At 43.8% G+C, this 121896-nt stretch overlaps 8 protein-coding genes and 3 long non-coding RNA genes across 26 annotated transcripts; 7 read left to right on the top strand and 4 right to left on the bottom strand.

The window, feature by feature from the left end:
• Nucleotides 1–2425: 2425 nt before the first annotated feature.
• Nucleotides 2426–9569, top strand: nrl (neural retina leucine zipper). Its single transcript, XM_060067070.1, has 4 exons — nucleotides 2426–2569; nucleotides 3602–3870; nucleotides 6937–7155; nucleotides 7602–9569. Exons 2-4 carry the CDS (start codon nucleotides 3781–3783, stop codon nucleotides 7758–7760), a joined length of 468 nt encoding a protein of 155 aa, XP_059923053.1. The 5' UTR covers nucleotides 2426–2569; nucleotides 3602–3780; the 3' UTR covers nucleotides 7761–9569.
• LOC132469147 (GTP-binding protein REM 2-like) lies at nucleotides 7746–16572 on the top strand. 2 transcript variants are annotated; one of them, XM_060067068.1, is made up of 5 exons: nucleotides 7746–7842; nucleotides 12180–12489; nucleotides 13031–13104; nucleotides 14057–14234; nucleotides 14882–16572. In XM_060067068.1, exons 2-5 carry the CDS (start codon nucleotides 12189–12191, stop codon nucleotides 15178–15180), a joined length of 852 nt encoding a protein of 283 aa, XP_059923051.1. In that variant the 5' UTR covers nucleotides 7746–7842; nucleotides 12180–12188; the 3' UTR covers nucleotides 15181–16572. The 2 variants fall into 2 exon arrangements, with proteins under 2 accessions (XP_059923051.1, XP_059923050.1); XM_060067067.1 differs by lacking the exon at nucleotides 7746–7842 and adding an exon at nucleotides 10776–11362.
• On the bottom strand, nucleotides 16390–32863 carry paics (phosphoribosylaminoimidazole carboxylase, phosphoribosylaminoimidazole succinocarboxamide synthetase). Of its 3 annotated transcripts, none has more exons than XM_060067056.1 (16): nucleotides 32723–32859; nucleotides 32040–32210; nucleotides 31182–31658; nucleotides 31024–31080; nucleotides 29762–30400; nucleotides 29572–29631; nucleotides 29180–29301; nucleotides 28051–28090; nucleotides 27728–27925; nucleotides 27015–27193; nucleotides 21684–21863; nucleotides 20090–20203; nucleotides 19904–19987; nucleotides 17754–17934; nucleotides 16903–17061; nucleotides 16390–16691 (listed from the first exon to the last, which is right to left on the bottom strand). In XM_060067056.1, exons 2-16 carry the CDS (start codon nucleotides 32125–32127, stop codon nucleotides 16525–16527), a joined length of 2745 nt encoding a protein of 914 aa, XP_059923039.1. In that variant the 5' UTR covers nucleotides 32128–32210; nucleotides 32723–32859; the 3' UTR covers nucleotides 16390–16524. The 3 variants fall into 3 exon arrangements, with proteins under 3 accessions (XP_059923039.1, XP_059923040.1, XP_059923041.1); XM_060067057.1 differs by having other exon boundaries at nucleotides 29762–30367; XM_060067058.1 differs by lacking the exons at nucleotides 29572–29631; nucleotides 29762–30400; nucleotides 31024–31080; nucleotides 31182–31658 and having other exon boundaries at nucleotides 32723–32863.
• On the bottom strand, nucleotides 22197–26068 carry LOC132469148 (uncharacterized). The gene is made up of 7 exons (XM_060067069.1): nucleotides 24638–26068; nucleotides 24206–24508; nucleotides 23910–24073; nucleotides 23588–23729; nucleotides 23253–23488; nucleotides 22840–23138; nucleotides 22197–22718 (listed from the first exon to the last, which is right to left on the bottom strand). The coding sequence occupies exons 5-7, from the start codon at nucleotides 23437–23439 to the stop codon at nucleotides 22362–22364; spliced, it is 843 nt and encodes a 280-aa protein (XP_059923052.1). The 5' UTR covers nucleotides 23440–23488; nucleotides 23588–23729; nucleotides 23910–24073; nucleotides 24206–24508; nucleotides 24638–26068; the 3' UTR covers nucleotides 22197–22361.
• On the top strand, nucleotides 28042–37366 carry ppat (phosphoribosyl pyrophosphate amidotransferase). Of its 3 annotated transcripts, XM_060067061.1 has the most exons (12): nucleotides 28660–28799; nucleotides 33167–33233; nucleotides 33983–34010; nucleotides 34397–34603; nucleotides 34821–34933; nucleotides 35321–35466; nucleotides 35672–35744; nucleotides 35848–35999; nucleotides 36239–36366; nucleotides 36475–36696; nucleotides 36778–36898; nucleotides 37045–37366. In XM_060067061.1, exons 2-12 carry the CDS (start codon nucleotides 33199–33201, stop codon nucleotides 37218–37220), a joined length of 1401 nt encoding a protein of 466 aa, XP_059923044.1. In that variant the 5' UTR covers nucleotides 28660–28799; nucleotides 33167–33198; the 3' UTR covers nucleotides 37221–37366. The 3 variants fall into 3 exon arrangements, with proteins under 3 accessions (XP_059923042.1, XP_059923044.1, XP_059923043.1); XM_060067059.1 differs by lacking the exon at nucleotides 33983–34010 and having other exon boundaries at nucleotides 28042–28799; XM_060067060.1 differs by lacking the exon at nucleotides 28660–28799 and having other exon boundaries at nucleotides 32951–33233.
• A 464-nt stretch (nucleotides 37367–37830) lies between these two features.
• LOC132469145 (uncharacterized) lies at nucleotides 37831–41859 on the bottom strand. Of its 5 annotated transcripts, none has more exons than XM_060067063.1 (7): nucleotides 41681–41859; nucleotides 39995–40058; nucleotides 39750–39805; nucleotides 39484–39517; nucleotides 39377–39402; nucleotides 39239–39299; nucleotides 37831–39088 (listed from the first exon to the last, which is right to left on the bottom strand). In XM_060067063.1, exons 1-7 carry the CDS (start codon nucleotides 41756–41758, stop codon nucleotides 38046–38048), a joined length of 1362 nt encoding a protein of 453 aa, XP_059923046.1. In that variant the 5' UTR covers nucleotides 41759–41859; the 3' UTR covers nucleotides 37831–38045. The 5 variants fall into 5 exon arrangements, with proteins under 5 accessions (XP_059923046.1, XP_059923047.1, XP_059923048.1 ...); XM_060067064.1 differs by lacking the exon at nucleotides 41681–41859 and adding an exon at nucleotides 41468–41644; XM_060067065.1 differs by lacking the exon at nucleotides 41681–41859 and adding an exon at nucleotides 41395–41446.
• A 416-nt stretch (nucleotides 41860–42275) lies between these two features.
• Nucleotides 42276–52069, top strand: aasdh (aminoadipate-semialdehyde dehydrogenase). Of its 5 annotated transcripts, XR_009528364.1 has the most exons (16): nucleotides 42276–43011; nucleotides 43147–43267; nucleotides 43357–43655; nucleotides 43775–43967; nucleotides 44097–44338; nucleotides 44555–44661; nucleotides 44748–44920; nucleotides 46515–46836; nucleotides 46941–47059; nucleotides 47316–48099; nucleotides 48210–48373; nucleotides 48653–48778; nucleotides 49332–49463; nucleotides 49568–50044; nucleotides 51162–51208; nucleotides 51544–52069. XR_009528364.1 is itself a non-coding variant. In XM_060067051.1 (15 exons), exons 1-14 carry the CDS (start codon nucleotides 42773–42775, stop codon nucleotides 50018–50020), a joined length of 2793 nt encoding a protein of 930 aa, XP_059923034.1. In that variant the 5' UTR covers nucleotides 42276–42772; the 3' UTR covers nucleotides 50021–50044; nucleotides 51162–52069. The 5 variants fall into 5 exon arrangements, 4 of the variants coding, with proteins under 4 accessions (XP_059923034.1, XP_059923033.1, XP_059923032.1 ...); XM_060067051.1 differs by having other exon boundaries at nucleotides 47997–48099; nucleotides 51162–52069; XM_060067050.1 differs by lacking the exon at nucleotides 51162–51208 and having other exon boundaries at nucleotides 51528–52069.
• On the bottom strand, nucleotides 50161–68386 carry cracd (capping protein inhibiting regulator of actin dynamics). Of its 3 annotated transcripts, none has more exons than XM_060067055.1 (9): nucleotides 68227–68386; nucleotides 58627–58786; nucleotides 58084–58216; nucleotides 57758–57910; nucleotides 56041–56256; nucleotides 53292–55518; nucleotides 52493–52683; nucleotides 52182–52344; nucleotides 50161–51774 (listed from the first exon to the last, which is right to left on the bottom strand). In XM_060067055.1, exons 3-9 carry the CDS (start codon nucleotides 58123–58125, stop codon nucleotides 51614–51616), a joined length of 3153 nt encoding a protein of 1050 aa, XP_059923038.1. In that variant the 5' UTR covers nucleotides 58126–58216; nucleotides 58627–58786; nucleotides 68227–68386; the 3' UTR covers nucleotides 50161–51613. The 3 variants fall into 3 exon arrangements, with proteins under 3 accessions (XP_059923038.1, XP_059923036.1, XP_059923037.1); XM_060067053.1 differs by lacking the exon at nucleotides 68227–68386 and adding an exon at nucleotides 61241–62044; XM_060067054.1 differs by lacking the exon at nucleotides 68227–68386 and adding an exon at nucleotides 61241–62041 and having other exon boundaries at nucleotides 52182–52341.
• An 11191-nt stretch (nucleotides 68387–79577) lies between these two features.
• Nucleotides 79578–83228, top strand: LOC132469913 (uncharacterized). The gene is made up of 3 exons (XR_009528515.1): nucleotides 79578–81529; nucleotides 81630–82073; nucleotides 82328–83228. It is a non-coding gene; the product is annotated as an uncharacterized LOC132469913 (long non-coding RNA).
• Nucleotides 83229–101292: 18064 nt separating this feature from the next.
• Nucleotides 101293–104980, top strand: LOC132469918 (uncharacterized). Its single transcript, XR_009528519.1, has 4 exons — nucleotides 101293–101419; nucleotides 101832–103947; nucleotides 104299–104409; nucleotides 104712–104980. It is a non-coding gene; the product is annotated as an uncharacterized LOC132469918 (long non-coding RNA).
• Nucleotides 104981–109861: 4881 nt separating this feature from the next.
• Nucleotides 109862–111743, top strand: LOC132469915 (uncharacterized). Its single transcript, XR_009528516.1, has 4 exons — nucleotides 109862–110002; nucleotides 110420–110623; nucleotides 110729–110849; nucleotides 111044–111743. It is a non-coding gene; the product is annotated as an uncharacterized LOC132469915 (long non-coding RNA).
• Nucleotides 111744–121896: the final 10153 nt, after the last annotated feature.

Below are 121896 nucleotides of genomic sequence, written 5' to 3'. Positions count from 1 at the left end.
AGGTCCAGCGAAAACACACAGAACCACACATATCTCAAACGCACACACCTCATCGAGAGGAGGATACAGCTTAAGACTGTATCACACGGGGACTCTTGACCTTCTTCTGAAGCAGACCTTCCACGGAGGCGAAGCTCCGGACGAACCATCAGCGCTGATTAGGGACTTAGACATATTCAATCTCTCACGCTTTATGACTATAACCGTTGCCACTTTACTTAATAAATCCAAGGTCCTCGTGCCGACAGACTTTATTACCTCTCCGTCTCATTTCATCTGGTCCAGTAACTAGACAGACCGTTTTTCCCCTCATGCCCGAAGAGCCGATGGATGAGGAGGAATTGTTGGATGAGGAGCCACCTTACACGTGTGACCCCCACTACAAGTGAGATAATCTAAAACCAACATAGACCATATTGAATGCTATCCTCTCTTTGAAATGTCTTGAGTCTCTCTCCCTATGCTAACCCTATGATGCCTCAACAAGATGTCAGACAGGCAGAAAAACACTCAGATTATTGAGTATAGCTTTCAAGGATTAGCGGGGAAGCTCTTGTTGTTCATTTCTCTGATGGATGAACTTGGGGAAAACAACTATTATCTGGAAGCTGCTAATTATTAAGAAAAGCAAACAAGGTCACGCCTTGTAGAATGGGCTAATATGGACATCTTTTCCATGTGTTTCCTGATCTCAAGACAATCAAATGTTAACCATATAGAAGTGTCAATTTTGATTTATCAGTGTCTTTATGATCAGTATTTTATGACAAGCTTTTTTCATCATTTGCATTGGCATTAACAATTCATGCTCACATAAGACCCAAGGCAATTAGCATTGTTTAATTTATTAACATGCATGTTTAGCTGCAATGCTAGGTTTAAGAAGTGGTCCTGATTCTTTAAAGGTGTAAATGGACTGCATTTATATGGCGCTTTTCTAACCTATTGGCCACTCAAAGCGCTTTACAATAATGCCTCACATTCACCATTCACGCACACATTCACACACCAACAGCGGAGTCAACCATGCAAGGCGACAGCCAGCTCGTCGGGAGCAGTTAGGGTTAGGTGCCTTGCTCTAGGAAACCTTGACACTCCGGGGCCGGGGATCGAACCAGCAACATTGAGGATACCAGCCAACCGGCTCTGCCTACTGAGCTACTGCCACAGGGTGTAGAATTTAGTGGCAGTTAGCGGCGAGGCTAACTGCCACGCTCCCTTTCCAACAACGTAGGCAAAGTAATTGTGGCCTGTAGGATGCAAGTAGGTACTTCTAAAAGGATGACATCCTCTATGACAGCTTCAAGTAGCCAAGTGTCAGATGATGATGTATCTTGATAGATTTATTAATTGTGTTTGGTTATTTGGTCAGTAAAAGTATAGATTATACCCTACAATTAAGATTATGATATTTTGCTCATTTCCAAATATATTGCAATGACAAAAATGGCAACACATTTCGGATTTTGTATGGAATGCATACGGTTCCTGATTAGCTTACAAGCTGTCAAAATATACAATAAGGAATATGAACTTTGACGAGTGCAGACACCAGTGCAGTGGTCAACAGTGTCCACTATGTGGCAACAAAGAGCCTCAACATGTTGCCCATCTGTGTCGATACATCTTAGATATGCCACTTTGTCTTACTCATCAAAGGAACAAAGTTGATGTCAGCGACACTGATGCCTAGATAGTGTGTGTCAGATACACACTGTCAACAGTGTTAGAGAGATGGGCACGCTGTAAACTGATAGGTCAATATGTGCACCATTGAAGTAATACAAGTACACATACAAGTGTGTTTCTTATTGTAACACTAGCACACACAACAATTAGCTCTGTGTGTTTGTGTGTGTATGTGTTTGGGGGGAGTGTTTCTGTGGTCTTGCAAATATAAAAGTGCACTATTGCCTGTTTGTGAGAGAAGTTGGACATACATATATAGTCTATGATAGATAGACTGATAGATAGACAGATAGACAGACAGATAGACAGACAGATAGACAGACAAATAGACAGACAGACAGACAGATAGATAGACAGATAGATAGACGGATGGATGGATGGATGGATGGATGGATGGATGGATGGATGGATGGATGGATGGATGGATGGATGGATGGATGGATGGATGGATGGATGGATGGATGGATGGAAGGACGGACGGACAGACAGATAGACAGAAGGATCATTAAATTAATAAATCAGCAAATAGATAAATAGGAAAAAGAGCGGGAGGGAGATAGAGAAATAGAGAGAGACAGAGAGAGGAACGGTAGCACACTGTCAGGGGGGAGAGTATTGTTGCAAACAGGGATTATCATCAGGGAGGAGAGAAAGAGGGGGCTGTGAGAATCTGGGACAGAGTGCGACACACATGCTCACATGCGCAATACCGCTGCTATTTCCTCTGTCTCTCTCTCACTAAACGTGTCAGTATACCCAGTCAGTCATTTGTTTGTGTGTGTGTGTGTGTTTGGTGGCCGTGGTGGTGGTGGTGGTGGGTGTTGGGAAAATCAAACACAAACGAAACGACTCAGAATCATCCTCATCTCTATGACACACGGTAAGATCATTTAATCTCACTTTTGTTTCTGTGTTTTGGTTTTGGTTTGTTTGACTCCACCATGTGCAGCTGTAGTGGCCTGACTCCTGGTGGGGCCTCCCCATTGCCCTGGCTCAGGGTTCTCGGTTTCTCTCTGCTCCTATAGTGGGTTACAGAAGAAGAAGAACAGAAGAAAGTTTAGATGACCGTATCTGTTTGACTGATTAATCATATATTGCGTTTGGTTGTTCCCAGCTTTATTTCATGTAAAAGTTTGCTAGCGAATGGTATGTATAACTATAATAACTTCAACGTTTATTTAGTTGAAGTTCTGAATCGATGGAGGGCTGCCATGTGGGACAGGGACATGCTTCTGGCACCAGGTCTCTCAACCAGTTGATAAAAGACATTAAAGAAACAAACACATTCATTCTGAATATATCAATAACAAAGATCGTATTAAATGTAGGTACAGAATAAATAGCAGCTCTTTCAAATCCAGGGAAATATATGAAAAAGGAAAAAGTTTGGAGATAGTTCTAACTTCTGGAACCATACTGTTTCAACTGATTAAACTTGTCTGTTGTCTGAAATTGGTATTTAGGACGAGATTTCAGTGAATGTGTATGTGAGTGAAAGTTAATAAAAAAAGCAAAGCAGGAATTAAGGCATAATTCAGTATCCTTTCTTTAGGAATTTATGTATGTGTGTGAATGTAAGTCAGTGGTCATGCATAATTTTTGAAGATGGGCTACTATAATTTATACACAGGATTACAGGCCTTGTACCAGACTCAGATGGTTGGTTTGTGTCTGGCATGGACTTGGGTTGTGTCTGGCATAAACATCTTGATAGTAACATTTTGTAGTTTATGTTACCTTGTAACCTGGATCTCAAACTGATCTTTGTATCATGATTGATTGCCAGGAAAACCAATATGAGTCAAAGAGTCAAGTATTACGTCATATACATTGTCTTTCTCTTTATTGACTCACTGTCCACCCCTCCTCTTCCCCTTTCCCTCGCCTCTTTTATTTAATAAATTTCCTTCAGGACAGCAAGGAAGCGAGCAAGAAGACCAGGAGAAGCTACAGGTTACCGTCTCTTATAAAAAGATCTGTTCCCTGTCCTCGGTGTGGCTGTCCTCAATGGACTGAGCCAAGAGTCAGGCGTGGGTGTAGAAGAACAAATCCACGTAGAAAGGCTTTGTGATATCCCCAGCCAACAGAAACATGTCGTCGCCTTCTCTTCCCATGCCTTCGCTGCCCCCTAGCCCACTGGCAATGGAGTACCTCAATGACTTTGACCTCCTCAAATTTGAGGTGAAATCAGACACTTCTCCTCTACCCCCGACTCATTGTGCGTACCCCAAACCGGGCCTCCCCGGCGATACCTCAGGATCCCCCTGCCCGGGCGGCCCCGTGCCCAAGGACTCAAGCCTGAGCTCCAGCCCATGCAACTCCCTACCCCCCTCCCCCACGCTCAGCGACGTCCACCCTCCTCCCTCCGCAGCCTCCTCTGTGTCCTCCTCGTCCTCCTCCTGCATGTCCTTCCCCCTCTCCCTCTCCAACAGCTTCACCTCGGGTATCAGCTCGGGCTCTCAGGGAAACGTGGAGGGAAGCCCTGGCCACGGCAACGGGTGCCCCCAGGGGCCCGGCGGCCCTGGCCCCGCGTCCCTGGAGGACTTGATTTGGCTGGCCGCACTGCAGCAGCAGTTTGGCAACGAGGCCACGACGGGGCCCGGCTCTCTGCTAGGGGGCCTGGGAGCGGGGCCTGAGCGGGTGGACAGGGAGAGGGGAGCGGTCCCGGGGTTCCTGGGCTGCGAGGATGCAGTGGAGGCCCTGCTGAACTCGGCTGCTGCGGCTGTAAACTCACAGGTGACGCCATTACTGGGGTTATACCTGGATACCAGACCAATGATTCACTGTTATAAACTTTCTCTCTCCCCCTCTCGCTCTCTCTCTCACCCTCAGTTCCCGGTCCTGTCTCAGAGCTCCAGCAGTAACCTGGGGGACTCGGGCAGTGACAGCGGAGGGGACATGTCTTGCACAAAGGGGACAGACATGTGCCATCGCCCACTCGTCTTCCTCTCCTCTGGGCCGAACTCAATGCCCAGTGCCACGGCAGGCTCGGCACCCTACCTGCAAGCGACCAGCCCTCAGGGTCGGCTTCATCACTATCCACACAATCATCCCCATCATCATCATCAACACCACCCACACCATCCCATGCTTGGGCACCATCACCATCATCACCTCCAACTCAGTCAGGTACTGAGGCAAGAAAATGGAACACAATGGGGTTTTGATCATAGGGACAGATCCAGGCTGATTAAGGTGGAATTTGAGGGTTGATAAAGATGGTATTGAGGGTTAGTAGAGGGATGAATATGGTAGTATTCAAGGGTTGATTCAGATTGTATTTTAGGGTTGATTACCGGTATTTGAGGGTTAATTAACATGGTTTTTGAGTATTAATTAAGATGCTATTTAAGGATTGATTAAGGTGTTACGTTAGGGTAGATTAAGGTGCTATTTGAGGGTTCATTAACGTGCTTTTTAATGTTTGGTTAAGGGGGTAGTTGTGGGTTGTTTAAGGTAGTATTTGTGGGTTGATTAGGTGATAGTGGGTGGCTGGTTAACAAGGTATTTGACAGTGAATTAAGGTGGTATTTCATGGTTGATAAAGATGATATTTCATTATTGATATGGGTGGTATTTCAGGGTTGATTAAGGTGGTATCTTAAGATTGATTAAGGTAGTATTTAAGGGTTGATAAAGGTGATATTTTAAGATTGATGAAGCGGGAATTTGAAGATTGATTTAGGTTCTATTTGAGGGTTGACTAAGGGGACATTTGAGGGTTGACTAAGGTGGTATTTTAAGACTGATTAAGGGGGTATTTGAGGGTTGACTTAGTGTGTATTTGATCGATGATTAAGGTATCAAAGGAATATAAAAAGCAAAGAGAAGACGCCTGTAGCGAGGTGACAGGGGGATCATTCAGTGAAGGACTAGGAATAGCACATTAGAACATGATTATGAATGTCTGCCTATACTTAGTATAAGTATCAGCGATTACTCGAGGTCTATGGGTTCTATAGGGGGACTGCTCGTTTTGACATGCAAAGACAGGGTTATCATGCTTAATTTAATGGACCACCACTGAGTCACCCACACTTTTCATACTTTTGAATGGTTTTAAATGGAGAGCTTTTGTAAATTGTTCCATCCATTTCATCATTTGAATTATCACATTGATTTTTAAGGTTAAAGTGAGCAATATTTTCATTTTCATCATTAACAATTAATGGACTTCAAGCATATTCTTTCTGAGAAACTATGGATACAAAATACCTTATCAACTAAATCGTGTTTTTATAGAATGATACATAATTTATATATTTAATACTAAAGCAATATCAAAAGAGTTGGAGTGCTGTCATACTGAAAATCAGCAAGGACAAGTTAACAACAATAAGTGAGCATAGACTTTTGTTTGGATTTGTTGGTTTATTGAATCATTTATTTTACTCTGCTGACACAAATATTTCTGCTACTGGACTGGGACTTGACTGTTGCTGAGCAGCAAATAAACATTTTCCTGCCCACTAGCTTGCTACTTTGTGTAGGTCTACTCGTTAACAGTAGTAAGCCAGCTACTAAATATCATGGTTATTTATCTGTATGTTTTAATTAATTGTGCAACGTTATTTTCAATTTAAGATAGATAAGGATTGTGATTGTAATTAATGGTTGATAGAACACCTTTAAAGGGGAGGGATACACATAGTTAAAAGTTCCAGTGCTGATACTCCTGATCGGCACTAATCGAATGCTTCTTGTCCTTGTCAAATTACTTCGGTTGGAACTAACTGATGTAGAAATTCTAGTTAGCTGAATCCTCCACTCTCATGGGTAGCAATTCTCTTTGTACTATTAGGAGCACTGAAGGGGCTTATCATATTATCAGCTATTATTGCAGTGATTAATCCTGATCACTGTCAACATCACTTAGTCAGATTATATCCCAGATTATAAAACATGTGGGGCGGAAATGTGCCGTGTTTTGGATGGACATGAATCCACACACACTATCACTTTCACATGCACCTCACACACACACACACACACACACACACACACACACACACACACACACACACACACACACACACACACACACACACACACACAAACATACACGTGCAAACACACCCACACACATCTAATATTCCACATCACAGGTACACAAGCAGACTTCCTCTGAGAACACCAGTATAACATCAGCTACCAGCTAATTTTCTACTCTTAAGAACGACATCTGGAACAACCAGTTGATTATGCCCTGTCTTGACTTGTTCTTGGGTTGTTTTACCTCATACTTAGTGTGGTGGGGCCGATGATCGCTTCTCTGACGAGCAGCTTGTGAGCTTGTCAGTGCGGGAGTTGAACCGACACCTCCGCGGCGTGAGCAAAGATGAGGTGGTGCGGCTGAAGCAGAAGCGGCGGACACTGAAGAACCGTGGCTACGCCCAGTCCTGCCGCTACAAGCGCCTCCAGCACCGCCACGCGTTGGAGTCTGAGAAACACGTGCTCACACAACAGGTGATGGATACACACAGACACACACAAACCCACAAAAGCACGCACAGACACACACACACACACACACACACACATGCAAACACTCTCTTACAAACACACGCTTACAAACACACACAAACGCACACATAGACACACACATACTCCCACATATTGTCCCTGAAATGTTCTACACAAAAACACCAAAGCTGAAACACGCACACAAACCAAGGCCGAAACACCCTTCTCCATACAAATAGCCATACACACACATGCACACACATTGAACACGCAAACACACACAACTGCAACAGACCATCAAAAATCCTGTTTGGTTGTTTTTATTATTATTTCATAATGAATAACAAAAAGAGGCGCCCACTGCATCAGCATCTAGCTACACCAAACAACAATCAAACATCCACACCAGACAACCTAACAGGACTAAAGACGTGCGTTTCCCCCTGCAGCTGGACCAGTTGCAGTGTGAGCTGGCCCGAGTACTCAGGGAGCGGGACGCCTACAAGGCCCGCTACGAGAAGCTGGCCGGCGCCAACCTTGCAAGTAGCGAAGCACTGATGGCACGCAGTACCAACCCCCCCTCCCCACCCCCGGACTACTTCCTCTGAGGAGTGAGAGAGAGAGAGAGAGAGAGAGAAAGAGAGGGATAGAAAGAAGGGGTGATGGAGGACGGCTAAGAAGAAGGAGAAGGTGAGGGAGGGAGAAAAAAGAACAGCAATGGCGACCAGCCCAGCCTGAGTGGAGCTCTTGATGATGATTAATCAGACATGTTTGGGGAAGACAGGAGTCAGCGCCAATGCTGCATTCAGTCCTAATGTACATGTTTGTGTGTGTGTGTGTGTGTGTGTGTGTGTGTGTGTGTGTGTGTGTGTGTGTTTGTGTGTGTGCATGTGTGCGTGTGTGTGTGTGTGTGTGTGTGTGTGTGTGTGTGTGTGTGTGTGTGTGTGTTTGTGTGTGTGTATGCATGCAAGCCTCTGTGTGGTAAAGGAGGGGAGATGAATACATATAAATGAATAGTGAGAGAAAAGGGAGGCTGAGAGAGATAGAGAGAGAGAGAGAGAGAGAGAGAGAGAGAGAGAGAGAGAGAGAGAGAGAGAGAGAGAGAGAGAGAGAGAGAGAGAGCCAGAGAGAGAGAGAGAGAGAGAGAGAGAGAGAGAGAGAGAGCCAGAGAGAGCCAGAGAGAGAGAGAGAGCCAGAGAGAGAGAGAGAGCCAGAGAGAGCCAGAGAGAGAGAGAGAGCCAGAGAGAGCCAGAGAGAGCCAGAGAGAGCCAGAGAGAGAGAAAGACTTAGGACTTGAACTCACAACTGTGAAATCCATTCCATTGCACTTGCAAGGATGAACTGTATATTCAGCCTTTAGGTTTTTTTGAGGAATCATTTCTGTATATCCCACTGACATTGACAACAGTGAACTCTGGCCATCTCTTCTCTGAGTGATAACGTAGGAGTGATGAAAGACTATGGACTTCAGAAGGTCCAACTTGGATCTCAACGGGAAGAAAAACCCCACAGACAATGGCCTCTGTTTCCATTTCATTGACGTTTCCCATTTTCTAGGAGTGTCTCCTATCTCCTATGAGTATCTCCTATCTCCCAGGACATAAGACCAGCAAATATGAAACATATAAATAATTATCTTTAGAACAACCTGAAACAATCTCTGTGAAGGACTGTTTGAGTTCAGGCCATGAAACGTAGGGGGGTTTATATTCCTAGCTGCTAATGGCTAGTGTGACAGTGCTGGATGTGAAGTGGTTGAGTCCTGGATATTCTGTCCATGGCATGTAGTTTTACTCTCCTACTTATATTTCACAGTTGCCAACCGAGTTGAGGCTCGACAGGACTTTTCTAGTAATTGATGAACGACAAATGCATGCATGCCCTATTTTTGCTATAACTGGCATTGGAAAATAATCAGAAGAAAAAATATTTGCAGTGTGTCTGTAAAGTCTACAATTTTTTTTTTGATCAGTCTTGGCCAAACTGCTGACATTACCAGACACACCACCAATATAACAAATGAGGTGATGCAGTCTGGAACTTGAGCAGAAAATCCCCCCATTGCACTCATCATCATAATGAGATGCAGACATCTCATTATTTGAATTGACATTTCGGCAGGGCTTCAGGGCGTAGAAGATGATTCATTTTCTATTTGGGAATGAAATAGTTGATTTGTTTTATTTCTACTTATTTATTCACACTATTTATTCTTCGTTTATTTATGTTCCTATTATTATTTTATTTTACTGGTTTACAAACAATAGAGTGTGTTTTGCACCTCCTAGCAGGTGACGAATATAGACAATACGGACTGTAACAAACACATAGCTGGGGATGACAATGCTGGTGTCATGCTCCTGTTGTAGTGTGTTTTAATAAGCTTATGAAATAAAGTCGATATTTTACCAATGTAAGTTCTGTTTTTCTTGTATACTGGCTTTCAAATCATCTCAGGTGTATTTCAACCCGATTGATCAGCCCTTTTTATGCCTTTTAACTTCTCTGTTCCAAAATACTTTCCCTCTATCTCACTCTCAATCTCTCTCTCAATCTATCTGTCTCTCTGTCTCTGGCTCTGCCCTTCCATAGTGAGTGTTGACCCTGGGTAAGCACTGTTTGGGATGACCTCACCTTCAGCCCCTCCCCCCCCCCCCCCCCCCTCTCTCTCTCTCTCTCTCTCTCTCTCTCTCTCTCTCTCTCTCCTCTCTCTCTCTCTGTGGCGTTTATAATAGGGACAGGATTAGTGCTATAATAGCGCACTGACTGTTCGCTGCCGGAGTTCATTGTAGCATTGTGTTGAGAGGGCGTGCTGTTCCGCGCCATGAGCTATAGATGGTGCCTGCTTCATGCTCGTGTCGCGCATACACACCCACGCACACATACACAAACACATGCACACACGCACACACACACACACACACACACACACACACACACACACACACACACACACACACACACACACACACACACACACACACACACACACACACAGACACACACACACACACACACACACACACACACACACACACATACCCTCACAACAAATACAAAAACATTATTTTATTCCTTTGGATCAAAATAAATGGGCAGCCGGGTGAATGATAAGATTATGAATATTTGTCAATGTAACCTCAGCTGTATTCTGTGTCTACTGAAGTTAATAAAGGTCACATAACGGAATCATTGGTGTGGAGATGGATACAAAGACAATGACAGTGAGTGTGTGACAGAATGAGGGAGAAAGAGTGACAGAGAAGCGGGGATGAGGGGGTACAGAATGAGATATATAGAGAGTGTTAGTGTGCGTGTGTGTGTGTTTGCACGCGCATGTGGGTGTTTGTAAGGGGGAGGAGTGAGAGAGAGAGAGAGAGAGAGAGAGAGAGAGAGAGAGAGAGAGAGAGAGAGAGAGAGAGAGAGAGAGAGAGAGAGAATGGGGATTTATTTTTTAGAAATCTTTCTGAACCTTGGGAAAAAACATATACAACATTCACCTTTAAATGAGTGAGAGAGAGAGATGAGCGCAGTCATAAATGCCATCTTAAGCATTGCACAGACAGACACAGACATATGAAACCGTGACCAAAGTGCTGTGTTGTGCTGCCCTCTATGGGTCGAACCATTACATAATTGCCCGCAACTCAACTGGGCAGCGTTTGTTTGTGTAAAAAAGGCAATTGGATTTTGACGACAGAAAAAATATAAACGGGGTGAAATAAACCGTGAGTCATCTCCCATTGGCCGTTCGGGAAGAAGTGGACCACCGATGTGCTGCTGTAGTGATATAAATGCGTGCACGTAGATAGCAGTAGCAGGCAGCCTATCCTGTGCGCTTTCTAGCAAATCTGTGTGTGCGAATCTGTGTGTGTGCGTGTGTGCGTGAGTCTGTGCATGCGTGAGTGTGTATGCGTGTACGTGTGCGTGTGTGTGCGTGTGTGTGTATATGTGTGTGTGTGTGCGGGTGGGATTGAGAGACACAAACCGATAGAGGCAGGTACAACGGTGGATGCGAGGAGTGAGTATTTTACTTTGTAGCCGTAAAGACTGTCAGGTACGAGAGCTGGCCGCGTTAGAGCTTGGGAGCGACTGGAGGCACTTGGTGTTCAGTGATCTTCATTATTGAAATTCGTGTTAAAGCTATAGATTTCAAATGCCGAAAGATGTGCCCATAGAGAACATCGACCTCAGGGAAGCACCGATTAAGGTATGCGGAAAGACTGATATGCCGCTCACTTAATTTTCGTTATTGTAATATAATTTTTATACGACGCAACCAGTTCTGGAAAAAGTATCTGTAAATGGTACTATATATTCTAATGTACAGCTTTATTCATGATGCCTAGGTGTGAATAGCATTGCATGCATTGCTGTATAATATAGGCTACAGTTTGGATTGCTTTGCCATACTATATACAGGATCTGAATGATGAAGTAGGCCTACTTTAAGTTCTACCATAACAGATGTGGTAGCCTAGTCTTTACATTCAGTGGTACAATATGCTTGTGTGTGCTATCAGTTTGCAGCTGTAATTGATGATGATGATGATGATGAGGATGATGATTAGGCTGGTGAATGATGATGATGATGATGATGGTGATGATGATGATGATGATGATGATGATGATGATGATGATGATGATGATGATGATAAAGGAGATGGTGATTATGGTGGATGTTTGATCCATCCACCCATCCGATTGGCATGTGTGCGGGGGGCAAAAGGATCACCTGCCAGCTGCCAATGGAGGAAATAGAACATTTGGCTGGTAAAAAATGATTTGGCCGCTAGATTTCTACACTCAGGCAAAAATAAACAATTCTAAAAGTACATTTTGGGCCCTGTTGTGTGTGACTTTGTGTGTGTTTCTGTGTGTGTGGGTGTGTCTGGTGTGTGTGTGTGTGTGTGTTTTAAATAGGATGCGTTTAGGGGATTGTATGTATGTTTAGAGACACGATGATGATGATGATGATGATGATGATGATGAAGACGTCGCTGATGATGATATTTTGGGCCCCTCAGTGTGACAGCATGACCCTGGTCAGTGCGCCCAACGTCCGCAGAGGAAGTACCCCCTTGCCCATTAAGCACCAGCTGCGGCGTGAAGAGGCGGTGCATGAAGACTGTGACTGGATGCTAGCGGGGGCCACATCCTCCCCCCCGCCCATCAACTTCAGCCCTGCCCCGGATGAATCCCTGATGGGAGCGTTGGACTGCCGAGCCGACGGCCCGCTGAGGATTGCCCTGCTCGGCCAGAACGGGGTGGGGAAGACCTCACTGGCCATCGCCTTTGCTGGAGAGATGGACAGGACGGCATCTGTGGATTCTGATGGTACCGTTGTGCGCTGTGCTTTGTGTGTTGTATGAGGACCCTCGCATTCCTGTGTTTCTGTTTGTGTGTGTGTGAGGATGTCTTTTCACATGTCATTGTTCGTATATTCAATGTGTTTGATTGTATTTGAGAAAAAGATGCTTGCAACTGTATTTCCTTTCGCAAGTGTGTGGATTATTGTATATTTTTTAAATATTTTATATTAATATTTTTTGCTGTGTTTGGTTTGTATTTTGTGAGTGTGCGTGAACGCATATATCAGCTTGTGTGTATGTATGTTGTATGTGTGTGTGTGTGTGTGTGTCTGCACAAGTGTTTGCACTTGCACCGTGCACATGGGCAAGTTTTGTATGTGTGTGTGTATTCTGTGTGTGTGAACAGCAGAGGCGTTGCTCACACATACAGCAGCAGAGGTGCTGTGTGTGTGAGCCCATGTGGCTCTAACAGGCTGCCGGTGTCAGAGTGGCTGCCCAAGCCACTACACCGGGTCTCCCGCTCTGAGGAGAGACATAACCCTCTGTGTGCTCTTGGTCTCTCTCAGGGGAGGGCTATGTGCGAACCATCACCGTAGATGAGGAGGACAGCACCATCATTATCTATGACAACTGGAGGCAGGTGAGCCAGACTCTGTCACCATGTAACTATCAATAACAGAACAATAACCCATCATAGGTGTAAGGGCATTGCAAAGTTAAGTCTCATGTATAGGTCCAATTTGGTTGAGGAAAGACAAGAGTAAGATACATTGGAGCGCAGCATCTCCATCGCCGACTAGTTACATCTCTCAGCCTCTTCTGTGTCCACTATAGAGATTTTCCTGTCCTACCACGACTGTATGTGGATAGTACAGAATTGACTTCAGCTATGAATGCATGTGTACCCATAAGTGGACGGTGTGTGTGTGTGTGTGTTTTAAATGGGATGTGGTTGCATGCTTGGTGATAGCAGGTGCGTTCAGAAACAAAAGATTAAAACAAATGAGGGAGCATTTCTTTATGTTTTTTAATTTTCTTTCTACAATTATAGTTATAGAGTTGTACAATGCGTGTGAATTATTGACAGAACAATTGTTACAAAAGTATGACACAATCATAAAGTATGATGGTTGGATGGTGGTGTAAAAACAAGATGACTGATATTTACAGCGTTCCTATTCTATTTGTCAGTATTTATTCAGCGACTGGAGGTGCTAAAACCAAGCCAACTCAATCTTTGAAGTTAAATAAATAACTTAGCGCCTGAAGCGGCCCAAAAAGGTGTTGAGCTAATGTCAGTGACCGTATTTACCCAATGATTTATATTCATACTATGAAAATAGTGTGTGTGTGTGTGTATGTATATCGGGTACTATCACACATACAGGTGTATTTTGCTATCAGGCATACAGTGGTCAATCTATAACTGGTACATCAAGTGTGGCTGATTCTGAGGTCCCTCAGAACGGCTTGCACAGCTTTCCTCCTACTCTCGATAACCTCTCAAGTGTTTTTCCAGCGCTGCATTGAGAAGCATACCGGGATATAGCTTACTAGTTTGGAACCATGTGTTTTCTCCTCCACTCTTGCAGGACCTGTCAGGTTTTCAGTGCGAGGTGTGTGTTCTGGTCTTCTCTGTGACCGACCGGAGGAGTTTTCACCGCACCGCTCAGCTCCGGCTCCTCTTGAGAGAGACTCAGCCTCAGACTCCCATAATCCTGGTGGGAAACAAGAGCGATCTCGTCCGCTCTCGTGAGGTCAGCGCCCAGGGTAAGATGGCCGTCCTATAGTCCACTGACATATATGAAGCTGTTTTGTGCTGGGTATATTTCCTTACTTAGTTACATAACATTGGGATTAGCTTTCTTTATACTGCAATATGAATATATTCTGAACCTTCTGATCTGTACCTTTCTGGTCATAACAAACATAATTTTGACGTCCAATTCACAGGCAGCTCTCTTCAGTCAATATGAAATGCAATTGTAATTTGTCTGAAGATAAAATAGGAAGGCGTACATCCAAATTGGTCTCAAGTGCACCAAGGGACTGCTGCCCCTAGTCATACAGATACATTAACTGCATAAGTACTTCACCAGTTGCTACTAGCCAATATTATCATTCATAAAACACGTCTGTGTTAATCCTTTAGCACCTCTCTGCAGCCGTTTAGTTTTTTTGTCATGCATAATGTACAATATTGCAAAAGGATTACAAATGTAAGGTGTTTAACCCTGATTGGGTAATGAAAGGATCATCATTCTAATTACACAACGCATGCACCCATGCTAATACAGCGGCAGTAGCCATCAGCTGTTTTAGTCAGTGCTTCCATCACCCGAACCTCAGCCTAAGCTACCGCCATCGACTGATCTTTGTTCCTCTCCATCTCTCACACATCGTCCCCACCCCTCCAGAGGCCGTGACGAGCGCAGCCCTATTCCAGTGTCTGTATCTGGAGATATCTGCCTCACTGGACCACAGAACCCCCGAACTCCTGGAGTGCGCCGTGAGGCTCGCCAGGGGTCAGGCTCCGTGGCCCCCGGGCGCCAGTGCCGAGGACATGATCGGAGGGGGCCAGCGTGAGAGCATAACATCTCGCGCAAAGCGCTTCCTGACTAACCTGGTGCCTAGGTACCCCCGGGATCGTGAGCGCGAGGGCGGGAGGTTCTTCAGGCAGAAGTCCCGGTCTTGCCATGACCTTGGGGCTCTGTGATGTTCCAATCAAGGCGGTAAAGAACATGTCTGGATTTTTTTTTAAGGAAAATGGAGGGCGAGCAAAATCGTGTAAGGTAGAAACCAAAGCAACTAAAAGCCGGAGATCAATCATGGAGATGAGAAGGTGAAAATGGTCAAATTAGTTATGAGATTAGCAGTGCTGAACATGATCACTTTAAAGTAGTTAGGTCGTAAATAACAGGATTATGCCGTCGTTCACAAATGCGTCTATATTGAAAACACTGGTAGGCCTACTTAAACATAACATTACCAATCCAGAATCACTTGTACATATATAGCCTACGGAGGTCATGATTCTAGAATGGTCCATGAAATGTTTTCACAATAAACACATTTTCTGAATCCAAAACGATATTTTTTCAGGCACGATACAATGACTGGTCGTGTTGACATAAAAAGATGGCACAAACCTAGCATACTCAACCACATTAAATTGAGGCATGCTATAGATTTTCCCGTCTTTATCTCCCATTCAGAACGCCAATGTAGGGTAGATTGAGACTGCAAGCATCACAGGATAGAGAAGGGCAGGAGATTGAAAAGGAAGTGCAGAACTTTTATGGAGTGGTTGTTGCCAGGGAAACGGTTACTGAGGAGACCTGGTTAGAGGCATTTGTGACATACATTGTGTCCAATGAGGTTCCTCAACCGTACCCCATTACTGAAAAGGCTACATGAGAACACGGAACAGAGGCATCATATAAAACACAGAACTAAATAGGCAGAGGATTTGGACAGATAGCAGGCTAGTGCTTATACCCCTTCTCAGCCTCCCACATCCACCCACACAGAATTAACATTAAGGGTTTTCGTTGGCATCACAGCAGTACATAGAGAAGATTGGAGAAACAAACAATGTTATAAAAATATGGCCTCAGATTCTGACTCACTCACTTGGCTCCAAAGTCATTAAAGTGAATTAATGGATTTAGCCTTGAAATTTGTTACAAGCTCCCTCGTGTGGTAGTCTTAGTGCAGTGCACGCTCATGAAATAAAACACCAAGAACGACCATGCATGCGAGTAAGTGGGGTATGACTATGCAATATGATTTCTAAAATATATTTATGGACAAAAGTGGACAAGGTTTAAAATGTGTCAACTTCCGCTGTCAGGACTAATAGTCATCTTGGAAACTAGAAATAGTTAGCAGAAATGGCATGCACATAAATAAATGTTCTAGCCCATACAGCCACATATATGAGGTTTAATGAATGTTTCAGGTTTAAGCACAGTAGTTGGACAGGAAGAACCAAGACAACACAAATATAACTCATTAGATGTGGGGAAAAAAAAGGTCTGGAATGGGGAAAGCAACTGGCTTAAAGGCTGCAGGACTGCAACTTCTTGTCAGCGATCTTGAGAGACACCCAGGTATTTAGCATGGAGGCTCTCAGCTTGGACCACACCAGGTGATTGCCGAGTCCGAAGATCTGGGCGGCGAACTGGGCTGCAGCGTCTGGAGACAGCACAGTGGAGCAGCCGAGACCTATGGATCAGAGGAGAGTTCCAGAGGTTCACCTTTTCTCTACGGGGACCAACACGTGAGGAAGAGGTAGGGGTATTAGGCAGCTTGCTGAAAGGAGGCATACAGGTTGGCCACCGCCAATGTGGTCGAACCAACGTCATATCACAGGGATACCAACTTCCAAAAAAATTAAAAGGGATCTAAAAAAGGTCAGTTTATGAACATGCTTTACCACTTGGCATGCGCAGGGATGACCACACATCCTGCGCCCCCCAGTCAGCGGTGATTGGTGGACAGTTGATGACGGGATAGGCTGTGTTCCCCGAAATCACCGGGCCAAGGCCGTTGCTCCTTCCCGCCACAGCCACAAAAACAGTAGGAACGCCATCACCTAGGAAACACAGGACACATTTAGTCCAAATGGTCTTTTGGTTGTTTGATTATATATTTTTGTATTTATGTACATAAGGTAATTTTTTTTAACTATAATGTATATACAAAAGCTTGCCAACAATTATATTAAAAAAAGATGACAGTGTAGACTGAATATGAACAAAAGTGTGGCACTTTTTGCTTTGATGGGCTCCTCCAAGTAGATCTCACGCATGAAGCCTGTCTATTGGAACGTTGGGCAAGAAGTTGCTAACTGACAGAGGTCCTGATAGTATGGTAGAGGCTGGCCTCACTTGTGCCCCCTGACAGGTGTGTAGCCTCACCCAACCCAAGAATTCATCAGACTCTTGCCAGGTGAGTGATTAAATCAGCCATCAACAACACATGGCAAGTCAAATAGAAAGAAACAAATTACAAAAATTAAAAAATAAACACAATTAGAAATCGTCTAAGAATGCCTGAAGGAAATGCAATTTCCTGCAGAAAAAGGGGCAAGTGCTGTATTTTAAAAACACTTAAACCACAATGGCAGTTGAGCACTGCCTGCAGCACTCACCTAATGAAGCCCAACAATAACTAGGTGAGCGCTGTCTGCAGCACTCTCCTTATAATCGAAACACAAAGTGTAAATGTGAGTGACATGGAACATATTTATCCCAATTCCTGTAGCAAGAAGCTTTAAAGACACACCTTCATACTCTGCTTTTATGCGCAGGGTCTCATCAGGGCCCTTGTGTGCCGAGGTGACCCTGAGGACACAGGGCACTCCATAGGATCCGCAGGCTTTGCGGATCTTGTCGCAGTGAACCATGTCAGAGGTGGAGCCCATCAACACCACCACCCTGCCCAACGCTGGGTTCTCCAGAAGCAGCTGAAGAACAAGGCATTCACAGTCAATACACCATAGTAAATACAGGTTTTTTCTGAAAGTACTTTTGTTTTAGGCACGTAGTATTTACTGCTGCCGCCACCACTTGACAGCATCAATTAGAACATGGTAAAGACATTTAGAGCAATTAGGATAATATAGTACCAGTTAACAACAAAACCATTGTGGGTGTAAAAAAATGGTGGTGGTATATTTATATCTCATCAGAAGGTCACATGGGCCAGGCGGGGGTGCTGTGATAGAGTAAAACTGTAGGCATTTTTCAATGCCAAGCAGGTACGGTTGCGGCTTGGCACACCCTGCAATTTCACCGTCTGTGCCGTTTGCCTGTGCAAAACCGAGGGGTTAAAATCCGCCTTTGTCACGGAGCCTCTCTTCGTTCATTGGAGTAGGCGGGGCTACGCAAGGAGAGTAGACATCGAGAAATATTTATACTCTGAATGTTTCTTTATACAAGCCACTCGCATTCACGAATGAGTCGAAAACATCTCAGTGTAGGTTAGTATATACAATTGCAAAAACGCGAACATATTCTTTATTTTGCTGACCACATGTTTTTTTTTATCCCGACAAAAGCCTCATAAGGAAAGTTCCTCTGCGTCTATTCTAGATAACACCCATCTTTCACCGTCTTTGTTAAATGCAACTGCATCACCTTCTCTACCATGATGTCAGCAGCTTGCAGACTTCACCATCTCTCCAGTTAGTATTACTCATGTTGATATCACGGCGTTGTCTCTGTTTTAGAGACAACGCAGCAACACCTCTACCGAAGTCCCGCCCCTGGAACCGCAAAGCCCTCTAATCGCATTTACATCAACTTCCCCAATGTGTGTAGGGTCCGAGAGGCTCAATCGGGGTGCAAGTCAAGCCGGTATATTACCTCGGTCAGTGTAAACGCGAACCATGCCGGGAAAAAGGCGGGCGCAAGTCGGGCATATTTGCCAGTGTAAAAACGTTAAGTGATTGCTCCCTTTTTGGAGGAAGCACATTCCCATCAGCACGACCCCACCCACACCAACACACCTTCTAAAAATATTAAAAACTTAGCTACCACTGAGCCCAATAGTGCATTTGAAGGAGTTTTATGAACAAACAAACTCAAAAAATTTGACCAAAAGATTTTGACCAAAAATTGCGAATTATAAAAAATGGCAGGCTTGTAGAACTCATAAAATGAGTTAGGGAATCAAAAGATGGGCCAGAATAACACCACCATCAGCATGGCGGGTTAACGAGCACAGCGACGCAGGCAGGCTGGAAATGAAAGCACAGTGGCACCACCGATGTAAAATGACAAGTGGGAGTGCAGCAACGGCAACTATGCTATTGCGTCAACAATCGACATTGTGCTTGAAGATATTGCGATATGACTTTTGGTCCATGTCGCCCAGCCCTAACGCGTACACACAAACGCATTAGTGTAGTCATCGAAATGGTACGTTCCTTTGTTCCTGCCTGCAATTCCCTATCGGGCATCTATCAACAACTAACTTTCCATAAGTCTAAGGAAAATCATGGTTGCTCTGTGGTAAGCGATGGAGTTCAGTGGCAGCAGTTATCTACAACATGACTTTCCTTTAAGTGGCAACAGCGAGCCCCACCAATCAAAGACAGTGTTACACTTTAGAATTGTGGGTTGTGTAGTGCTTTTAAATGACATTGCAAATAAAACATGCTTTGCTTAAAACTTTCTTTAACTAGCTTCTACAGGAGCATATACCATCTTTTCACCACATAAAGGCTTGTGGAACGTGTACTTCGGATGGTTATGACTTTATGACTAATAATGAAAACCTCAATGCAGAATATGAATGGAATTTTAAGAACACAATCCAATTGGTTGAGAATTAACCAAATCCCCACAATAAACATTCTGGCTAAACGCCAAACAATGAGACAATGAGACTTGTTGCTTTCAAGAAAGCAACGAGAACAGAGTAGTACGTACCTTGACCTTTTCAGAGACCCACTCAAAGTTCCTCTTAACCACCTGCATAGCTTCAGGTGTGACCTCTTTAAGATCACGGTACACCTAGCACAAGGAAGAAAAATAGTACACATTATTCAAAGTGATTTCCTCCCAACAGAACTGCATTGGTGGAGATCTAGTGCAGCAAAGGTGGAGAACCTCTACCTGCTTGTCCTTCTGCTGGCACCGATCTCCTGCCGGCCACAGCCTCCAGGAATCATTGTCAACCACGTCTGCGAGGACAACCTCTTTGGTGGTGACGTTGACACCAAACTCGATCTAATAAGATATTCATTAAATAAAGCCTAAATTATGATTCAAGCCATTTCACAAGTACAATTGTACAAAAATTATACCTTTGTAAAAAGGTATCATCGTAGGAAGAACACAGCGATCACTCATAAGACTAACGAGTCTCCTTGTGTACCAGCGCATGGTTTGAAGACTAAACTAGTTCAAATATGTCCCCCTTCCGTCCTCGTTTACATAAAAGATAACTCATTATGCATGTGCTAGGGATGGGCCGATGGTCGATTCTATCGACGATAGATGGATTCCATCGTCAATTGTCTCAAGTTGACGATGAAAAGTTTTTTTTTATAATTATTTTTATTGCCAGAAAAACAGCGCTGTGGTGTGCTGTGTGTGGTCTGGTGGCTACTTTTACAGCTTAAAAAGCCCCGCAAATGCAATTGAATTTAACTGGCACAGCTGGAAACACACTTTGTAGCGCTGACCTGCGTAGTCACTCACTGCTAGGAGAGGAGAGCCTCGAAACCTGCCGGTCTACTCGCACGGCGAAATGACATCACACTCCGCTGCATGTCACTTTGAAAAACGTTCTGTGTGCGTGGGTGTGTGTGCGTGCGTGCGTGTGGGTTAAGAAAATGGCAGAGCCATTGCGTGTGTCTGTCTAATCCGCGTTTACATGGAAACTTCTGATCCTATTTGATTTCTAATCTGAATAGATCTATTCCCATCATGCAATCCGGATGTACTGTATATATGGCATTTCAAAAAAGTGGTATGCGTACATCCGTATGTCTGTCGGAAAACCATTAGGTTGGTCTGAACATATATGATACTTGTAAGGGATGCATTATAATAAACATCATCCCGCTTATTGCATGGCTCCTTGCCAAAACGAAACAATATCTTAACACGGTGTGTCTTTTTACAATTACCATTCGTAGTGTTGACCAGCAGAGAAATAGGGTGCCAAAGACGTTGACGTCGCTTAGCAACCGGACACGTTGGGATTAATAAATTACAGGACTACTTGCGGAGTGGTAAGAAAGACATGAATCAGGCAAAAAAAAAATAATCCACTTTCCTTGACGGTGGTCAAGTTCGGTGTGCATTAAGTACAGATGGCCCCATTGCAACCGCCGCAATTGTCATCCCTCTAAAGTAAAAGCATGTAGATTATAGCGGACTACACCACCTCTTTCTATTCCGCATGGAATTGTATTCCGATTGACGCGCATATAAGAAAAATATTATTCCGATAGAGCTGTTCTTCCACTCCTAATCGGATCAGAAGCGCCATGTAAACGCGGCGGAGCTATTGCGCGTGTGTGCCTGAACGCGCTGCGCCCCCCCCCCCCCCCGCCGTTCAGATCGACGATCGCTAGGGGCCGCAATCTGACGATGGAAGCTTGTAGACAATTGCATGTGCAAATTTTCAAATCTGCACACTATAATCTCAATTTTTTATTATGTATTTTTACCAATCGGGGGCAGCAATGAGACCATGTACCTTCATGTCAACCAAAGTGCAGTTTTGGGTGGCCCAGGCCCTCTCCAGGATCTCAAAGATGGCCACGGTGCTGCGGTTCATGATGTCCACCTCACACTGGCTGATGGCGAGCCCAGCCAGAGAGAAATTGGCCACCAGCAGTTGCTCCTCCGACCATTGGGGGTCATTGTCGGCATCATCCTAAAGCAAAAATTCAACATCCTAAAGCACATTCAAAGCAAAGTCTCTAATAGGTCCAAGGTCTAATAGCAACATAGAGAAAACTTATAATGCAGAAGAATTCAAGCAGGCAAAGTAAAAATACCATTCCGGCAAACCAATGACGTTGAAAAAGGACATAGGGCTTTAACTTCGGAATTCATCATGTGATTTATTGTCGGCAATGCTCCTGGTCATTTGGGTTCCTACAGGTTTCTTCAAGTCAAATTCAAGTATTTTTAAGTCCCTTTTAAGGCCACTTATATAAAAATGAATACCTATTTCACGGCCTATTTCACAGACCTACCGACAACGTTTGTTCAAAATGTGTTCATTTATTTCAACAAATGTGAAAATGTGGACTGTAAAGCATTATGGAATGATGGAACATTGCAGCATAGTGGTGAGTACTTACGCCAACAGCACAGACTCCTGAACAATAAACAATGAAAATCAACTCAACAATAAATAAAATTATGATCACACAGTCAACTCCGCACTCTTAGAAGCGATCTCTTTATCAAGGAGAGCCAGTTCTGCCAACTTCTCCTTATGGCCTCTCCGCAGGATGTTTGACCTGGTGATCAGGCCAGCCATCTTGCTCCCTGCCTTCGCTTCAGCCTCCTCAGCCATCCTGTCCGCATCCCTAGCCAGACCCTCAGATACCTCCTGTACACGTCTCCTCTTAACCTTCAGCTCCTCAAGACAGTCCTCTGCTTCCCTCCTCTTGAGAGCCTGGTCTTTTGCCTCCCTGTTCCTTCTTTTGGTCTCCAGATGGGTACGATACCTTGTCCTTGCCCTTGCTACACTTTCCAGTAGCGGTTTACTGAGTGGAACCTGGGTATCGGGTTGGGGAAAGAGAACCAGATTCAGTGACAAACTCAAGAGACCAACTATGTTGATTCTATCAACTTTTAAGTCAACAGCATATTACTAGTCCAGACAGGAGTCATCTTACCTTGGTAACACCTCCATGTTGTATGATGAAGTCACACACCAGTCTCCGTGTGACCACAGTATCCTCCTCCAAGTTATTAGACTCCACCTCTTTATTGATTGAGAATCCACGCTCAACTGTAGCTTGACCGTGGGAGAGGATGAGCAACTTCTTGCAGAAGGCCCACAGCTCGGGATAAGGCTCCATGGCGCTGCTCAGGAAGATGTCCAGCCTCTTCTGCATGGGTTGAAAGGAGAGGAAGTCCTCACTCCGGCTCTCCAAGGACAGGAGACTGTCAAACTGCTGCAGTATGACATCCCCTACGACAAAACAAATGAGAAAATAGAGAAAAACATTGATAGATCATTGGGCATTACCAGCTTATTAGATTGAGGATAAATTCATGTGTAGCCTATAATTTGCCTTATTCTTACCCGAAGAAGTATCAGTAAGCTGTTTGTCCTGGAGAAACCTTTGAACCAGCCCTTTCATGTGATTCCTGCCTCTTTCTGGTTCTCTATACATTACTGACGGATCCAGGCACACCATCTGCCTAACAGTCAGATACTTGAGGGGGTTCTTGTCCTGCACTTTCTTGATCATGTTACTCAGTCCCTGCATGCACTCTCTCTTGGAACTCGAGCACCCTGAGCACTGCACCTTTGATTCTCTAGAGAGAGAAATTAGCCATGAATATAGAACATGTCTTCAATGACACCTGGTTCACCCTAACCATTTGTAAAATGATCTTTTGAAAACATCACACTACCTTAAGGACTGACTCTGCACCTAGACCAATGCTGATGTCTTGTGGGCTGAGCCAGATGGTCTTGTCTGTGACATCCAGTTTGGTCAGCTGCAGGGCAGTGATATCGTGTAGTACTTCTCTTTTTATGAAGCGTCTGAGTAGACTCTGTCAACAGACAAACACAAAAATGTCTGGTGCGGAACATTAATCACCAACATCAAATTATCTTATGATGATGCACAATGTAGCCACTATTTTTTACACATCCTAACCACAAACCCCATTTTGTCATAATGGATCAATTGAGCCCAATCAGGGGTTATAACGTTAAGTAAATTGTTACCATCATCAACTCAGTCAGGTCCTTGGGGAGGAATGGGAGCACAGGCTCATCCGTCTGATATGTTTTCAGGAAGGGATTGAAGGTCCTGGCAATTGCTGCGTAGAACTGCAATTTGGCCAAGACGAGTGGATCCTTTATGGCTGCTGCAAGTGTGTCATATGATGCTGAGAAAAAGACATACAGACAGTCAGACATTTCAACTTAGCCATATATTACAAAAACTATGACAAGGCCACACCACCACCAGGGTTAGGACACAGTCACAGACCTATTCACATCATTTAAGAAGGGCCTACCTGTTCCAGGGTTCGGGAGTCTCTTTGTTTTCACAGCTTCCATGTACAGGAGAAGTGATGGCCAGACTGCCAGGGCTCTCTCCACAACCGGAAGGTTTTCTACCCAACGATGGGCACAGAAAGATAGAGGGAACACACTGGACTTGGTTACGGTGATGTAATCCTCTCTCCTGGCAGGCGTATTGTGAAACAATGTGTGCATTGCTCTCAGCAATTTGTCCAGCTGCCATACAGTGAACACATACTTGAAGGAGTTGTGTAGCGTGTGTAGGACACAGCTCCCCACACAAACGAGCTGAAGACCTAAAGGTTTCAATGCAAACTTGATATTAGAAACCAAATTAGAACTTTGAAATTGTAATACATTTTTATAATTACTAATGGATCAGAAACACTCACCCACACACAGTAATAGCATTATAAACTCCTCACCTCCGTACTGCTCAGCTTGATCTTTCTGGAAAAGGTCGAAGAGTTTCCAATTCACATTGGGCCCATCCATTGAAATAGACACCAAGTTCCTGAGGTTCAGTTTGTCCATACATTCCTGAAAAATGGGCTGCATTTCATTACTCAAAATAAGAGGACTAGGTGACACACACACACACACACACACACACACACACACACACACACACACACACACACACACACACACACACACACACACACACACACACACACACACACACACACACACACACACACACACACACACACACACACACACACACACACACACACACACACACACACACGTTTTAGAATTTCAAAAGAGCTAAAAAAAAATAAAAATGAAGACAGAATCTGTTCACCTGTGCTATGAAAAAGGACTGATTAGGGACCTTACAGACAACCATTTATGTATTATTCTTGTACCAACAACATTCTTTCCTTAAGTGATTATTTGTATTGACATTTATGCATTTACTTGTATTAACATTCTTTCCTTAAAGGTTGGGTATGGGATGAATTGAAAAGCTCCCGTAAGGGCTGAGATAGCAGCTGATTTGGAACGGAACAACAGCTGTTCGCTTCCACAGGGAAAAACTAAGGAACTTCAACCTACTTAGGCCTACTAATTAACGGTAAAAAGCTATTAAATCTTCAACAAAATATGCAGATACTGTCATAATCGGTTCCAGGGAGTATATAGGGATTATTAATGTTGTTTTTGATGGTGTTTTTTTCTGGAACGAGTATTCGATTAATCGCTCGGAAAAACCAACGAGTATTCGAAGCCTGAAAAATGGCATTCGGGCCAGCCCTAATGGTAATTAAACATTAAAACACCTGCGGCTTATAGTCCAGTGCGTCTTATATATGTACACATCATTCAATTTAGCTGCTGCGGTTTATACTCCGGTGCGCCTTACAGTGCAGAAAATACGGTATTTGCTTTGGACAAAAGCGTCTGCCAAGTACATAAACACATAAACAAACATTGTTAAGGAAAGTAGAGTAAAAAGGGTTATGCATACTTTGAGATGTGACAGCAGGTCTTGTGCAGTGGAATGTCCCATAAACTGGGAGCCCAGATATCTGGACTGAACCTGTCCCTCGTTCCAGAAGCGGACATGCACATCCAGCTGTTTGTTTTTCGTAGTCTCGTTGAGGCTCTCGTCGAACATCAGAACGAACGGCGATTTGTTGACTTGGGACACCAGTTCCTCTTTTATATAGACAGCTAAACCAAACTTGGCTATGTACGCCGTTTTGTCAGGACCACAAGTAAATGTGGTAGCGATGTCGTAATCTGGGAACATGCATTTGAACAGCTCTGAAATACTCTCATTACCATTGTAAGACTGGTGTTTGGAGATGGTATTAAGAGTCCACAACACCTCTGCCTTCATAGTTGGTGTGGACCCAAAAGATGTGCGCAGATCCACTCTAGCGGTCGTAACTGGAGGGGCTGCTGTATCACTGCTAGTGCTAGCAGTTGGCTGGTTATCTGCTTCTGATTCAGGCACAACAGCTGGCTGGCTAACGCTAGCAGAAAACACTCCGGCGATGGAAGGAGTTTGATATTTCCCTTTTATAGAAGAAATGTGCTTGGACGACTTGGCATGGGACTCTAAAGCCTTCAAGCCCCTCGTACCAAGCTGAATAATTGTTTTGCATACGGTGCAAAAAGCCTCGAAAACATTTTTGTCCACCGGTTTCAACCAGTGGCAAAATGCCTGTTTATCTCGCCACGCGTCATTAAACTTACATTTCCCCATAACCCCAGCATAAAATGGGTCGCTAGATAACCTAAACAAACGTTAAAAAAAAAAATGTACACACTTCTGCTTGGCTTGTTGTTGGTGTACTGTAGCAAAGTGACGTGTGGGAAGTGGGAACCATGGAAATATATATGGGACCCGGGGAAGCGTTGCATTCATTATTGGTTCCGGTGTTTTGACTTTTGAGGAGAATGCGCTACGGAGAAGTTATACTGCCGATTTTTTTAAGACCCAGATATCGAAATTCAAGACTTTTTCAGGTATTATTTCCAAATTCATAAATTCAATGCTTTTAAGACTTTTTAAGACCCCGCGGGAGTCGTCAGGTAGAAAACGTAAATACAACTGAAACTAGGCCAATCAAAACGTTGATATTCATGAGAAACACTTTGAAAGTTTTAAAACACAACCTTTCCCTAAAATGAAAAATAATAATACCATAGAATGACCAAAACACCATTCCTACCATAAAATAACATTCCTATGCTCATATACTTCTGTAATGGACGCGGCCATTGCGACGTGATGTTAGAATGCAGAAGCCCTACACATTTTCTTCTGAGAATATACAATACGCTTACTTTGAAGAACATCTCTAGCTTCAGTGGAGAGAAGCGATATCCTTCCTTGACACCAGGATTTCTCTTGAGAAAGGACCCGGTGGCCACCCTTCGACAGACCCACTCGATGGGGATCATCTCACAGTGGACCGCGATGAACGCTGTGTCTGAGTGCTGCTCCACAAATGCCGTCTTGATTCCTGAACGTTACAAGCATTCATCATGTCCATTCTACTCAATGCTTCTAGAGCAGATCATGCAGCACGCATGGAATATATCAATTGGGAGATTAACCATGTGTTCATTCACTAACATATTTTGGGAAATGATTGTCTGTGTGTAGCATGAACATAGAAATGCAGAAAAGTAGGTAGCTCCGGAAGTTTACTATAGGATATAATTAAGAAGGTCGTCATTGGTACATAATGACTGACACTGAATGGTTCTTTTAAGCAGCAATTGAAGTGTAATCTATCTACAATCAATATCTTCTGTTGCACATCTATATAAATGGGGGCGGGCAGATTTAGACTATTTTGGCACACAATCATTTACACTCGCCATTAGATTTATTTGAACTAATACACTGAAACATATCAGTTCATTAGTAATATTGACTTTTTACGTAACATATGACATCCGATTCATGGAGGAAGACTTACAAACACTGCATAACACCTAAAAAAAAATCCACAGTTCCAGTGACTCGAATCACTTCGGACGGTGTTTCTCACCTGCCTCCTGCAGCAGCTTGAACACGCAGCTGGTGGTTTTGTTAGCGATAGCGGCCTTGCCCTCCATCTGGTCTTTCCGAACCGCATTTCCAGCAGTGATCTGGTTTTTGGATTGCACCAGAACTAGACCGGGCTGATCCACAAGCGAATAAATTTCCTTCGTCTTTCCCTCGTTCAGTTTCTGGCCAAGTTTCAACTCTAACAAAAGACAAACAAAAAAAAACATGCACAGCCACAAAAGCGTCCATTAACATTTGATAGACTTGCTGAAATGTGAGGAATGTTGCGCAAAAACTTTTTGGGTAGATGAAGAGTCCGCCTACCGTGTGCAGCGGCCATAGCGTTCTTGCAAAACGTGTGGTCCTTGAGAATGAAACAAAAGACAAAGACGAAAACGCCCGACAGCGTTTTAAACGTCTGAAAATAAACCCGTGGCTTACAAATTAGAGATGGCAGCGAATGGAGCGCGTGTCGGGGACTCGGGAGAGGAACAGGGAAGTTTGCTAAAGTGACGCGAAGACCAAATGCAAGAGCCAATCAGAGCACTGCAGTGGTACCACGTGGGGGTAATAACTTGCCATTCCAGAATCAGACTTCTAGTATTTTAATGCAACCCTGTTTTTCGACTTTTCTACGGGCACAATGATCCGAAATAATTCATCAGAAGTCGTCAGAACATTCTTGTTATCATCGAAAACGTAAATTAGTCATCTATCAGATGAGGATGCTTAAAGTTGAATGATCGTAAATTGTCACGTGCGACTGATAGTTGTGCTTCCATCCGTTCTATCGATAGGCCGTTCCAGTTGTGTCGAAAACGGTTCAATTGACTGGATACTTAGCAAGTCTACCGATTTGCACGTGGTTAAGGAAATCGTAGTGTAATCGCGCTCTTTAACCTTTTCTGTAAGTACGTGCAGCGGAGGCAAGCAAGTCCATTAAGGATGGAGTTTGAAGAGAATGGGATCGGAGAAGAGTGCGGCGTCTTCGGATGTGTTGCAGCAGGAGAGTGGCCAACACAGCTGGAAGTTGCCCAGGTCTTAACTTTGGGACTTACGGCGTTGCAACACAGGTATGTTGTCAACACATGATAGACACGATCATTAATATTCCCACGCAATATTCCCACGTTTAATAGTATAGGATACGGCCGTATCCTATACTATTAAACTGCCAGTTAATGGTCTTAAAATCAAATAATGTATGACCTTGGGCAATCTGAGCTTTACAGTGGCATAAACGTTGTATACTCAATCATCATTGAATACTAGATATTATGCTCTTCCCTTGTACTCATTCCACCAATAACCAGGGATCATGTGCCTCAATTCACAGCCCAAAACATGTTGGGCCTACAGCTTTTATAAGTTGTTTAGTTGCATTTTTTGTTGTACTAGTAAAATTGCTTTGGTTCTTGCCACTTGGTAGTAATACGGGGGGAATCGAGGTTACCTTGCTGTCCGTGATCGGTTTAGATGCCCAGAAGGAACGAACTGAACTCATCTCTATTATCGGAATGTCGTCCTGTTCTTCTTTACTGGTAACGAGTCGTTTCGCAAGTCTCACTGTGGTATCTGAAAATAGAAATATGAGAAAAGAAAGGGTTATATTGTTTATGTGGCCAAGATACGTGGCCTTCAATAAGATTAGATGCTTTTTCAGTAAAGTAGATGCACGTGATTTCATTACGAATCACGACTTGGTCAGCTGTTGTAACTCTTGACCATCCGTCTTTTATAATTTAATTTCAGAGTCACCGGACTGTCCATGGCTAACCCAGTTGCGCAAAATCACGTTGCTGGCTGTCTTACAAATTAATGAACAGGATAGACACTCTTAACAACCTTGATGTACAGCTTTTCTCTTTATTCCTCTGTTTTCCGAAAACGTTGTTTCTGCATGACCTGCAATGTGAACCAAATTCAATTTCCATGATCCCGCACTCTAACTATCAAACCCTGCAAGTTTTTAACCACTAGATATGCACAAATGTTTGTAATAATATGAAAAGGAACTGACTATTGTATCACTCACGTAAAACGCTTCTCTGTGGTTGTTGCCCCAAACTCTGTTCCATGACTACATGTGGCTTAGATTCTGCATCGTGAAGACATTGTATGACCTCCAAGCTTGTAGAAAAGAAAGTATCAGGATTTTGGGTTCCGTCTTCCCCAATGCCAGGATTTGACTTGGTGGTCAACGATTTTGTCGGACTGACACCAGCCGTGCTTCTCCCCTCATCGCCTGTCATTCTTGAGAGTCCGTCTGGCTCAATGTAGGGCTCTGTGTATCCCATCACACATGGAGAGTCAGTACTGGTGCGGGTCAGAAGGGCATCTACCTCGTCATAGAACCTCATGAGGCGCCGCGGGTCGGTGCCCTCCGCCTTCCCCTTCTGCAGAGAGCGATACAGGTACTTGAGGTTCTTGTACTTGGTGTGGCACTGCTTCCAGTCTCTCTCAACGCCCTGCAGCATTAACCTGTTTGAGATCTGGACAAAGATGTCCCTCTTTCTGGTGGAGTTCTCCAGCTGCTTGCACATGCCCTCCTCAGACCAAACTTGAATAAGCGCCCGGATCTCCTGGTCACTCCAGTTCCGGCCCGTGTCCGATACAGTTACCACATGGAACTGGCCACTGCCTGATGCAGCTAGGTTTGAAGATAGGTAGGTATCTTGAGTGACCAAATATTCATTGAGTAAGCAGATGTACAAAAACAGAAATGCAGATATTTTTAATTGTCAGAAAAAAAAAAAAAATCACGGCTGCCCAGTATAAATATCAAAATGTGATGAATGATTGTTGAAAGATTTTAAGGGACAATCTTCTTTCAATGTTCCTTTTTACATACATTTGCCATTATTTATTGTTTTATTGTTGTGGATTATATAAATGTTTGCCAGCAAAGTTTGCTGATAAACTGTGTTTGTGTTTGTAATATATATATACTGACTGTTAAACCCTTGCCAAAATCAGAATTGAAATAATTTATTGTATTTAAGTACATAGATTTCCCAATGAACCTTGTAGGTTTTTCCACTACATCAGGCATTTAACCTGAGTAGGCAACCTGATAGTGCGGCATACAAAATGATAACCCACAGATGTGAGATGGATGATGACTGATAATGCTCACTCAGGTGAGTGATAACGTTAAGTGTTCTAAACGGGGTGAACAAGGTAAAGTAAGCAACATGTCTAACGAAGTATGGTTCTTGATAGTCCAAATCTTTTAAACAAGGACATCATCATTTTTGGTTTATACTGTGCAGCCTGATGTATTTGTTTCTTTCAAACCTGTTCCTTTCAGTCTCTGCTCCATCTCAACATCATTCTCATAGTCGTCACTGTCATCTGTAAGGACAGCATGACAAGTTAAAGAGTTAAAGAGTTTTCCAAGTGGGTGTGTTTGAACTATTGGCTGCTGCTGATATCTGAAAAAATGTAATACTTGCCATCGTCAATTTCTATGATGACCTCACTCTCGGACGCTCTGATGGTCTGCGGCGTCTGGCCTGCCGGAGATCCCAGAATTCCTGCTTCCATGTCTCCATTACACCAGGCCCCGATGTCCAGTTCCCTATCGGTCAGAATGCCTTCCACCTCGTCAAAGAACTTCATATACTTCCCCGGACCCACTCCGCTCCCTGTAGCCTGCACGTTCCTGGCAGTCTTGTACTCGTACTTGAGGTTTTTATACTTGGTGCGGCATTGCTTCCAGTTCCGCACCACGCCAAAGTTCTGTTGCATCTGATGGGCCATTTCCTGGAAAATTGACTTGTTGCGAAGTGTGCACTTGAGTTGGTCCCGAATGGTTCGGTCGGCCCACACGCACAGCAGAGCGCGCACTTCCTTGTCGGTCCAATGGCGGCCCCCCTCTTCGGCTATGTATGGAGTGTAAGGCAGTGGCCCTTGGATCCGCCCATGAAGCGCTGCACAGACCAACGTGCATCCACACACCAACAGGCATACATGCTGATGTTATGTTGGGGATGAGATAGTGAGACATTTGTTCCCAGACACAAAACCAATTTGTTTAATATCTGGCAACCTAGGGTACTCTTAGAATAGCAAACCATAACATGCAGGCCAAAACCATAACAAACGTTCCAACCCAGAACGGAAATTTCTCAGAACATAGTGGTTGTAGCATTGTCAGAGAAGCCAGAAATGTTGGATTTGTCATTTTTCCTTAATCTAACATAAGATCATTTTATGATTTAGTACAGTAAATTTTTTACATATAGCTCTTTTAGTTTTACAGCTTTTCTTAAATTGTTAGCTGTAGACTTAACATTTGGAGTTAAACTTACAATGACATTCCTTTTCCGAGTAGGCTACATCACTACACGCATCTTCCTGCTCTTCCCAGCCATCTGTAGACCTGTGTGTAGAACTCATTTGTAAGCCGGTTCCTTGGCTGTAGTTTGTTGAAACGTCTCTTTCTGCTTTGGAGACTGTCGTGGAGATTCTCTTGTTTCTATCTGTGAGAGTAAAACACAATGCATTGTGCTGAATGAGGGAGTACCCATAACATGGCATTCAATTTCCTCTCCAAGCACTCGCTGAAGCTACTCTCGTCCAGAAGCGTGTCCGTTTAAGCTTAGGATGTTGTCAGGCAGATAATAACATGTGACTTAAGCAGGAAAGCATTTGACTTGAAGCAGGATCGACATGCAATAGGACTTAAGGCTGGATTCTGATGAGAACATATAGACCAAATCTACATTTTCCATTTAGACAACATTGGCTCAAACCCAATGTTGCCCCCCAGGTTTTTCAATCAACACGAGTATTAATTTACCACAAGCCTCATGATGCACTTGGCCTAACATTCCCTCCATTTGCGTTGAACACAGAGGACTCTCAGACGCTCTGAGATTAAGCCAAAGCTAGTTCTGCTTTCGCCAACATGCTTGCCTACCAGGGCTTCCCAAACTGAAATAATAGCTAGCAACACTGCCTCACCCCACTGCCTTTACATGTCGGTATTTACCTCTATCACCATTCCTCTGCCCCCCTTTGTTGCCTTGCTTTTTTCTCCATGATTGGAATGACCTGGAAACGCTTTTCTTCCCCCTCAATCCGCCTCTTATTGCCGCCCGGTTTCCAAGGCAACCAGGCGGTTAAACCCGAAATCTACGCCTGCGTGTAACAAAGCAGCCTCGCCACTGGCTTAAGCTGTGTGGCACGGGGGAGGGGCCAAATGTAATCTGAGAAGCAGCTCGGTAAACAGGTTGAAACGGCAGCAACAAGATTTTACATGGCTTCAGTACTGTAGAGCTGCACATTCCTCCCTGCTACCGTCGTAGAAGTGGTTGCAATAAACTGGTTTTGTAGAAAAGTGTTGCAGAAAAAAACGTTGTAGCCATGAAATTGAATTGCAATCCACCCAAGATCGTTGATTTCACTGTTGATGTTCTCCCTTCTGTTTACGTAGGGGCCAGGAAAGTGCTGGAATTGTCACAAGCAATGGAGCCAGCCCACCAACATATACAACTCACAAGGTGAAGTCAAAAGCAAGGTGCATTGTTTCATAAGGGAACAACGATAGGTAAAGTAGCCCGGGTTAACCATCCGTATGAATTAAAGTTATTTAACCTGTCCCGGCAAGACTATTATTATATTTTTAAATGATGCAATACGACGGTGCGCCGCTGGCGATCATTTACTTAACACGGCGGTGCGCCAGTTCTTTTTACATTGAATGATGAAATTGATGTTTGGGGCTAAATAGCCTACGTCTCAGGAATTCATCACGCATGGTTAAGATTACTTCGGTTGTTACGTTTAAAAACGACACGGAAGTTTTTTCGAAAATTAACTATAAATACACTATTTGGATGGTTATGTCTGATTTTATCGTCAGCTTCTATTCTTGTTTTGGATTTATTTTGCGTATTGGGTTTTATTTATGTATTATACATCGCTATGTATGTTTAACACATGTATACAATCGTCCGTCGTCTAGTTCTGTTAAAGGCGACAACTGCCATTGTTATGTTGTGGAACGCCACTTGGAATGCATTGATTTCATAGCCAGGAAATAAACACATATGAACGGTTGTCACGTTAATTAGACTGATAGTATTACACATGTTTTTTATATGCCAAGAGCAGATACGTGATATATTGTTTGAGAGGATCGTTAACCGGTTAAAAAAAAAAAAAAAAAAAAAAAAAAACGTATCTCCATCTTAATTTAACTATCTATTTTTTGACTGCATTCTTCGAAACCCCTTTCTGGAACCTCAAGCAATGTAGCATGTTTATGCATTCTTACGGTTAGTTTTCATACGTACACACTTGGTAATAATGGTCTGTTGACTAAGCATGGAGGAAGAATTTCATTTTCTTTTTAATGGGGAAACAAATCTTATCTGATTTCTAGTCTCTTTATTAATCTGGATCCCTTTGATTAACACTGGCATTATTGAATCACCTTTTTATCATTCATATTAATTAAACTTTTATAATAAATTCTACAAGTTGTCAGATGTATATATGGGGCAAAATTGGCTGCCTTTTTAATCACACTAATTTTCCTTGGCAAACCAAGATTCAAGTAAGGGGATTGCAATATTTTATATGCATGACCACTCATTATTACAGTGATATATTTTACGGTTTCAAATCATGGCAATCTAAAAGGTATGTCTTCCTCTTCTAGGGGATGGGATTAGTGAGCACTGCTTTCCCACCTGAAGCGCTTCAGAAGCTCAGAAATGGCAACCTTGGGATTGGCCACACCCGCTACTCCACCTCAGGGAACTCGGAACTGCAGAACTGCCAGCCCTTTGTAGTTGATACCCTGCATGGAGAGATCGCAGTGGCCCACAACGGAGAGCTGATCAACGCTGCTGCCCTGCGCAAAAAGGTGTGTGTGTGTGTGTGTGTGTGTGTGTGTGTGTGTGTGTGTGTGTGTGTGTGTGTGTGTGTGTGTGTGTGTGTGTGTGTGTGTGTGTGTGTGTGTGTGTGTGTGTGTGTGTGTGTGTGTGTGTGTGTGCGCGCGCAAGCTTGTTATCTCAGAAATATTTAAATCACTTCTGTACTAGCTGGGATTTGTTGGATTCTATGTGTGTTTGTGTTTGCAGGTGATGCGCCATGGCGTTGGTCTGTCGACCAGCTCTGATAGTGAGCTCATCACCCAGCTGCTCGCCCTCACCCCACCTATGGAAGAGGTGGATGCACCTGACTGGGTTGCCAGGTCAGTGTTGGGAAGTAGGATTGTTAATGCAGCAATTTATGATACCAGACTATTTTGTTACTTGTATTGGAGTAATTGTGAACAATTTTTTACCTGAACAACATATACTTATTAGTTTTTTTACTGTACATACTTACTTTGAGGTAATGCTCTTACAATGAAATGAAGCGGCACACATCTATAAGGAATAGTTTGGGGAACATTTCAAATATGTTCCTGAATGTTGATCATGTTAGGTAACCCTATGGAAAACTGGATTTTCTAAGACAAGCTCCTCTACAAATAAACACATGCTAACCTTGGTGTTTCAGCATAGACGGGTTGTGCTTAACATCGTTGTACAATGGATACTGCACAGTCTGAAAAATATAAACCCTGATTTTTCAGAATAAAAAATCTGATGACCGAGACGCCCACATCCTATTCCCTGTTGGTAATGTTCAGAGATGTCGTCTATGCCATCCGGGACCCTTATGGGAACCGGCCCCTCTGCATTGGGCGCATCGTTCCTATCTCCAAACTGCAAAGTTCAGGTGAAGATTTAAGTATTCATTTTTCTCCCAAGAAGGAACTATGGGTTGCATGGAATGCTAAATTTTACCAAGTGGCCTTGCTCTTATGTGGATCAAATCGCCATACCTATGTGGGAGCAATTAGTGAGCCATTATAAACACTGCTGTGCGTCCTCAGAGGAAGCCGCAGAAAGACCATGAACTTGCTCTCTTGGTTGCTGTTCAGGTGGCGGCGAGGGGGATACCGAGGGCTGGGTAGTGTCCTCTGAGTCATGCAGCTTCCAGTCCATTGGTGCCAGGTGTGTAGGCTTTCATAAGATGTCCCACTGCCGTTGGACGGCCACACCGGTGTCTCCTCATTGGATCCTTACTAAATGTAGCTTTGGCCTCTTAAATCATCAGGTACTACAGGGAAGTCCAGCCGGGTGAGATAGTCCAGATCTCCAAACACGGAGTCAAAACCCTGAGTATTGTTCCTCGCCCAGAGGGAGACGTCCCGGCGTTCTGCATCTTCGAATATGTTTACTTTGCCAGACCTGACTCCATATTTGAAGGTGTGTATAAATTATTGGGAAGCCCTGGGGTACTCTTGGAACTTTACCCATTTCCTTACTGACTAATTTAGAAATCTAATTTTGGCAAAAAAGTCATTCTAACAAAACAATATTAGTTGTTTTCAAAGGTGCTATGCAATGTAGACTCAATGTCTAGACTAAATGTTGACATCTCAATATCACTCAGAAGTTCAGCTTCTGGTGTCCTTTTTTAAAGGTTTTGCCTCACTCCGTTTCAGGACAGATGGTTTACACTGTCAGGCAGCGATGTGGACGCCAGTTGGCCATCGAGGCCCCTACCGATGCAGATTTGGTCAGCACCGTGCCAGAGTCTGCAACCCCAGCAGCACTGGGATATGCTCAGCAGGTTGCAAGTCTATTTATTCACAATGAAAAGGGTTTTTAGCCACAGACTCGGTTAAAGTGTTTTTACCAAGATGTGTTGCAAACGTACTCCTTTCACCTGACCTGGCAGCTTGGGCTGCCATATGTGGAGGTCCTGTGTAAGAATCGCTACGTTGGCCGGACCTTCATTCAGCCCAACACCCGCCTCAGGCAACTGGGAGTTGCGAAGAAGTTTGGAGCCTTGACGGACAACTTTGCTGGGAAACGAATTGTTCTCATTGATGATTCCATCGTCAGGGGCAACACCATCTCCCCTATAATTAAACTGCTAAAGGAGGCCGGGGCTAAAGAGGTTGGGACCCAACACTTGAATTATATATTTTATGGGTTTGGATTTTTTAGACATGGCACATTGACGTTTTTCTTTTGTCAGGTCCATATCCGGGTTGCCTCTCCACCCATCAGGCATCCTTGTTACATGGGCATCAACATTCCAACCAGAGAAGAGCTTATTGCCAACAGGCCAGAGTTTCAGGACATTGCTGGGTACATCGGTGAGTCACATTGGATTCCAGGCTTTAACCTTTTTATCACTCATCACATTTATTGCCCTGCACATTGACAAAATCCAAACAGAGTAGAATACACGGTATGTATTAGATATTGTCTTGCAGTTCGTCACTAACACTTTTTTGTGTAGGAGCGGATAGCGTTAAGTATCTCACTGTGGAAGGCCTGCTGTCTGCCGTTCAGGGAGGCCTCGCCTCCTTGCATGAGAAGGACGAGATGATCAGCTCCAACAACAAACTCTCTAGGAGAGTCGGCCACTGCACCGCCTGCCTTACTGGGAAATACCCAGTTGAGCTCGAGTGGTGACCACATGGCAGAAAGAAGCACTGATCTTCCCTCAGGAAGTCTGCTTTTTATATGAAACCTGGTACCTGGACATCCCATTAATGTATGGGGAAATTCTGTACAACTTGACATAATAAAATTGAATTAAAAGCCCAACCACTTCATAATTCATGTAAATTCATGTTATTGAATATTCTGCTGCATTTAAGGATTGTATCATTTTCTTACCCTAACGCCTCATGCCCACTGCACCGTCAGTCAAAGGACGTCGGAAGGCTTGGCTGACGGATGGTGGAGCTTTCCGGGGTCGTCAGAGCCTGAGTAGTGTGTCAGTGCTTAAATTTGCATACGTGATCTGATTCGATGACGGATCTGTCGCTGCCGAAAAAGTTTAACATTTTCAACTTTGACGGAGCAAACGGATCCACAATGCATTGCGCGTCCGTCCTCATTCAAAGTCAATGGGGATCAGTCAACGGACGGAAGCAGTGGGCATGAGGCGTAAGTGGTTTAATTTTAGCACAGATTAACAATTTATATTAAAGGCTATTCTTAAGCCGTTTCCTATTTCAAGTTAACTTCTTTTGGAGGTTCACCTTTAAGCTGCCTACCAATGAAAAACAAGGTGGCGTAACAGTTGTATGGAGTGATTTAATTTTTTCTTCAGGAAACAATACTTAAACAATGAAAACAATTTAACTTGAATGAGCAGTACCGTAAAATCCAACACAATAATGTAGAACACCAACTCAGGACTGCACTGTTACAGATGCAGTCTTCTCTCTTTGAAATGGCGCCAGGGGACGAGTTCCATCCCCAGGGGTGTTTGAAAGTGGGAGACCTGTCCTAGTCGAGCTCCCTGGCACGCTTCCGCAGGTTGGAGCGGTGGGGGGAAAGGGCCAGAGGTGACGGTGCAGAGGAAGAAGAGCTCCCAATGTCGGCCTCTAATCTTCGAGCAGAGCAACGACAGGGAGAGCATTTTGAGAGAGGAGCTTTGGCCAGACAGACAACTTTGTGGTAAAGATTTCTGAACGCCTCTTCTATTTTGGCAGGGGAATACATTCCACCTGGCCGGAGGGACGACTGTAGGGAGTCCGATCTAATCCGGGAGGGACTGTGACAATCCTGATGGTAGAGCCTTCTCTTTGGTGACCGGGAGTGCTGCTCATGTATAGAAGATGATACAGGGTTCTGTCTTGCCAAAGCCTTGGGAGATCCATCATAGCCATTATGGTTCCTCCCCCTTGTATTTAACAAGCTCTGCAGAGTCTTGGGAACAGTTGAGCTCTCCATCACATAAGGGCCATTGCTTCTGTTAAACCTCCGGGTCTGAGCTGGGGATTGCACTGCAGTGGAATAGCTTTGTCCCTGAGGTTTGCCAGAGAGAGGCGAAGAGGGATGAGAACCCTTGGACACAGTGAATGTATGGTTCATTGACTCCTTGCTTTGCATGGAAAATTCCGTCCACTGGCCATCTCTCCTCGCCCGGTCTGCCTCACTCTCAGAAGATGCTCCCCACACCTGCAGCGGCTGAGTCAGGTTGGAATGTCTTTGCACAGGGGAATGGATCAAGGCCACGCAGCTTTTAACTGCTGCTTTCAGGTTGTGTTCATCACCAGATTGGCAGAGGTCGTGGCAATCCCCCCTGGGTGAGGGCTTGCCGGTCCCGGCCTTGCTGCCAATTGGTCTCATCTTTGTGTACCTCTGCCGGGGAGAGGTCTTCCCCACCTGAGTGATCATTTGGGGGAACAGCTCCATCAGAGTGCTATGAGTTTGCTCGAGCTCTTCATTCTGGTCTTCAGGCTGCACCAACACATCCATCAGGTTCCCCTGAGGTTCATCCAACAGGCCAATGCCAGAAGCCTGGGTTTGGTCCATCTCAGACACCCCTGTGGGATACGAAAGATAAGGTGCCCACTTGGATTTTGGATATAACGCCGTCATCATTTAATGTTGTTGAGGCCAACTATAATCTTTCAAGAGCATAGAATAATTTTAACAAAACCTTTTTCTAGAAACATAAGAAAGATGTGTCTCACCATCAATTATAGAGTCATTACTTTCAACGCTCTCATTGGACTGCTTCACCTGGTAATCAATCTATTTAAAAGGAGAGAGCAACATTGCACATAATCCATACAGTGACTCGTACACCAGAGATGTTAGTGGTCAATTACCTGGGAGTCATTTGTCGTGTTGCCATCTGTAATGGAACAAAATAAATGGTATTAGACAAATGTATCAACAAACTAATGATGTTATCTAGCCAATAGTTCCCATTTACCTGTGAAGGAATATTCCCTCCAACTTGTTGGCCTCTACGGTGAGAAAGAGCTTTAAATCATAGCAAACTTACATTGAATACAATAATAACAGTCTAATGTTTTTCCCTCAATATATTAACATAATTCATACATTTTAAATAAGCAAATACAATGGGCTTAAATATTTATACTCTAAATCGTTTTGTTTTTTTACAGTCCACCTCCAAATAAGTAGATAGGTAAATGCTCTCAATCAAAAAGTTCAAAAAAATATATATATGCAAACCTCTGCTTCTATCCTGGAAATCTCCAACTCTGTCGCTGTTATGGACCGTGCAATGTCTTGAGCATGTAAGCACATAATGTATTAGGCAAAGCAGAACTATTGGTGTAACGATCTATATTCATTGATTCTAAAGACGATGGCAAACTGAGGCCAAGTCGTTACTCAAGTATTGAACAAATATAAGCCTAAAGACAGATATAAAACATGTCACCCATAAAAAACTAACTATAGTATCGGTAAGTTACCTCCATTTGTTTCATGTTTGAAGTCCACCACCTTTGCACCAACCCGTTTGCTCAATTTGATATACTGTAAAACAGAATAGAATAGAGTGCAAATGAAGTTTAGATTATTTTATAATATAGACATACATACACACAACCAATCCAAAATCTAAATGATAGATCCCCAGAAGCCTAACATTTGTGTGATGGTTCCCCATTTTGGAGGTCCTTGATGGGTGTACCCTTAAGAACCTCCCTTTTAGGTACAAAAAGGGTGCGTTTCTCCATGAAATGCCGCAAGAAAGCTGAGAGATTTCCCCACTTCGAACTCGGAAGGCTGGTGTCCGAGGCATCTGGATCACACCATTATGGTGTATGGCTTCGCCCGTAAAGAGATTTATTTTCCTTGTATTTGTACCACGTTGGTCATGTTAATGTTGCGCACTTGATTACATTGCTACTGTATTCCGGTCACCAATTTATGCATTACACGGTCTTGCTGTAAAGTTGTGTTGTGTTGTTTGTCTTCGAGATAGTTTGCTAAAGAGGCTAATGTAGCTAACAAGAAACAACGACTGGCCAATTTCATGACACAATCACAAAGACGAACGGGAACGCTATAAGTGCTCCGACAGCGTGACATCACAAGTCGGAAGGCTGGTGTCCGAGGCATCTGGATCACACCATAATGTGGAATGTTTTGTTGGCTAAAAAAATGACGTGAAAATACCACTGATGCAAATGTTAAGCGAGTTATATTTTTCTAATGTAAGAAAATGGGGGAAAAACGCTGACTTTAACCATTCCGAAGGCGAACAACTCAGGGTTGTTCGTATCCACATATAGAAACCACGCGTGAGCAGGCCTCCAAAAAATAATGCACCGGAATTAAGACAGGAATTGCCATAACTCGCAATCAAACAAACAATCAGCCCTGTTTTTTTCAATAATGCTGTAATCCATTTGGATGGTACGTTGGTACGTGCAAGTCCTAAGTTGCAAATCTCAGCTTTCTTGCGGAATTTGCGGAGGCACTTCCCCTTTTAGTTGCAGTAGATTTCCCGTTTGTCATTGGCTAGTCATTGTTAATGTTAGCTACATTAGCCTCATTAGCAAACCAGTTCGAAAACAAACAACTTTAAATTGCATTAAAGGCACAGCAAGACCCTGCAATGCATAAATTGGTGCCCGGCATTAAGAAGAAATGTAATCAAGTATGTAAAAGCATTTCAAATCTACATTACAATTACCAACGTGATACAAAGAAAATAAATCTCTATACGGGCGCAGCCATTTTTGATGACGAGCAGTACGTTCGCCTCACTGAACTCTCTCTACTTTCAAAGCGACGAGATACTACGACCAAAAGGGGACGTGCCTCAGTGAAATGGCGCAAGAAAGCTGGAAAATGTGCGACTTACAACTTGCACGTAACGGCGTACCATCCAAATGGATTCCAGCACAAGTTGGCTTCAAAGCGGCCAAGGAACTCACCTCGGCTGTCTCGCTCATAAGCCTCGCTGGCATAAATATGTCAGCATGCTCACTGAACATTGCGTAAACGACGAGTTGGTGAAACCGCACGCATTTTCTTCACAAAATGCACATGCGGCGACATGTCAAGTTTAAATTCAGTCCATCCTACTACAGTGGCCGACTACTATTGTCGCTACACAACGCCCAGACAATTGACAAGTTGACCCATACCTTTTCTGTCAATCGGTCCAGAATATTCACATAGTTGCTAATATTTTTCTGCATAGACCATTGCATTTCGTTTTCCATTTTGTCGACAAATAGGGGAAGATAAACTTGTACTGGCAACCGGTGGCTTCGAGTTCAGCAGGATTTTGAAGTCGAGTTTTTCTTTCAAATAAAGAAATGTGATTGGACCGTGGGAATACGTCATATAGTTCACGACGTCATCGACCCGCGACTAAAATAACAAGCTGTGTTCGAAATCGTTCCCTATACACTCACTCACTATTCCCTATATAGTATATAGTGTTCATGATATAGTGCCCTATATAGGGAACGAACAAACGAGAATTCGGACACTACGCTGAACATTTCTAAACATCATTTGCGTCAGTAAATGCGCTGGGTATTTGTGTGACGCGGACAGATGCGCCCACATCATGTAAACAAACCCGGCACTCACGAGGAAAGCTGGAGGTTGTATTGATGTTAAATGTTACATTTCCTTGATCAAGTTTTTTTTTAAAATTAATTATGAATGTTAAATTTTCTATGTTAAATCCAAAATAAATTGACATTTCTAAAGGAAAGCCGGAGACTTCTTCTTCTCCTCCGGAAAAACACGACCGCATTGCATTGTGGTATACGGGAGTAATATGTATGGAACATCGTATGTACACTAACATTGTGCACTATATTATATACATTACTACATTGTGCATGAAATTAACCACTGAGAATTCGAACACCACTACAGAATGGCGAGCCCCCTATATAGTGCACTATATCCTGATAGGGAACGATTTCGAACACAGCTCATGTATAGGATGTCTATGGGTCAATGCTCTATGCACAGAAGCTCCCGCGAGGTTTTAAAGTCATGTGACATGTCGCATAGGGAAGTTATCGCCAGCATTTCTGACTATTTGATCCTAGAATGCATTCTGTTATGCGAGGCAACGCAAATGATCTGAAACTTCATTCAGCTACCCGATCCGTTTAGCCAATACACTGTTCTTCCATATACCCATAGAAAAATAACATTGTCGGCATAGTCAACTAACGAGGTTGACATCAGGAATCTTGTTTTTTCTAGACGAAATGAATGGAAATAAGCTACAAGATGCTTTGATCGCAGCTGCCCTTAAGCATGCAGATAGAGTAGCTGTCACATTTGATATGGGCTCAGGTCCTGAGAATTGCGTTTCGTTATCATACAAAGACGTGGTGGGCCATGGAAATGAATTGTCTTCTTCTCTGCGGAATGTATGTCGCGAAAATAATGGCCTTATTGGGCTGTATGTTCAAAATGACTTGTATCTTCCTGTCTGGATTTTCGGGTGAGTAACAATCTTGAGTCATTTCAGTCAATGTAGCGATGTCCTATTACAATCACGGAATGCAATTTTTCATTAGACGTAAGTATTGTCTTGACTGAGGTCTTAATACTATACGTCTGTTTTCTTCTGTTAAAGAATTCTACAGTTACCAGCTGCCTATGTGCCTCTTAATCCAGATGTCCCAGGAATTCTGTCCGCTCGCATAATGAGCATGTGTGATCTGAATTACTGCACTCTGCAGAGCAGTTTGTTTGAAGTATTTTTTTCATATATAAATAACATCAACAAATGTATTTGTATTATCCATATTATTGTTTAAACTTTCATTTGAATGTTTCCATCTAGCATTTCCAGAAGAAGTTCTCCAAACTGATTACTGTGGAGGTATGTGCTGTGTGGCCCGATTACAACCTGACCCTTGTGAGAGTTCAGCCGCTGTCATCAGCTGTCATATTGGACCTAGGGACACAGCAGGAAGGAACTTGGAGAGCTTGTGAAGGATGGCCCCATGCCTCGACATATCTTGCTGATTACACCAAAAAAGGAGATTTTGCATATGTGCTTCACACTTCGGGAACTACTGGGCTTCCAAAAATTGTAAGGGTACCACACAAGTGCATAGTACCCAATATACAGCATCTCAGGTTGGTCTGAAAAATTACTCATTGCTTATATATTTTCTGATTTAGATTTATGGTCATGAGATTGTTGAATTGTATTCACTATACATGAAGTATTGTTAAGCATTGCTTGCTTTTTATAGATCTTTATTCCAGATTGGTGCAGAGGACTTGGTTTTTCTCGCATCGCCGTTGACCTTTGACCCCTCGGTGGTAGAGATTTTTCTTGCCTTGTCATCAGGGGCTCGGCTGCTCATTGCCCCCTCCGTCATCAAGAAGGCGCCCAATCGATTGGCAAAACTGCTCTTCAAAGATCACAAGACAACTGTCCTACAGGTTCACGAAATTGTTGAATCATCATATACTACGATATATGCTTATTATGCCAAATGAAATATTGCTTAAAACATTCTCATGAATCCAAACACCATGAAATGAGTTGATTCATAAAAAAATTCCCTCCAGGTTACGCCCACTTTGCTGGGACGTTTCGGCCACCGCACGCTCACAGAGGAGGTGTTGTCTGCAGGCTCTTCCTTACGGGTGCTGGCCCTCGGCGGGGAGGCCTGTCCCTCCCTAGGCCTGCTGCGGAGCTGGAGACAGGAAGGCAACAGGACTCAGATGTACAACGTCTATGGTATCACAGAGGTGTCCTGCTGGGCCAGCTGTCACCAAGTCCCTGAGAGCCTGCTGAAGTCCAGCCATCAGTGAGTGCATATCTCTAATACGTAGATTAAATAATGTAATACGTATTTATTTTTTGTCCTCAATTTGCACATGTACATCATTACCTATCTGACCTTTTATTTGGGCAGGATATTTATGACAGTACAGTAGCATGTCTTCATCACCGGAACAAGCGAGATTTAGGCGGCCATGGAGTCATTTGTGGCCTAATGGAGTCATTTGTGGCCACTTTTCAGAGCTGCGTCTTCCATCCCAATAGGAGCCCCTCTGCTGAACACCAGTGTGGAGGTCCGAGATGATTGGGGCTGTGTCATAACGGCGGGCCAAGGGCAACTTTTTATAGGTAGGGGGGAAAAATACAATACATTCTTTAAAAAACCCACATCAATGCATTTCCGGCTGTTTATTTGAGTGGTTACCCCCCTGTAGGTGGACAGGAAAGGGTATGCCTCATCGACGATGAGTCCACGATGGTCCCAGGAACGATGCGAGCCACTGGGGACTGGGTCGAGATGGAAGGCAAACATCTCCACTACCTGGGACGGAGGGACAGGCTGGTAAAGCGAAACGGCCAACGCGTGAACTTGGACACAGTGCAACAAGTGAGGGTTTTTGTTTATTTTTTCCACTGGGTGTCCCTATTCTGTTAAGTTTTACTCAGGGTACCGTACTAAATTCCAGCCGAACCTCTGGTACATGCCTCCCAATCAGACAGATTTCCCGCAGACCCGGCCCGGGTCGAGCAAATCACAACCTCTAAAATGGGGCAGGTTTAATACAATGACAGAAGAGCGCCCTATGGGAGTGCTGCTGAGGCCTTTTTGTAACCAAGATGGAGTCCACTTACGGCTGTAACATATATAGTTTTCATATTGATATCGCGATACGTGCATGTGTGATGTTCGTATCGCTGGACGTGCAGTATACAAAAGAATATAATAATTTTAATCCAATGTCAGTTCTCATTTCCCTGCCTAATTTAGAAATCTGTCTGATATAACATAAATTACTTAGATTTAAAGGATGGATACAGTTTGTTGCTAGGGAGTGACATGCAGGCTCTGCATGAACATTGAACCGCCAATCACTGATCAGACAACTAACGCAGTCGTAGATGGCCCCGCTAGTCTTGGAATAAAAAGAAGCAAGCTAGAAGAAGATTTAATTCCAAAGAGAATAACATCAGTTTTATAGATTTGTTTTGGTTACAGAAAAGACGACGTTGACCAAAAATCTAAATCTAATATATTAATATAAAAATATTTTGGATGCCATTGATGCACCATACGTAAGGGTTTCCAAATGGATCTATGCAAATGTAAAATCACGCCAATGATAAAAGAAAAAAACATTTTTTGTCAATACCATAGGACAGGGGTTCTGAAATGGTGGCACGCGTACCTCTAGGGGTAATGTAAATGTAAATGTAAGGTTACTTTGGATTACTTCAGATTTCCGATCGGGAGAGCAAGTTTAAATTATGAAAACGAGACAATAGAAGATCGAGAAAATGGTCAAGTGGTTGAAATGTGAATCTCTAAACAAGGAGAAATTAGAATCTGTGAAAAAGAAAGTGCATCCCAAATGATATTTCAATGGGATTCACCTCTGCAAAGCAGTTGCATGAACACAGGTCCATGTTTTTTTACTAAATTGTGAGTATTTGCATCCATTTAATGTTCATGTTAACAAATGAACCACTGCCCTAAGAAATCGGAAGTGAAGTGAGAGGTTACCGCCAAATAGGTAATTGGTATTTCGCGGAGATGTCAGGCTACTCATTACCCGTACTATGATACTAATATGAATGAGGTGAATCTTTCTTTCCTCAAGGAAGTGGCAGTGATCAGCCTCAACATTGTTGAAAATAACTGCAGGACATCTGTAGTCCATCAGGGAAGGAGCAAGTTCTTAGAACATTGAATTTTCGTGACCTAGACTGCGAGGCCAACTGAAGTTTAAGAAAAGTTATCTTGAGGCTTACATGGTTCCCATTTGATTTCTAATTCACTCAGGGAACATAAACCTCCTGGCAAAATGGAGTGCAGTGCAGGTATTCAATATAGCACCAGTATTTATATGCTGTATTCCGAGTTTAGTAACAGTTTTAACATGCAGTATTCACAGTATTGTACTAGTATTAATATGTTGTATTGTAACAGTATGCAGTACTCACAACTCCCTCGTCATCTTCAGGTCATGATGAGTCTCCCTCAGGTGGAGTCATGTGCCGTGGGTCTGTTCAAAGACTTACGACTGGTCGCCTTTGTCGTAGCGTCACCATCCGTCCACCAGGTGGCAGCGACTCCTCTTCAGGCGGAGCTGAGCCTCTCCGTTCCCGGGGATCATGAGGGAGACAGGGGCTTCTTAGCAGACCTCCCAGAGGACGGGAGCAGATCTGAGGCCCCAATCAGAGTCCTTCACAGGGTTGTCCTACAGCAGCTATCCCTGCTGGTTCCCAGTGCCAGCATTCCAGACTCCTTGGTTCTAGTCCAGGCTCTGCCGCTAACTGCTCATGGTTAGTTTCAAAACCAGAGAACAATATTTTTCCCTGTCTCATTCCTCCATATGTTACTTTCCTTTTCATGTTTTCTGTTTCAATAAAATGATGTTGTACTTCAGGAAAGGTGGACATGAATGCACTGATGAAGTTATACCAACAACAGAGGGAACATTTGGAGTCAGTCAATTCATTTGAGAATATGGCTAAACTCAAACAGAGACTCATCTGTCTATGGCAGGTATGGACACTATATTAAATAAATACAAATTAACTTTTTTCAGTCATTCATCTCATTCACTGCTTTCAATCCACTGGTTATTCAAAAGGTAGATGTGATTCTTGCCATTCTCGCTGCAACCCCTGTACGTGTCTAAATTCATACGCTAGTTATCCCTTTGTGATTGAATGGGGTTTCTATTATTTACACTAAAGTGATGGCTGTAATTACATGGGTTCCTTTTTAATTAGCATGTCATTATTGTTTTCATGGTCAGGATAGTTTAGGTCTTCCGGAAGATGCAGTGGTTGAGGATGACTCCCTCTTCCTGTTCAGTGGAGGTGACTCTCTGAAAGCCCTACGTCTCTGCGATAACATCATAGCAACCGTCGGACTTGGCGTACCGGGACTTTTAGAAGCCATACTTGAAGGGTCGTTCACAGAGGTGGTGTGCCTCATTGCGAGGGCAACACGGCTCTCCCCCGCAGCTGACAACATTCCAAATGCACCCTCGGCTAGGAAACGTTCAGCAGACCATCCTGCCTCTTCAACCATGGTCAAGAGAGAACACACAGAAACGTATTCAGCACCACATCATCTACATGGACCAGTAGGTTCAACTGATGGCAGACTTACTAAAGTACTGAGGAGGGCTGGTCAGGTACTGGAAATGAATGTGAGCAATCCAGAGACCCTCAGCGGCTCTCACTGTAAAACGATATCGGCAAACATCAAGAATGATTATTCAGCCAAAGATACTAGCGAGACGGGGATCCAGCGGGCGTTGGTCCCAGAGCTTGAGCCAAGATCCCCAGAGCTGCGTGTGAGATGGTCTTCAGACATGGGTCGCTGTGTGGACGCCTCGCCACTGCTGGTAGTGGTGCAGGACAGGGAGGCCGGAGGAACTGGGTCAAAAAAAGCTACGGTGTTCATCGGCTCCCACTCTCACCGCATGCAGGCCCTGGACCTGACCACCGGGGGGCTTCTGTGGGAGCGCGTGCTGGGAGACAGGATAGAGTCGTCAGCCGTGGTGATGCGCTGCGGGACCCAGCTGGCAGTAGGTGAGTGCCACGGTTCTCAAAACCATGATTCAATGATCAACTGAAAAGATGAACTGAAGGGTGTTTGCAAAAACAGCGTCACGACTAACACTCAGGTCTTTGGTTTGCAGGTTGCTACGATGGTGCTGTGTACTTTCTGTGTGTGGCGTCAGGGGCGAGTCGGTGGGTGTTTGAGACGGGTGATGCCGTGAAAAGCAGCCCTGCGGTGGACCCCGCCACTGGCTTGGTTATCGTAGGTTCTCATGATGGCCATCTCTATGCCTTGGACCCGCAGGTAGGAACCACAACAGTCATACAATTTTGTATGACTGTTGTGGTTATCTTCAAATTTTTGTATTGTGTCTTAATGAGTTAACAATGCCAGATATCATGTATCAAGAAAGATATACAAGCCTAAAGGTAGATATAAAGTCCTACAATTGCTTTGGAAGTGACTTTACTTTACTCTTGGGTATGACTGAGGCGTTCATCAATTTTATTACAAATCATAATCAACGTTTTTCTACACTCTTGAGCTGTATTTCTATGTACAATATGTGTTATTTTCTTGTAGGCGCAAAAGTGTGTATGGAAGTATCACTGTGGTGGGGGGGCAGTTTTCTCGTCTCCATACCTCGAGCCAACCCGGAGGCGCCTTTACGCCGCATCTTTGAGGGGTCACTTTGTGTGTCTCTACCCTGTGAGTGGAGCAAACTCTGTTTTATTCAGTTATTTTTTGACCGCTGGTTTGCTACCATGAAATTACATGACAGAACTGATTTACCGTCAGTGCTGTTGGTCTATGATTGCACTGCAAAGCTGCTATGTAAATGATACCTGGCTGTTGTCTCACAAAGTTGTTTAGAAAAGACTATACGTTATGGATGGTTCTGTAACTTATTTAAAAGGAATCTCATTCTCTGGCAATCAAAGTTAAACAATATGAGGGACTATACTATGTCCCTTTTTGTTTTGTTTTGATGTTTTTTGAAACCCTCTTTACCTCCCTCACATTTTGCCCGGTAAAAAATAGACTGCACTTTGAAACGCCAGCAGCAAAGAGGGTCAGATCCACAGACATTTTCAATAAAGATCGTAAAGAAGTGTGCTGGTGATGGGTTTGCGTGGTCCTCACGCTCCACTGCTCATCCCTTAGATGAGGAGCCGCTGGTTGGTCGGTCATTTGTAGATGGGCCATAGTTATACAGAGGTCACAGTTGGTCTGCCCGCCATTCATTGGGTTGACATTACAGGACAGCGGAGAGGTGATGTGGACATACAACCGAGAGACTCCCTTCTTCTCCTCTCCCTCTGGCTCTCCTGGCTGTGTGGTTATTGGCTCTGTGGACGGAAACATCTGCTTCTTCAGCGACACAGGGCAACTGGTGAGTGCATTAGTTTAGTCTTTGATGCTACAATCAAATTTGACGCCCTTCTAAACGAGACACAGAAATTCAAATTTGACACTCAAATTCGCAACCCATTTCAGCTGTGGCAGTTTCTGGCCAAAGGAGCGGTGTTCTCGACGCCTTGCTTCACACCCGACAGGCAGAGGGTGCTGTGCGGCGCACACGACGGTTACGTGTACTGCTTGGAGACCGCCGGTGGCTCCCTGGTCTGGAGCTTCCAGACGTCGGGCCGGGTTTATGCCAGCCCATTTGCCTTTGAGAGCCGATCCGCCTTGGGCAGAGAGCAGGTTCTGGTGGGAGTGGCCTCAACTGACGGCATGCTTTGGATCCTAGACGAAAGGGACGGATGCAAGATCGCTTCTCTCAGTCTCCCCGGAGAGCTGTTTTCCTCGCCCGTGGTGTGGGAGCGCACCCTTTTGGTGGGTTGTCGAAACGACATGGTGTACTGCGTAGATCTGACGAACCCGCCGAACAAAGAGGAGCTGGAAGGACACGCCCACATGGAAACACTTCCAGGGACAGGAGATGCATAGCAACGTTAATACCCACAAATAAAGGTAATCTCACTAATGTCCCTCTAGAGTGTCTCAATTACAAATTCTCTCTGGAAACCAGGTTTGGGGATCAAGATCACATGTACCTTTGACGGAGAAATAAGGAATCTGGTGGACAATTTGTGTTTCAGACATTAGCATTTACTTAACATTATTCAGAACATTTTGCATTTCGTAAGAACTTCCTCATGAATACCTATTAAGTGGGACAAAAAAGTGCAATTATTACCAAACATATTTGTTACATTTAACACTGTGCAACGCTACACTATTGTACACAACCATAGGTATAAACAATATGCCCAAGTGACTCTGCCTTAGGTGGCCCCTCGCTGACCAAGGCCCTGGTGGAACCCCTTGACTTACATACGTGATTCCTTAAATAGAGGTCATGATGTCTTACGTACAACTCATTACATCAAAAGGTGAGGAAGATAGCGTCGTAGAAATCCTAACGTTATGACAAGCTAACCAGTTCAAATCACATTAAAAAGGAAGTGATGCCCACAAACACAGTTGTGTTACAGTAGGACAGACACAAGAGACATATATTATAGCGAGTAGGTAGCCATATTCTATTTCTCTCACTCTTACTCTGTACCCAGTCAATTGAGTGTTACGTTCATCATCACCATATTGTGACAGCAATGTACAATTAACAGTTAATGCCCAATAACACTGTCAGCCTTTGACGCACTGTTTTTAGCTATGCACCACGAAGGATTTCTGAAAGATTGTATTAGCGTGCATGAGATAGAAATTGTGTCAACCGTTTCATGGCAAATTATACAATAGCTTCTTTGACAGTTGTCACAGTCGTCACGGACACAGTGCACATTGTTAGGCTAAGTACAGGTCGCAGTTCATAAAACAAAACTGGAGGCTCTGAGAGGAGATGGCCTATCTGTGTTTAAGTGCAAGGGAAACTCTTAGCATTAAACTACACCAACATTGGAATGTAACAAAGGAGATGACTGTAAGTTAATGAAATCGTTTAGCCCTTAAAACAATATTTTGAAACCCCCATGTTGACAAAACACTGGCTTTGACATTCTTCCCCACAAGCCGTTGGTTAAACTCTATTGAGATGAGGATATAATATGGGGTATCTTTACCACAGGATCCATCTACAACCATGGGGACCACAATGGCTACAAAAAAAAGGAAGTAATTTGGATTGGCTTTTGCAACGGAAGCCATTGTTGGTATTGCCAGTGGATTTTTGTCGTTCTTAAATCCGAGGTGCTCAGAGCTGAGAGCAAACATCAAACTGACATGTTTCTTCTAGTGACTTACTTTTTCCTTTCTATTTTCATTTGACTATATAGTAAGTGCATGCTTGCAATACTAATGGTTAGTATAAAAGTCAGATTTTGTTTTTATCTTCTCGTATATTTCACGGTAAATCACACTTTATCTTGATTAATATACCAACCATTGAATGTTTTTTTTGTGTATGTTTTTCTTGTTGGTTTTACACGGTCAGGTGGTGGGACGTTGAGTAGGACCTGGAGCTAAACTGCAATGAAGGGGATATTCTTGACACAGTCGGTGGGCAGTGTGCAGTGTGGGCTACTTGATGATCTGAGGGCAGTCACTCCAGGCTTTGGCCTTGCGCTTGGCAAGAGCCAGCCAGGCCGGCTCTGTGCACACCTGGGGAGAGTCACTGGAAGAGAAGCGCTTGGACACCTCCTTCACAGCAGGGGGCAACGATGTTGAGTCTGCAATCTCGACTACACCGCAAAAATGAAAAGCATAGACCATAGCGTCCGATGGTTAAGTGACGAGCTTCTTTGGAAGACAAATGGAATAATGCAATACTAAACAGCGTAAGGCATCAACGTATACCGAGGTGTCACTTGTAATACGATAACACGATAACAGAATGGGTCTGCTACTTTTTTTTGCAATTTAATGTGAATGACGAATACTACGTTGTAGTTTCTTCTTGAAGTGTGTATTACGACAGATACTTTGTCATTTGAACTTTAACTTTAAATAAATCCAACTTCTGTGTGAGCGTCATAACTCTTGCTTGATAAGCTCTCTAAGCACAATCAACTGTCATCAAATATGTATAACATTTATAAATTAAACAGCACATGGGAACAACTTGCAAACCATTAATCCAGCTTCTTACCGGTGACAGAGCTGGGAAGAGTGTTTGCTTTCTTCAGATGTTCTCTCCGGTCAAAGCGTCCCAGAAGACTATCTGGTCTCTTGGGCTCCTCGGGGGTCAGAGCTTTTCCTGGTCTAGGGCCCGGGGTTCCCCTGCCGTCCGTGGGACTGACCAGCAGAGCCTGCTGATGGGGCAAATGAAAATGAAAGGGGCCTGTACCTTTCCTTATACTTTATGTCCTTGTAGTTATGTGTTAATGGGTGTGCTATAACACTTATATTCAAAGTGAGTTTGGGGCAGGAGAGGTGATAAAAAAGATGGAGGATACATACACTCTCTCGCTCCTTGGACTGTTTTTCTGCCAGCTTTGCCTCCCTCTGGCTGCGTCTCTCATCGCGGCTCTGCTGCTGCTCCCTGAAGCCCTTCTGCTTCTGCAGAGCCAGTGTGATCCACAGGGGCCCCTGCTCCTTCTCCTGGAGCCGTGCGCTGTCCAGAGAGTGCCGGCTCTGTAGTGAGGGTTTCTCTGCATACAGACAGGTAGATATTAGGTATTTTTTAAATGTATTTATGATTTATATGCTTTATGAAGAGTTGGACAGGAAGGTATGGAAAAGCGAGAAAGTGGGGTACAATTATGAAAAGAAAAATACTAATTCTGGAAAGGAAAAATAGCAATGAACCCAGGTAAACAGTGACTGAAGGAAAAACAAGACTAGTAAATAGTAGGTGAAACACCTAAGTGATTGAAAAGGGCAACTAGAGATTTTTCAAAACCAAACATGACTAAATTATGAGGTAAGGGTCAAACCCAACCAATTTTGCAATCTAAAGGTATCTCCAATATATGGACAATATAGTGGTACACAGTCAGTGAGGAACATTTAGATATTTTGAGAGTGCTCCAGAGATTTGTATTACCGTAGAATCATGAGAATTGCTGTGATTCAAAACACAACCATGTTTTCCCATAAGGACAAATAATTTCATTATCAACACCACAGTGATACTTCCATACACACTTGCTTCCAAAATGGAAAATGTCATTGCGAAGTGACGTCTGGATATAATAATATTATATCATGTATAATATTTTCTCAGGTATGTCTCAAAGGTAAGAATAGTACCTCTCACCTTTTTTGAGAAGCTCTGTCTTTCGGTCCACCTTCTCTCTCCAAGGGATGTTGATGGATGGGAAGAATGACTTCTTCTCTTTGGGCTCCTCGTCCCCAGGTGTGTGCACCTGGTTGCCCCTCTGCAGACGGGCCACGGCAGTAGTCTCCTCCACAGCCTCACCCTGCTCCTTCCCAGAAGGTTCTGGACCCCTCCCGCTCCCCTGGGCCACCGCTTCACTGGGGTCCTTGGGCAGCGGCGAAGGGGGAGGGTTGAACGCGGCTGCCGCAGGCTTGGGCGATGTGAGGGGTCTCTGGTAGAGAGAAGATCTGGAAGGTACTTTCTCCCCATCACAGTCGTGTTTCGGCCCCGGTTTTGTGCGGAAAGGGATGGACGAGGGGGATACCTGTAAGAACTGCACCATGGCGCCGTCTTTGAGAGGCGATGGTGGGCTCGGTGTCTCAGAGAACACCGGCGTGCTGTCAGGGGTGGAGTCCGGGTCCATGGGTGTGAGGGGAGAGGGGACACCGTCAAAACTGTCCCCGGCGCTGTAGCGTTTTTTTCGTTTCTCTATGGATTGCTCACTGTGGAAGCGGAGGGAGTAGTTTGTCCGTCTTAACTTGATTCCAAAGGGGGAGGTTTTGTCCTGGCTGTCGGGTCCCCTCTCCTCGCTGCCCTCAGAACCTTCCGCCTCATCCTGGCTGTGACCTTTCATCTCCATCCCCTCCGGTTTGGCTTGATGGCTGGGAACCAGAAACGAAGGGAGGTCTTTGGCAAACATACACTCCTCTGTACCTCTTACTGCAATGCGGACCGTTTTATTGGTCCTGTTGGGGGACTTAGCAGCTGGGGTCGGGGAGGCTGCCTGGGGCTGGCTGCAGGTATCAGAAAAGAATGCACCTTCCTTCACTGTCTCTTTTTCCTCTGGACTCAACAGCTCAGAGTTCCTATTGGAGTCTCCAAACTTCTTTTTGGCTGGGGTGATGGAGAATTTGGCGCTCACAGACATGGTCTTCCTGAGGTTGGAGTGTGGGAACGAGGACTGGTTTGCATCCTCGCCACCAGGCCCTGTCTGGCTCTTGCTTGTTTCAGGGCAATCCTCATACTTCCCTTCGTCTGCCCCCTTAAATATCTTGGATCTGATACTGGCCCATTCGGCAAGGACCGCTGCACTCGACTGGTCTGAGGTGAGCATGGATTCATTCAGGGATTTGGTTTTCCCAGATTTTCGGTCTGGGGAGGTCTTGCTCTTGGTCGGTGGTGTTCCTTGAGCTTTCCAATCCTCGCCAATACCCAACAGTGACTTGCAGGCTGTGTCTTTGATCTGGTCTAAATTGACTGCTGGTCCACAGAGCTGGGCCCCAGTCACCAGGATGGCTGTGTGGGGGACATACTGGCACGACATTAGATTATGGGGATCTGCTCCATCAGGACTGGAGGTTTTGTTGCCTGCACGCTGGTCGGTTACAGCGCCGCCCTGGTGGCCACTGGCTGGTGTAACAGGAGTCAGGTTGACCTTCTGGAACAGAATCTGTTTCTCGCCCGAGGATACTTTGAAAGAGAAGGGCCTCTGTCTCTCCTCCATCTCTCTCCAGTGTATTTCCTCTTCTTCCTTCTTCTTTTTCTCGTCTTCTTCTGTTTTAAATTTCTCCTCATGAAGCCTTTTCTTCCTTTCTTGTTTTTCCCTCTCTTCTCTGATCCTCTTCTCCTCCAAAAGGAGTCCCTGCACCTCAACTTCCTGTTGCCTCCTCTCTTCCTCCTCTCGTATCCGCTGCTCCTGCTGATGCTTTCTCTCTTGGTTTTCCTCCTCCCATTGCAGTCTCTCCTGTTCTTCTTGGATCCTCCTCCTTTCCTCCTCTTCCTCCTCCTCCGCCTCCTGTTTACGTTCCTCCTCACGTTGCTTGCATTCTTCTTCTTCCCTGATCCTTCTCTCATCCTCTTCCTTCTCCCTCCTCCTCCTCTCAGTCTCCAACTCTCTCTGCTTCCTTTCCTCTACCTCAGCTCTGTGGATGCGCTCCTCCTCCTGCACTTGACTGCACCTCTCCTCATCTAGTTTCCGCAGCCTCTTCTCCTCTGCCTTCATTGCCCTCTCCTCTTCCTCCTGTCGGATCCTCTCCTCCTCCACCTCCTGCTGCCATTGTTGTTTATTGGAAGACTCCAGGGACTGTAGGCAATGTTCCTCAGCAGCAAACCCTCCTGCCACCTCGTCATCCTCCTGCAAGACCCCCGGAATGGAATCCTGCAGTTCCTGGATGGAGAGAAAATGTACATGTCTCTTACCATGTCATGCAATAAGGCATGCATGATTTTATCTACCGCCAGACTGGGAAAGAAATAAAGGTAAGAATAAAACAGCAGCTGATCCGGCCCTCTGGCAAGATGGGCCAGCTGGGTGAGAGATGGACTGGCCCACTTGAATGATTAGGGGAGGTTCCCCACTGGTAACTACAGCACGGGATGGACCCCTTGCCTCACCCAAAATTCAAATGCTCTACACATAGAAGCACACTTGGGCCATCAATATCAACATTTACTGGAAAACAGACAAACAAACAAAAATGGGTGAAAAACACTATGGGTGGAGGTGAAAAGGAATCATTAAAAAACAAAAAAGCCCTTGAGGCAGATGTTATCCCAGGAGTCAGCAAGAAGGGTAGGGTTAGTAGAATTATAAAATAATGGGTCAAATTCTTTGGACGAACACAATCCAGGCCTGGGGGCAACCAATGCAAAAACTTGTAACTTACTGATGTGTGGACCTGGCTCTTACTTGGGTAAAGCGCCGGTGTTTGCGGGAGATTCTCTGGTTCTTGGGCTTCACAGACAGCTTATGCTTGGCAGCTGTGTTGTCCAGACACGGGGCACACTGTGGCACCGCGTCCAGGTTGATTGACTCAATGGTACCGGTGGGAGGGAGGACTCTCTTGGACCTAGGGGACTTGAGGGGGGGACTGTGTACCGGAGCCTGCTGGCTTGCTAGTTGAACCTGGGAACAATATTTAAAGGTGGTTTCTACCAGGTGGAGTCATCAATGAATTTCAGAAAGACAGACGGTAAGACATCAATGCCCCAATGATTACAATGATTTTCTGCCAATAGCCCTTACCTCTGTGATAATGAGGTCAATATAAAAGATCATGGTTCAACACCTAAATAGACACCTGGGGAGGTAGCAAGAACCATTCCAGTTTGCATACAAACAAGGCCGTAGTACAGAGGATACATTGGTTTCACTGGTGCACATCATATCTAAACATCATGACAAACCAAAATATTTATGCCAGGTCTCTTTTCTGGATTTTTCATCTGCGTTTAACACCATTCGGACAGAAATACTTTATCTAAAATGATTACATTTCAGATTAACCCCTATTTTAGTCACTGTTTTTTTTCCTTTCTCACAAACAGGATTAAGCTAGTCAAGGTCAACTACACACTATCCTCTCCAAATACCACCAATGTTGGAATACACCAGAGCTGTATTAGCTCCCCTTTGCATTTTACCTTGTACACTTCAGACTACACCACCAGTGTGCCAAAACCAATATCTTTTAAAATACTCTGATGACTCCACCCTAATGACCCTATTCACCCAATCCGAGGACCATACACTGTACCAGGGCAATGTGGATTGGTTAGTCGAATGGGGTGATGAAAACTTGCTGATCATTAACACTGAAGACAGAGGAAATCATTTTTGGAAAACCATCTAACTATCTAAGTCCCAAGTGAAGATCCATGATTCAGAAATCAATCAAGTCCCAACCTACAAATACTTAGCGTTATGATAGACGAAAATGTATCATGGACCTCTCACATAGAATTTACCTGCAAAAAGATACAACAGCGTATCTATTTCCTGCAGAGATTAAGATCCTTTGAAGCTAGCAGACAAATCATTTCTTTGTTCTTTATGTCAGTGATTCAGAGTGTAATGCTTTATTGTAATACAGCTTAGCAGAGTTGCCTTTCAGTCAAAGATAAGGCAAATTATATCCTCAAATTCAAATTAGTTCAAAGATCTTTGGACTACCTGTAGCACACCTCTTCCAGGAAGCCCACAACAAGATCATGCTCAGGCTGGCCAGATATATTTCCACTGACGTCTCACGTCTTACACAGAGAATATCAGCTCCTGCCTTCTAACAGGCGCTTTAGAGTTCCTTCTTTCAACCGCAACAGACTTAAATACTTCTTTATACATCAATCAATCCTTTTGTTAAACCAACAACATTAAGATTTTTCATAAAATGTCTCAAAGTGATGACATTTTCGATATATTTATGAAGCCTCTTTGTAACATATGTATGCTTGGCTTCCGTCATGCTTGATACTGTCATTTATGGCTATGTTTCATGTTTCATGTTTGTCTATCGATTCTTTATGTCTCAAATGTATGTCCACATGTTTGTATATTGATGCTATATCAAAAAGAATTTCTGCCCAAATTGACAAATAAAGTTGTATCGTATCATACTAGAACCTACCTTGGGCTCAGTTTCTGCAGGCATGGTCTCCACATGGGCTATCACCTTGAGAGGACTCTGAGGAAGCTCCTCCTCATCTGAACTGCACTCGTCTTCACTCTTTCTCAGAGATAGAGGCTTCTTCCCAAACTTGATACCTTGGGCTATCTGCCTCTTAATGGCCATCAAAATACAAGATACAATTCTTATGAGAGATAAGACATTTTACTTGGATATTTTTGCTATTTAGGTTAATTAATATGAGCCATGGAAACCTACTTTGTTTGAGAAAACCCCTCTGTAATGGTTATAGGTAGTGTTAATCACCATATGGTTGTATGGTGTACCTGCAGGTTCCTGACCTTGTCAGAGACGTTTTCCTGGGACATGGTTTGATCCAGAACAGCTTCCTTTGGCAGTTCTTCCGGAGTGAAGATGCTGTCGTGAGAGATAGCTCGGGGCACAACGGGATTCAACTCCCTGCATGCCATCAAACCCAGAGTGTAAATCGCATTTACTGAATGAACTGTAAAGCCTTTCTTCATGCACTTAATAGATCACCCATTGAGAATGAGCACAATGATACATTTATTTGGCTATGCACACGAATGCTCTCAAACAATTACAAGCATTTTATAGTTGAATTGTATGTTCAGTTTGAATGGAGCTAACACACCTTTTACAGAATATAAATACTATACAATAATGAATACAAAATAATACAATAACTCCAAGCTCAACTAGTCATAAGGTGTTCATATTTCAGATTAAATCAAAAATGTATCATAAAACCTATTGACTCTCCAAAAAAAAACGCCCACCTGCTCCATAAAAAAACAAACGGAAAAAGCTTGTATACATTATCAATATAATATTTAACAATTACTTACCTCAAAATTTCCTCATTTTCAGAGACAACTCCATTGCACACTTCCCCAGTAGAAAAATGGTCCTTTAGCTCTACTGCACCCAGGTTTCTCTCCGTCTCCCGCTTCTTTCTCTTCCCGAACAACCGTCTGAAGGGTTGGAATTTGCCCTGTTGTCTCCGCTCTGTTGGCAAAAATAAAAAGATTACAGTGACTACTATCAGAGCTTCAATATCAATATGACAGCATAGGGCTTGACAATAAGCTGTGTGCATTTGGTTGAAAGTAGCAAGAGTTAAGTTTGTGCTTGAGGTCAAGATCATTATTTTTCCATAATTCCTTCATACCAGTAAGTCCCACATACAGTAAGCCAGACTTTCCCCTGGGGTAACTCTGGTTAGTCTGCACTTTGTTGACACTTTCTTTCACAATTGCATATGAATTTCCCATGACCATATTTTCAGCCTATGGTTTGTAAATAACTCCTAAACAGAAACGTTTAATACTTCAGCCACCTCAGTCTCATGAATCATTGAATTCAGAACAAAAAGTGTTTGTATTGTGTGTCTGTCATGTGTGCACAGAAGTCAGGTGGTTAGTATTGCTTGATTGTAATGTTGTCTGTGTACTTGTGGGGTTAAAGATACTCTACACCGCTACGAGGAGACGCCCTCTCAGGACTCATGGGTATCTCTTTCGATGCTATAAGTAGCAACTAGTGTGGGATTTCACTCTGCATGGCGTCCACTACACTCGATGCATCATGGAGCATGATACAGTTAAAGAGTTTCATGAATCTGCATCTGAGAGGTGTGTCTTTGTGTCCTATGTGTTATTATTTATGCTTCGGTTGGTTACTGGCGATTAGAGCATAAATGACCAGAGAATGTGCTCAAGATACCTTAAGGTCATCATCCTATCAAAAATTTAATCTATATTCACCCTGTTTTTCATTTGTGTCCGGGGGGTGACATGCCTGTCTTCAGGGTTAAACATGCTTCTTCAATATAGCTAACCCAATTATATTTATGGATTTGTTCACACTATCACCAAATTGGTTTGGTCAACCTTGCAAAAGTGTTGTGATAATGATTTCTACAGTAAACTATTAATCTACCCGGTTTTTTCTGTCAAAATAAAGATGGATATTGACTGATATGGTCGATATGCCCCCCCCCCCCCCCCACACACACACATACACACACACACACACACACACACATTCTGCTTGTCCTGAGATCCCTGCATGCCGGCCCATATTACACTGCCACTGGCGCTATTGCTGATTCATGAGTGAAACCGAAAAGGACATATTTTCAAGCACAGTGTAGGCCTACACGCTAGTCAGCAATACTGTGTGCTGAGAACCAGTCAGCTTGAGCTGCCTAAACAGCTAATTTCAAGGCTCACTGCTTCCTGTGTGTGTTCTTCAGATGCTATATTCCAATACAAACACATACACACATGCATCCAGAGCTGTCATTGAATGCCGCAGGTTTGTTAGTATGTCAAGTAAATATTGATTTGTATAACATAAAATACCTTCTTAATCCAAATAATTCATAAGATAATGGATTGCATTAGAAAACTGAAACCATGAGAAGTTGTAAATTATTGAATTGTGTTTGCACTTCCTTACAGGTTTATCAGTAATAAACATCAAGAGCCACGTCTTTTATGGTGTAGTAAAAGTGTACTGAAGACTTCCAGGAAAGAAGAACAAAAGAGCTCAGTCAGGTCAAGTTAAATCAGAATCCAGGTTATGATCAGGTTAGGAATTTAATACATACAATTAATACACAGAATGTGTGTTTTACTTTGGCCTAAATTTTTTTGCTTTATTCAAAGTTACTTGACATAACCTTATGATACTATAATACTCATGCAACTTGTGAAATTCTTAAACCCATGGATGGACCCATGGATGTAATAAAAGAATATAGAGGAAAAATCATCAAGGCATCAAGGTATGCCACAACACACAGACGTCACTTCAAAAGGCAGTATCTGAGAGTTTTACCATCACGACCAAGCCCACCTCCAAACCATGCACTTCTTAAAGGCACCCAGTGCAACTTTATGTAAACATTCAATGAAAAATAAACATTCAATTTCTAGTCTTTTTTACACGTAGTAAGTTTCAATAACTCCATACCATTACATATCGACATTCAAGGAGCAAAGATGAGACGTCGTTGTGTGGTGAGAACTGATAGAAAATCGTAAACAACAACAATCGCCGGTGGGGAGAAGCGATTTTTCCATTGACTGGAAGCCTGCTTTATTTATTGTAGGTTACAAAAAATAAAGAAAATGGCGGCATTGTTGTTGTTATCGATTTTCTATCAGTTCTCACCACACAACGACGTCTCATCTTTGCTGCTTGAATGTCGGTATGTAATGGTATGGAGTTATTATTGAAACTTACTACGTGTAAAAAAGACTAGAAATTGAATGTTTATTTTTAAGCCTCGAAAGTTGCACTGGGTGCCTTTAAGGAGACAGCAGAACTTAAACATTTTGCAGGGACCCAATGTCCTCTAATTTCTCCACTCAATGTTGTCTGCAACAAAACCCTCTTCTGGGTGCTGTCTCTTTAAGATGGCGTCTTATAAAGCACTCTGTTTTTCCTATTTACCTGGGCCTTTGGATACGGTTACCTCTACATGCGTGTCATGCTTAGTTTCCCTGGCATCTGTCGCCATGGTCACTGCCCACCTCAGGCTGGTGAGAGGGAGGAAGTGAACATAGGGATGGTTGTTATCCGCTTTAGTGCAAAAAAGTACAGGGGGATGAAAAGAGAAGAAAGACAGAGGGGGAGAGACAGAGAGAGAGAGGGAGAGAGGGAGAGAGAGAGAGAGAGAGAGAGAGAGAGAGAGAGAGAGAGAGAGAGAGAGAGAGAGAGAAAGACTACCCAGGCAGTAGGAGAAACCTGAGAGTCGCGCAAATGCCACTGCACATCATCCACTTTGACAGACAACGGCAGCAGTATGTTAAGCCACTTTAATCGCCTTAGAATCCTTTTTCTTCTCGTCTTTCTCTGCTTCAGACAAATCTTGCCCTTCTTCTCCTTCCTCATCAATGCCAGCCTGCCTTGGCTATCTGACAAAATGTGTGTGCGTGCATGTGTGTTTGCGTGTGTGCGTTAATTGCATCGGGGGCAACCACTCTGTTTAAAGATGCTTGTGTTGAGACATGGGGTTCTAGGATTTAAATAACAACACCACATCATTAAGGGGGGGAGGGGGTTTCGAGGGAAAAGCATTCTTCTGAGACGCTGCAAAGCAAACACATGTTGAGGGCCTTCAACAACAGACAGAGACACCCTGCAGTTCTTTCAATTCCTCTGTCTTAAATTTTAACTACAGAGTCGAACAGAGACCAATTCCTGCCGGGATGCTCTCTAATTCTCAGCCGCCCTTTAAAAGTATCTTATAATATATAATATAATACAATAATTTTATATATTAAGTTGTCCAAAAAGAGTATAATAATGGATAACTTGCAAATCTATTCTAGAATCACCCGTAACTTACTTAAAATTCCGTCCCTGTTGCCTAATGGAATAGAGAATGTTTCTAGCTATCACGCCTCAACCCCAATCATTGGTCTCCATCGAGGTCAGGCCTTAGGTTTCTTATGTTTGGTGGAAATGTGTGTTTTGTGAAACCGCAAGCAACAAAGCTGTTGCTGCTGGGGAAACAAACAAAACCTAGAGGAGGTATGTGTGTTTGTGTGGCATGTGCCCCTGTTTATTTATGACCTTTGAGGTGCACACATGGCTATGTTGTTTCCAGAGATTTATGGCAAATGAAACGGACGGTAAATGTTGTGTTAGCCTGTTTACAATGCCGTTCATCATCTTTAGGACAGAGGGTCATCAGGAGCTTATTAACACACACATAACATAACGTATGCACCCATGCATGCTGGCCTGCCTGCCTGCCTTTATGTCTGCATAGGTTATGTCCCTATGTGTGTGTGTGTGTGTGTGTGTGTGTGTGTGTGTGTGTGTGTGTGTGTGTGTGTGTGTGTGTGTGTGTGTGTGTGTGTGTGTGTGTGTGTGTGTGTGTGTTGGTGTTTGGGGGGGTGGTAATTATGAAGAAAGGTGAGCTCGGCAATGGTGGGTAACCGCGTGAGCGAGATTAATCCAAACAACCGATGGACGCAATCAGGAAGTGCGGTGGAGCGAGACAAGGGCTTAGGTCAAGACCCCAATGCTCCTCACTCTATACAGTAACTTCTGGTGATATAAACCTCAGCTCTGAACGCATTCTATAAAGCCTCTACGAGATAACCCTTCACCACTTATCTCATCTACCTACCTGTGTGACCCATGCCCTTTCTCTCTTCTTCATACACCCTCTCTGGTCCTTAGGAATGCTTGCAAGCTGGTCAATTCAGGCAAACGTTTATACACTTGCACAAACAAACAGCAATAACATTCCACCGACTCCGACGCAGTGTTACCATTTGGGACAATCCTATTCTTGACCAATGGTAGTCATTTGTGTTGATCATTGGTCATATTCACAAACATACATTCTAGTGCTGGACGTTTTCAGCCACTAGCTTTCAATCCTCCCCGAGACGTCTAGTGTAGCAATCGATATATCCAGCTTTGTGTTTGTGATGTGTTGTGTTTGTCTGTTACGGCAAGAATCGGTCACCTGTCTTCTTTTCTAAGGCTAGATGATATTTTATTGGTAAATGTAGCCCTCGGAGAGAAGCTCTTTCTATTTTTATTTGGAACATGATCCTCTCATGCAGATAATGGGCTATTACAAACACATTCTAATTAACTTTGGATGGCATCTCAAAGTGGTTCTCTTTCTAATCAACCTTTTTGAACACCAATTGAGCCAGACAGACATGCATATTGACATTACATAATGAATATACAAACGAGAAACACAATAGCTTGAGAGTATGACTAGTGTAAAACATGTTGAGAAAAAATAATCTACAGAGATGTAAACAAGATGCTGTTGGTATGTAAAAACAAATTGTTCTTACCTTTTTGCGATCAGTTGAGTATAAGAGCGTGGATCTATTAGAGTGTGTGTGTGTATGTCTGTATGTGTTTCGGTTTCAGCCGGGCGGCTGTCACCGTGGAACTAGGACATTACCTGGAGTCAGGTGTCACGTGCATTGTAGGCTCCATCGTGTGTGTGTGTGTGTGTGTGTGTGTGTGTGTGTGTGTGTGTGTGTGTGTGTATGTGTTTGTGTGTGTCTGTGTGTGTCTATGTGTGTGTGAGAGTGAGAGAATGACCATGAGTTACAGCCAGAGAAATGCAGATGAGTGAGAGAAAGATCAGCAAAGAAAGAAAATTATGATTCGTTTGCACCCTAAACAATATATTTAGGGTGAGATTCCAAGGGATCATCAACTTATTCTCCATGCATGGTTTCATACATCTAGACCTAATATAAAGAAACAAATATAGATGATATGGGTAATTAAAATCCACGTGCACTCCCCTTAGCGTATGGTACCAGTGAACCAGGGTCAGGTGTAGTGGTCTGACAGTGTGTGTATCGAGGGGATGTGTCTCTGATGGTGTTCTGTACCAAATGAAGAAACACAGAGTGACACTTTGTTGTGTGGCAACATAACCCGAGCAGGGGGAGAACAGAGTGGCATTCACTATTCACCATGTATAACTGGCTGCTTTGCACAAAAGCTTCCATTGTGAACCAAGATCTGGATTCATGTGCACGTGTGATTATAATGCTGTGTAATGCACAGCATCACAGCTGTCTGAGTACCAATGCTTCATATTAATAAAAAAGACTTGCATAGTTTGGACACCAGATTTATGTGCATTAAAGTCTCTATAAATACAGACTTTACCTACTATTCAGGGATCACTCTTTAATCAGCTTTCAATTTCAATATGTAATATCAACAGCCTGCATTCTTTTGTCCCATGGCGCCCCCATGTACAATAGCAGAAAATATTTGAGTGACCACCGGCCTTCCCCTCCACTTCCGTCCCCAGCGACTGGGGTTGAGCTGGGAACACACGAGGCCACCTCACAGGGATATGCTAATGACTGGCTTCTACCAACCTGCAGGCTGCCTCTCTCTTACATTACAGAGACGCACTTCAAAGACTGAGTGCTTGCTGACTGCAGAGTATAAATAGAAAGCTTTGCTGAGCCCGCCGCACAAGCACGCATACATACCTACCCACACAAGTTACCGATGGGAGATGATGCTGTGTTGGAAGCAGTTGAACATTATGCAAGTTAAAGTGGGCCACATCAAAGTTTCGATTAACAGATGGAATCGTAGGAACTGCCTTTCTATGACACCCATGGGACGCATGGGAATGAATGACAGAATTTCGCCCAATTGATTTAGAATACACTTTTGATACGAGAAATTAAAATAGGTGCAGTAATGTTGCAACTTAACTAGTGTTAATGGAAAAGGACTGAGGAAAACAAATGTGTAGCCTCAGGTTGTAGGTGTTATTCTACCGTCCACAGTAGATAAATCGATTCATTTAACTAAATTCTTGTCTTGTTCTTCCAACACTTAACAATGTGTCTGTTTAGGCAACCAAAGATGTTTTCCATCTATATTATGTAGGCCTATAGATTGAAATCTTGCGTGACGCATAAGTCATTTAAAAGACAACGAGACAATGGATTCAATTTTCGTATATGATTGCTTTTAGACTTTCAAACTTAAGTGAGTATATCGATTTACCATAGAGACAACTCGAAATTAAGGCAAACATCCAGCTTAGAGAACCCAATACCAGTTCATACGACTAAAAACCAGTTGACACAATCCAAAACCAGTTTATACACCCAAAACCAGTTTACACTACCAAAACCAGTTGGCAGAACGCAACATCACGACTGCAGCAACTGCATTTTATCCAAGCCTGGTAATTCATTATGGGACAATATGCCGATTCCTTTGCTTCTAGGCTACTCTGAATATGTTAGAACAATGACATTGACAGCAAATACAGTGTGGGTGAAAGCAAGACATGGGGGTATACCACCATAGACGGATTATGACATATCGGGCCCCTGGGCACGTGGACTCCGCAGGCTACACACAGAATACACACACACTTATTGGCGATAATAAGTCATTGGCCTATACCTCCAACTCAGCAGGATTTGTAGCACAGGAAAGGCAACCTCACAATAATTATTACAAATAAATGCATCTTTATTTAACCAAAACATGATAAAAAAAATACATAATTGATGCAATTTTTGGCGATTTGAACGAATTTCGAATGCACTGCTTTCAACCACAAATAAAAACGACTTAAAGCAACTCAATACGAACAGTTCCTTACATTAATTGACAGTAATGCATTTCACCTATGAAATGCATTTTTTCCAGGCTCTGTTCCGTGCAAAATGAGTAACTAAGTAACTTGTGGGGCGGCTCAGTCTACTTCAGTTACTAACAGTGGGGCCCTGGGCCCCACTGTTAGTAACTTGTGGGGCCCTGGACCCCACTGTTAGTAACTTGTGGGGCGGCTGGGCATGTGCCCGGTGTGCCCGTGCAGTAATCCACCCATGTATACCACGAACCTCGCTGAACATACCCTGGCTTTCTTGGGAAAACCTGGGTCGACAGAGCCGCAACTCGCAATCAGAGTTAAATGGTACCACGAACTTCACGAAGCTCACTTTAGATTAAATTAGTTGAACCAGGTTTTCCGCTTTAGGTTCAGTGCGCGTTCACTTGAAAGGGGCGTTTTTTGCGTAATTTTTCTCACCTTTACGATAGATCAAGCAGTCTATATGCGTACAAGTGAAATGATTCTGCATATTGTCTATAAAATAACTATGCCAAATGCAGAATTGTTCGCCATTAATCCAAATAGAATGATGATGATTTAAAAATGCATAAGCAACGTGCATCCTGCCTTATTCTATCATTTAGGGAATTCACTTTAAATACACCCTATGTAAGAAATGTATCGCATGTTTTCAACCGCTGAGAGGTAGCGGCTGTAGCGTAGTGGATTAGTATAAGACCCGAACGCCAGCGACCGGGGTTCAAATTCGCCGGTCTATATGCCATATGCATGGGATTTGGGATTTTTTAAGCTTCACATAAATTCGCGTCACTTGGGAGTCGAACCCCCCGCGCAGAAATTCAAGACTGACGTGCTACCTCCACTCTAGCACTCTGTGACGGAGACATAATGCACAGCAGTAAGCATTGTCTACATAAGGTCCAAAAGGACGATCAAATAACGAACACCCTCTGATGAGAATCTTTATCTCTCATGAAGAACCCCAATTTCGTTGTTTGCACAATGACAATAAAGTCTGAAATCTGAATATCGTCAGACAATGCCAAGGGATCGGTTCTGTCCCGTAAAACCCTCTGTTTCCGGAGAGACGCCTGTACGAGAAGTGCGCCGAGGTCCACGGGAACACCCACAAATCGTGACGCCATTGTCAGGGGAGGGGCTAGGAAGCTGCGCACGCCGATTTAAGTAGCCGATCTCCGGCTAGACTAAGCCGAAAAACTGCTCCCGACCAGGTTTGGTTGCGAGCATAAGTCACCATGGTGATACAGCGACGCTAAAAGAGATCGACTTTCGTGGTACAACTAACCCAGGCTTTGAGCTCAACATACCTCGCTAACCCTCTAAGCGAGCTTCGTGGTACAAGCTGGTTAGCGATTGACGAGGAACAATAACAATAATTTCTGTCTCCAGCCTTATAATGCCAGCAGAATGACGACAAGACCCATCGTTTTCACCTGACACATTCACAGAGATAGATGGATAAAATCCTTCCAGAACTGCTATGGTCAGAAATTGTGAATAAGCTACAATGGTATAGGTTCGAGGTATCAAGACGTATTGAGGAAGGTATGCACAACGACAGATTGGAGATAAATATGAAATAATGAGCATTAATGCAAACGAAAAGGCGCACGGAGAACAAAGAATCCGGTCTTTTGGATACATGTGTAGGCTACAGTCTATTTCAACACAAATAAATCACAGAGCATTCAACTAAAGCATGTTTTACGATACAATTAATTATTTGGTAGGTTCTATTATCATCATCAGCGTTTGAGCATTTTACAATCCGATCAAAAAGACAAGCCCCAACTACATAGCACATACACAGCACAGCACACACACACACACACACACACACACACACACACACACACACACACACACACACACACACACACACACACACACACACACACACACACACACACACACACACACACGGACAGACAGACAGACAGACAGACAGACAGACAGACAGACAGACAGACAGACAGACAGACAGACAGACAGACAGACAGACAGACAGACAGACAGACAGACAGACAGACAGACAGACAGACAGACAGACAGACAGACAGACAGACAGACACACACACACACACACACACACACACACACACACACACACACACACACACACACACACACACACACACACACACAAAGATCCATCTGTGAAGGATGCAGCAAGCTCTATGCAGGTCATGCAAATTAAAGGTAAGCTGAACAAGGTCATCGGCTAGTGGTGAAAATGTGTCCGCTAATAATTATCGAAAGAAAACCATCGCCATATAGAAGGAAACAAGAATAATTCCACAACCTTTAACGCGACGATGACGCTTCAACCGATCAACCCGGGTTGCCCGTATAACGCTCCGTTCACACACAAACACATACACACCCGCAGCAAACACACGCACACACACACACACACACACACACACACACACACACACACACACACACACACACACACACACACACACACACACACACACACACACACACACACGCACACACACAGACACGCGCACATACACTAAGGTCTCTTTTGTGTTGCTGATGCTGCGGGTGCTCGCGAAGGAAACGCACGCATGCACGAGGAGGCAGTGGCACCACGAGCACCATCGGCTACAGAGCGATTTTGCACAGCTGCATTCACGTGAGAGCGGAGGGTGTGGCTGCACGAGCAGAAGGCTAGAGGGAATTTGCCTAAAGGTTCCGAATCCGATCACGATCAAATAGTTTGTTATCTTTAACGGGGACATTGAATTGATGATGAACGGGATTCTCTAGACGTGAGCGGTGGTAGAGAGCGATGAAGATACAATCGCCATGTCAACGGTCACTCCTCATTCTAGACCCAAGTGGTTGTGGTCTAATTATTCTTAATCGTATTATTTATTTATGTGGGTCTATTTTAAATGTTAATATTTTTTTTCTATGCAATAAAGTATTTGTTACTATCATTATTATTATTATTAGTAGTAGTAGTAGTAGTAGTAGTAGTAGTAGTAGTAGTAGTAGTAGTAGTAGTAGTAGTAGTAGTAGTAGTAGTAGTAGTAGTAGGAGTAGTAGTAGGAGTAGGAGTAGTATTAGTAGCCTGTTTGATCTAACACAGGCCAATTGGCTAACTGCATGTTCAACCCGGTATCACGCCAAGGCGTAAAATAGATACGTCTGTCCACATCGCAAGGCGTGTTCAGGGTCACGCTTTGCCTGACCAAAGCGTCAGCCTGAACACGCGTCCTTCTCCATTCGAAATGAATGGGGGAATAGCACCAACAGGGGGCGATACGTTCTCCTAGCATTTGGTGAAATTGTTACGTAGCCATATTAATCGTTATTATCTGAATGGGAAATGCAATATTTTAGGACAGATACACCAAAAACTTCCTGTATATATTTTTTTCTGAGATTATTTTTTGTCAGTGATTGTGTCTGATCTTTAGTTTTATAGTTATTAGGAAGACTTAATCGTCCCGCTTGCATGTTTCAACGACGTCAGGTTGCGAGGGACGCTGCTTTCGCTAAACTAGCAGCTCACGTGTTTCCTGCGTTTGTGTTATTAAACCGTAACTTTATGTAACTTTTAATGATATTGTAATAACCACAGGCGAGGTATTGAGCGAAGTAAGCTTGATAGCAGGTTTATTGGATTCCACAATCGGACAGGCAGGCACAGCTCCACCGGAAAACTACAACAACCAAAACTCCCGCCCGGAAGGAAACCCCCGGAACCCCCTCTCAGAAGGCCCGCCCCTTCCTCCCAAACCCTGTGACGTGAACACGTTTATCTGAGAGCCAACCCAGTCGCCAAAAGCATACGTTGACAGTGTACGTTTTCGTGAACACTGGATTACGTCGCATTTCAACATAAAATAGCGTGTTAGCACACATACACACACGTAGGGCTTTGACTTTTGCCCAAAAATCATATTCGAAGTTCGTTTGTTTATTAATATTAATATTCGAATATATTCAAATATTTATTAATATTTTGACCATTAAATGCCTTCAGTAAGACCTGGGCTGAATCCGAATACTTAGTACATACTATTTCTGTTCAGTGTCTACTACTTGACCGTACTACACTTGACAGTGTTGTACGGTCTACAGCTTGTCAGGGTGTGTGTGTTTCCCTGTGTTTCCCTCCTGTGTTGATTACTGTTCCCTCCCCTAATGTGTCTCAGCTGTTCCTCGTTGTGTTTGTTATTTAAGCCCTCGTCTTTCCTTTGTTCCTTGTGCTGTCATTGTGGTTGCTTGTGGTTTGCTGTGGTTAGTTGTGGTTGTTAGTCCTGCGTGTTCCGTGTTCCCTGTCGTCTCCCGAGTTCCTTGTTCCCTCTCGAGTTCCCTGTTGTCTCCCGAGTTCCCTGATTCCTGTGCCTTAGCCTTTAGGCCTGAATAAAGTGCAGTTTCCTGAAATACCGTCTGCGTTTGGGTCCTACCTGCCTGCCTGCACCCGCAGCAACCTTAACAGAATGACAGCACCAAGTTTGGACCCAGCGGACGCTCTGTTTTTCCGTGAGTTGGAGGATTTGTTGGTGACGATAATCCTGTCTATGGATGGCTGGGAGAACATTCCCAGCAGGAAGGAGCAGGAGGCTGTGTTGGGGCGTATGTGCAGGGCTGTTGCGTCAAGGCCAGAGTTGGAGGACGCCTTACCCGAGTGGGCAGTCGAGCTGCTCAACCCCACAACCTTTTGGCCGGAGAGCTACATGCCACTGCCACCGGACTTTGGTGACCGGCCTAAGCCTCCACGCTCCTACTCTCAGCCTCTGCCCCCGGTTCCCCGCTACCAGCCTCTGCCTCCGGTTCCCCGCTACCAGCCTCTGCCCCCGGTTCCCTGCTCTCAGCCTCTGATCCCTAGCTACCAGCCTCTGCCCCCGGTCCCTAGCTACCAGCCTCTGCCCCCGGTCCCCAGCTACCAGCCTCTGCCCCCGGTCCCTAGCTACCAGCCTCTGCCCCCGGTCCCTAGCTACCAGCCTCTGCCCCCGGTCCCTAGCTACCAGCCTCTGCCCCCGGTCCCTAGCTACCAGCCTCTGCCCCCGGTCCCTAGCTACCAGCCTCTGCCCCCGGTCCCTAGCTACCAGCCTCTGCCCCTGGTCCCTAGCTATGAGCCTCTGCCCCCGGTTCCTAGCTACCAGCCTCTTCCCCTGCCTGTGGAGGTCTGCCCTCTGCTCCTGCCGGAGGTGGCCCGCCCTCCAGACCGTCCAGGGGAGGCACGCCCTCCGCTCCTGCCTGTGGGGGCCCTCCTCCACTCCTTCCCGAGGGGGGTTCCCCTTCAAGGCCTTCCTCCTGAGGGGATCCGCCCTCTACCTGGCCTGCCTCCTGAGGGGACCCGCCCTCTACCTGGCCTGCCTCCTTAGGGGACCCGCCCTCTACCTGGCCTGCCTCCTGAGGGGACCCGCCCTCTACCTGGCCTTCCTCCTGAGGGGACCCGCCCTCTACCTGGCCTTCCTCCTGAGGGGGTCCGCCCTCTACCTGGCCTTCCTCCTGAGGGGACCCGCCCTCTACCTGGCCTTCCTCCTGAGGGGACCCGCCCTCTACCTGGCCTTCCTCCTGAGAGGACCCGCCCTCTACCTGGCCTTCCTCCTGAGGGGGTCCGCCCTCTACCTGGCCTTCCTCCTGAGGGTACCCGCCCTCTACCTTGCCTTCCAGTGGGGACCCGCCCTCTACCTGGCCTTCCTCCTGAGGGGACCCGCCCTCTACCTGGCCTGCCTCCTGAGGGGACCCGCCCTCTACCTCGCCTTCGCCGGCCTCCTGAAGGGTTCCGCCTTCACCACTGCCGGCCTTCTGAGGGGGTTCTTTGCCACTGCAGGCCTCCTGAGGGACTGAGCCCTCATCGTCCTTGCCGCCGGCCTCCTGAAGGGTTCCGCCTTCACTCTGCCTCTGCTTGCCCCCCAGGCCGTCCGCCTGAGGCTCCCTGCCATGCCCTGGGGCAGTTTTCTGGCCGCCCGCCTGACGTCCCTCGGCTCTGCCCCAGTCCATTTATTTTTTTTTGATTCCCCCCTCCTGGCGCCCCTCCACCCACCCGTTTTGGGTTTGACTTTCTTTGTTTTTTGCTTGTTGTGGGTCGCCTGGGAGTCGACCCTTAAGGGGGGGGTACTGTCAGGGTGTGTGTGTTTCCCTGTGTTTCCCTCCTGTGTTGATTACTGTTCCCTCCCCTAATGTGTCTCAGCTGTTCCTCGTTGTGTTTGTTATTTAAGCCCTCGTCTTTCCTTTGTTCCTTGTGCTGTCATTGTGGTTGCTTGTGGTTTGCTGTGGTTAGTTGTGGTTGTTAGTCATGCGTGTTCCGTGTTCCCTGTCGTCTCCCGAGTTCCTTGTTCCCTCTCGAGTTCCCTGTTGTCTCCCGAGTTCCCTGATTCCTGTGCCTTAGCCTTTAGGCCTGAATAAAGTGCCGTTTCCTGAAATACCGTCTGCGTTTGGGTCCTACCTGCCTGCCTGCACCCGCAGCAACCTTAACACAGCTATGCGTAGACCGCCTCTGAACGCTTCCGAACACCGCCAAAACTCCACCGGATGTTTGGAGATGACGTATCTCCCCTCAGATGTAGGCAAAATGACCTTGATAAGATACCTGTTTTCCGTCTTGTCATCATTGCTATTAAATTAAAAATGTCTTTTACTTAATTACTTACTTTACTTTTTTAATGTCTCTTTTTTTCGCCGCTTTCTACGACGTCTTTCAAAGCCGCTGTTGGTAGTGTCGGGTCAGCCATCTCTTCTTCGTTCGTTACCCGACTCCGGTTGCATTGTGGGATAGCGTAGTGACCTACCGTTGTATACTGTGGCGGGAGTACGCATTCTTTAACGTTTTCCGTACTACACAATGCGTACTGAGCATTCGGACGCGCTATATTTGTGGCGTACTACAAAATGCATACTGAGTATTCGGATTCAGCCCTGGATTGGGTTTTTTCGAGGTTTGTTTACCGGCGTTGCTATGGTTACCGGTCTTACGTGTTCCAACGGTATATAGGGTTTCTAATAAATCGCTGTCTAATCAATACTTAATTTACTGCCTCTTCCGTGGTCATTACAATATTATGAATAGACTGCGTCAGGTTCTCCGACGTCTCTCCCTCTTGGCCTGCCCATAACAGGTTCAAATATTAAGGGCTGCCTAATATTCGTTCGAATTTTGATTTATTTTTTGATATTCTAATTATATTCGAATTAAGAAGTTCGAAGTCAAAGCCCTAACGCACACACGCACGCACACACACACACACACACAATGCATTTCGCTGCTAAAACAACTTGGGCTGCTTCTAGGACATTTTGGGTGCATTTGAACGGTATGTGGGCAGGACGTTTTTTGCAGGCAGGACCTGGCAACCCTGCGCTGTTGCCCGAGGTGCAGAAATGCTCCGGAACAGATGTGGATCCACCATGGCCCAAATAATTGTCATGAATAGCATGAATAGATTCATGCATTATCATTCAACTTGAACATGTGTTTTTACAGTATAGAGTGGTGGAGGGATGACGTATGTTGGCCAACCCGGAAGTGAGCGTCGACCTGGGTTTCCCTTGACAAAAAGCCAACAGGTTTTTCCATTGGATTTTGGATTATTGCAGAAAAATTAGCATCTTTGAAGCACCTCCACAAAAACTGAAAATAAATAAATAAATAAAAATAACTGTGCTCCAAAGAACGAAATGTAAACCAATGCATTCTGAATGGGAGTGTTTCTCCTATTTTTCCATGCTACACAGAACGAAATGTAAACCCATGCAAATAAAGACTTCATGGTCATAATAATTTAAATATCATTATTCTCCTCAGTGTGTAGGGTGGTATACTATTTTTTTCAATGGGGCTGCATCCAGTCACTTGACCGTCATGGTTGCTATGGTGGTTGCTATCGACCAGCCCCTCTAATCCTTACATGGCTCTAAAAACCACGCGGCAAAGGAGCTGCCGTCCATTGTGTTGTTTTTGTCGTAAACTAGGGTCCGATGGTTAAAAAATAGACAGATATTCCAAGGTATCCTTAAAAGGCAGCTTGGATGTTTTTATTTTCTGCAGTTTAGACTTCTTCTATAACCTATTTTTGAAAGCAAAACACCAAGCTCAATGATTTAACGAGGCAGGGTTATTTGAAACAATTTATTAAATATATATTTGTGAGAGGTCATTCCTTCTCCTGAGTTTGCTTCCTATTTATGTCTAGTGTACAACCCTACTGTCCACAAGCATCACCCCTCCCCATATGGATTTGGAGAATTGTTGCCACGTCCCAGTGGTGGAGGTATCATATATATGAAAGAGGGCATTCAATTATACTACAATGATCAATTAGGAGGCCGAAGCCCTAAAGGAAGTGATGCAATAGGTGACTGGGTCGACAACATTTAAGTAAACTGTACTTTGAGGTCTCTTATATATCAAAGGGGGTCTCAAAGGACGCATACGCTTCAACCTGTGGCTCCAGCCCTACAGGAAATGACTCAGCAAGTGCTCCATCTCGTTGCACCTGCACCCAGCGGCTCGCTTGCAAGATTTTGGCCTGAAGTTCTTCCCAGACCTACACCCTAGCCCTCCAACACGCATATCTGAGAATCAGGCTTCTCTTTAATAATGACAAAAAGTTACGAGAGAAATACACATTAACTTTTTGTTATCTCATAAGCGGCGTGGTGCCGGCTCCTTTTGACCTTTTGACCCCAGACTTCAAAAACGTGGCCACAGGCCAGCTGTGTCTACACACCTTAAGCCACAAATGTACACCTCCATCCCACAAAAAATGGGGACTAGAAACTAACCTCTGTCTTATGTACATTTACTGTACTGTTGGAGGTCACGCCCCTTTTCCGGCCTTTTCGAGATAGCTAGGGAGGCTAAAATGTTTACACACATTTCCCGGGGCCCCGAGAACGACATATCCGAGATTTGGAGTTCTAGCCCTTAGAGAATAAAAGTTTTCCCAAATGGACTGTCATTTGGACAAAGCCCCTCAGAAGTGTTACCTGCAAGACCTAATGGTTCAGAATGTGGTGGAAAAACTTTTTTGAGATAGGAACGTCCTACCACCCTGAAATTTGAATACCTTATTCTAAGGCCTAACTGGGACCCCCGCACCGAAATTTGGCCCGGTCGGACCCCGAGGGCAGGAAGGGGTGGCCCTTCCTGCCCGAAACTTGGCCCAGTCCGAGCCCGAGTGCAGGAAGGGGGGGCCTGGACTTTCATAATCCTCGCTCGGTGACTTTAAAGGATGTTTGGTCGGATGTTATGACGAAGAATCATAATGTGAATGGGAATATTCTATAAATGTCTTGATCTCATCTTTCGTCTCTACACTTCTGCTGCAGCCGCTTAAAGTCTCACTCCGAGAACCTTAAAATATGAATCAATCCATTAGAAGTATGAAAATATCTTCCCGGTGGCGTAACGGGGCAAACAAGTTGTCCTTTGACATCTACGTTTCGAGGCGATTGCAACAGTGCCACACATGATCATATTTGAATATGTTTCGGGGTAGTAATTAGCTGTCGATTTTGGAGGCCTTTATCAATAATGACCAGCTATAGATTTGCTTCCCGATGGAGATTTTTGACAAATTACATGTTATTTAGCATCTACACGTTAAGCTGAGTCCAATGAGATCAAGCTCGCCCTCTTGCTACACCGAGATCATGTCCTTGACCTAGGTGTACCATGTAAAATACATGTTACCATTTGCTAGAGTGTCATGCTGGGTGTCATTGGACTCAGCTCAACGTGTAGATGCTAAATAACATGTCATTTGTCACAAATTTCTTTCGGGAAGCAAATCAATAGCTGCTCATTATTGATTAAGGCCTCCAATTTCGACAGCTAATTACTACCATTAAACATGTTCGAATATGCTCATGTGTGGCACCGTTGCAATCGCCTGGAAGCGTAGATGTTGAAGGACACCTTGTTCGCCCTCTTGCGCCACCGGGAAGATATTTACATGCTTCTGATTGACTATTGAATTGATTCAGCTATTCCCCCAGAAGTCTGGGGTCAAAAGGTCAAAAGGAGCCGGCACCACGCCGCTTATGAGACAAAAGTTAATGTGTATTTCTCTCATAACTTTTTGTCATTATTAAAGAGAGGCCTGATTCTCAGATATGCAGGTTGGATGGCTAGGGTGTAGGTCTGGGAAGAACTTCAGGCCAAAATCTTGCAAGCGAGCCGCTGGGTGCAGGTGCAACGAGATGGAGCACTTGCTGAGTCATTTCCTGTAGGGCTGGAGCCACAGGTTGAAGCGTATGCGTCCTTTGAGACCCCCTTTGATATATAAGACCTCAAAGTACAGTTTACTTAAATGTTGTCGACCCAGTCACCTATTGCATCACTTCCTTTAGGGCTTCGGCCTCCTAATTGATCATTGTAGTATAATTGAATGCCCTCTTTCATATATATGATACCTCCACCACTGGGACGTGGCAACAATTCTCCAAATCCATATGGGGAGGGGGGGGGGGGTGATGCTTGTGGACAGTGGGGTTGTACACTAGACATAAATAGGAAGCAAACTCAGGAGAAGGAATGACCTCTCACAAATATATATTTAATAAATTGTTTCAAATAACCCTGCCTCGTTAAATCATTGAGCTTGGTGTTTTGCTTTCAAAAATAGGTTATAGAAGAAGTCTAAACTGCAGAAAATAAAAACATCCAAGCTGCCTTTTAAGGATACCTTGGAATATCTGTCTATTTTTTAACCATCGGACCCTAGTTTACGACAAAAACAACACAATGGACGGCAGCTCCTTTGCCGCGTGGTTTTTAGAGCCATGTAAGGATTAGAGGGGCTGGTCGATAGTGTGAATACATTCTGTATTCACACACACACATGTGGCGCTCGCACGGTCGTGTCTCATTGGCGGGCCAACGTCTCTGGGCGGGCCAGGCAGAGTAAGAGGAGGAGCTTAGATGCTTCATGACGTCCTAGAAGCAGCCCAAGTCTCTTATTTTTCAAAGGGGGTCTCAAAGGACGCATACGCTTCAACCTGTGGCTCCAGCCCTACAGGAAATGACTCAGCAAGTGCTAGAAATTTTATAAGAAACACGTTTAACGGTGAATCGATCCTAAAATATTGCATTTCCCATTCAGATAATAAAGATTAATAAAGATCATACACATTCACTGACTGAAGATTATGCAAGGAAAATGTACATTTCTCGCTAGAAATGTCATTAGAAACACGTTTAATGGTGTATCTGTCCTAAAATATTGCATTTCCCATTCAGATAATAACGATTAATATGGCTACGTAACAATTTCACCAAATGGTAGGAGAACGTATCGCCCCCTGTTGGTGCTATTCCCCCATTCATTTCGAATGGAGAAGGACGCGTGTTCAGGGTGACGCTTTGGTCCGGCAAAGCGTAGTCTGGCTGAACGGAAGTGGACAGCGTCTATTGCTTAGCGGCCGATTTGGCCGCGACTCCTCCCCTTCCGGTTGCTGGCGTTACCGTATTGTGCTCCCCCTCAAACTCGAAAACTAGGCAGTATGGCGAGTTTTGAAGAGGACTTTGACGGCGCTGTAAAGTTGGCATGTTTGGCTCTTTCCGTGGACACATCTCTGGACAGTATAACATTGTTTTCCAAAGAGACACATGAATAGCAGTTGGTGGTAAATGGCTATAGGCCTACAGACAAGTTTTCAAAATTGTTTGTGGAACTAGACATCCAATCTTGTTTAATTTTAATATAATGTAATTACTGATTACTGACTATCTGATTTCATTACAATGGTAGGACCACAACATAGCCTATTTTGACATTACCTTGGAGACTCCGTCTGGCAGGATTCTCCCCGGGGACGATGCGTTTGCGGTCACGACTATCGCCGGTTGGTGTGGATTTGGCGCATCGTTTCACTCTGACAGCGGCATGAGCGTTTGACATGGATTTAACCAATGAACCGATCCGTTCCACTTCACAATAGCTCCTCCGGTATTTCTTTAGTAGTGTTCTACAAGAACCACATATAAATGTTAAAACGTCGTTCGTTTTTATAGGTCCCGTGAGCTCCTCAAGGGCCAAAGTGTATGGTGGCTTGAAATCATCGTGACAAAGAATCAAACGATGTTTGTTCTTTTTATCTATAAAATTATCTCCACATAGGCGACATACATCGTTAATGGTTTTTTGTGGCGTTTGGGATTGAGCCATTTCTGACAGCCTCTGAACGTCAAGAAGTTCCGTCAAAATAATTTCCCCCCCGGCACTATTTTGCATGGACACAACTACTGCTTCCCGGGCTTAGCCCCGCCCTAGACGATTGTGATTGGTTTAAAGAAATAAAAACAGGCCCGCCCAGTTTCCCCACGGATAGACGGCTCGAGGTAGCGTGGCTCCAGACCATTCTACTTGCTGTAGTTTGGTCTGGCTTTGCGAGACTAGGCAAAGCGTGACCCTGAACACGCCTTGCGATGTGGACAGACGTATCTATTTTACGCCTTGGCGTGATACTGGGTTGGCATGTTCCTGCTGCATGGCTTGAATAAGATTGAACACGGCCATCCATATTTGTCTTGTGGAATAGCCAAAAAGACTGCACACTGTATTCCCCAACAGTGTTCTAAACTCAATAAAATTGCAAAGCTGCACTCAGAGCTGACATATTGTTCAGGCATCAAAAAGTATCATTTTGACTAGATTAGCTCTTCGTATATGAGTAGAACTGACCCCGAAACTCATTTATTTCAAGAGTGGATTGCAATTACGACGTAATTCAATTCAATTCAATTCAATTCAATTCAATTCAATTCAATTCAATTTTATTTGTATAGCCCTTAATCACCATTACAGTCTCAAAGGGCTTAACAGGCCAAATATTTGTGACACCCCCCTTTACCCATGCCCCCACACGGGCAAGAAAAAACTCCCTTGAATCAGCAAGGAAGAAATCTTGAGAAGAAACGCAGTGTAGGGGATCCCTTCTTCCAGGGATGGTCAGGAGTGCAATGGGTGCCACAATTGACACACAGGTAAATACATGCACAACATATAAAAAACAATGGTGATGGGGTTCTGGCTGGTTATCCATGAGGAGAGTCCAGGCATCCAGTCCAGCACCCGCAACACGCTAGAACAGACAGAATAGTGAATTAGAACGGAAAAAGTACATAGTGGGAATGTATAATGTAATAACAAAAGCACAAGCAAACAGAGTAGTCTTCACTACGCATCTGTTGTATTCACACTCCAAATGCAAGATTGCAGAGATGCGTTTTGAGCTTCCCCTTGAATAGCTCCACAGAGTCAGCTTCCCTGATCGCTGATGGCAGCCTATTCCATAGAAAGGGGGCTCGATAGGCAAACGCTCTCTGTCCAGCCGATTTCTTTTTAACCTTCGGCAATGAATGAAGGCCGGCTCCCGAAGACCGGAGAGACCGAGAAGGACTATAAGGAATGATCAGGTCCTTCAGGTACGATGGAGATAGTCCATGCAAGGCTTTATAGGTTAGCAATAGCACCTTAAAGTCTGATCTGAAAGTTATTGGTAGCCAGTGTAGAGAGGCGAGAATAGGTGTAATATGATCAAACTTTCTCGTTCCGGTCAGCAATCTAGCTGCCGCATTGTGTACCAGCTGTAGACTCTTTGTAGTAGAGTTCGGTAATCCCGAGAACAGTGCATTGCAATAGTCAAGTCTTGACGAGACAAACGTAATAATGACGTGCAACCTCATTGGTTAGGTTCATAACATGTAATGTTCCCACACACGAGGCGGAGGCGGTGTATAATCCATGGTTTATTCAACCAACTAACTGTGATCAATTCAGAACGCTAGGAGTAGTAACCAATGGTAACTTACAACGGTAACGCCACACAAAAGAACTTAACGAATCTCAAGAGACCCAAACATAAAACACAAACAAAGTATCCTAGCAACGGGTCCAATTAACACGTGATGATAGGGCTATGATGTTTGTCCATGTATCTACAGTCAATTAAGAAACGGGAAAGTAAAGTAATAAGTAGTGAAGTTACTTTTCAAATGCAGTAACTAATAAAGTAATCTCATTACAATTTATAGAAGTAACTAGTAATAAGTAACTAATTACTTTTTTGAGTAACTACCCCAACACTGATAATAATATAAACAAATAAAAAAAATCGGAAATCCCAGTGAATAGTGAATGAGCTACTCTATGATCGATTGTGGCGGATGTAAATTGATACACCTTGACATCGTACGGCTAGTTGTTTACAAAGACTGCTGCGCAGTGCGCACCCCTGTGTGGGGAACAACATCAAGGATCCATCAACAACATCAGCCTGCAAACCGTAGCCTCTACACAAAGGTAAGAATGTGGATCAATAATTTGTACTTTGTTCAAGTATTTCTTTACTGTCTCCCAGCGACAGCTAAAGCATAGGCTGTCTGAGAGAGAACTTTTGCGGGCTGGCTGTTAGGTTTTTAGCGAGTTAACTAAAGTTTGTTGTCTCAGCTGTATCAGCTCTCGACCATCCTGTTGCACTATTTTAGTGGAAAACTGGACAAACCGTATGGTTTTACCACTACCAAAGATCCTTTATCTATGGATGCATATATGTAGCAAAATTCAAATGGCAATGCAATTTGCAATTCAAATGGCAATGCATGTAAGTCATTACATTATGCAATTGACAATTCATTATGCAATTTAATAATATAATTTGTAAATACGTTATTCAAAGTGTATTTTAATATGCAAAGTGATAATGAAATCCTCAATAAAATTTGCAAAAGTTATAACAATAAAAATATAATAACATTTTGTCGCATTTTTTGAGTTCCAACACACAGAGCGTTAGCCTGGCACCGCCCACCTATCTACTTCCGCTCAATTTTCATTTAATTTCAGTAGTCAGTCTTGGTCTAAGGTATATTCATGGCTTCCTTCGAAGCCAGATTTTTGGCGGTCCAATCAGCGAACAGAGGGAGTGGCTGAGAACGATGACGTTAAAGTCACCTCTCGTTGACGGACATCTTCACGCACGGTGTTTGGTTTGTTTACAGCCTGTGCGCAACGTGATTCCCGGCCAAACGTTAGCGATTGGTTATGGCAGATCCAGAGTGGCACTGGGCAGATCCAATAGTTTTAAACTTCAACAGACACCCGCCTTCAAGTGAGTTAACGTTTGTCAGTTGAGTAGGTCCAGCCTCTGAACATACCCAGGCTTTTTTGGGAAACCTGGCTCGACAGAGACGCAACTCGCAATCAGAGTTAAATGGTACCACGACGCTCACTTTAGATTCAATTAGTCGAATCAGGTTTTCCGCTTTAGGTTCAATGCGCGTTCACATAAAAGGGGCGTTTATCGCGTCATTTGACACACCCTTATGCAAGATTAATCGAGCGAGAGCGGTGTGTTTCACCCAAGGCGAGCAGTGTATTATTATGAATTCCTACGAGGAATTCAAAGTCCAAATCACAGCCAAGGGGAACACGGTTGCGCATAATAAGGCTAGGGTGGCGTGCTGGCAAAAAATAGCCGGCTGTGTTAATTCGTAAGTGAAAAGATTCTGCATATTATCTAGAAAAATATCATGTATCATCATGCCTTTTACCCCCATAGATGTGGTGCCAGCACGCTCCTATGAACATGGGGCCAAGTCAAAAATAAATATAAAAATATTATTCAATGTGGTAAGGTGTAAGCATCCATTTGAATAATTTCAGGTGAACCTAGCCTATGATTTGCAATGACCTAGGCTCCAACCTTTAATCTCATGTTGATTACCTGTAGCAAATAAAAAGAAAACCCAAATTAATACGACTGGGAGGGGGACCGCTCCACCGCCCTTCACCACTTCGGAGGAGCTGGCTCTCGCCAATAACGAAGGTCGGCCGATGATGGTAGGAGTGGAAGGGGGGATGTCCTCTGACCCCACTGCCTCGACATCCAAGGCGTTTGTAATGAGTATTCATGTATTGGCAATGGACATAAATAATTGTCTTGCTAATCAAATGTGAAATGATTGAGTGTAAATTAATTGTGTCATTTTTAGTTGAAGGTAAACATTATTTTGGAGGAGCCGCCCACAATCAATCTCCAGAGGTATATAACTATAAAAGCAAAGTGTCACGTATTCTTCTAAATGTTGAATTTTTAGAAAGAATGTCCTATAATAGGTTTCCCTGATTCTTTCAGGAGACTCTGTCGGCCTGTGACTCCAGGGCGACTATGGAGGTGATTTTTCTTATAAATTCTCACAGCTATAATATGCATTTGTAGAATAAAAAAATCCTAGGCCTAATAGTGTCACTGACATAGCTGTTATGTAAGGGATAATGGACAACACAGCACTTGACTATCCAAGATTAATGTACGTTGAAAGTGGGGCCACCTTTGAATTTTCTAAAGAGCCATCACAATGGGAAACTCAACCGAGCAGTGCTGTAACTGTTTCACATGACTCTTCCTTTTGATCATTTATTCTACAGAGGGAAATGACATTGGATGGGCCATCCACCTCCACCTCAACCTCCTCAAGGCCTTCTCGAGGGACAGACAAGGTTTTTATTTAGGTTATTCCTTTTGTAATGGGCGCCACAAGGCTTTGACCATGGTAACTGAATTAATTAATTATTTATTGAACAAAAGTCACAATGAAGTTAAATGAGATTATCAAATGGACACATTATCATTCATACCAAATGTAGCCTACCTACTACTTAAAGGTCCCATGACATGCTATTTTATGTATTCTTTAATATAGGTATTAGTGGGCAACTAACACAGTATTCAAAGACGTTCCCGAAATTCAGCCATGGTGCAGAGTTACAGCCACTCCGAGCCAGTCGCACATTGAGCTTCCCCCAAATGCGCTGTTTTGGTGTCTGTAGCGATAATGCAAATGAGGAGGAGCGAGGCGGGTCAAGGAGGAGGGTGGGGGTGTGGCCCTGAGCAGCTTGCAGCCACGGTACCATGCGCTCTGTTTACAGTGGATGTATTGCGATGGCGAGGTGCACACAGCCATTAGCCGTGTTCTGTAAATATTCTAGAACACACAGAGCTCTATATCTAAATATTATCATATAGCCTACATAGATATCTATATCATATAATATATATTATCACGGCAAAAGCTGTGTGAGCCGATATTATGAATCTCAAACGACCGTGTTGGGTTCTCCAACGTTCCTGGTTCTTCAACGTCCACAACAATGTGAAGTAGACTGAACTGCGACAAGGAGGAGAAAGGGATTGTTGCCGGGCAGCGTTTAGGCACCTCCGCCTCCGGCGGTGGTCCCTCAGCGGGGCTCAAGCGGGAGACATTCGCCGCCAACAATCCCTTTCTCCTCCATGTCGTGGTTCATGTTCTTGAGGGAGTCAAAGCCAAAGTTCCTTTTAGTCAGGTGGCTTAACGAGTATTTTCGACATTACCGTTACCGGGCGGACAAAAGCACCAAATTTTGCATGAGGCTTCCTTAGGGCTTGGTAGTCACTTTTAGCCTAGGAGCCACCCCTCCCCCCTCCCTATTTAATATTTAAGGGTATTTTTCAGAATTCGGGCCCATTTTTCAGAATTCGGCCCATTTCTGTCCACAGACAGGGTGTAATTATATTAAAAACGAATTACATCTAATACATTTTAGATCCATTCACCATAGTTTTCACATGTCGTGCCATATCTCAAACATTATTTATCACCAGAGGGTGGGGGAGAGTCTGTGGGGGAGGGGGAGTTCGGGGGAGGGGGCAGCAGGGCATGTTTGGTGCTTTTGTCCAGCCTGTGTTAAGAATTGCAGGAAGGGACTCAAACGCAGACCCAATGCAGGAAAGAACTCAGAATTTATTCAAAAACAGTTAACACTCTCAGAAGTCCAGAACACATTTACATTTGCAAAGTGGTGAACAGTCCAGGTTTGCTTTGCCACAGCTGCAGTTGGAACAGTCTCCTTTGCAGGAACATTTAATGAGCTCCCTGCACGCTCTTGAAACTTCTGGAGTTGTCATCCAAACAGGCACCCATAAGTTGGATACCTTGTTCCAGGCATACTGTTGTGGAGAAGGAACCACCTGCTGTGTTTGTGTGCTGGTAGTCCAGATTCCTGCTTGATACACTGCTCGTCTCAGGTGCTGGAGCAGTGCATCCTGGGTGGGTGGCAATTTGTCCATTGCCAGATTCTTCTTGCAGAAAAGTTCCTTTCTTGCTTCATTGACTGAGGTCAAAGGGCTGGTTTTGTTATACAGAATAACAGTCAGTCTCTCGAGCTTCTGGAATGATTCATCATCCAGTTCGAGCTGCTGGAAGGGATGGTTGGCCAGAAATACAAATGTCTCTGTAACATCTTCATAAGACTGCCAGGCTTGCCATACTGACTTCTTGCCTTTTCCATTGAATGCAGAGGTCGTGTCACAGCCAGAGTATGCATGGAACACAGGTAGGCCTTTTGATCGTGACTCCCCGAGGCTTGCACAGATGGTGTTGATGTGGTAAAACCTGTAATTCTTGCCCATACCAAAAGCAACCCAGATGTCGACCAAAGGTTGAGTCGCAAGCATGTCATGGAAGGTGCCAACAAGTATGACAATGACATCTGTATCCACTGTACGTACCAGGAACTTCGTCTCCCCTTGTTCCAGTGCATGAAGAATGTGGACTACAAGCCTCGTGTCTGCTTCCTCCTGATTGCAGTTGTTCATGGGGCTGCTGGAACCAATGGATACCACGGCTGGCCCTGATGTGGCGTAGACAGCCTTGTCTTGTGGCCAGCTAAACTCTTTAATCTTGGAAGTCAAAAAACCAAACAGTTCCTCCTTGTTCATTGAGTCCCGAAGGAAGTCCATCCAATTGCCAGGAAGCTTGGTATGACTTGATACTTTCCTTCGTACACCTGTGCCTCGCTTTTCTCGGGTAGACTCTTTCAAACTGTCTGTGGTGTAAGTGTCCCAAACAAGATCCAATCTTTTTGCATCCCGAAGCTGACTCTCTAGGTAAGGGATGAATATTGCATCTGCATACTCATCAAATGTGCTTACTCTGGTTGTGGGCAAGCAGTGGACGATGACGGCACCATCTAGGACTTTGCAGTTGTAGGTTGAAGGTGGCTCTGCTTGCCCAGGCTGGTCAAGACATTGGAGCAGGTGAGACTTTGTGTTTGGTAAGTGAAGTGCGCCAAGGTCTGACAGAGAAGGTGGGAAGGATTGTATCTCATGTGCAAAGAAATCATCCAAGTTTCCATCCCGGCTTTGCATTGAAATGTACAGCCTGCCAAAGAGGGCTACATTATTCTGAAGCACTTTGATCTTCTTTCCCTGCTTAGATGTTTGCTTGTGATGACATTTTCTGAAGAGCGGCAGAGAATTTCTCTTGATTGGGTCATGGATAGAGTGGGTGCGGTCATCAAGCACCTTCTTGACAAAGTCTTGGTACTTTTCCTTGCCTGTGGACTCCAAAGTGCGCACTGTGGCTATTACTGATTCATCTGTGCAGTTGCGATTGTCAAGAGTTACTAAATCAGGGAAGTCATCCAAGAAGGGATTGCCCATTCGCTTGATGGTTTCTGAAAGGCTGGAAACTTGTCTCTGGAAAGTCTTTTGTGTCGAGAGACCCTGCTCATGGTGCTGGAAGTTCGTGGAGATCTGTTTCCTCATCAGGGAGGTATACTCCTTCAAACTGCTTCACTAGTCTGGCTAATTCTGGTCCAGAGAGCATCCACCGTCTGAAGGCAGCAGGATTCTCTGTAAGCCCAACAGCACCACCTGAACCTTTGACAATCTTGTTTTCTTGTTCATGTGCTTGGTCGAAAGGAATTGAAGAGAATGTACAGAATCTACATTTGTCAGAAATGATGTGTATGCATCATTCTTGTCACTACTGGTTCCAGGACATTTTAGGGGACACTTCAATGGTTCTCGAGTGTCTTGCTGGCAAATAACAGAGATCCCAGTTTAGATCCATTTTCAAGTCTCACAATTAAAATTCCAAATTTGACTAATTGGTATACATTAAATTATCCTAATATTAATTGTCCTTCAGTCAGAAGCAACGTTATGAGCTGGGTTGAGACCAAAAGATAAGGGAATTTCAGATTTTTTGCCACTTTCTTAACTATGTCAAGTAAATGTGTCATTACCATCACATCATCGAATATAGTCAAGTAGTAAAGTAAATGCCAAGTAAATGTCATATGTCTCAACTTTTGTTTTATACAGTGATCATTTAGTCTGTCCAACATTGTCCAAAATAAATTATTGTTGGATGTTTTGTAATTTATACATAGGTTGCGGTGATGACAAATCACTTATCGTAACCTATTGTAACAAGCTGTAATGTGCTGGTAATGACTGTGCTGGTAATGACATGTTTGCCAAAAAACTAGCCTTACTAGCAAAGAGGATGGCTAATCAAGTGAAGCTAGCTTTCTACATGTAATGAACACCATTTAAACTATTAAAGTCATAAAAATGTTTTTAAAAAAATCGAAAATACAGAAATAGAACACATATGGTAATGACGCATAATAAGTGTATATGCCCCACACAAAGAATAAAGAGTAGATTTACTTACTTTTCTGGACATCAAGGCATCAGTCTTACAGCTTGAAGTACAGAAGCTCCACTATGATATTAAGTTACCATGGCAACCAAATAAACATTTGATGAAAAAACAGTAGTAAAGTGCCTTTTATTCAGAGTGTGTTGGTAATGACGGCTAAACCATGGGACAGGTAGAAATTAGCCAAAATAAAGTACAAAATGCATATATATATGCTTAATCTGTGCATGTAGTTTATTAGTTCAAGTAACATTAAATCCATATGCATATTTTTATGATTAATTTGTGATAAATAATGTTTGAGATATGGCACGACATGTGAAAACTATGGTGGCGGACAACACCAAAACACAGATATTGTACCACTAAACACCAATAAAATGTGTTAAAATCATTAGTAAGAGCAACCATAAAAAAAGTCTAGGCTTGTTTTTGTTTATACTAATTAATGGATCTAAAATGTATCAGATGTAATTCGTTTTTAATATAATTACACCCTGTCTGTGGACAGAAATGGGCCGAATTCTGAAAAGTGGGCCCGAATTCTGAAAAATACCCTTAAATATTAAATAGGGAGGGGTGGCTCCTAGGCTAAATTTGACTACTAAGCCCTAAGGAAGACCCATGCAAAGTTTGGTGCTTTTGTCCAGTCGGTATCGGTATTTTCGTTAAGCCACCTGACTATTTCCCCCATTCTCAACCTTGGCTGAGATAACCCCCACTACGAGTCTCGTTGTAGAAATACCAGAGACGAGAGTCCAACGTGTTATGCGCCATAACACCAAAAGTGTACAACACTTGCGTTACTGTCCTGGAGCTCTATACCTAAATAATATCATATAATACATAGATATCTATATCATATAATACATATTATCACGGCCAAAAGCTGTGTGCGCCTCCAGACAATATTATGAATCACAAACGACTTTGTCGGGTTCTGCGACGTCTCTGGTTCATCCACTTTCACATCAACCTGAAGTCGACTGAACCGCGCGCTGCCTGCTGCCGGCTGCCCGCTGCCGGGCGATGGTGCCTCGCGGCATGTCGCAGTTCATGTACTTCAGCAAGTCAAAGCCAAAGTTCCTTTCCTCCAATTCCTTCTCAACCATGGCTCAGATAACCCCCACCACAGTCTCGTTGTGGAAACACAAGAGACGTCAAAGAACCGACAAGAAACACTTGCGTTACAGTGTGTGTATTCACACACACACATGTGGCGCTCGCACGGTCGTGTCTCATTGGCGGGCCAACGTCTCTGGGCGGGCCAGGCAGAGTAAGAGGAGGAGCTTAGATGCTTCATGACGTCCTAAATAAAGACATTCCAAATCAGCACGCTTGAGCCTCCGTTTTTTCAAAGGCGAGCAGAACAGCTAGTGCTCGTTTTACACCAAACGCAAGTTTTAGCCACTGGGGGACCATAGGCAGGCTAGGGGAACTCATATTTATGTTAGAAAACCTCATTAAGTGAGATTTTCATGTCATGGGACCTTTAAAGGGAAACTTCACCCATTTCCATTAAGCTTTGTATCGTTAGAAACCCACTCATATTTTTGAATGGTCGTGCATCAGTACCTGGAGACTGGAGAGATCCATATCTATCTCCAACACTTCCTGTTTGAGATGACGCAATATGACGATTTTTGCATGGAAGTAAATAGGAAGTGTAAGAGGGGAGGATTCTCGTAAGACTCCAAGCACTAGTCCCACCCCCCTATAGGGGGTGTGACCCACTGACGCTACAGACCTATTAGAGCAGTGCCAGTGGGTGGGAGTAGTATATAATATATCCCCTATTCAAAACAAGTTACATCCGGTAACCTGTAGGGGGTGCAGGGAGGCGGGTCTATAGTGGTATTATTATTATTGCCTGTTTGTTCAATGGAATGTTGTCGCGAGTGTGCTTGAATGTATTAGTGCATGTGCGTGCGTGTGTGTGTGTGCTTGTTGGTGCTTGTGTTTTGGTGTGCTTGTAGGTGGCCGTGTTTTTTCATAAGGGTGGTGGGCTTGCTGTGTGTGCTTGTAGAATGGAATGTATTAGTGCATGTGCGTGCGTGTGTGTGTGTGCTTGTAGGTGCTGTTTTGGTGGGTTTGTTTTCTCGTATGGGAGGCAGGGACGCGGGAAGTGGGGGTGCCGGGTGCTGCAGCACCCCCCTGGCGGTCCCTGGCTGTAACTGCAAGTGAGAACGTTTTCTGAACGAATCAATACTTCAAGCTTGTTACAAGTGCAATGTGTCGCAGAAAATATGTATTTTCCGATTTTTTTGGCACCAAGAAGGCAAAACTTCGCGATCAAAACACCAGCCGGACATCCAATTCCCTGCATTCCGTATGTGACCTGTCCATAGCTCAATATGGTAGGCCTACTATGCTGATTTTACATAAGCATGTTGGTGTTCAACATCTGTTGCAGTGCAAAACATTCTAAAACTGGTGTAAAATGTTGCTGGCCATATTAATAGACACGTTGAATGTTATCGTTTTGATTCTGGAATCCCGCACGTAAACTGGTGCAAAAAAAGAGCAAAGACGGACGGACGGTTCACTTGATGGAGAAATCGTCACCTTCCTCATATCAGACAACTCGTAAGTCTGGATGAAAATGAAGGCTTTCGTTTACTGTCACTTTCCTTTGTAAACCTTTAGAAATAACCTCCTGAATCCTTGTTATAACGCTGTGTATAATCCCGGACCGCAACAGCTTGTCGGCATGTTGTTAGTGTGTGCAATTCAGCACAGTATCAGCCGAGTTGACTCTAATTTCCACATTGTTTACTTGCTAACGTTTTCGAATAACAGTGGCTAGTTGGCAGAGTTAGTATTTTTACACACCAGTAAGTGTTTATCAGAGCGGAGCTGTCACGCTAAAATTGTACCGGGGGCGAAAATTGTACCGGCCGACGTCATCGTTTGTTTACATCCTGACAACCTGCCCGGCAACAGACGACGCGATGCAGAAAACATGTTTCCAAACGACGAAATAACATAATACAGATAGCGGATCGCTATCTGTATTATGATAGATAGTGATAACACTTGTTTTTACTTTATATTTGTATTCTATTTAATTGTTTAATCGAAACAATAAAAAAAATTGCCCGCAAAACGGGCGATCGCGTCAAATGACGCGTCAAATCACGTAGGAAGGTTCTTGAACATTCTAGACTATGAAACCTGCTTAAAACACTCAGTTTACTAGCTAAATTCGATTAAACAATTCAATACAATACAAATATAAAGTAAAAACAAGTGTTATCTAGCGATCCGTTATCTGTATTATGTTTCAAGAACCCTCCTACGTCATTTGACGCGATCGCCCGTTTCGCGGGCAAAACATTTGTCATTTGACGCGATCGGCCGTTTCGCGGGCAAATTTTTTTATTGTTTCGATTAAACAATTCAATACAATACAAATATAAAGTAAAAACAAGTGTTATCGCTATCTATCATAATTCAGATAGCGATCCGCTATCTGTATTATGTTATTTCGTCGTTTGGAAACATGTTTTCTGCATCGCGTCGTCTGTTGCCGGGCAGGTTGTCAGGATGTAAACAAATGATGACGTAGGCCGGTACAATTTTCGCCCCCGGTACAATTTTAACGTGACAGAGCCCTAAATGTGACGTTACCCGTCATCTCGTCTCTGTAAACATTGGATGTTGCGCAGCATTTATTATGACGTCATTATATAGACTCTCTCTCAGCACCCCCCACTCGGACTGACTTCCCGCGTCCCTGAAGGGAGGGGTGGGCTTTGTAGAATGTTGGTGTATTTTAGTGTCTCTGTCACGTCGCGTCCTGCTACGCGGTCCAATGCCGCCATCTAGTGGCTATGGGACGCTGGTGGGCCTCCTTCTCCCGCACCTGGACGTAATTATCCTTGATGATCGTCCCTACATCAGCCGGGGATTTCCTATCAGCCGGCGCCAGTTCGTCGCTACGTCTTTACAGTTAGTATCGGTCCAACCAGCGTTCTCAAGTATTACAGGAGCCTGTCCCCGTAGTAACTCTCTCCTTCCCTGCCGAACCCCTGCCTGCCTGACTACCCGCCTGCCATCGCTCCCTTGCTTGCCTGTCATCGAACCCCTACCTGTCTGACTCTCCTGCCGGTTCCTGATCCCTGCCTGTCTGACTCTCCTTCTGGTTCCTGATCCTCGCCTGTCTGACTCTCCTGCCGGTTCCTGATCCCTGCCTGTCTGACTCTCCTTCTGGTTCCTGATCCTCGCCTGTCTGACTCTCCTGCCGGTTCCTGATCCCTGCCTGTCTGACTCTCCTTCTGGTTCCTGATCCTCGCCTGTCTGACTCTCCTGCCGGTTCCTGATCCCTGCCTGTCTGACTCTCCTTCTGGTTCCTGATCCCCGCCTGTCTGACTACCCCGCTGGTTCCTGATCCCTGCTTGTCTGACTACTCGCCTATCTACGGAATGAACCCCTTTCCTTTATTCCGTCTCCGTCTCCCTGGGTCCAGCATTTGGGTCCCCTCGTCTGTTCCGTGACAGTCTCTCTGTGTTCGCATTTCTAGTCTAGGAACAGGCCAATGCCTCTCACACTGATACAAGGTGTTATTTCCAACATTCCGCCATTTGTTATGTCTCAACAAGGATGAACCAACCTGGTCCTCTGGGACATAGCCAGGGCCATATACCTTATCAAGGCTGAGAGTGCTTCTATTTACGTGTTATTCATGTTTTCTCTGTGTATCATACTCGCCCCAACCCTTTGGTTCGGTGAGAAGAGGGTTCGACAGCCAAGGAACACGTTTTAAAACTGCTCCTCAACCGCGTCCACTATAGATTATTCAACCTAAGTCTGTATCTCGCTGTATTACATCCTGGAATTAACCATCTATTCCAGGGATGGGCAACTTTCATGATAAAGAGGGCCACATTTTTCATCATAACCATCGGAGGGCCACATGACTGCACACTTCAACTAAACGTGAGCTGAGAGAAGCTACACAATTTTGAATTTGGTAGATAAGATTTCCTGTATTCTGGTGCATTTTGGGGATGGCCACTACCTAAAAAATCATCCAGAATCATAACCTATGTACGGTATGTTAATTGAACCAACATACATTCATTTCATGTTTTCCATGCTCAAACAGCCACATGAATGGTCAGTATTTTTATCAGTGCAAAGGGCTCACATACATCATCATTCAATGAAGTCAAAAAACTGAAAAACAGTGGCCCAACATTAAGTGCAACAACTCAATGAACTCAAACCCAACAAGCAGTTGTAGTAGTTGTAGTGGCGACTTAAGTGGATATCTTTAATGACTATCGCTTCTAAGCAAACTAGACGCATGGGTTTGCCTTCGAATTCTATGAATTCTTCTCATCTTTCTTGACCGAGTTTTCTGTAACTCGATCAATTATTATTATTCTTTATTTTTATTTTAATTTTATTTTTTTAATTATGTGCGGGCCTGACTGAGTGAGGATGCGGGCCGCACTGAGTGAGGATGCGGGCCGCATGCGGCCCGCCAGTTGCCCATCCCTGATCTATTCAACCCTCTGATCCAACCTGTCAAGTTGCTTTGATTTCGACTTCGAGAATTACTACTACGACGGAAAATACACAACGCAGAGTCTATACGAACAGTTTAGAAATAAGCTGAAATCTAACATTTGGTACCGTGACTTCAAGACGTGACACCGTCTTGAAGAGAGAGGAGTGAGAAGACGATTGCCTCTGAAGATTGCCCTGTGATCGAGAAGACTGCGCGCCCTGCCTGGGAAGACGTCTGATCAACGCCTGCCCTGCTGAGGGACCTGCATCCACAACGCGGCTGAACCAGCGCATCTCCATGCACCACGTGGGAATCAACGGTGACTGAATCTCATTCCACACTCTCGACCAAGAGAAAAGAACAAGAAAGTAATCTTAAAATAATCTACACACACATAACCGTTATTATTATTTGTTTTACTATTAGGCTGCACTACATTTGCTGAGTAATGAAGTTGTGTCATTAAGAGCTTGACGAAGTCAGAACCTGTATTAGTGTTTAAGAGCGCTCAATAATCACTGAATTTACGCTGTATCAATGGGAAAGAATTGTGTACACTGTGTTTAACTCTTTTGAGAAGAGGTTGGATAAGGGTTAGAGTCCTGAGTTTGTATAAGGGTTAGAGTCCTGAGTTTGTGTGTGGGTGGAATTCCAGAATAAGGCCTTTGGTTTGTGGTTAGAGTCCCGACGTGTGTCTGGGTTAGAGTCCTAGAATCTGGGTTAGAGTCCTAGAATAGAAATTGCATGCAGGTTCATTCAAGTGATTTGTTCATCTTTGCTAGCTTGTCAATGTTGATACGTGTCCTGAATATAACTTAGACGTTTGGTTTGCTCAGGGTTTTTTTTTTACGATTTGCTGGACAAGGAGTGAAACCGTATTTGTATTGAATTCACTGGTGAGGTTACATGAATCGCTAGTTATTTTTTGTGTTATGTGGTTTTGATTCCCGCCGTGGAATCACAGATATTGGTTGTGTTGAATCTGAGAGGAAAAAAAGTGAGCCATCATCTGGTGTTGGCATACCGAGCTCCGTGGGAGACGTTTATTTGTTATTTCTAAGCAGCGATTGGTCGCTAGTTTTAGCTTTGCCTAGATAAAAAAAGATAGAAACAATGCCGAAAGGTAAAGGCAAAAAGAAGGCAGACACAGAGGAAAAGGATAGCAATCAAAGTCCCAATGCATCTGAACCAATTGAACAAGATTCTTTTGAATTGGAGGTTAGAGATATTGACATTTATTCAGTTAGCGAGACTCTGTCTAGATTCTTCAACGACAGACATGATTTGCAAGGAGCCGAAGAAAAACTTTGCCTAACATATGCGATAACGACTGACCCCCAAACTAAACGCTGGCCAAAGGAATCGATCTGGATGGTTTTCAAAGACTGGATCAAGAAGACTAGACGAAATGAACCAATCGGGTTGTTACTATTGTCTCAGTGTAAGCGCTACTTTATTAAGCATGTCAGCAACAAAAAGAGATGAATTGGAAAAGACAACTGCTCACTATGAAGATGCTCTTAAAAAAAAATAGAAAGCAAATCAAACTGCTTGCCGACGAAATTTGTTTGTTAAAGGATGAAGCGACTCTGAACAAAGAGCAGAGGAAGTTGACAGACCTACACACGACGCTGGTCAGACAAGGAGTGATAGCGGCCCACCCCCTCGACTCAGGGCCCTCTGAGGGGAGTGACCAAGGCAAAGGAGGAGGAACCGTGGGAGCCTATGGTCGCATGTACCCCACACTGCCATTGTGTGGCCCAGATGGGGAATACATCTTCCCGATGCAGCCATCGACGCCATCTGGTGGTTTACAGGAGTCGAGACACAGTGTTCTTTCAGACATCAACAGCTTTATAGGCGAGTACCCGGTCATCTGCAGTACTCCCCACGTGCCACGGAAGGGAAATCCATCTGCCCCACCTGACTATGCTAATTATGATGCAACCCTGATCCCACAACAATTTCCCCAATTCTCCCCTGTCCCACCACATTCCTTCCTTCCACAACAATTTCTACATGCCTGGGAAGACGTCTGATCAACGCCTGCCCTGCTGAGGGACCTGCATCCACAACGCGGCTGAACCAGCGCGTCTCCATGCACCACATGCACCACCCCCCGGTACAACAACCCCCCGCGGTGAGGTCTGGAGCAGTGACTAAGAATGAATCACTCAATGAAGGATTTGATGACAACATACAACCAACCAACCAACCACATTGCAGCACGATGGGAGGAGCAGCCACACCACCCATCAAGACAACAGATGAGGGAGAGGAGATTGATGGAGAAGACAGAGAGAGAGAGCGTCTTCGCAAGTCTGCCCACAAGAGGGCTGTGAGCTTTGCCTGTATGCAGAAGGTCGATGAGAAAGACGAAAGATTTAACCTCAGGCCCTTGAAGAAGATAGAAAGCGTGGAGGGACGCACAATCCTCTATGAACCCTCCAGCCCGAAGGACATCGAAAGGTGGAGTGCGGAAATCGACCACCCAAGGAGAGCAGGCCTACAGCCATGGATGAAATTGAAACAACTGATGCTTTTGTACGAACTCCACCCCTACGATGGCCTTGCTATATTGTTCAAACACCTGAGCAGCACTGAGCGCACCCAGATTCGGTACGATGTGGAAGATGCCATAGGAGAAGACGGAATGAGACCAGGAAGGGGATGGGAGGCCATAAAGGCGTGGATCCAAAAACACTCCAGGGCACAAGTCAACTGGACAACAATCACTCGTTGTATGCAGAAGCAAGACGAAGGTCTGGACAAGTTCAACGAGCGCTTCTTCGAATGTTATTTGCTGCGCTCAGGCCAAACTGAATATGATATGGACAACATCGACCGGTCACAGGACTTGCCTTTGAAGACCATGTATCTCCAGCAGGCACTGCCGGAGATCCGAAGGGGAGTGAAGACAAGCCTTCCCAGCTGGGACAACGGTAGCTGCACAATGGCAGACATCAAGGAAGTCGGAGAAAAGGTGGAGCGAGATGAAGAAGTCAGGATCCGATTCCTGGCTGACGAGAAGAAGGAAATAGCCAGGGACCGAGAAAGATTCCCCCAGTCCAACAGGGATAGAGAACGATTCACCCAGTCCGACAGGCGGAGAGAACCTCGACCATGCCACAACTGCGGACAAATTGGACACTGGATAAGAGAATGTAAAGCCCCTCGAAAGATGCACCGTGACCGCTCCAACGAGAAAGTATGGGAAGAAAACCTCTCAGACGAGAAGAGGGAACTATTGAAGAAGTTACAGGTGAAGAGTGTTGAAGAACTCAGCCGCCTGTGCGATTAAGTGCCGGAAACCAACAATAACACTTGGAAACTTGGAATGACACTCGTTGGATTTGGCACGCAAACTAACTGATACGGGGTGAAGAGTAGGGAGTGTTTGTTATTTTCATTCCTTTATTTTCACGAGAGGTTAGTCTTCGAAAGATGCTAGGACTTTTGTCACCGCCTATCTAAGTGAGAATTCATGTTGGTTCCTTCTTGACACAACTGCTCAGCTTTAGAACATTTGTTTGTTTTGTTTTATTTTTGAACAAAGGTTCACTCATTCATTCATTCACACAAGGTTTATTGAGAACTATGATTACTGATTACTGATATAACCATTTTCGAATCAAGCGATTTATTTTTGTATGAACATTTTTTATTTTATTTTTTTGTTTATCGAATCATTAAGACAATTACAAACCATAGTTGATTATTATTACTGTTGGAGGCTGTGACCAGTACCGCGGGAAGTAGGGGTGCTGGGGGTGCTGCAGCACCCCTGTCTGAGGCCCTGTCTTATCACAGGAAATGATTATTTATAAAAACTCCGGCCAAAGTGGAGATTTCTGAAAACGCCGGTTATGTGTTGTCGTGTCAACGGGGAGAAACGGGATTTTAGGTTCTGAAGCGTCACATTATGCACCAGGAAATGCTTAACGTCATGTGAGCGCCCACTGTACCGTATTGGTCCGTATTGGTAAGACAACCTATATTTGGAAAAAAGATTTGAAGACCAGATCTTGTTTTTATAAATAAATAAATTGTATTCATTGAAATAATATACGAAAATAAAAAGGCCTAGAATAAAACACTGCATTGCCACTAAACAGTAGTGCAAATAGCCCGTACCGATGTGTACACCAAAGACTATTCCTGACACTCCTCTGCCCCGCTGTGTTCGCTCTGGCTGTGGTCGCTCCGCACTGTTTCGGCCCGTGGCAAAGCGAGTCATTGTCGCTGCTGTCCAAGGCATTTTGAGACGCAGCATTTATTGAATGCTCATATGAATGAAAAAAAGTTACATGAAAAAGTGTGAGGGGAGCGGTGGTGCGCTAAACTTGTTCTGTGAGCAGCTGGATGTGAACCATGGTGTGAACACAACGATCGATTTTCAACTGTGACTGTGTCTCAGTGTTTGTCCTGACGCCCTACTACGAACTTTCATCCTCATCCCTCATCCCACCTGAGGTGGCCATCAACTGGAAAAGAACTCTGTTGCAACTGCTACTCAAAACCAACTGAGTCATGATGTTACCAGTATTGTTTGTGATGTTGTTGTGCCATTTATTTACAGGGGGAAATTGTTCATTTGACAGCCATAATGTAATCCACAAAGATAATACATTTTTACAAACTGCCCATGGGTTAGCTAAGGCTAAAGGGGTGCAGTCATGTTGGGTTTGTGGGCTTATGCCATCTTCATCTCAGGTATATCCTTACCTCGCTGTCCCGTTCACCATCCCCGAGTATGTTGCAGCTTATAAACATGATCATCGGAGGTAACCCTAGATCTGGATCTGTAGCAGCACCACAGATTTCCTATTACACTGTCCCAATGGATGCAGGTCCCCCAATTAAGATCAAATTGAGCTATGCTCCTAAGGGTGTCATTTGTTGGACCAATGAAGGAAAGGGGCGGGATATGGGTTAGAGTGTGTGTTCATATTCAGCTATTGTGGGCCAGGAACAGGTTTCCATATCAGAGAAGAATCTGTTGGTGAATGTCCCCCTACCCCCATTAAGCCGCGTGCCTGGTGCTTCACCTGGCCAAACGATTGCCACTGATGCCTTGCCTGCGGTAAATGGGACCTTGTTTGTGTGTGGCCAGGACGCTTATTCATATCTGCCTCCTAATTGGAGTGGTTCATGTTATGTTGCCTATGTAGTGCCTGCTTTGTCAGAGGAACATTTGAAGGGTAATGCTACAATTAGATCTAAGCGTGATTTATTCCATCAGAATTTTCAAGTTGCTACTCCAACTCAAAGAGTCTTTTCTGCTATCATTCCAAACTATGGCATCACAGTTGCTCTTGATGAGATTAGAGATTTAGTACATATTATTGACGCTATAGCGAACGCTTCCGGCCATGGCCTGACTGATCTTAATCATGAATTGTACGGGCTTAGAACAATGATTTTCCAACATCAGTATCTATTGGACTTCCTTGCTGTGCATCTTGGAGGGTACTGCCCCGATCTTGTTGGCCCCCCTTAGGGTGGCTATGTTAGAGAGCCCACCCCGTCGTAAGGTCTGGTGCCCCAAACTTCGCAACGTTTCTAAGGCTAGGCCTTCCTCTGTGCCCTTTAATTTTGTTTAGAGAAACTGAACCACTTTTGTCTGGGAACAGTGAAAGCTATTAAAAAAGGGTGGAGCTTCACTGCCAAGCAGAGGGAGGTGTCTGGACAGTTGACTTTCATGATTCTTTAAATATTTTATCTGTTTTGGTTTAATCATGAGTAACCTAATGAGTTTGTTATTTTCTTTATTATAGTAGCCTACACCTGGTTTACTTGTGTATGATTTGAATTTACTTGTCTATTGCCTTTAATGCTTTCTTTTATTGATTTAGTTAATTGTTAATGGTTTACCAGTAGATACACTGAATTCTCATTTTAAGGGTGATCTTTAAACTATGTTCAATATGATCAAGAGGGAGGAATGTAGAATGTTGGTGTATTTTAGTGTCTCTCTGTGTTCACATTTCTAGTCTAGGAACATACCAATGCCTCTCACACTGATACAAGGTGTTATTTCCAACATTCCGCCATTTGTTATGTCTCAACAAGGATGAACCAACCTGGTCCTCTGGGACATAGCCAGGGCCATATACCTTATCAAGGCTGAGAGTGCTTCTGTTTACGTGTTATTCATGTTTTCTCTGTGTATAATACTCGCCCCAACACTTTGGTTCGGTGAGAAGAGGGTTCGACAGCCAAGGAACACGTCTCAAAACTGCTCCTCAACCGCGTCCACTATTATTCAACCTAAGTCTGTATCTCGCTGTATTACATCCTGGAATAAACCATCTATTCAACCCTCTGATCCAACCTGTCAAGTTGCTTTGATTTAGACTTCGAGAATTACTACTACGACGGAAAATATACAACGCAGAGACTATACAAACAGCAGAGGTGGAAAGAGTACTAAAATATTTTACTCAAGTACAAGTACTGTTACTCTGTTGAAATTGTACTCAAGTACGAGTAAATTTACCGGTCAAAAAATCTACTCAAGTAAAAGTAAAAAGTAAATAATTTAAAATGTACTTTAAGTAAAAGTAAAAAGTTACTTTTTTACAATCAGTGTTTTCTGCCTCTACTGTGATGTGCAAAAGCCCACCTGGGAAATCGAAAGCCCACCTGGCAAATTCCCATTGTCATTGTGACACAGCACACAGTGCTCAGTCACTGCACACAACAAAATTGCATTTATGCCTCAAGGCCAATTTCCACCGGAATCGGCACGGAAGCGCCACGGCAGCGAAGCGGCTGTGTTCCGTACTGCAATCCCCACTGGAAGCGGCACGGACACGTTCCGACAGATGGCTCAAGACGTGAATAATTATAATAAGTATTCATACAATATTATTCACGAGATATATTGAAACCATATATATCATAATATACATTATAATATATACATATATACATAGGCCTACCTTATAATCAACCATACACATGACATAACCCATTAAATACGGTAGACCTATGATTTCTAGATGTCATGGCAACGTCCACTCGCGACACTGGACTTGCGAGGCATCGACGCAGACTTTCATTTCTTCTTTGCCACTGATTAGCTATTGATACCATACCATAGATAGACTGTATAATATATAAATACCCTGTGAATTGCATAGGGATCGATGTGAGCTCATGAATATTCATGCGCAAAGGCAAACTGATTGGCTGTAGTCGTGTTCTGAGACACGGCAGCGAACCGGCAACTTTCAGAAATAGAAGAGACAAGTATCGTAAACGAAGTGCCGGTTTGGGGACGGTTCCGTGCCGTGCCGGTGCCGTATCCAGTGGAATAGCCTACGTTCACTTGAATGGTTTCTATTATTTTCGGCGAGCGATTCGCTGCCGTGCCGCTTCCGTGCCGATTCCAGTGGAAATTGGCCTCACCCATGCAAGGGAGCAGCCCCAAATGGCAAAATGACTACTCACGGTAAAATCATTTCCAAAACACATTTCTTTTTATTTAAAAAAGTGCTACATAAACTACAGAGTGCTACATTCAGCAAAAAGTGTCATCATCGTTTGAGTGAGAGACAGATCGTACGCGCCAACACTCTTTATAAAAGAACTAGGTTCTAGGCTAGAATTCTAGAGCTGCCGGCGCGCAGGGGCACAACGTTCAGTTTTTTTACATCCCATAATTCATTACCAGAACACGTTTTTTTTGTTTCAGTGAGATTTTTTTTTACTCAGTAACGCTTGTGCTGTAAAATGTACCGAAGTACATTACTCCAAAGAAAATGTACTTAAGTAAAAGTAAAATTACACATTTTAAAAAGTAGTTAAAAAAGTACAAGTACACAAAAAAGCTACTCAATTACAGTAACGCGAGTAATGTAATTCGTTACTTTCCACCTCTGACAAACAGTTTAGAAATAAGCTGAAATCTAACAGCTTGCTGTGTGTGCTTGTAGAATGGAATGTATTAGTGCATGTGCGTGTGTGTGTGTGTGTGTGCTTGTTGGTGCTTGTGTTTTGGTGTGCTTGTAGGTGCTTGTATGTATGTGTGCTTGTGTGTGTGTGTGTGTGTGTGTGTGTGTGTGTGTGTGTGTGTGTGTGTGTGTGTGTGTGTGTGTGTGTGTGTGTGTGTGTGTGTGTGTGTGTGTGTGTGTGCGTATTGTGATCAAGTTTTATCTAATATATTTTTCTATGAATCCTCTTAATACGTCAAACTCATGACGAGTGCATTATTTTGAAATGAAAAAAAACACCATGATTATCCGTATAGCGACACATATACGGGGTATATCCATATGTGGTAAGTGTGTGTTCACCAACGGTCCAGAAGGAAATGGGGGAAGATACGGGCGATAGTTCACATAGACGACTAGTTATTATGAAACTATTAACAACTATTCTATTAATTTCATCAAATAATTTGTAGGTGCATTAACTTTGCTCATTTTCAACGGTAAATGGCAAATAACCCCCAGCCGACGACAGCATGCTGACTGGCCGTAAGTAGTTCCTTGACCGCTGCTATATTTCGGATATCATGACTATGACAATGTGCATCTGTTGTCAATATCTGACTGATGAATAGTATCACAATAGTGATATTCGGAGATGTCGATGAGGCCGTGAAACATCCAACCGGAGCTACGATCACGTATGTTTTTATTTCACAGCGTTTTACTCTATCACTCTATTATTATTACCATGTTTAGCATTGCTATCCCACTATTATCATTAGTAGTAGTTTAAGTGTGTAGAAAAAAACGGCTAAAACGAATTTCTGTTATGTGGTAGATCTGTTTGATACAGGGTCTCGGAATAAGCATTGAAATATGGAGTCAGAACAGTCTCATTATTAATGAATGCACAGAGAAGGATTCACAAATGTATTTTGTGATTTATATAATTTTATATATATATATATAATTACTCTCTTCTCACAAATACATTTCAATGCACACACAAATGGATATCGGCATGTATAAATGTAAAATAAATCCATAAACAAAAATAAGTTTCACAAACACATTTCTGATCCACACACAAATATGTCTTGTTTTAAATAAAGGCACTATAAACCCATAAATATATTAATTAAAAGAAGATTTGCAATTTTCATCAAAAATGTATTTGGATGTCGTTACATTTATGTACAAACTGTTAAACTTGAATTTACAAGACGCTTTTCATTTGTGAACTTGTTTGCATTTGTGTGTGAAACGGTCTGTATTTATATGTGGATTTTTGAGACTCTCCTGACGTGGCTGGATCATGGAGGGCTGGATTCACAAATGCATTTTTTTCAACAAGGAACTCTCTGTAGCCAATCAGATGCCTCCTTCGTTTTCAGCCAATCACATGACTGCTTTCCCACGAGGGGTAGGTCTACCTCAGCATGGCCAGAGCACAGCATTTTCTCTGCGCATTTTGCGTTGCTTTTCGGTTTAAAAAAAAAAAGAGTTATCCGGACTTCACTGGTAAGAGTTCAGCGGCAGCCTCAACATGGCGTCTGGTAATGGCAATCCCGATTCAAGTGTAAGTGAAAAATGTCTTGGCGTGCATGAATAACGCATCATGAATGTATTGTAGCTTTTTAATACTACCGCTAGCTAACTAGTTGGCCATATAATGCTTTTAGACAACGGATCATAAACTCATATGCTAGCATAATATGATCCTGCTAACATCAGAAAACATAACCTTATCGGTAATTCACTTGCTAAAGCTTACCTGTTGTTAATGCATCCAAAAATAAGTTACAGGCAAACCATAATAACTAAATAGGTAAATAGATTACTACAATGGATTTAGATAGCTACAAACTTGTCAATATCGTTGGCTAGAGAGAGAATAAAATAACTTTTTAAAATACTTTGAAGTTGTTATGTTGGCAGCAGCTTGCACACATCATTGTCTTGATGTCATATTTTATTTATTTATCCCCTAGGAATCACTAAAACGTGACATCCTTGAGCGATTGCACCATCGGCTGGTAGGCTACACATCTTGGAGAGGCAGCCTCTTGACATCGAAGGGTTACAGTTTGCGTGCCGTCAGGAGTTCGTTTTATTAAGTGCTCTAGGTGACATAGTGGATGTACGAGAGGATATATTGTCTGCACTTGCAAGTCTGAATACTGTTATCCAGCAGGAGTGAGAGAATGAACAGACATTTGTAACTCTGGAGTTCTGGACGTAGGGGTCCGCGATTGACTGTCATTAGAGACTCTCACACATCTTGTTGAACTTGGGATGCCTTCAAAATGCATTTCCAGACTCCTTGGTGTTTCGAGAGCAACACTATTTAGGCGGATGACTGAAAATAATATATTTATTTCTGCTTCATATCGTAGCTGCAGTGACGATGAATTCGATGTATTGATCACAGCAATAAAAAGCACAATGCCAGATGCTGGGTACACTATAGTCCGAGGTGCTCTACTCGCACAGGGACACAGAGTGCAATGGGGCCGAGTGTATGCATCTATGCATCGTGTGGACAGCGTTGGTGTGCTCGCCAGGATGACCAGATTGGGATGTGTGGTGAGTAGGGCTGGGACGACGCGTCGACGTAATCGACGACGTTGACGCATAAATTACGTCGACGCGAAAAATGCGCGTCGATTAAAAAAAAGAAAAAAGAAAAAAAAAAAAGATGGGCGGCGCCGGAGCGTAGTTGCAACGCGAGTGGCTCCTCAGACTTTCATAAGTGCAAGGCGCCACGCACTCGTTCCTCTAAAGTATGGGAATTCTTTAATGTGAAATGAAACGATTCCGTGATATGTCATCTTTGCAAAATGGAGATGACTTTCCATTCTAGCACCACGGCAATTCACCAGCACCTGAAGAGGCGCCACCCGGTAGCAGCTGCAGATGACCGAGCACCGTAGAATTCTAAGAATGCATTACTTTGCACTTTTATTTTGGAATTTAAAGGCAATAAACATGCATTGAAATGTTAAGGAATTCATATTTTTTTCATTCAGATATGTAAATCAACATGTATAAATTGCTATTAGTCAATTAATGGGGAGATAATCGAGAATCGAATCGAATCGATATCGAATCGGACTGAAAAAATGAATCGTTAGATGAATCGATGCATCGAAAAAATAATCGCTAGATTAATCGTTTAAAAAATAATCGTTTATCCCAGCCCTAGTGGTGAGGAGAACGTACTCTGTTCCTTTCCCGAAGTACTTGGTGCACATTGATGCCAATCACAAACTCATCAGGAATGTCTGCATGCTATGTATGTAAAATTCAATTTTTTTCATGTCCAGTTTTGTATTTTGTGTCGGCCTATTGTATTGCATCTTTGTCTGATTTTGTTTTGTTCACATTCCCACAAATATTGTATTGTGAGACCAATGCTGCCAGAGATGTTGTGTAGTGTCTGGGAGTTACTTCTTCTATGATTTCTTTAACCTAGGTACAACTTTGTTATCTTTGGGGGCATAGATGGCTATTCAAGAAAGGTAAGAGTTTTCACTGTCTGGGACCAAGAACTGCAAAATGTTGCTGACCATCCCTGTTTTAAGGAAGGAGGATGTTTTTCTCATTCATAAGCCAGTTTATTTTGTACCATCTGGTGATCCTTAGGTATAAATATTTGTGTCATCTACTCTTTTCCATTGCTGAGGAGAAGGAGGCTTTGTATGAATTCAGTTGATAAAGTTGTTATTAAAAATTTCCGGTTGACTCGATGAACGGGGTGTCTATAACATTGCTTTCAAAGTGTTCATCTATCCTATTCAGTGAGCTCTGACTTAATTTCTCATATCATAAGACTTGTCTGATCTGTCACATGATCCCGTTATGTTTAATAATTCTGTAGTGAGCTTTCTTGCTGTTGCACTTGTCATTTGGGCATTGATTGTTTTGGCCCTTAGAAAACGTTGTCAGCTGACCTATGTCATGAGAAAAACTGATTCAGCATAGTACTAATGTATTGTTCAATCTTAACTTGTAGATTATGTACCTGAAAGTAGCTGACAACAACCGGTCTGACACCCACTTGGACTTCTTCAATGAAGCTGTGAACAAGCATGGGTTTCCTCTGAGGTATTCACATTATTTGAAATGTAATAATTATTTGTGTGATTGCTGACCTATCCAGAAAATTCCGATGCTAACCATCAAATAGCTTCCAGGCCACTTAAATGCACTCTGAAAGTAGTTATTTTGATGCAGCTATAGACATTGTTAAAGTCTGATGACAACACAATTCGCCACAGCAGGGGTTATCAAAGTCTTTCTTTATACTGTGGGCCTACCCAAATTATTTCATTATTTCAACGCTCTTGCAAGTAGATGTTACCAATATAGCTGAAAGTGAAATTGCTTTGCTTACGATACAATTAGCAATGAAAGGTTTACAGTTCCACAAATTCATAAAGGTTTGTGATTTTTCAGAGTGAGAGGAGATCATGGAGGAGAAAATGTGGGAGTAGCGGAATTGATGTTCTCAGTTCGTGGCACTGACAGTAACAGCTTCATTGCCGGGAAAAGCGTACACAATCAACGGTGAGTAAACCCTCATTTTGGAAGCTTCAAGATAGACTTGATTTTATGATTCCTATTGAGAAAGCTCGATTAGCAGTTATTAGGAGACCATTCCTTCAAGAAAATTTGAATTTTCACAGAAATTCACTGACCATGATCATAAACATTTCAAAGCAAATAAAATGTAGTTTTTAAACTAATTTAATCATATTAAGAAACATTGCTGATGATTCAATGGGTTGGGCTGGGGCAAAGTGAACAGTTCTTGAAAGGATCTTAAGTATACTAGAACATTTTATTTTTAATTTCCTTTTTAAATACAGCATTGAACGCCTCTGGCGTGATGTCTTCATGAGTGTTACAGGTGTTTATTATAACATCCTGCACTCTCTTGGGGATCAACACCGGCTTGACATCAGCAGCATCCTGCACATTTTCTGCTGCCACTACGTTTTTCTGCCACGCATCCAGACTAGCCTGGATGTCTTCAGTGAGGCGTGGGACAACCATTCCATCAGGACAGAGCAAAACCTGACACCAATTCAGTTGTGGCATGTGGGCCAGTCCCTGAATCCTGTTGTTGATCCTGAACCTGAGGTAAATTATGCTTTTTTCTTTTTCATATGTCTCGACAATCTTTTGTTGATCCTTAATTAGTAAAAAAGTCAAACATTCTAAAATGTAGGTTCTGATCAGCGTTAACCATAAGCGCACCCCCCTTCTTGGATTCAAACAGCCTTGGCTTTGTGCAATAAACAAAAGGGTTCTTTCTACCACAACTGTACAGTACCTTAGGACATGTGTTTGTGATGTATTGGAGTATATGATATGGACCAGTAGCGCCCAGGTAGTCAGTGAATGAAGAGCCAAGCCAATGTATTACACTAGCAAGAGAGCTTAAAGGAGCATTTCACCGGTGGAGGCATGAATATGTATTGAAATTGGGTCCTATATGTAGTCGAATAATAAAATAAAATTCTAATTTGGTGCCGTCTTGACCGAGAAAAGGCAGAAAGTGAATTTTTGGCGCTTGTGGATTGAAGACAACAACTCCCACCATGCACAGCTTCGCTGGCCACTCCCGCTGATCTAGATCTCCGCCTATCGGACACCTCGCTGTTCCATCTACCAAGCTGATACCGCAAGACTGCTTGAAAATCATTTCACAAAACATTTCTAGTGAAGAGTATTAGTTGATGAAAACGATTCGATTTCGTTTTATGCGGCTCAGGGATATCTCCGTAAAGACGGAGTCATTTCGAAACCGCATCGAGCTGTAGAAAGTAACGCTGTAGTAAATATTCAAGGCGCTGGTTCTCCACAGAAAAAAGTGGAGCGCATCAAGCCTGCGCGCTTAGGCCTGTCGCGATATGCAATAAATCAATTAATTGCGCGATAAATTAAAATGAGCGATAATTTTTTGCCAGCCGCAATAATTTCCATTCGCACTCTTTTTTTTAAATCATTGCTTTATTGGCCTAATCTGAAAAGAAATCTATGCCATAAACAGAAATATTATAGGCCTTTATTACACGGGTCTTCTGAATGCCGTGGAACGCTCCGTTCACTTGCATGGGTAGTAGTCCGGTAACTTGTCAACCCCAGCGTCTTCAGTTGTTAAGCAACGTCAACGTCTTTGGCGGACTATTTCTCTAACAAATAAATTGTAAAAAGACACACCATGTGAAGTTATTTTTTCGTCTTGGCAAGTAGCCTTGTAATAAGCGGGATAATGTATAGAACGTCGCCGGTCATTCAGGGCGAAGCAAGACACCTCCGCTGCGCGTCGGTCGCCTGTTCGCCCTGTCGGGGCTTATTTTCCCGATAATGACCGGCGTTCCATGCATTATATATCATCTCATCTCATCTCATCGTCATCCGCTTATCCGGGGTCGGGTCGCGGGGGGAGCAGCTCAAGCAGGGGGCCCCAGACTTCCCTTTCCCGGGCCACATTGACCAGCTCTGACGGGGGGATCCCGAGGCGTTCCCAGGCCAGTGTTGAGATATAATCTCTCCACCTAGTCCTGGGTCTGACTCTTCCCAGAGGTCTCCTCCCCACTGGACGTGCCTGAAACACCTCCCAAGGGAGGCGCCCAGTGGGCATCCTTGCCAGATGCCCGAACCACCTCAGCTGACTCCTTTCTAAGTAAAGGAGCAGCGGCTCTAATCCGAGTTCCTCACGGATGGCTGAGCTTCTCACCCTATCCCTAAGGGAGACGCCAGCCACCCTTCTGAGAAAACTCATCTCGGCCGCTTGTACCTGCGATCTCGTCCTTTCGGTCATCACCCAACCCTCATGACCATAGGTGAGGATAGGAACGAAGATCGACCGGTAGATCGAGAGCTTTGCCTTGCGGCTCAGCTCTCTTTTCGTAACAACGGTGTGGTAAAGCGAACGCAATACCGCCCCCGCTGCTCCGATTCTCCGGCCAATCTCACGCTCCATAGTACCCTCACTCGCGAACAAGACCCCGAGGTACTTGAACTCCTTCACTTGGGCTAAGGACTCATCATCACTTGCATTATATATATTATATATATTTAGCAGGGTAGGCCTAAGTAACAAATGTCGGGTTGAAATCGGGCTCCGGCTCATAATTACAGGGCATAACGATTAAACCCCCTCGTCAAGTGTCAGTCACTTGTTGTCTGTGTGGGAGGCGGAGCCCTGGCGCGTGTTTATTATTTTTTGAAGCGCAATCGCGTTTACATCCTTTTTATTTAGTGTTTCAATTTTATTTATTGTTTTTGGTGGTGTTTCGTTTTTATTCAAGAGCATTTTTTGTTAATAATAGATTGTTTTTGGTTGTTTTGTTAATTTATTCTGGATATTTTAAATGTCTTCCAGACGTCCAGTCCCAGTGTTCTTTAAAAATAAAAGTTTATTGATCTTCGGAAGGGTGTACTTTATCATTATATTAGTTGAAAAACGGCAATATTATCGCTTATCGCAATAATTTCTGGGGAAATTAATCGCCCAGAAAAATTTGTTATCGTGACAGGCCTATGCGCGCTGTATACAAACATTCAGTCACGAGGAGATTCAACCTTTTAAATTGGGCAGAAATACTTTTTAATGTACAGTTACTAAATACATTTTTCAAGGGGCTTTATTGAAAGCTACAAAAGGAATACAAATAAAATAATAAATAAAAGATTACACGCAACTCTGACGTCCCCCAGCTGGTGGGGGGCTAATGCCATCAAGCGTTTCAGACGTCCACACGAATCATAACACGAAACAGCATAGGTCCGGATAGATTTGAAACCACCACCGAGGGTGGTTTCAGAATTGTGCGGTTTCTGGCACCGGATTCGCCGGCTCCGTCTGGACGTCGGCCGAACGGACAAGACTTATGCGGTTTCACCATAAAATCGGCTTCGTGTGGACGGGGCCTCAGAAGGCGAACACACGTTCACCAAGACGGGGAGACAGCACCGGGCGACTTACGCCACTATCTGCCAATGGATCGTGGATGCCTGGGCTGATATATCAGTCTCAACTGTGGTCCAAGCTTTCACGAAGGCAGGAATAATCACTGAACTGCCAGGCAACAGCAGCGACACTGACTCGGATAATGACGAGAGGGAGCCGGGCATGTTGGATGCCGTACTCGCCCAACTGTTCAATTCGGACACTGAAGAAGAAGAATTCGAGGGATTTGTGGACGGGGAATGAACTGAAAAAGTGAGCTTTACGTGTTATACGTAACTGAACAATGTTGAGTTATGCACTAACGTTTGAATTAGCGGTATCAGACTGTGTTTCTTTTACGTGTTTACAACTGAACAAGGCTGGGAGATATTGTTAATATGCACATTAACGTTTGAACATCGTTACCATGGGAGTGAACGGAGTTGTCAGAACGCTTAATAAAGTTTGACTTTATCTCACTGTTTTGTTGACATTCCCTTTAGCACAGCTCCATCTAGTCGATGCATAACGCAACCCCAGTCAAACGTTTGACTGCAGTATCTTCTATTCTATGCGCCTTATAATCCGTTGCGCCCTATATATGAAAACAGTTCTAAAATATGCCATTCATTGAAGGTGCGCCTTATAATCCGGTGCGCTTTATAGTGCGGAAAATACGGTAGTCCTTGTTTTTATTTCTTTCGAAATGGTGAACTTTTGCATGGTGCCATCTTCTATGTCATATCCAGTACCCTCCACCATTGTACTTCAGTTGTATCAACAGCCTCTGTTAGCTTAGCTTCAGACGCTGTGGATGTTAGTTTCTGCTGGTGAAGTCCCACCCACTGGCAATGCTCTAATAGGTCTGTAGCGTCAGTGGGTCCCACCCCCTATAGAGGGGTGGGACTAGTGGTTGTAGTCTTACGAGAATCATCCCCTCTTACACTTCCTATTTGCTTGTACGCAAAAATCGTCATATTGCGTCATTGTAAACAGGAAGTGTTGGAGATTGATACGGATCTCTCCAGTCTCTCCAGAAAATAAGGGAATGATGCTAGACCATTCAAAAATATGAGTGGGTTTCTAACGATACAAAACTTAAAGGGGGGCCTTTTCCTATTATGCTTTTCCGTTTTTTCCTTCTCCTATTGCGCTTGACATACGTTTTGGGGTATATAAATGGTTGGCAAAGTTACAATACCATAAAATTCCCGCAAGGGGGAGTAAATGACTACATTAAATCACTGTTACCGAGCTACCTAGAAACGTCTCGTTGGGATTTTCTCTGCTGCTTTCTTTTACTTCCGGTACATGGTGACGTAAGCATGTACTTTTGCTGGGAGTCAATGGGAGAGCGTCATCAATGACCTTTTGCTGCGTTCATGGACACGCTGGGGTCGGGGAATGGATCGTAAAACGAGAGTTTGAGTAGAGAAGTAGATGGACAGAAAGACATAATACTATTTATATATTATATATAATAAAGGCTAGAAGGTGTTTTCTTGGTTGTGAAGGGACCTCTCCCTTGTATGGTTTGCCAAAGGCAGAGTCTTCACGTAGCCGTTGGCTAGATTTCATTTTTAACCTTATTCCACTGACTTTCCCGAGCTTTTTTCTGTGTTGCCTCCACTTCACGGATGGCTGCTTCAGCAACCTGCGTGAAGATGACTCTCAACATGTAAGTAAACCTATACTGATAATAACAAAAGTGGCTGTGTTGTGTGCAATATAAGTTGTGGTAATTAACCCTACCATTTCCTACCATAAAATAATTCATTCTGTAGCTAGCTGCGAGTCTTGTTGCGAGGCTGGTTAATCTTCCACAAACCTTTTGCGGGATCTCAAACTACAATTCTAAACTGTAAAATGAGAGCTAGCCTTAGCCTTATGTGAGGTGTTACTATAAGGTGGGTTAAATGGTCACAGTTCCTGTTTCAGATGTTGTTAGCTTGTACTGTGTAAAATCATTTTTCATCGTGATTTATGTGTGATAATTTTAGCAGGACTGCAGTGCCCATAATCGCCCCTTTCAACACGTCGGATGCCAGACTGACACGCCTCAGATTATATCGACGGGAACCCAAACAAACTCGCCGGTTGGAATGCATTCTGTGGGAATACAAAGTGCACGGTTGAAGTCGACATCAGGCGGCACACAGTTGTCCATGGGATCGCTAAAGGCACACGTAAGAAGCAAAGGTATGTAGCCACTAAGAGTTTTTAGTGACTTAGTATGCAATCCATACGAAACTTTGTGAGCATCTTTTTCCTGTGTATTTGGATGTGTTTTTTTTATTTGGTTTACCTAGAATCTGCAGTCCAGTAATCTATTTGAATTAGATTACTGGGGGTTTCACCCTTGCTGATGTTGCTAGAATATGGGCTATACATACGTACATTCATGTATCACATACTTACTTTCTACTAACAATTCGATAAAAGCATCGGCTAAATAACTTCATAACCAAATAGGATATGGTTTATATTTGCAAATGGCTTCTTGCATTTGTGATGGGTAACCAAGGTTTACTCTGCAGTGTTACTCCATTACCAAGGAAAAAACTGCTAAATTATTATTTTCCAGTTTCTAATACGATTTGTTTCTGTTATTTGTAGCCATGCAGACACAGGTGTCTTCTGTCAGTGCAGACTTCGGAACAACCTCTCTTTTGCCACACTCACTGCTGACTTCAACACCAATAAAGAGCCCAGGCTGGTGACCTAGCAAGAGACCACGGCTTGAGTTGAAGGAAGAGGAGGAGAGTGACTCCTCAAGTCATTCCACAGTCTGTTTTTTCCCTTCCTGGGAATGTTGTGCAGGTAATAAATTACACCATCTCGTAATTGTGAAAGCCATTGATTGGAATGATTGTCAGGCACACTCTGTATTGTTTAATGGCGGTGCTTTTTTTTTTTTACCATAAGTTGTATCTAGCATCAATGCACCACAATGAAAATGCATCACAGGAGCAAGCTACTACTTCTGCAGGGCAGGCGAAGAGTGGGGAAGGTGTTGTGAAGGCCGAGAAAACAGATCCAACATTCAGTAAGTTTGTAAAATATAATCTTTAAACACACACACACACACACACACACACACACACACACACACACACACACACACACACACACACACACACACACACACACACACACACACACACACACACACACACACACACATCAGTTTACAGATTGTTATGGCTACATTCAGTAGTATGTTAATGCTATATCTTCCAGACTATGTACATGACCTCATGAGTCTGCTCATGGAGGTTTTGGAGGACCCAACATCATTCGAAGAGGAAATGAAGACTATCCCCATCCCTCCAGACCTTTCAGCGGAATATACACACACTCCCAAGGCTGAGCTGGTTGCCCGTCACGTCTCCCGCTTCAATCAAGAGGTGGTCTGAAGCCTACGAAGTCACCAGATGGGAACTGCTGCCATATCCGCTGCACCACACATGACAGGATGACGACCCGACAACTATGTCCTAAGTATCCCCAACACCAGCTTACAAAGCTGCGATAGGCAAGATGCCTGAAACGCCTAAGGGACAAGGAGCGGAACTTTCTGTTAAACTGTTTTCAACAATAACCTCTTATAGGCTGGGCCTATACTGGGCCTTACTGTGCAGCCCCCACCTCCAAACGAAACCAACTCTTTTTGAATGGTCTGACCATGCTCAACATAAAAAAATAGTTGGCTTCGTTAGGAGGTGAGGGTGCACGGTAAGGCCCCGTAGCTTGCGGCCTTATAGTTAGTTTTTCTTTTAATGGTAAATTGATTCAAATCACATAATAATATTAATAGTATAATATTGCTTTGGTTTTGTTTAGTGGGAGCTTACAGCCAAAATGACTTACTCTTCATCTGTTGTGTGCCTCACAGGTCCATAATCATACTTGTAGATATTGTAGATATTTTGTAGACTGTATGTGTCATCTTAGTACCTAATAAATACAATAAGACAAAATAACTACTGTGTAAAGTGACCTTGACATCACTGAGTAAAACATGACTGCATAGGACAATACAGATTCAGGAAGCAACATCTGTTTTCCAGTCATACTTTTATTGAACTTTTTTTTTTAAATCCCAGATTAGTTCTACATAACAATGATTGCTATTGTAAACACATGGCTGAGACAACATTGAACAGGTGAGATTTCTCGTAACTGGTATTGCTGAAGCAACATCTATTCGAGTAGGATTGTTATTTACAAAAAATGTTATCACTAATGAATTCACATAACAAACATGGTACAGTTGGCTGGAACTACAGCAAACAGGTGAGAATGATGAGATTACTCGTTTTCCATTACAAGTGAACTGATATTACTGTTGCTATATGGTAGATATGATCTAAACATGCAATAGTTTACTAGAAGATAATTATAAGGTTTTGTGATGATAGTGGTAGGCTACTCATCTTCTGAGGATATATATATATAAATATATATATGTGTGTATATATATACTGTAGATATATATATATATATATTTACGTATATATACATCCTCCGTAGATGATAGATAGATTACATGACATCGTTCTCAACAAACTGTAGTTTAGCCTAAAGCTCATCAGTTTTACCTTTGGGATTACTCTACAGCAGACGTTCTTCACTTCGTTGGGCATAGTGGCACAATTCCCACAGTTGCACCTAGGTAGTAGAGATGTTATAACGGTGTATTTTGATGGACAAAAGTAGTCAACAATATGCCATGTCGGGACATAAAAAGCTTGTTACGGACCCTTGAAGAGTACGAGTAGTCTACTAGCCGCAAGCTAAGTCTGAAAAGCTACGCTAAATACATGATAAATCGCGTGTGTGTATAATAGCATAAACAAAAACATGTCCTGGTCCATTCTACGACTAAAATCGCGCTTGTCATTAGCGTCGTCTGCTCCATTATCGCTTTCGGGGTCCAACTCAGGCTCAAATTGGTAAGGTAGCACTGAAGCCATAGACAGAGTTCACTTTTGATTCCGCGTTTAGACTAACGTTTTCGGGAGGAAATCTGCGTGCATACGGTGACGCAAAAGTGTGTGGAATTCAATTGGGTATGCATGCCAGGCGGCTAGGTGGTGCTGTGATACACTATCACACAACACCGCCATGTCTGAGCGCATGCGTAGAATCTTCCTTCTTCTCTTATCCGTGCCGCAAAAACCAAAAGATCCTTCTCTGTTCAGTAATAATATCTGTACATATCCTGTACATTTCGTGTAAATACTCTGGTTGGAGCTGCCAGAGCAGCTTGAAGGTCCGACGCATGGAAATAATCGGACATGTTTGTTTATTTCCTTGTACTGGCACATGTATGTGACGTAAACACGTACGCGACGTGAGCAGATCTGAGCAGTGTTTTGCGTCTTGGCAGTGTAGACGGAAACGCTACGGCGGAGCGTATTCAACTTTTCCACACTGGAGGGTGGTTTGAGATTTATGCGTTTTCATGCCCCAAAAACGCCGTCTCCGTCTAAACGAAAGGCACTTCCGATAAAATATTTTGTCGTTTTTACCCGTAAGCGTCCTCGTGTAAACGGGGTCTCAGAGTTACGGTCCAGGAGATTTTCTCTGAACAACTGACAAGCTTTCTGGGGGTCTACTTCAGTGGCCCATGCAAAAAATAAAAAATAAAAAAAGTTGTTGGTTCAGGGAACTGAAATCAATGTTCCTTTTAAAATGACTGGATCATTTTGTAGCAAGATTTCTCATTTACGGCTAAAACGTTTTTCTAGTTTCATATTACACCACAGCAGTGATAGTTACGAAGAAACTGTAGCGAACCCCAGCCGGACAATGGTGAAGCTTACAGATGTTTCAGAAGCCTTTATTTACGTTCAGCCGCCTTATTTTAAGCATAAATATTCCTTTCTTCACATCTTTCTTCATAAACACCGTAAGAGCTACAGGACAGATAAATAACATTACTTAGCTCTTACACATATACAACTATCGCCATGAAGATAACATTTTCACGGCTGTACAGCAACAACACATTTAAACACATTTTAAGTAATATAAAGTCTTAAACCAAATTAAAACACACAATACCTTCCCATTCCAGCTAGGCGCTTATTAATTACTACAAATTGTTTTTCAGAGCAACCGTGTGTAGCCTGAATTCCTTCCGTAATTACATGAACTCTAACCTTTTTGTGCGATCTCCTTCAAGTCAAGTTACCTACTGTCGATTCAAACTTCCTGCGTCAAAATAAAAGACCCATGACGGCAAAATACACTATCAAAATAAAAGCATGGAGGAAGTGGTTATTTGAACAGACCTTGATAAGAATCATTTACACTCCCACCAATCATGAGTACATAATGGAACAGTATACAGTTAACATTAAACACGAATGATTTCTAACAAAAAAATGACCTTCCTTATGAAAGTGCAAAAAACTAATTATGTAAATAGAGAACAAGTTTAATTAGTCTCCAATAGCAGGACTAGCCTTTGGACAGGGCGCTCGACTTCGGACATCTTATGGAGACGCTCTCCTTTCTTGCCAAGATTCCTGTCACCGAGGCAGGTCTTAACTCTCCTTACTAGTACGTCTTTGTCAATATTGGTTTCTAAAACTCGACGTAATCTCCACTCGTTCCTGTGTGCATCCTCTCCTTTCATCATTACGATGTCTCCAACTTGAAGATTTCTCTTCGGTGCATGCCAACGTTGTCTGAGAGAGATGTTGGCCAGGTATTCCTTTCGCCATCGACTCCAAAACTGTTCTGCCAGGTATTGAACATGTCGCCACCTTTTCTTGCCATACATGTCCTCTCTGGCGAACTCGCCTGGAGGTGGTAAGGCCCTGACAGTTTTCATAGTCAGAAGATGATTAGGTGTGAGTGGCTCAAGACTATGAGGATCACTGAGGTTGTCAACAGTCAGTGGTCGACTGTTGACGATTGCCATAGCTTCATAGAGAAAAGCCCGCAGTGAAGCATCATTTAGCCTTCCAGAGGAAAGAGCAAGCGTGGACCTTAGAACGCCTCTCACCGTCCTAATCTGTCTCTCCCAAACACCTCCGACATGGCTTGAATAAGGTGCATTCATGCAAAAGTCGCATTGTTTTTCAGCAAGGAATACAGCCAGCCGGTCTGCATCAACTTCCTTTAGAGCTTCCGTAAGTTCGTTTTTGGCTCCAACGAAGTCGCTTCCTTGATCGGACTTGATCTGACGAACAGCACCACGCATAGCAATGAAGCATCGGAGGCCATTGATGAGGGCTGTGGACATGTCTGTGGACATGCCATCAAGCATCTCAATATGAATGGCACGGGAGCTAAAGCAAGTGAAGAGTAGACCATACCTCTTGTTCTCCTTTCTTCCTTGCTTCGTGAGGAATGGACCAAAGCAGTCCATTCCACAGAAGGTGAAGGGGGGTGATGGTTCCACGCGTTCGGGGGGTAGATCAGCCATCCTTTGCTCTTCCGTTGGTTTCCGGTGCCGTCTACAGGTGACGCATTGACGAATGTGGGATGCTACTGCCCTATTGATTCCTGGAATCCAGTAGCCGTGGGACCTGATCTCATTGAGGGTGAGGCCTTTACCTTGATGTTCGATTCTTTCATGGTGATGAGCAATGATCATTTTTGCGATGTGATGATCTTTGGGAATGATTGCAGGGTGCTTGATGGAGTTGGGAAGAGAGGAGTTGCACAGCCTTCCTCCCACCCTGAAGACACCATCTTTATCAAGGAAGGCATCAAGAGAGTGTAGTAAATTGTGAGAGGGTAGGGGGACCCCTTTGCTCAGCAGTTTAAACTCTTCTTGGTACACGTTTTTCTGTAAGAGGTCTTTGATTATGCAATGTTCTGCATCTTCTCGTTCTGTTACAGTGGTGAGGTTGTTTGATCTGTTCTTTTTGATGTGCTTTAAAAGGCGTGCAACAACTCGAATAGCCAGTGACCAAGATGAGAACTTAGATAAACGATCAACAAGGCTCGCTTGCTCTGTAGTTCTTGTGTTAAGTACCTAAGCACTTCTGACCTCTGGGTCTCCAATTATTAACTCTGGAATTGCATCTGCTGGCGGCTTCATTTCCTTGTGCCACAAGAATTTGGGTCCAGTGAACCAGGTGGATGACAAAAGCTCGCTGGGAGTCAAGCTCCTGGAAGCATGGTCAGCAGGATTCTCATTGGTTGGAACATATCTCCATTGTTGAGGGGCTGAGCTGAGGTGAAACTTCTGAACACGGTTAGCCACAAAGGTGTTGAATCGTCGTGCTTCGTTTTTTATGTATCCCAAGACCACCTTAGAGTCGGTCCAGAAGACCTCCTCAGTGTCAGCTGATCCAAATTCCTCCTTGAGCATGTTGCTCATCTTCACAGAGACAACTACAGCCATCAGTTCCAATCTTGGAACAGTTGTAACTTTGATGGCGAGACGCGTGATTTTCCTACAACTAACGTCTCCCTCCTCATTTTGTAGTCTCAAGTATGAACACTGACCATAACCCTTCAAGCTAGCATCTGAGAAATTATGCAGCTGTGTCTTCAAAACCTTCCCAAATCCAGCTGGTGAGTAAGTGTGGGGTATAGTGACATTATCCGACTGAGCTAGATCATCTCTCCATTTTTCCCATTTTGGACGGAGCTCGTCTTCAGGCTGGGAGAGGATCGTCCCAGCCTGTGCCTCGCCTACACATCTCCTGAAGAATGATGTTCGCTTTGAGCAGAACTGGCGCCACGAACCCGAGAGGATCATAAAAGGAGGCCACTGTAGAAAGAATGCCGCGACGTGTTGCCGGCTGATCCTGGAGGCTGACACTGAGACGAAAATGGTCGGACTCCACATCCCATTGAATCCCCAGGGCTCTCTCAAGCGGCAGTTCATCGAACGAGAGGTCCATATTCGTCACATTGATTGCTCTTTCAGAGGGCGGTATACTTTCTAGGACATTTCTCTCATTTTACACAAATTTGTGTAGTCTGAGTCCACCCATGGCACAGAGTTCACAAGCTTCTCTGGCAAGCTGAACAGCTTCTTCGGTGCTGCCAGCACTGGTGAGGCCATCATCAACATAGAAATCCCTCATGATAAATTGTGAGCCTTTAGGGTAGAGGTCGCCATTCTCCTTAGCTAGATGCTTCATCCCGAAGTTTGCACATCCAGGGGAGGAGGCTGCACCGAACAGATGCACCTTCATACGGAACTCACTGGGCCGTGAGTTCAAGTCTCCTTGCTTCCACCAAAGAAAGCACCGGTAGTTGCGATCAGCCTCATCCGCATGGAATTGATCCCCGAAGAGTTTGATCATATCTGCTTAGGGGTTTTCATCTGGCTTAATAATTCTGAGTTTGGAGTTTAAACATAGAATATCAGAACCCCAGTACAAAAATAACTAGCAGTTACATTAATGTGCAGACACTCAAATAACTAAATGTTCAGGTAAATACCATGATAAGCACAATTTTCAGATAGCATGAAATGCAGTTCAATTTCCCTTTTTTTTTTTTTTTTTTTAAATGTCCTTAATTATAAAGAGTCCACATAAATGTGTACGTCTGTATAAACGTATCAACAGTTCCTTCGTTGCAGATGAGCAGGTGAGTATTAAATGTTCTCTGGTTCAGTTCAAGAAGCTGCTAATGTGTTGCTCACCTCATTGGCAGTACCGTAGGCCATATAATATTGCAACCCGGTCTCACGAAAAGACGTGACACTGTCACGTTATTTAATCTATTGAAACGTGATCAGGATCACGTATTTTCAAAATTTTCGTGTTAAAAAGCACAAATTTCAAACCCATGTATTTCAATTGGAAGTATTTGTCGTGTCACCAGCACGACTTCCAAACTAAGGTTCTGTGCGGGAGCGTTCTCCCTAATGTCCCTTAAGGAGCTCCGTATAGTAGCCTACATTTATTGTTAAAAATTGTGAACAATATGACAGCTTTAGGCCACCCCTTTCTACTTTCACCTTTGATTCTGAGAAATTGTGACAATTCACGGATATAGGCTATTAAATGCAGGTGTATGGCGACACATTAGTGCCATAATTCACTAATGTGATAAAAGATGCATTCGGGCGTATTATATTATTCCACACGCGTAGATATGAACTGCGAGCGCGCAAATTATCTCTGCGCGCGCAAAACAGCCTCTCGCGCGCGCAAATTACCTCAGCGCGCGCAAAACAGCCTCTCGCGCGCGCAAATTACCTCAGCGCGCGCAAAACCTCTCGGGAAAGATGTTTATACGCTCTCGCTCGAATTTAATTTTGGCACTATGGGGGAGGGAAACAAGGCAGGGCGGGCTTTCCTATGATTGGCCGTTTCTGAAGCGCGATATTTGATTGACAGCCCTCCTCAGATTCAATTCTGAATTGTACAATAAATGGCTGAAACGATAGTTACTTATTGTAACTCTAGATTCTAGTATAGGCGCAGCCTTTTAAGGCCATCGCTATTGGGTTATCCCTAGGCGCAGTGCCGCCGCTCCCATAACGCGCGCTGCGCGTAGGGCCTCAAGTCCAGAGGGGGCCCCCAAAAAAAATAAAAAATGTTCTAAATTAAATTAAATTCTTACTTGTATACTTCTGGTTTTAAGTATACAAACCCCCACCCCCCCCCGTCAACAATTGTTTCCTACTCCCCCCCCCCCCCCCCCCCCGGTCAACAATTCAGCACAGGGGGCCCATAAAGGAGTTATGCTTAGGGCCCCAAAATAGCTAGCAGCGGCACTGCCTAGGCGTGAGCCGTAGCACTGAAAAATTTGTAATCCCCGACCACCAACAGCGTGGGCCTCAATTACGTCCGCGTGCGGCGTGCCTCAACGACGTCCGTATTTCGCAGATATAGTCGGGCGCCGGCGGACGTTCTGCTCCCAATAAAAAGCTTGTCTTCAGCTATTTAAAGGACAATGAGGCCGACACTTAAAAGGCTGCGCCTATAGGGCCTACTCATAGAATCTGGAGTTACAATACGTAACTATCGTTTCAGCCATTTACTGTACAATTCAGAATTGAATGAGAGGAGGGCTGAGGAGGGCTGTCAATCAAATATCGCGCTTCAGAAACGGCCAATCATAGGAAAGCCCGCCCTGCCTTGGTTCCCTCCCCCATAGTGCCAAAATTAAATTCGAGCGAGAGCGTAAAAACATCTTTCACGAGAGGTTTTGCGCACGCTGAGGTAATTTGCGCGCGCGAGAGGCTGTTTTGCGCGCGCAGAGATAATTTGCGCGCTCGCAGTTAATATCTACGTGTGTGGAATAATATAATACGCCCGAATGCATCTTTTATCACATTAGTGAATTATGGCACTAATGTGTCGCCATACAGGTGCGCTGCTCAGGCAAACCGCGAAAGAAAAAAGGGTAGCTGCTTAATCTGTTCTTTTTAGAATTGTATGTCTTGATGTTTTGATCTAGCCATAGATCTATTGTCTTGTTTTTGGCTATGTGAATGGAAGTCCGCGTCGATGCCTCGCAAGTCCAGTGTCGCGAGCGGACGTGACATCTAGAAGTCATACCGTATAATAATGGGTTATCATTAATATTGATGCGTAGGGGTTGATTATAACTCTTGTTTATTGTTTATACCACAGTCTATGCCATAAACAGAAATATTATGGGTCTTTATTACACGGGTCTTCTCAATGCCGTGGAACGCTCCGTTCACTTGCATGGGTCCGGGGATATCTCGGGATTGGTTTCTTTATTAATCGAATGGGAAATGCAATAGGCCTATTTTAGGACCGAATCACTGTTGAACTTGTTTCTAATAACATTTCTAGCGAGAAAAATACTTTTTACTTGCATAATCTTTAGTCAGTGATTACGTCTGATCTTTAGTTTTATAGTTATTAGGAAGATTTTATCGGCTCGCTCGCATGTTTCAATGACGTCAGGTTGCTAAGGACGCTGCTTTTGCTAAACTAGCAGCTCACACACACACACACACACACACACACACACACACACACACACACACACACACACACAATGCATTTCGCTGCAGATATTCCCTCAATTATTATTACTTTCAAAACGTTGGCCAAGGTGGAATATCCTTTTTATTTGGGCTGCTTCTAGGACATTTTGGGTGGATTTTGAACGGTATGTGGGCGGGACGTTTTTTGCAGGACCTGGCAACCCTGCGCTGTTGCCCGGGGTGCTGAAATGCTCCGGAACAGATCTGGATCCACTATGGCCAAAAGACTTGTATGCCCCCCCCCCCTTAAATTAATTCTATGGCAGAATAAAGAATAAATTCATGCATTATCATTCAACTTGAACATGTGTTTTTACAGTATAGCGTGGTGGAGGGCTGACGTATGTTGCCCAACCCGGAAGTGAGCGTCGCCCTGGTTTCCCTTGACAAAAAGCCAACGGGTTTTTCCATTGGATTTTGGATTATTGCAGAAAAATTAGCATCTTTGAAGCACCTCCTCAAAAACTGGAAATAAATAAATAAATAAAAATATCTGTGCTCCAAAGAACGAAATGTAAACCAATGCATTCTGAATAATAATAATAATAATAATAATACATTTAATTTAGAGGCGCCTTTCAACACACCCAAGGTCACTTTACAGAGCATATAGTCATCATTCAAAACTATTTAAAAAAGACTAGGAATAAAAGAAAGACAGAGGTTAAACATGAAGAATAATAATAATTAATAACACTCAAAGACGCCTACAGTGAAGGGGGGACCTCACTAACCACCACCAATGAGTAGCACCCACTTGGGTGATGAATGGGAGTGTTTCTCCGATTTTTCCATGCTACACAGAACGAAATGTAAACCCATGCAGATAAAGACTTCATGTTCATAATCATTTAAATATCATTAATCTCCTGAGTGTGTCGAGTGGTATTCTATTTTTTTCAACGGGGCTGCATCCAGTCACTTGACCGTCATGGTTGCTATGGTGGTTGCTATCGACCGCCCCCTCTAATCCTTACATGGTTCTAAAAACCACGCGGCAAAGGAGCTGCCGTCCATTGTGTTGTTTTTGTCGTAAACTAGGGTCAGATGGTTAAAAAATAGACAGATATTCCAAGGTATCCTTAAAAGGCAGCTTGGATGTTTTTATTTTGTGCAGTTTAGACTTCTTCTATAACCTATTTTTGAAAGCAAAACACCAAGCTCATTGATTTAACGAGACAGGGTTATTTGAAACAATTTATTGAATAAATATTTATGAGAGGTCATTCCTTCTCCTGAGTTTGCTTCCTATTTATGTCTAGTGTACACCCCTACTGTCAACATCACCCCCCCCCCTCCCCATATGGATTTGGAGAATTGCTGCCACGTCCCGGTGGTGGAGGTATCATATACGTATATGAAAGAGGGCATTCAATTATACTACAATGATCAATTAGGAGGCCGAAGCCCTAAAGGAAGTGATGCAATAGGTGACTGAGTCGACAACATTTAAGTAAGCCTTGGGGTCTCTAATGCCGCTTTTCCACTGCATGGTACCAGCTCGACACGACTCGACACGACTCGACTCAGCTCGCATTTTTTGCGTTTCCACCGCGGTACCATGGTATCTGGTACCTGAAGTGGCTGCTTTTTCTAGTACCTACTCGCTCTAGGTTCCAAGCGAGCTGAGCCGATGCTAAAAGGTGACGTCGGCAGACGGCCGGCGACTGATTGGCCAGAGAGTGTGACGAAGTCACGAGAGCGACATGGCAACCATGCTGGTAACATCCATAGCAGCGCCGCAGCCAACATGTTCCACTTCTCCAACTTCTTCAACATGCCAGCTAATAATAGTAATGCGATCGATGTCCTCCATTGTTGTTATGTGGGTTCTGTCCATGTGTGGGTTGCGTATGTGTTGTTTGCGTCGCGTACACAAATACGTCACGGCCCTTTCGCGCAGCCGACCCCGCCCACGTCCAGGAGGTACTATTTGCGGTGGAAAAGCACCCGTGCTGCTACCGTGTCGAGTCGTGTCGTGTCGAGTCGTGTCGAGTCGAGCTACATGTGCGGTGGAAAAGCGGCATTATATATCAAAGGGCGTCTCAAAGGACGCATATACGCTTCAACCTGTGGCTTACAGGAAATGACTCAGCAAGTGCTCCAACTTGTTGCACCCACCCAGCGGCTCGCTTGCAAG

This window comes from Gadus macrocephalus, chromosome 12 (genome assembly GCF_031168955.1).
Source record: "Gadus macrocephalus chromosome 12, ASM3116895v1".
In the NCBI taxonomy this organism is placed as follows: domain Eukaryota; kingdom Metazoa; phylum Chordata; class Actinopteri; order Gadiformes; family Gadidae; genus Gadus; species Gadus macrocephalus.
This window is presented reverse-complemented; position numbering and strand designations above follow the sequence as displayed.

Excerpts from the sequence above, each read along its gene's own strand:
- nrl (XM_060067070.1), top strand. The coding sequence starts at position 3,781 with ATGTCGTCGCCTTCTCTTCCCATGCCTTCGCTGCCCCCTAGCCCACTG. Across the intron at positions 3,871-6,936 it reads TTGACCTCCTCAAATTTGAG|TGTGGTGGGGCCGATGATCG; the intron begins GTGAAATCAGAC and ends CCTCATACTTAG. Across the intron at positions 7,156-7,601 it reads AACACGTGCTCACACAACAG|CTGGACCAGTTGCAGTGTGA; the intron begins GTGATGGATACA and ends TTCCCCCTGCAG.
- LOC132469147 (XM_060067067.1), top strand. The coding sequence starts at position 11,309 with ATGCCGAAAGATGTGCCCATAGAGAACATCGACCTCAGGGAAGCACCG. Across the intron at positions 12,490-13,030 it reads GGCATCTGTGGATTCTGATG|GGGAGGGCTATGTGCGAACC; the intron begins GTACCGTTGTGC and ends GGTCTCTCTCAG. Across the intron at positions 14,235-14,881 it reads TCGTGAGGTCAGCGCCCAGG|AGGCCGTGACGAGCGCAGCC; the intron begins GTAAGATGGCCG and ends CCACCCCTCCAG.
- LOC132469148 (XM_060067069.1), bottom strand. The coding sequence starts at position 23,439 with ATGCAGGGACTGAGTAACATGATCAAGAAAGTGCAGGACAAGAACCCC. Across the intron at positions 23,139-23,252 it reads GCTTACTGATACTTCTTCGG|GGGATGTCATACTGCAGCAG; the intron begins GTAAGAATAAGG and ends GTTTTGTCGTAG. Across the intron at positions 22,719-22,839 it reads AACATGGAGGTGTTACCAAG|GTTCCACTCAGTAAACCGCT; the intron begins GTAAGATGACTC and ends CCCGATACCCAG.
- ppat (XM_060067059.1), top strand. The coding sequence starts at position 28,672 with ATGGAGTTTGAAGAGAATGGGATCGGAGAAGAGTGCGGCGTCTTCGGA. Across the intron at positions 34,934-35,320 it reads GCACCTGACTGGGTTGCCAG|AATAAAAAATCTGATGACCG; the intron begins GTCAGTGTTGGG and ends CTGATTTTTCAG. Across the intron at positions 36,899-37,044 it reads GGACATTGCTGGGTACATCG|GAGCGGATAGCGTTAAGTAT; the intron begins GTGAGTCACATT and ends TTTTTTGTGTAG.
- paics (XM_060067056.1), bottom strand. The coding sequence starts at position 32,127 with ATGAGTTCTACACACAGGTCTACAGATGGCTGGGAAGAGCAGGAAGAT. Across the intron at positions 17,062-17,753 it reads CATAAAAGCAGAGTATGAAG|GTGATGGCGTTCCTACTGTT; the intron begins GTGTGTCTTTAA and ends TGTGTTTCCTAG. Across the intron at positions 16,692-16,902 it reads ATCCCTGCGCATGCCAAGTG|GTCTCGGCTGCTCCACTGTG; the intron begins GTAAAGCATGTT and ends TCTGATCCATAG.
- LOC132469145 (XM_060067062.1), bottom strand. The coding sequence starts at position 40,326 with ATGCCTCGGACACCAGCCTTCCGAGTTCGAAGTGGGGAAATCTCTCAG. Across the intron at positions 40,059-40,170 it reads TGGGGAACCATCACACAAAT|TATATCAAATTGAGCAAACG; the intron begins GTTAGGCTTCTG and ends TCTGTTTTACAG. Across the intron at positions 39,300-39,376 it reads ACACGACAAATGACTCCCAG|ATTGATTACCAGGTGAAGCA; the intron begins GTAATTGACCAC and ends CCTTTTAAATAG.
- aasdh (XM_060067050.1), top strand. The coding sequence starts at position 42,773 with ATGAATGGAAATAAGCTACAAGATGCTTTGATCGCAGCTGCCCTTAAG. Across the intron at positions 44,662-44,747 it reads CCAAGGGCAACTTTTTATAG|GTGGACAGGAAAGGGTATGC; the intron begins GTAGGGGGGAAA and ends ACCCCCCTGTAG. Across the intron at positions 48,779-49,331 it reads ACTTTGTGTGTCTCTACCCT|GACAGCGGAGAGGTGATGTG; the intron begins GTGAGTGGAGCA and ends TTGACATTACAG.
- cracd (XM_060067053.1), bottom strand. The coding sequence starts at position 61,307 with ATGGCGACAGATGCCAGGGAAACTAAGCATGACACGCATGTAGAGGTA. Across the intron at positions 56,257-57,757 it reads CTGCAGAAACTGAGCCCAAG|GTTCAACTAGCAAGCCAGCA; the intron begins GTAGGTTCTAGT and ends TATTGTTCCCAG. Across the intron at positions 52,345-52,492 it reads AGTCCAAGGAGCGAGAGAGT|CAGGCTCTGCTGGTCAGTCC; the intron begins GTATGTATCCTC and ends TTGCCCCATCAG.